The sequence below is a fragment of the Sturnira hondurensis genome, unplaced genomic scaffold (assembly GCF_014824575.4).
Source record: "Sturnira hondurensis isolate 20B ecotype Veracruz unplaced genomic scaffold, ASM1482457v3 Scaffold0006383, whole genome shotgun sequence".
NCBI classification, from domain to species: domain Eukaryota; kingdom Metazoa; phylum Chordata; class Mammalia; order Chiroptera; family Phyllostomidae; genus Sturnira; species Sturnira hondurensis.
The window spans coordinates 631617-767132 of NW_028079014.1; the positions used below are offsets into that span (position 1 = coordinate 631617).

Sequence of the window (135516 nt, forward strand, 5' to 3'; positions counted from 1 at the left end):
TCTGACACTTTCCTGGCCGAGGTCCGTGTCCCTGGTGGATGCCGCGGAGAGGCCGTGGTGGGCTTCCACGTCTGGGGGCGTGGGAGAGTGTCCAGGCCTCTGGCCCATCTGCTGAGGCTCCCACTTGAGCGTTTGGGCTGTGATGTCTGAAATGGATGTTTTAGGGAAGATTAACTGCCAGATGATTCTAGAAGGGGCTAGAACAATGGCCGTGGTGGGAGCAGGAAGGCCCTCATTCACTCTCAGAGCCAGAGCCAAGAAAGCACCTCTGTCCGTTGGAAAGCCCGGTTCTCCTCCTCCCTGCACGCATCCGCCCATCCGCCCCGACCTCCCTCTGTCCGTCTGCCCATCTGCCCACTCACAAGCGGACCCCTCTGCTGAGACCCAGACCGCGGCTGCAGGGCTCCAGACCCCACCCACTCAAGGAGCCTTCCTAGCCGGGCGGAGAGTGGGCAGCCACCCCTCGAGGGTTGGAGCCCCCTGGTCCCCACACTCACAGCTCCCCTGCCCCCTGCATCTGCCACACACTGCCGGGCCTCCTGGGACCCGTGGCCACAGCTGTCAGCCCAGTCTCGTCCGGTGGCCCCTTAGGAGTCTGGCGGAGCAGGGGAGGCACCCGCCAGCCCCCCTGGGGAGGCTGCCGTGTGGGGGGTGGGAGAGTTCTCCACTGTCCCCTCTCTGGCCCAAGCGTGGGGATTCGGGGGGCAGAGGTCGCTGTGGGTGGGGAGCCTGCCTGGGCCAGCCGCGTGAGGGCCGCTGTGTCAGGCTGGGTTAGGCGATGGTGGCTCTGTCGGGGCCCCGGAGCCCCAGCGGAGCGCCTCAGGGTCTCTCGCTGGCGTCCTGTGGGAGCCTGAAGGGTGGGGTGGCCTGGGAGCCGTAGGAGAGCTGGGGGCTGGCAGGCGCCCCAGCCCGGCCTCTCGGAAGCGTGGGTGCTGAGGGCAGGAGAAGCGACCCAGAGGAAAGGCAGGTCAAGGCTGGGGAAAGCGAGGGCCAGGGTCTGCAGCCCAAAGGCGGGAGGCGGCGACTGCAGGACACCCCACAAACCCGTGAGGACCCACACTTTCCCCCCGAGGACGTCCAGGTACATGTCTCCACCTCGACATGTGACTGGGGGGGACACAGCCCCTGACATTTAAGCAACGTCCCTGCGTGGCCAGCCACGTGGAGGAGGGATTCTCGGGGCTGCGCCTCCGCTTTGATCACGGACACGGCGCCAGGCCCACTGGCTCCGCCAGGGCTCTGAGGCCTAGTGCTGGGAGGAAGCTCACGGGGCCACGACTAGAGAGGGGAGGGCAGGGGGGGATGAGACCCCCTCCGTGAGGGTCTGTGGGCCCTGCGCCCTGACTCTGCTCCTGGGGCTGGGACGGTGTCGCACCTCTGCCGTGCGAGAGCCCGAGCTCTGGGCCCCAAAGGCTGACAGGGGGAGCCCCCTGGCCTGAGTTACGTCTCAAGCAGTGTCCCCAGACTTAGCCATCTTCCCACGCTGAGGCCTCTGTACCTTTCTTGGCCCCCCCCCCCCTGCAAACCGACGATCTCACCCCAGGCCGAGGACACAGCAGAAGTTATTCCCTCCCTGCCCTGGACACTGGAGGCCCAAGACCTGCGGGGTCGCAGGGCTGAGCTCCCTCCGGAGGCTCCTGGGGAGGGTCCTTCCTGCCCCTCCAGGCTCTGGGGCTGCAGGCGTCGCCCTGGGCTCCACCTCCCTCTCTGTTCCACCTCTGCTCTCCTTCCTCTGACAAGGACGCTTGTCACTGGACTCAGGGCCCACCCAGTCACCCAGGAGCATCTCATCCAGAGGCCCCGAAGTGGAGGGTCCTGCGAAGGCCCCTGGCCCCCGTTGGGGACCGCCACCTGCTCACTGCAGCTGCTGCACAGAGGACAGCACCCTGGTGGGTGGCAGCCGCCGTGTCCGGCCTGGGGACCGACAGCCGCTGAAACGGGAACAGGTCGGCCTAGGGTCTAGAGCTGTGAAGGGGCATCCGGGGACGTGGCTCCGCGGTCGGTCCCCTCGCCGACACCAGTGCGAGCTGAGCTACAGGTTTGCCACCAAGTCCTGTCGGGGCTCTGGGTCGGCCACAGTGCGGGGAAGAAAGCATGTGGGGGTGGGAGCTGGGTCCCAGAGATGCTGTCCAACACCTGGCCCGGCCACGCCGCCTCCGGACGCATACCTGTTGGCCTGGCCCCCTCGTCCTCCGGGCTGGAGTGAGTCCCACCCATCATCAGAGCAAATGGCTGTCTCTGCCTGTCAGCCCAGCGTCAGCCTTCCAGGGCAGCCTGGCCTTGGTGCAGTAGCCTCACCCTGCCCCCAGGCCTTCGAAAGGGGCAAGGCCAGGTGGCCCTGCCCTGATGGCATCGGTCCTCGGCCCAGGTCGGGGGAGCCCAGGGCTCTGGGCCATACTTGTCCCTGGGGCCTGCTCCAGGTCCCAGGCACCTCCGTGTCCAGAGCCCGGTCCCGAGCGGCGTGGGCCGGTTCAGACCAGCCCTGCGCAGGCCAAGCTGCTGCCCCTCTGCTCTGAGGTCCGAGGGTGAACCCTGCGCCCGGCACTGCCTGTCCCTCCTTGGCCCCGTTTGGGGCTGCATGGTTTGCCCCCCCACTTGCAGCCATAGCCTCCATACCCCAGAATGAATCTTATTTGGAAGTGGGGTCATGACAGAGGTCCTTGGTGAGATCCCACTGGAGGAGGGTATGCGTCCTTGCAGGGAAAGGGTAGACACGGAGAAGACAGACCTGGGAAGACTCAGAGACCAGAAGGAAAGTCCCACGTGGCTACAGGCAGAAGCTGGAGTGATGTATCAGTAGCCCAGGGATGCTGAGGACAGTGGGCCACCACCAGAAGCCAGGACAGAGGCTGGGAAGGGCTTTCCCCCAGAGTTTGGGGCTTCTGGCCTCCAGGACGGTGAGAGGACAAGTTCCTGCTGTTCTCACCCAGGGTCGGTAGGCCTTGGGCATGGCTGCCCCAGGAACAGTACAGGGCCCATGCTGGCTGTCCCCACTCCTGCCTATTGTGTCTGTCCCTGCCAGCAGGAGAGGGAACAGAGGCATGCCCTCTGAATGTGTGATGAGCAGTCACACCTAGCACCCACACCCATGTTTCTTTGGTCAGCAATCAGTCACATGGCCACACCTAGCTGCAAGGGAGGCTGGCGAACATAACCGTGTAACAAAGTAGCAAGCGGCAGCTACTAATGAGATGTGAGGTTGGTATGTACAGCAGAACAGAGAGAATGACACTCAGCCGTGTGGGTCATGAGGACCTAGGACAGGCGTCTGCAGGGTCCACCCGAACAAACAGCTGCCCCGAGGCTTCACTCCTAGCCACTAACCCAAGCCCAGGCAGCCCTGTTCCCAGGGTCGGCAGCCTCTCCCACGGGGACCGCAGAGGAGTGATGGGACAGCCTGGTGCTCTGGGTTTTTGAGTGTCAGACCGGAAATGTTCATGCCAGCCAGCTTCAGGGCAAGACAGCAGCTCCGGGTGCTGACGACGGCCAGTGGTCAGCTGCAGTGGACAGAGGGGAGCAGGCCTTGGAAGGGGGAGGCAGCCTCTCGAGGTGCCCTGGGGGCAGGGCCCAGAGATGTGGTGCACTTGACGGGTAAGAGCGCTGCTCACTGCAGCAGCAGCAGCTCCTTGCTGCCGCCGTGGGCCGGGCACACGGTGCGCTGCTCCCGGGGGCCCCAGAAGGAAGGCACACAGGCCGGCGTGGTGTGGTCATGCCATGGCAGGTGTGCATGCCAGGATACACAGGGGTTGTCTGGGACCTGAGGGGGCGTGGCTTCAGGGTACAGGACTCTTTCAAGGCCAGAAGGTGAGGGGGCCAGAGTGGCTGAGGGCAGAGGCCACTGCCAGTCACCAGGAGAAGGGAGGGAAGGAGACACACACTGTCTGAGAGGTGGGGTCCAGCGAACCCCAAGGCGGGGCTGGGCCCTGGGGCAGAGGCTGTCCCCAAGCCCTGCCACTGGGCCCGGCCCTGGGGCTGGCAGGGTGGGGAGGGTGGAGGTGGCCCAGCTCCCAGACTCGTGGGGACTGTGCGGTCTGACTGGATCTGGAGGGGACAGAGGGTGAGTGGCAGCGTGATGAGGCCAGGACAGCCACTTCTAGGGAAGGGACACGGCGGGCAGCAAGGCTGGGGCCGTGGCAGCAGGGCTGGGGCCTGGGACGATGGCAGGGCGTGAAGATGTGCCGTCCACGAGGCCGGTGTTAGCTGTCCCTCTGTTTGGACATCCAGGGGTCGCAGGCCTGGGAGTTGGGGACTGGCTGGGAGCGGTGGTGTGAGGACAAGAGAGCACCCTGGGGTGACAGGCTGCCAGCCTTTGTCCCCAAAACTCAGGGTCCTGCACTCTGCCCCCTGAAACACCCCAGGCCTGTGGCAGTAAATCATCTCCCATCCTGAGCCCTTCCCTCCTCTGAAGGAAAGGGCCCAGAGGGTCGCTTTGCCAAGCAAGGAGGGTTCAGGGCTCCCCCTCTGCATGGGCCCGACCCCAATAGGCCCTGAATGGTGTCAACGCCGGGGGGGTGTCACCTCCGTTGTGGCTGTGAAGGCAGCAGTATCCGCGAGGTGGCAGCACCATTCAAAGCGATGCCCAAGGCAGCCAGGACTGGGGTTCGCCTGGCACGTGTCCCGGGTCCGCCAGCCCGATATCGCGGGTGCCCCAGGTCTGATACTTCAGTGGCCGACGAGGGTCGTCGGGGAGACTGGACTCGCCCAGACGCCCCTAGCTCAGATTGGGTTATAGCTGCAGTCAGTCCCTCAGCCACAGGTCCAGCTCCAAGGCGGTCAGCACCATGGTGTAAGCACTATATCATCGGTCCCAGTTCAGTGAAAGGGAATGAGCGACCAGGTCCCAGGGCCGCCCATCCAGCCAGTGACCACCCCACCAAGGACAGATCCCACTCCCCAAACTCAGGGCCTTTGATTTTGCCAGCGCCCGCTTCCCAGGGGAAGACTCAGAGCTCCGCAGAGCCCCCCGGGTTGCGCATTAGCATCTCCATTCACAGGTGTTTGAGATGCTAAAGCCCAGGGCCACGCCTCCGCCCCTGCTCTGCAGCGAGAGGTCCCGCTGCGTGCCGGGTGAGCCGCCAGTTTGGGCGCAGCCAGCACTCCAGAGTCCTGGGAGATCTTAAGTCGGGGGTCGTGACAGGGCCAGTGTGTGGTGGCTGGGGTCCAGTTACCCGCACTGTGCTCTGGGGTCAGAGGGCACGGAGGCGCGTCTCCCAACTGGAGCGACTCTGCCTGCCCTGGAGCCCATGCTCTCTTGGGATTGGGATCCCAACAGTGCCCGAGGATCGTGACCCGGTGTCACCAAGGCCAGGGAGATGGGTGATACTTTGAGCTCAGGAGGTAACCTACCACACCAGACCTGCGGCAGCCCCGGGCCTGGGGGCTGCTTGGACGAGCACAAGAGCATTTTGGGGCCTCTCCCCTTGGTCCGGGGCGGATCCCCAGCGACCTGTGCTCTGCCTGTGCGCTACCGAGTCGGTTGTGGTTTTGGAGACTGCGGTGGCCGCGAGGTGGCAGTGCCGGCTCACAGATCACCACCCGCGGCTGCCGAGGGTTCGCCCGCGCCTTCGCCCGGGTCTTCCCGCCCAGTGTCTTGCGTTCGCCCACGGAATGTCCCGCTCAACATCCCGGGTTTGACCACAGAACGTCCCGGGTCTGCCCACCCAGTGTCGGGGGTTCGCCCGCGCATTGTCCCGGGTCTTCCCGCCCAGTGTCTCCAGTTCGCCTGCTCCGCATCCGGGGTATTCCCGCCCTGTGTCCCAGGTTCGCCCGCTTCACGTCCCGGGTCCACTCATGTCGGATACCACAGCAGTCCCTCAGTGTCATCAGAAAGGTGGGTGCTCACCTGAGCCACCCCAGCTGATTCTGAGTCACAGCAGGCTGCGCGGTCGGAGTTGGGGAGGCAAGAGGGTAACGAGGCACCCCATACCCGGACGATGCGGAGCTCCATCTCAGAGGGAGCCCCTTCCCACAGAGTCCTGGGGACTGCTCTATCCAACCCCAGAGAATTTTCGGTGTCTCCCCCATTGCTTTGGACTCCCGGTGCCCGAGCTAATCGCAGTTCTGAGTGGTGCTGAGTGCTTGCGGGTGCGGAGACTGTGACGGCCACGAGGTGGCAGCCCCGACTGAGGTGCTTGGGGCCGCATGTGGAGCTTGGCTTCATACTGATTTCTGATCTGGGGTCCCCCATGGCCACGTCTGGGGTTCCCCACCTAAGTTGTGGGTTTGTCTATGACAAAGCATGGCTGTCATGTTTGGTTGGTGGGACACCCCACACTTCACGGTGGAGTCCACAGAGCAGAGGGTCTGCCCATGCCCCCTCCAAGGGGCCACCCTCAGTCCCGCTGAGTCATGGTCCCTTGCTTAGGCGTGACCGTGCCCACGGCTCCAACACCATGGAGTAGGTGGGCTAACCATATGCAGCTCAGGATCCCAAGGCCTCCTGGTCATAGGGGCAGTCACTCAGAGACGGGACAGCCTTGGAGTCTTTGTTCCGTCCCCACACGGGCAGAGCCTCAGGCTGGTGGACACTCAGGCAGGCGCTGGGGACGAAGCTGTGAGCCTGCAGATGTGACCAGGACGTGCCTGCGAGCCGTGGTGCACGGCGGGCGTGCTGCACCCGCGGGAGGGGAATGTGGCGGGGACTCAGGGCAACCCAACCACAGTGGGAGCCTGCCCCGTGGACATCGCGGTAGCCACAACGGTCACCGTCAAAGAGGCAATTGAGCTGGGGATTGGCTATCTACCATAGCCTGCCCAGACGCCCCCGGCGCTTCCCTGGCCCCAAGCAGAGCCCCGAACTCCATCCACACGCCCCGTGCGACTGTTCCCCGTGGACCCCAGGGTCGAGCGAAGGTGCGGTCTCTACCACGGGGGCGTCAGAAGTGGCTTTAAGTGCTGCTCGAACCCCCCGGGTTTGGCTGGAGCCCCCCACCCCCACACCGTCCGCCGGCAGGGTGGCCACCGGTGCTGGGAGGGTGAGGGGCGGCGTGCGTGGTCTGCCCCGAGGGGACCCGCCTTGTTCCAACTGGGGGGAGGGGGTGTTTGGGGACAATGCCCAGTCCTGTTTGCCGCCTGCCAAAGGAAGGCTGCGGGGAGGCTGTCTTTGGAGAATTTCGGATGGGGTGAGGTACGTGCGCTGGGCCGTCCCAGTTGGAGGTGGGACTGGCGGTGGCCCCAAACACGGTCCCCGCTCTGATTGGCTGGCAGGGCAGGGGCGGGAATTCGGGGCGGGGCCACTCCAGTTAGAAAAAGCCCGGGCTAGAGCCCCGGGAACAGGGCGAGGGAGGGGGTGGGTGTGGGATGGGAAAGCCCGGGGGAAACTGGGGAAGCGGGGGTGCCGTGGGGTAACCAGGGAAGCTGGGGTGCGGGGGAAACCAGGGGAAGATGGGGAACTGGGGTTCGGGGAAGTTTGCTTGGGCCAAGGATCACCTTGGAAATCTGGAGTCTGGCAGGAGAGGCCGTGGGCTGAGGGGCTGGCTGGGGCCTGGGAGCACAGTGGGAGGGTGGCGTGGGCTCCTGGAGGCAGGGCAGCATCGGTGTGGGGTGTGACGGGCCCCAGCTAGAGGTAGAGGAAAGAGGGGGGAGCCAGACATTCATCCCGGTCAACTTTGGTTTCAGGACGTGGCGGCTGGCGGACAAGGGGGAGCTGGAGAAGGGTTCACCCCGGGCCTGGGCCATGGAGTAGCTGGCAGCCACAGGCAGAGGAGAAGAGCGACCTGCCGGGCCAGGTGAGTCCCCTTCTCCTCACGGCCTGGCTTCCGGGACCTTCTGTAAGAAGGAGGTTCCGGGAGTGCGGGCGGTGAGGAGAGGTGGCTGACCCCCGGCGGGGCCGCAGGACGAAGGCAGGGCGTTAGCACAGGTGACACCGTCTCAGGGGGAGCTGAGACTGGGCAGGCTGGGGGGGCTACGGGTCCACCCCAGGTAGAAAGAGCACTTCAAGAGGGCAAGGCAGGAGATGAGGCAGGGCTGCCAGTGAGGGAGGGGACAGGGGCCCCGCAGAACACCATCACCTGCGGGAACATTCCAGGCCCGGTCGGACAGGACAAGATGAGCGGGGGATTCACATCACAGCAGGGTCCCCAGCCGCCACCACACCCACCGCAATTCATTCAGGAGAAGGCTCAGGAGGAGCTCTGGCCAGGCCACCCAGGCTGGTGCCAGAGCCTCGAGGACAGGAGAACGAGACTGAGGGCACAGTGCGCGGGGAAACCCGCAGCAGGACGTCACCCGGAGGGGATGGCAGCCACAGGTCCAGGCTCCAGAGAGATTTCTGCGGCAAGGAGGCTGCAGGGGCCTCACCTGTGGATGTGCCGTTCCCACGTGGCACTGTGGCCCAGTGGCTGGCGCGGGGACTGGTCACAGGTCACTGTGTCCCTCCCCCGCCCGCCTCTGGGACTGGCAAGGTAGACAGGTCAACACCAGGGGAGTCAAGGACACAGGCGAGACCAGACTAGGCGAGGCAGGCAGGGCAGCGTGAATGAGGGGGGGAGGGAAGTCGGGGCGCAGGCAGGGATGCACGCGGCAGCCTGGCGGCGATCCGGGAGGGGCACTGGCCTCCAGAGCCTGTGGCCAAGGCGTGGCCTTGGGCGGTGATGGAGCAGGGATCGGTGCCGCTGTGCTCGGATTGGAGACCAGGTGAGTGTCCAGCCGGCTGGCCAGCCCAACCCCCACCTGTGGGCTCTGCCAACCAACCATGACCCTCGCCACTGTCCCCAGCCAGGTCTCTAGTGGCGGTGACACGTGTGCCAGCCACCGAAGGCCGGGCGCCAGGAGGTGCTCAGAGTGACATGACATGGTCCGGTGTGACGGTGAGGACAGTGAAGCCGTCCGGCCTTCCTTGTAAGTGCAGAAACAGGGCGTGGTCCCCAGACCGAGGGACAGGTAGCGACACGCACCTCACTCCTGACTTGTCTTTTCTCCCACAGGACATCTCAGCTGGAGCCGCGGGGAGCAGAGCGCCCAGCAGGTCTCTGTCTCTTTACTTTTCTGGAAGGAGTCGACACAAACTCTGCTCTCTGGACCTCTAGAATCCTCAAGATGACAAGGTGACAGACAGCCCCTCCCAGGGGGCACAGCGTGGGGGGCGCAGGGCGCGGGCCAGGGTAGCACTCACTCTGTCCCCTCCCACCCACAGAAATGGTGCTACCCAGCTCATGCCTGGGCCTTGGACCCCGGACTTCTTCAAGTCCTTCTAGCTCTGACTCAAGAATATGCTGCACTTGGAACCACCACACCACCCGACTCAGGAATCGGCTCCAGAAGGTGGGCACAGGAGCCCACCTTCTGGAAGCTGCCTGTCCACCCGCCTGCCTGCCCTGGCCTCGGCCCCACCCACACATCCCGCTCTCTCTGCAGGTTAAGCCAAAGGACTGAGATCGCGCCCAGCACCACCGGAAGCGAGCGGCTCCCGCGGCCGCACCCACCCGCCACAATACCACCTCCACAGCCGCCCCTGCCCACGCTGGAGACCACCGCCAGCACGCCCCCATCACCACCGCACTCCCTCCCCCCACCTCTTCTTCAGACTTTTCTCTTCTTTTGTTTCCTTCCTTCTCTTCTCTGTCCTTTGCTCAGTGGGCTCAGGCCCCCGGGACCCTGCTCCCCCCACCCCCAACTCAATTTGCACTATAAGTCGTTTGCACTGGTTGGGGTCCCGGACACGGCCTTGAGTTCCCGAGCGTGTGCGTGAACCAACTGCTGAGTGTGCCGGCCCCTCTGGCCGGTGCCGCCCCCGAGACCCCCCACCATCCACCCACTGGGGGTGACCGGGGGCGGTAGAGTGTGTGGGGCCCTGCCTGCCCCCCGCCTAGTCTGGGAGCTCTGAACACCAAGAGCGACGTGTGAAGCATTCCACTGTCCATCTCGCGTGTGTCCCTCCTCACCAGGGCTTCACCAGAAGTCCTGGACTCATCAATAAATTCCGTTACAGCACTCTGGGTCTCCGCTCCGTTCTTGGGGGGCTCCTCGGGAATGGGGTGGGGGACATGAAAAACACACAGGGCAGGGGAGGGCAGGAGGGGACACGGGGATGAAAACCAATCGTCACTGGGAGGGGTGGGCAGTGCAAGGTCCGGGACTGTTTGGTGAGGCTGCAGGACCGGGGTCTCCGCTGGGAGGGGTGAGGGCGAGAGAGCACTCAGCCATGAGGGTCCCCTCCGTCATGCCACACAGACCACATTCCGGCTGGCACCCCGGGCCCTCCCATTCCTCGCCCCACATGCCAAGGGCCTGCTCTGGGGGGCAGGACTGTTGGAGGCTGAGGGGCGCTCTTGGCCTGGGAGGGCAGTGCACCTCGGCCACGCTACCTCGTCGCCAGCCCTGCTGGTGCTCAGTGGTCCTATGAGCCCCAAGCCCAAGGGGACACAGGGATGTCTCTTCCCCCTCACCCTCCCACTGTGGTGAGTGAGGGGGGTGCAGAGGGTCTGCTCAGCTCAGCTCCAGGGAGGGGGGAGAGCCGGGAGTCAGAGGGGAGGGAGAGTGGAGGGGGGGCAGGGAGTAAGAAGAGGGAGGGAGGCTGGCGGAGGGGGTGGTGAGGGGTGAGGAGTGAGGGAGAGGGGAGGGCGGGGAGATGCGGGGGAACGGGTGGAAGAGGGGAGGGGCACCAGAGGGGTGTGGGTCCTGCCACGGAGGCCCTAAGACTTTGGGGTGTAAGTGCGGCCCCCACCTTGGTTTGCAGTTGGGTGGCTGGGCTCGGGCTCTGCCTCTGAACCCCAGCCCCCCCCCCTCCCCCTGGGGCCCTGCTGGAGCCGAGGCTGGAACTCCAGGAAGCAGCTGTTGGAGATGAGCCTGGGGTCCCGGCCCCTCCCCTCGCTCAGAGTCAGGAACCGCTTCAGCCCCAGATAAAGACCAGACTTGGGGAGCTGAGGGGCACACCCCAGCCCTCCCACCACAGTCCCCCGACCCTGTGTCCACCCAGGGACCCCCCTCTGGGCTCCCTGCCCCCCTGGCCATGTGGGCTACACGGAGACCGTCCCAGGCCAGCTGGGTGGTGGTCACCACAGTGAACATTTGGGCACGGGCGATTCTGGAAGGCCTGGAGCTGGTGTCCTCAGGGTCTCTGTGTGCCCTGCAGGGGGTCGCAGGCACCAGGCCCTGCTCCAGGCAAGGCTGCTTCCTCTCCGGGCTGCCGGCCAGGCCCACTCACCCAAGTGGGCTTCACAGGGGGTGAAGGGAGCCATCCATGAGATATTAAGAGTTAGGGCTGTGAACGGCCTTTATTGATAAGCCCCATAGCTCGCTGTTTGAACTTCACAAAGTGAGGCCATGAGGAGGAAAGCCAGGCAGCCAGGCAGTGGGCCCCCCCCACCAAGGTGGGCTGGGAGCCTCCTGCAGGAAACACGGGGAGTCAGGCCCCCTGAAGAGGGTGGGCAGCCCTCGGGGGTCCTGGAGTCAGCAGGGCAGGTCCCTCAGCATGCCGTGGCCCTCTCCTGGTTGCAGGGGACGCATGGTGCGCCCCACATGTGCTCCGGGGCTCCCCCCTGGGCCCAGTGGCCCTGAGGGAGAGCACACATGTGGGATGGAATGCAGGCGGGTGGGGCAGTGTCCCACACCCGCTGAGGCCCCAGCGCCCCCTCCCACCTGCCCCCTTTGAATTCACAAGCCAGGGTCCACACTGGGTGGGGCGCTGTTTTTTCCAGCATTCAGGGCTGGTTCCAGGCTGTTCCTTCTGGAACCGGGAGGGAAGGGGCCTGACCGCCCAGAGGGGCCCCTGCAGAGGTGTGGGGCCACCCGTGGGGCTGGAGGCGGGTGGGGGCAAGAAGCCACAGGCCAAGGCTCTGCAAACAGGCCGTGAGCCCCGCGCCGCGCCCAGGGCTGGGCAAATAGGCCCGCCCGCCCCGCGGAGCCCTCGGAGGAGCTGGGGCCTTCAGGGTGGAATGTTTACCTTCAGCCCGGCCCGGTTTCCTGCTTTTTAGAAAAGGGGCTTAGAGAGGGTTGTCAGACTGGCTCCTGGCGCCCCCACCACCCAAAGGCACTTTCAAAACGCCCGGAGCCGAGTTAAGTGTTGCAGAGCAAACAGGGGCTTGAATTTCACTTCCAAACCCCAGCCGAGGCGGGGGGGGGGGGGGGGGGGGCAGGGGCCAGGGCAGGGGCAGGGACAGGGGCAGGGGGCCGTGGCCACCGGCAACGGGGCGGGAAGTCTGGGGAAAGGCATTTCTGAGCTGGGGGGAGACCAGGGAGCGGACCCAGGGCTCGGCCACCCTCTCCCCCTTCAGACTCCCAGCACAAAGGGCCTGGTTGTCACACCTGGACCTTCCCCCCTGCCCCGGCTGTGCCCCTGTGCGGAGGAGCTCGGCTGGCTGGCCACCCCGTCTGTGCCCGAGTGTGTCCCCTGTATGTGTGTACTCACACATGTGTTCACACATGTATCAATGTGTGTGTGTGTCCCTGTGCATCCCCATGTATCCAAGGGCATGTGTTCACATCCGCCCTTGTGTTCACATGTGTCTGTGGGTGTCTGTGTGTCCGTGTCCACATGTGCTTGTGTCCATGTGCACATGTGTGCGTCCACACACGTGTCTGCAAGCACCTCTCGGCATGTCCCGGGGCCGGGTGCCCACAGCTGAGAGGCTGTGGCTGTCCGGGAGGGTCTCTCTCGAGGTCCCTCACCATGCCATCGCGCCGCAGGCATGGCTGTGGGTCCCGTTCTGCTTGGGAACACCCTGTGGGGCCTGCTGACTTTTGTGTGGCCCAGCCCCGTGTGGGACCAGTGTCCCTGGAGGGTGGACATTGGATTCTGTGTGTGTTTTGTGCCTCTGTGTGGGTTCACCTCTCGGTCTGGATCTAATGACCCAGGAGCCCGCTCTCAGGGAGATGGTGGACAGCTGGGGGACAGGGCAGAGTCAAGACACTCACTGCCCCAGAGTGGGGACGGAAACAGGCTCCCGATACAAAGGAAGTGAGCCCTTGAGACAGGCCGGAGGGGGGACTCGGGTCGGGAGGTCTCGGAGACCACCTGAGGGCCCTCGCCCCAGAGCTAGAACCAGGAGCCACTGCGCTGGTTCGAGACCCAACCTGGGCTCAGGCCGGTCCTCACCCCACGCCCTCACCGCCCCTCCTCGGCGGGCACATGTGTGCTCTGTGCCCAACCAGCCCCAGGGAGCCGAGGGCCCAGCAGAGGCCGTGGGGCTCTGTGGGGGGCCAGAGCTTCTAGAAGGAGCAGGCCTAGCTCTGGCGCCCCTGAGGCCCTGCCGACCACACCAGGCCGCCCCCAGCTTTCCTCCTCCCTGCCCCTCTCCTCCCTCCCTCTCTGGACCTCTCCCCAGCCCGCACCTGGTGACATGGTTGGCCCTTTCCCAGAGGTGAGGGAACCAGCGGGGCCCCTTCCTGGAAGCCCACCTGCAGGCCGTCCTGCTGGGAAGGGGCCTCCCTGCCGCCCACCCCCCGCCCGCCCCAGAGCCGTTTCCTGGAAGCAGTCACTGGATATTCTGCTCCGTGTCAGCACCGCGCTTGCATGAAGCAGACACTGAGCCCCTTGTCCTCTGGGAGCCCGCGCTCCGTCACCGCACACCTGGCCGGACACAGGCAGGGAGCCCAGGCCCTCAGGGCTTGGGGCTGAACCGGCAAACAAACAGGGGCGCCAAGTGCAGGGGCCCCCCCGCTTCCCACCTCTACCTAAAGCCCCCACCCGCGCCACCGAGCCCCTCCAGCAGGGCAGGAGGGCAGCTGTGCACATGCGACGGAGAAGGGGGCAGGGCCGTGAGGATGCAGGGCCTGGGTTCCTGCTTCCCAGAAACACAAGGGCCTGGGGCTTAGGCTCGGTGGGAGCCCCGGGGGGGGGGGGGGGCTGGAGCCAGACGGGAGGGTGTGGTAGATTAGGATGGGGCCTCTGGAGCCCCGCTCTCCCCGCTCTCCCCTCTCTCTGTGCACGCACGGCAGGGGTGGGAGGAGAGGCCCCCAGGGCTTTGGAGGGTGGGGGCGACACGCTGCGGCAGCTTGGAGCCTGTGGGTCTGGTATGCGGCCCGGAGGGGGGAGGAGGGAGGCAGGATGGCGGGAAGACCATTCCCTGGGTTGGGGCCTGAACAAGGAGCAGGAGGAGGGAGAGGGGGTGGGGTGGCTGGGACGCAAGCCCAGAGGCCCAGCTCCAGACCCGACTCAGGGGCTCCGAGGTGCCTGGGCGGGGCCGAGGGCAGAACTGGGGGCGCCGAAGGGGGAGCAGGGCCAGGAGGGGGCCCACAGATGCTCCCAAGAGACGGCCCAGGGTGCGGTCTGGGGGGCCATGATCGCAGGGGGTGCCAGGGAAGACAGAGGCCTGGTCCCCAGTCTTAGGGGTGCAGGGGGACAGGGTTTGGGGGGCCACTGGTTGGGGGAGAGCACAAGCCTAGATGCCCCCTCCCCCCTTCCTCCTTTCCTGGGGAGACGTGCAGGGCTTGGGGCTCCGGGGGAGCGGGGTCCCTTGGGTTTATTCAGGCGGCTTTCAGGGCACGCCCTGTGTGTGCCAGGGGGCCCCCAGAGCCAGAGAGGCACACAGGGCCCAGCAGCACGCTGAGGGGCGGCGGTGGTGCCACCCCTGTGTCGACACCCAGCGGGTGCAGGGTTCACGGAGCAGGACGGGCCTCCCAGGCCTCCACCCCACAGGCCGCACATGGGCCTGCTGACCTGGGGGACCGTGCCCTCAGTCCCAGCACTCCCCCAGAGAGTGAGGGTCCACGCACGGGCTTGGCCTCCACCCCCCTCCCTCTAGAGGGCCTGGGGTGCATGCCTGTAGCTCGAAGGGGCACAGAGCTACAGGGAGGGGCCTCAGGCTGAACGCTGTAGAGGGCCTCCCCTGGGCCCCTCCAAACAAGGGTCGGCCCTCAGCAGAGCCCTTAAAAGCCAGAGGGGACCCCCTTTCCTGTCCCCACACTCTGGCTGACCACCCGGAACCGCGGGCCACGGGTCAGAAGGTGACCCCGGGAGCAGGGCTGTCCTGCCGGGGGTCCTGTCCCCAGCACGCTGCTGGGCAGACTACAACAGGGAGGGCAGATCAAGGCCTGAGGGCCTTGCTTCCCAGCACCCCTGCAGTGGTGGGGTCCGGGAGGGGCCCTCAGCAGAAGACACCGTGTCTGCCAGGATGTGGAGCCCCTGAGGGGCCGTGGCAGGGCATAGTGTCGGGCTCAGGGGTCGTGTGCTCCCCGCCAGCACCCGAGACGGCTGGGGAGGCTGCTCCCGCACACCACGGCTGCAGACTGCTGCGGGGGAGGCAGGGGTGCCCGCCAGGAAGTGCCTGCCCTCCTGAGGGCACATCCCTTCCCAAGACTCCCTGGCCCCCCAGGAGCGTCGGGCTGGATGGCAAAGGACACCTGGGACAGAGGACCTCGTGGTGGGGAGGAGGTCGCCCCTCCAGGGACCCATCTCCTGGGGGGTCAGACCCCCCCCCAGGGTGCCCTGTGTCACAGCGTGTCCCTGGGTGCCGATCAGGGACAGGCCCGAGAGATGCCGCCAAGACTGCAGCTGTGGACGGTGTGTTGAGGGGACTGAGGGGGTCTGCTGCCCCCCACCCTGTTTTCCACTGTCAGCTCTGTGTTCACCAGCTTTGGTCACCCGAGAAGTGGGTGAGCCCCCTGGGCCCTCGGAAGGGTCCCTTCAGCCTGTCACCACCCTGAGCCAAGCTCTCCTTAGCTGCCTGTCTGCTGCGTCCCCAGCCCCCACCACCCCTTCACCCCCTTGGGCCCCCACAGGCAGGCAGTCCCACCCGTTCTGAGCTGCAGCCCAAGTCATCCCTGCTTCGGCCCCCTCCCCTGACCTCCAGCCCCCCTCGAGGGTGAAGGACCTCACCCTGGGACACGGGGCAGAGGGCATGTGTGCCAAGAGTGGCCCCCGGGGACACGTGTCTGCGAGCCTGTTTGCAGTTCAGGAGGCGGCTGAGATAAAGCCGCTCTTTTCCCAGTTGGAATGCAGCCAAGGGGGCCGGGGGGCCGGGGGCCGCCCCGGGGTCAAGGGTAGGCCCTGCTTTAGGCCCCCTCCCATGATGCTCTGCTCTCCAGGAGGGTTGCACAACCCGGCCCCCACCACAGGGCCGTGGTGGGAGGAGGCTGAGCACCCCCCCGCCCCCCGCTGTGAGACAGTCCCTTGTCTGTGCCCGAGACCCGCCCCCCAGGTGGCCCCAGAGGATCCCGGGTATTAGCCTCCCACACTTGGGACTCTGTCATGCAGCAGACACCTAATTAAGGCCAGATTTCACGGGTCTTGAGATGTAGGTGGGCCCGACCCCTGCCCAAGGGCTGCCAGCCTGCGACAGAGGCCCAGACAATGGGAGGGAGGACAGTAGGGCTGAGGGCTAAGCAGCTGTCCTGTCACCGCACACAGTGTGGGAGAGCAGAGGGGCCGAGCTCGGGGGCTGGGTGGGAGGGCGTTGGTGGGACCTGGGGACACGGAGCCTCAGATGGCGTTTCACATGCCCATCCGCCGGCTCTGCTGGCCCAGGAGCCCCCCAGCCTCAGGAAGGCCCAGGGCTGGAAACTGACCCCACCTGGGCCTCTCGGGTGGCGCAGGGGGGGCCACTGAGGAGCCACCCAGCCCCTGTCCCCATCTGGGTGAAAGACCCAGGCAAGCGGGCTGGGTGCCATGCTCAGCACCACTGAGGAAGCCCCAGGCCAGGGCCTGGGACGTGGAGGCTGGCCCGAGCCCACAGGCCAGGAAGGCCCTAGGCGTCTCCACCCCCTGCCATCCATCACGGGGGCTGTCACGCAGGAATGCGCCCCAGTCTGCACTCGCTCTGCCTGAGGCCCCTGCCGCCCCCCACCCTGCTCCCCTGCCCGCCCCCTCCCACACTCCCTCCAGTCCCGGGGTCCCCACCCCCCTGCCCCTGCTGCTGCCCTAGACACCCCCTTTCCTGGCCTGGTCTTAGGAGTGTGGGCGGGGGTGTGCACATGTGGCTGTGCACTCCTTCTTGGGAGCCCTGGGTGTGCTTGCTGGGTGTCTCAGAGAGGGGGTGCTCCACCGACCCACCCGACTGATCCTCCTTGGGTGGGGAGGGGCGGCCCACCCACCTCAGTCAGTTCCCAGGGCCTACTGCTCCCACAACAGCACAGAGGGTGGGGGTCCCCGTGAGCGGGGTGGTCTGTAAGTTCTGCCCCCCACCCCCCACCCCAGCCAGGCCAAACACGGGGAGTGCTGAGAAGATTCTGGAAGCCCTGCTGGTCCCAAACGGGGGCTGCCCCTGCCCAGGGACCTCCGGAAACACAAGGTTTGAAGACAAAAGAAGGGCGGCCCTGGGGAAGCCCCAGAAACTGGGCTTTCGCTGGGAGAGCCAGAAGCTGTCCGTCGCCTGTTGCCCGTGGGGGTTGCCCACCTGCTGGCCAGGGTCTTTGGCCCATTTTGAAGTTGGCCTCAGCTCCTCGGGGGGGGGGGGGAGCCACCCCTTGTCCACCACACATGTACTTGTCCCTGCTCTTTCCATTTGGACACTTGAGCTGACAGCGGTCGGCTGGAGGAGGAGTGGGCAGCCAGGTCTGTCCCAGTGACGGCCGCCCACAGAGGGCCCTGCAGGGGTGGCCTTTACTCTTAGTCCCCCCAACCCAGCCCCTGTCTACTCTTGCATGGCCTCGGGGATGTTCCCCAGAAAGAAGGCCTGTGAGGTCCCAGACTTGGGGTTCTCTGGCCTTCAGCTGCCAAAAACCCTTGGGGTCCCCAGTGGCAGAGCCGGGTCTGGGCTGTGCCAGAGAGCGGGGTGCAGGGACGCAGTGGAGCAAGGCTGGGGGAGCATTAACGATAAGCCACACAGCCACACGGTGGCTCTGGGGCTGGGGCTACACCCTGAACGGGCAGTGAGGAGGTGCTCTTGACAGCCCCTGCTCGCAGATGAGGAAACCGAGGCAGCGAGAGGTGAAGGGTGTCCCCGAGTCCCCACAGCCACTGTGGGAACCGCCCAGGATGTGGGGCCGGCAGCCTCTCACCTCCAGGGTCTCTGCCCCCCCTCTGGCTCTGCACTTGCTGGTGGGGGGCTGGGGAGCTCTGACTGGACGTCTCTAGGACAAAGCAGCCCCACTTCCCACAGGGCTTGGGCTCTGGGGCCCATGCAGGAGGAACTTTCTGGAAGGTCAAAGGTTTCCAAGGTGGAAGCTTGTGGAGGAGGGCAGGTGTTTGCCATCCCACCCACTGCCCCCTCCCCAGCCCGGAAGGGGGGTGCGGTCCGTGTGGGCTCTGGAACACCCCCCGGGAGGGCGAAGTCCGGGGCGCTGACCCAGAGCTCAAACAGGGCCTGCGGGCCTCTCGGGGGGCGGGGGCGGTAGTTCACCGAGTGAGGTAAAGGTGACGCACCCGCCCCCGGGGCGAGCAGGGCGCTTTTACTTCCCGGAGTCCTCCACAAGGTGTCCAGCCCGAGGGGCTCCTGCAGCCTGTCACCTGCTGTGCGAGGGTGGGGGTGACCACCGGGGAAGGCCCTCTGGCTCCCAGCCCTGGGGGCCTTTCCGGTTCCACACTCCAAGCCTGCTGCCCGCTCACAGACATGAGCCCCGCATGTCTGTGGGTTCCCTCCGCGCCCAGAGTCACAGGCTGGGTGGCCTGGCTGTTCTGGCAGTTCTGAGATGGGCCCAGCTGCTGGGGGCTGTGGACGCCTGTGAGAGACACAGGAAACTGTGGGGTGTGGTGGGGGGGTGCTGAGCCCAGCCCCAGGTGAGGGAGATATGCCCCAAAGCCAGCTCTGCCTTCCCCCGACCTGCCCCACTGGGCCAGGAAACAAGAAAGGCCATGTGGTGCACTCTGGGCAATATCATCTTGCTTCTAGAAACTTCTCAGGGCACGGTCAAAGCTCCGAGCCCCCGGGCTGGCTGGGTTCCTTGCCTTCAGGACTCCCGGGGCTGCCCACCATCTGGGCGGGAGCAGCCAGTGGGTGGGAGGGAGCCCCTCACGCTGGCCTCCCTGAGGCCTGGGCTTGGGGACTCAGTCCCCAGAGGAGAAGGTGCCACGTGGCCTTAGCGGGGACTGTCCTGGGGCGGGGGCCTGGTGCTGCACAGCCACCCCAACCCCCCAGGAACCCTCTGAGCCTTCAGTTCCAAGGCCTGGGGTACAGACCTTCACACAAAAGCAAGGAGCAGGGTGGGAGGGGAGGGGGCCCTGTGTAGGAGGCTGGCCAGGGACCCCCCGCCACCCCTAAGCTGGCCTGGCCCTGGGAACAGAGTCACCTGCGGAAGGAAGGCCTCCTTGCAGACACGAGAGCTAGGCCACACGTCGATGTCCCCAGCTCTGGGTGGTAACAGGGTGCCCAGCCTCCAGAGCCTTCTGGCCGGGAAAGGCCCTGCCCTGGCTGCCCTGGGAGGTGTCCACCGGGGGTCTGAGGCAGCTCCGGCTGGGAGACCCCCACCCTGCCCACCCCCTCTCTCTGGGGATCCAGGGCCATCAGAGAAGCGCCAGCAACAGTGTTTATTTTCAAGTGACATTTTTAAGAAAAACAGCTTCCCCCAAATGCTTGACCTTGTTTCTGGAATGTGGGGAGGTCAACAGCTGTCCGCTCCCCAGACCCTGCACAGCCCCTGATCACGGGCAGGGGCCTCCTCGGGGACCCAGGCCGTACGTGGTCAGAGCGTGGAACCCGGCCCTGGGCTCCGTTCCCAGTCTCGCTGTGTCCCCAGCAGGGCGCTGACACCCACCCACCCCCGCCCTGAGGCCCCTGCAGGGACGGCTTATCTTGGCTGGGGGCCCCATTGCCCAGGGCCTGGGGTTCTGGGGCCTGGCTCCTGGTAGCACGCGCCACACTCCGTGGGGCAGCCCTGTGATTCAGTTCCCGCTGGGCCAGCAGCTTGTGTCCCCCTCAGCCGCAGGCAGCTGGCCCCAACCCTCTTGTCCTCCTTAAAGCCCCCACCCCCGGGAAGCCCTCCAGGGGAGCTCAGCAGGGTCTGCTCTTGGGGAGCAGCAGGCAGCCCCCAGCAGGGATCTGTGCCTCTGGCCCGGAGGCCCTCAGCCTGAGGCTGGATCAGGGGATGGCACCCAAGGATGAAGACGGCTGGGGGGGCGGCTGCCTTGCAGTCACCTGCCCTAGGTGATTCCCCAAGCCCACCCCTTGCCCTGGGACAATCAGTGGCTCTCTGATGGAGCTCACAGCCCCGGGTGTCAGTCAGACCCCCTTGGCTTTTTCTGCCTCGGGGAACCCACCATCAGAGAGGAGCCCTGCCCAAGCCCCGTCCCCAGCTACGGCCTGCCCTTCCCCCCGCAGAGAGGCCTGGCCCAGGGGTCCCTGACAGCCTGCTGCCGAGGGGAGGAGGCGCCAGCATGGCCCCCAAACCCCGCGGCTTCCTGTCTCGCAGCCCACAAAGCACTAAAGGCCGCAGGTCCTGGGACATCAAAGGCCCGGGAAGCTCATTGTGCTGAATTAAGTGTCAATGAAGCAGAGGCATGTGGCTTGCATTTCCACAGGGCCGCCCGCCCCGCCCGCCTGCTTCTCGGGAGGGCTGGGGTGAGGACGGCGGGCGGGAAGGCGCGCGCGGGAGGGTGGCCCGCCGGAACTGGCCCCCTCTGCTGCCCCCCCTCCCCGGGAGGGACAGGACACAGCAACCCCTCCAGGCAAACCTACTTTGAGCCCCAAAGGGAGTGGACGGAGGACCGGGGTTTGGGTGGGTGCTGCCCACCCCCGGGCCTCCTCTGCTGCCCGGTGGGCAGCTCTGAGTGTTTGCCAGGCCCGGGGTCCTCAGGGGCCCCAGGCCAGGATGGCCTGGCCTTTAGCCACCCTGCCCTGTAACCCCTCCGAAGGAAGGGCTCAGCCCTTGAGGCCTGGGGCAGGGGGAGCTCGGGCCGACAGACAGACAAAGAGCCAGGAGCTCCATCCCCCTAAAGAATGCGAAGGGTGGGGGACAGGTAGGGGAGACCAGGGGGAGGCAGCGGTGGGAGCCCCCGAGCCCAGCCCCGCCTGCCCGCCTCTTCTAAGTGGTGGGACCTCCGGCAGCTGCCCTGCTTCCAGGAGAGGGGAGGCGCCGGTGCCGGGAGTGGGGGCTGGGGCAGGGGGCCCACAGAGGAGGAGGCCGGAGGAGGGGCGCCCAGGAGTCAACGACCCAGGGCTTTATCTCGGGTCCCTTTGCACAGCCTCTCGTCTGCAAAGCTGGCTGAGCAAACAGGGGAGGCAAGGGTCGGGGAGACGGGGCTGGCGGCCCCCACCGCCCCCTCTGCGGCAGTGCCCTGCATTCCTGTCCAAAATCCGGCTCACATCTGCCCCCTTGAGGACCCAGAGGCTCAGGGGCCCCTCACCTCTGCCTGCCCCCGCAGATGCCCCAGCCCTTTTCCTCTCTGCCCAGGCAGCGCCCCTGACAGGAGGACTGAGCGCTTCCCCTGCACCGCCAACCCGCTTGGGCCTGGTGGGGGGCAGCCAAACGCATCCTCCCCAGAGACCCTCTGCTGGGTCTAGTGACTCGGTTTACCCAACGTCACCAAAGCCCCGGAGCCCTGCTGGGTCCACTTTGCGGGGGGAGGTGCACTTCCTTCGGGAAGGGCCTGAAACCCCAGAGAGGGGAGAAAGCAGAGTTGAGGCCGGAAGGAGCCGCGTGGGAAGCCGTGCAGGCAGGGCTGGGGGAGGGGCGGCAAGGGGCCCCCTGGCCCCTCCGGCAGCTGCCGGCTTATCCGGCTCTTTCCCCCAGTGCAGTATCCACCACAATCAATCATGGGGGCCTCGGCCCGGGGCTGAGACAGCTGCGGCTCCAGAGGGTTCCCAGGGGCCGGACCCACCAGACAGCAGACTCAGCCCCACCCCGAGGGGCGCCCCCTCCCAGGGCCCAAACTGGAGGGGCCGGTCCCAAAGAGGCCACAGGGCGAGAGGGAGGATGGGGCCCCTGCAAGAGGTGGCTTGGGGAGGGGAGGCAGCCTTTAGCTTCCCAGGCACTCACTCCCCGAAAGCTGGTCACACTCGGAGCCCCAGGGCTGGGTCTCTGGTCCTGGGGCAGGCTGTGGGTGCCGTCCAGGGCTGGGGGGCTGACCCCTCACCCCCGGGGTCAAAGGCCTGTGACGAGCAGCTGGAGGAAAGGGGGCAGGCAGACGGACGGGGATAGCTGCCTCCTGGACTCTCCCACGGGCACAGGGAGCCCCCCGCCCATCCATCGGGCGCACCCGGGACCCCGCACCCATCTTCCCTCTCTCTAACCCCCCTCCAGCTTCTTCCCAGTGTTCCAGGCACTCAACACATTTTCCAAATTCTCGGGCCACTGCTGCTTCCTCTTCAAATTCCTCGCCCCCCCCACCCCCTGCCCCGGCCCCAGCCCCACCATGGGAAAGGCCACTGCTGCCTGGACACAGGCTCTGTCCTGGGCGGGGCGGGAGTGGGGGGAGCAGCCGGCTGGTCCCAGCAGCTGGGAGGTGTGGGGGTGCCAAGGGGAAGAGCCCAGATTACGGGGGCGTCATGGGAAAGCTGTGACAGCGTGCTCCCAGAGCCCCTCCAGCTTTCGGCCCAGCCGCTCCCTCTCAGGGTTTCTGGCCTTGGAGTGGCTCTGGAGGCGGGGAGGGCGAAGGGGCCCTGCCAGGAAGGCCTGCGGGTGCGCGCCTGTGCCCGGCCGAGTGCTGCCCCAGGGAGCCCTGCCCCGAGGACTGCCCGCTGGCTCAGAGATTGCGGCCCTCCCGAGCCCCACACGCCACACCGATGTCCACGACTCCTCCTGGAAGGGCGAGGGAGTGGCGGCACCGGCGGGGGCCGTGGCGCCGGGGCCCACGGTCACAGGGCCCGGCAGCCCAGGGACACACGGTGGCATGTGGCCACAGGGGGGACTACTGTACGGACAGAGGGCAGCCCCCCTGCTGACCACGAGGACTTCCCTCTGCCGGCCGGGAAGCGGAGAGGGAGACCTGACCCCGCACCCGGGCCTCCTCTCCAATGTTTCATGGTCACAATCGGCCCACACGGCACAGCCTGGCCTTTCTGAACGGCAGTGTGGGGGTGGCAGACCGTCGCTCCAGTGTCCCTGCCGGGCTGGTGGCCCTCTTTGGACCTTGACCCTGGCCTCCCCGAGGCGGCCAGCCTGTCCTCACCGTGCCCAGGCCCCGTCCTCCTCACGGCCCCAGCACTGTTCTCCAGCGCCGTCTTCTCTCTCGTCTCCCCCTCTCCTTTCTCACAGACCATCAGAGCCCCCGCGCCTGCCACGGGGACGGGAGCCCAAAGCAACACAGGCCAGCGTGCCCACCTGGGCCAGCGCACTGGTGCCCCGTCCTAGGCCTCTTCCCTGGGCCTGGCCGTCCGAGAGCGTTGGTGCCAGGACCCCAGCCTCTCTCTGTGCCCCTCGTGCCAGTCTCTAGGCCGCTGCTTCCCTGGCCCACCAGCTCCTTGGCTTCAGTGTTTTGCGAGGCAGGAGCTGCCGACAGGGTGGGGTCCCGTGTGACCCCCACATTGCACGTCCTCCGCTCTCGCCCGCAGGCAGGCACACCTGCCTCCGCCAGGGCCCACCCGCTCTGCACAGGGATGGGGCGGGGGGGTCGTGGCAGGAGGGGAGGGGACAGTCTCCCGGGGGGAGCTACGTGGTGGGCAGGCAGGCCAGTGACCGGGAGCAGGGGTGAAGTTCCGGGATGCCACCTCACTGCCCTGGGTCTCGCGGGGGACACTGCCCAGCAGTCAGGACGGCCACTGCAGGTGCCCCTGAGCTCAGGCCTTTGTGCTTTATTGTGGCAGAACGTGGACCACAGAGCCCGCCACCGAGCGTCTGGAGGGAAGGTCACGGGTGCACTCGCACCTGGGCTCCCCCATCGCCTGTCTCCCTGAGGCTCCGCCCTCCCAGATGGAAGTTCCTTGGATTTGCCCGGCCTCCGTGGCCTTCACCCTGAGGGCAGATGGAGCGGGGGAGGCTGCTGCGTGTCTCGTAGGGGCTCTCGGGGACAATCATCCACTGCTCTCCTAAAGGTCCCCCGGAGAATGCGGGCGGCTCAATGCTGGGCAGGCAGACCGGGGACGTGGCGGGGTGGCCCATGGGCCCGAGGCAGGCTGCGAGAGCTGACCTGTCGGCCAGACGAGGCCCGGCCCACTGCCCACCTGCTGACCAGAGGGTCGGCCCACTGCTTGACAGCTAAGGGGGTTTCACCTTCCAGCCTCTGGTTGTCGTTAGCTGCACCCGGGCGGGAGGCAGACCCTGCAGCCAGCAAGGGTCGAGGCTCACGAAGGGCCACCTGGACCTCATTATTCTTAAGTGGTCGGGCCTGTGAGTGTGGGGGAGGGCAGGAAGAACTGCCCGCCCCACCCCCTCCCAGCCAGCACTTTGGGAGCTCCTCACAGAGTGGACAGAACCAGGCCCCCCAGAGCCTGGAAGGGGCGCCTGCAGGCAGCCTGGTCCAGCAGGGGGAAGGCCCACAGGATGAGGCCGGATGTTGGGCCCTAGTCCTTCCCTGTCTCCTGAGGGCCCCGGTCCTTCCTGAAGGTATGCTGGGGACTGTGCAGTCAAGGCCACCTCCAGTTCCTGACCCTGGGAAGGGCCCTCCGGGTTCTGCCTCTCACCATCTTCCTGACCCCAGAGAGCCCACCAGCCAGGAGGGTGCTCAGGGGACCCTGTACCAGTGAGCTATGGTCTCAAAGGATCCCCTCAAGGGCCACGTCAGCAAGCACCCTGGGCTTCCATGAGGTTCCCCGGTGCCGAGTGGGAAGGGACCAGGGTCTGGGTGCAGGGGATCCCCAGCATGAGCCAGGGTGAGGCTCCCAGCTCCCATCCATGTGGGTCAGGGGCCCTGAGGGCCCACACTCCGGGCTTCAGGTGGGAGACAGGCTGCTTGGCGGGGCCCCGTGGGCCTGGGGACCAGCTCCGCACCCTCGCAGAGGGCCCTGCACGCATCCCCACCCATGTTCCCCTGCGTTCACTCGGGAGTGCAGAGGAGGGTCCCGGCCGCCCCCAGGCTGGCCGTAGGAAGGAGCAAAATGGCCGCTGGGGAAGGGCAGGCAGGCAGGCCGGGAGGGGTGGCAGGCGGGTCTCCAGCCCTCGGACCTGGCGGGGGCCGGGGGGGAGGTGGTGTGCAGCCGGGCCCTTGGTGGCCTCACCCCGAGCTTTTACCCTCCGAGTCAATGAATGCACAGCGAGTGAAGCACGAACAGGCAGGGCCAGGGGGACAGTCGATTCTCTCCTTTCTTACTAATCCCTTTGGCTTAGGGTTTCCCGGCCTGGACAGCCTGTCCGAGGGGAAGGCTGCCCGAGGGCATGTGGGCATCCGTCCGGGGACATTCAGGCAGTGACCAATCCCTGGCCGCCCTGGGTGCGCCCTTCACCGTGAACCTTTTCCCAGGCGGCGGCTGAGCAGTGGGGGAGCAGCCGCTGCGGGTCCCCTAGTCAGGGAGACATGGTCCAGGACAGACTTGGGATGGAGACCAGTGTGGGGCTGTGAGGGACCGAGGAGCACCGGCCAGGACGGAGGACCTCTATACCGTCCCCTGGCCAAGCCACGGGATACCACCTCTCCCCCCCAGCCCCCAGCAGCTCCCTGGAGACCAGCTGGGCTGGGGCCAGCATGGCCACTGCCACGTCTCGGCTGTCTAGCTTGGGACAGGTCAGTCCCCAGAGGTCCAGGCGGCCGCAAATCCTTGAAGAGCCTCGGGGTCGTGCCAGGCACAGGAGGAGGGTGGGTTTTGGGTGGGGGTGGTTGGAGAACCTGCTGTGGGTGTGGGGGTGCCACTCAGGACTCAGGCTGGCTGGGACACCCACCCTGGATGAGGGGGCTGCCCTCATGACCACGTGCCCGGAGCCCACTCGGTACCCCCAGCCGGGACCCTGGGCCTTCCCGCAAGGCCCGGGGAAGAGCCCACCTCTGACCCCCCTGCCAACCTGGCTTCCCAGGAGACAGCAGCGGAGCCTGTCGCTGCCTGCCCGCCCCTCTGTGCAAATGAGCCCGCTGGACATGGGGCTGCTGCCCAGCCCGCTCGCAGCCTGACTGGCCTTTGGGGGTCAGCGGACCTCCCAGGGGGTGCACCCCTGTGTCCCCTCCTCTAACCCCCCGCCCGACCCCACGAGGTTGGGAGTGCAGAACGGCGCACGCGGTTGGTGCCTGCGCCCTGCCTCCCGACGCGGGTCCGCAGGCCACAACGAAATGGTGTCTGTTCCTGGGGCTTTCTCCGGGGGTCCTCCGGCTCCAGCCCAATAGCGAGGGGCCGGGCGGGGGTGGGGAGGCTGCCACCCACCAAGCACGGGGCTGTGGCCCAGTTGGCTGGGGTCCACACTGTCCTGGACAATGTTGGGTCCTCCTTGTCCTGAGGGGTCAGCTGGGGATCCTGGGAATGGAAAGGGGATGAGGGAACGACCCTGGGTTTCTGGAAGGTTCTTTCATATCTCTTCTGACTGAGTTTCTCTACACCACTGAGCCCCCTGGGGCGAGGACCCCTTCACCTGGGCACCCACCTCTGGCCATGGGAAGAGCACTGTGCCCCAGTCCCCAGGCCCCATCTTCAGCAGGGAAGTGGGGGTGCTCGGTCACTTCTGAGACAACCATCCCTCCAGAACCTGCCCCTCCACACTCCTCCTGAAGAAGACAGAGCCTGGGGGAAGCGGCAGCAAGCGGGGAACGTGGCCCAGACACCTCTGGACACCACACACACTGGCCGAACTCCCACCCTCAGCCCCTGGCGTCCAGCGCAGCTCGGGGGCTGAGGGTCTGGGCACAGCAGCGCCACAGCGGGGAAGAGGGGCCACGCTGTTTGGCCGTGTACACAGCACCCCTCTCTCTGTCCAGCCCACGTCCGGCCCCCCGCTCTGGCCATGGCCCCTGTGGCGAAGGTCCCACTCCCCCGAGCCCTCTCATTTCCACTCTTGTGATGTGTCCCCTTCCCCAAGGTCCCAACCAGTCGCCTGAGACACCCCGCCCTTCCAAAGCCCCCTCACCTGCGTACCCTCTCCCTGGCTCCGCCTCCCAGAACCTTCTGCCTCCTTCCTGGTCCCATCTCCACAAGGCGAGAGGGACGGCAGGAACGCAGGCTCCTGCGCCGTGGCCCGGATGCTGCTGGCTGCCTCCCAGGGAGGCTCGGGGAAGTGGCCGTGTGGGTGGCCCTGTGGGTGGCCATCTGGGTGGCCGTGTGGGTGGGTGGCCCGGCCCGGGGCAGCGGGAGTCTCTGCCGGGAGCGTGCGTCTTGGGGTGGCCTCGCCCTTGCAGCCGGGCAGGGCCACCTCAGGCCGGGGCTTCCCCGCCGGCGCCGGAGCGAGCGTCCTGGCCTGAAACAGCGCCCCGTATGCTGGCGGCTGCGGGCAGATCGAGCGAGGACTTGGCTTGGGCTTGGCCCCGCATGCGTGCTGCTGTACCTGACTGTGTGAATACGGGGTCCCCACGGTGGCCCTTGGGGCCATCTTGCAACCTCAGCCAGGCCTCTGGGAAGCCCAGTGGGACTGGACACGGGGCCCATGGAAGCGCGGTCGGACTGGGTGTCCAGGAGCAACTCAGCGACTGGCTGGGTGGCCCAGGCCTCTCTTGGACAGGGTCCCATCCCAAGGGAAGAGCTGGCCTGTCGTCTGCAGCCAGCGCTCTGGGGCCGGGCTGCCCACCGGGCTGCAGGCGGATCTGGGGTGTCCCCCTCTCTGCAGTGGGTGCCGGTGTGCATGGTGGATGAGGCACCAGGCCCAGGCAGGAGGGGAGGAGAGGGCACCCTGGCTGCTCTGCTTCCTACAGGGCATGGAGGGCTGAGAGGGATGAGAGACCCGAGAGGAGGAGCCTGGGGGTACAGCAGGATGGCAAGGGGTCTGTACCGGGGCGAGGGGCCCACGGAACTGCACCGGGCACCGCCGGCCCGGCTCCATGGGGTTTGCAGGAAGTGCTGGCCTGCTGAGCCTGCGGCCAGGTCCGGAGGGAGCAAGAAGGAGCTCGCTGGCTGGCCCTGGGCACTGCTGACCCGTCTCCCATTTCCGGGCACCGGAGCCACTCAATCTGCCATTGAGCTGCCCAGGACGGGCTTGCCGGGACACTCAAAGCTGGGCTGCCAGCCTCAAGGGGCAGAGGGCAGATGTCGCCTGTGTGCGCCCCTGCGCCCTGGTCCAGCTCCCACACTACACAGGAGCCCCCGCCCCCTGCATTTCTTCCTCTGTCCCCAGTTCTCCCCACGGAGGAAGGCCACACTGGACGTCCTTGGTGGCCCGAGGCTGCGGAGAGAGGTGTCTGGGGAGCCTGCCCGGGAGGGCGGTGGGCAGCAGGGAGAGCCTGGGTATTCCCCGCTGGCCTCGCCCCAGCCAGTCACTCTCGAGGGGTGCGAGGGGAGGGTGTGAGCGGGCTGTGCCAGGGTGCTGGACGAGGAAGGAAGAGCCAGCCCTGAGGCCAGGATGATCAGGCCAGGCTCTGCCAGGGGTCCCGAGAGCGGAGGGGCAGGGACTGGGAGGGCCCGAGGCAGGCTGGCTGGTTCTGAAACCTGGTGTGGGGACCGAGAGCTAAACCACAGTGTGATGCCTTTTGTGTGCCAGCCTCGTGTGGGGCCCCGTGGAGGTCACCCAGGGAAGGGATCTCGGGCCTGAGTCTAACGATGACCTGGGGAAGGTGGGGTGTGCTGAGAGGGGACCAGCGGAGAAGGCCCCCCGGGTCTGGAAGAGGCCGCAGAGGGCCAGACGGGACCAGGGCCTGTGGGGAGCCTGCCCCACCTTCTGGGGACAGGGGGCTGAAGAGGAGCTGTGGGGGGCTGTGCTGAGGCCCGCCCCCACCCCAGGATGTTTGGGGGGTGAGGCTGGGCTATGTTGGCGGGGCCCTCATGTGGAACACAGTCAAGAGGACCCTGGGCTGGGCTGGGTTTGGGGTGCGAGGCCCAGGTGAGCGCGCTGCGCAGCCAGGGACGAGGGCAGGTCCGGTCTTGCCCAGCTGGTGGGTGGGTGGGCGAGCAGAACCGCAGCGTGCAGCCCCCTGCCTCCAGCAGCCCCACCTCCGGCCTGCCCACTCAGGGGCCTTCTGGATTCCATCAGGTGTCACGGCCATCTGGCTGTGACATAATGAGGCAGGCCTGGGTCAGCCGGGTGACCTCTTGTGGCCCCGATGTTTGGAAATCCCCAAATCAAAATGACCCAACAGGCAGGCTCAAGACTGAATTTTCCAAGTGGGCCCCTTCAATTACCCAAGGACCCGTCAGCCAGGCCCTTTCAGTGACCGCTTCCCGCCGAGGGCACAGCATCTGGGCCCCAGGACCACCTGGGGCAGGAGCGGTCCCCCAGCCAGGGCCCCTCGAGGAGGGGAGGACCGCCCCGGGCCCCCACTCTTGTGGGGCCGAGGGGTAAGGCTGCCAGCAGGATTTGGGGGGCTGGAGGGGGTCCTGCCGGAGCTGAGCCCAGGCAGGAGGCTCACGTGGCTGGAATCCATAACCCACAAGCACATACTTGGAGTGGGTGTGGGAGGGGGTCCCTCCTGTCCCCAAGTTCAAAATCTGATGTTAACAGGCCTAACGCCCTTCTCGTTCCTCCCCTCCAGGTGTTTTTTGAAAAAAAAAAATTTTTTTTTTCAAAGTACATGTTGAAACTTTGGCATGAAAACAATGTCAGAAAATAGTCACCTTCTTCCCAGAGAAAAAACACAGGCCCCCCCCTGCTTCCTGGGCTGGTGGGGCCAGCAGGGCTGGGGGCCTCCGGGCCAGCGCCGGAGACCAGGCCCCGCAGCCTCGAAACTGCCTCAGGGGGCAGCTGTCCGAGTGGGAACGCACGTCCGCACCGTGCACTGGCTGGAACTTGTCTCCTGCCTGCCCTCAGGGGTGAGCTGGTCCCGACGGCTGGGCCTGGACATTCCTGCCGCCAGGCAGGTCCAGGTGTCTGTGAGACTCCCAAGACCTTTCCCTCAGGCCCCATTCAGGCCCCGTGGCTCCTGGCCAACTGCTGAGCAGGAAAGGGTGGCTGGGACACCTGACCTTTCCGAGCAGCGTCTGGCTCCCTCCTGGCCCGCAGCACTACCCTTAGGGACATGCCCCACTTCCCTCAGGGGACACAGTTTCCTGTGCAAGGCCCCAGCCCCGGGTCCTCGGTAGCAGTCTGTTACGGGGATTGAGTCTGGGTGTGGGGGTCGGGGGTTCAGAGCTGTCCTGGTCGGCCCAGGCTCCAGCCTGGGGTGTGGAGAGGTGAGCAGAGGCCCCGGTCACACTGGCCTCAGTTTCTCCCTTGGTGACGCAGACAAAACTTCTCTGTCAACCCTTGGAGTTGGTCCCCAAGAGTCCCCAACTGAAACAAAGCCCTGGCCTCAGCCCTCAGAGAATGGCCAGACCCCCACACCCCGGGCCGCCCCTTCTTGGGGTCACTGCTCAGGCACCCTGGTACAGCCAGTAGGATGCCCCTTGGGCCTGTGGGTGCCAGACCCTGATTTCTGGGTCTGTTTCCTGGGAGGGAGGCCAGTGAGCAGGTGCTGGTGCAGAGAAGGGGCCTGGCTTGGGGGCGGGGCCAGGGCCGCCTGCGGTCTCACTGTGCGATGCTGCTGCCCCCGTCAGGCGGCCACCACCTGGGGCTTCAACCTGACCGGCCCAGCTCTGACCGGTCTGGAACCCCAGTGTCCTGAGGGACGAGAGGAGCCATGGCTACTGTGTCCCCATTTTAACAGAAGGGGACAGGGACCCCCGGGGGGCCCCTGCCCAGTGCACGAGTGACCCAGAGCCCCAAGGTCTCGCTTGACAGTGGTGGAGACTGTCTCTTGCTGAACCCCAACATCCTGGGGGGCCCTGATGGGGAGGGGGTGCAGGCCACCTCACCCCTGCTGGCACCCTGCGTGCATGTGCCGTTGAGGGGTGTCCTGGGCTGCAGTGAGGCCGAGAGGTGGACCAGGAGTCAGGGGGCCACTCTGTTGTGGGCTGTTTGCTGGCCCATCCCGGTGCTGCCGTAGCAACGCTATGGGTGCGGCGGGGTGGGGGGCGGGGGGAGCCATGCCTCAGAGGTGACTAACCGTGCTGTGCCCCCGCCCAGATGGCCCCCAGCTCCCTCCTAGGACTCTCACCTCAGCCCCGGGCCCCCGGGCCCCAGCAGGAATGCTCTGTGACCCCATGGGCAAGCATGTGTCCCAGCACGTCAGGCTGAGCGCGCCTGGCGGGCGCCTGCCCCCACCCCTGCCTGCGGGCCTCACTGGACCAGACTGCCGCCGACCTGCCCACACGGCTACCCTGTCCTCCTGTGGTCCTTTCTAGGGGCTCTCAGAGGTTTTCCGAGCGGCCCTGCTTCCTGCCTGGTCCCCGAAACCACACTCCCTGTTCTTCACCCCACACTCTGTGGCCTTGGTCCCCCAACTGTCCCAGGGTCCCGCCCTACAGCTCAGGACACACAGCAGCACCCCCATCTGTTGGGGGCTTCGGGCCGGGAGGAGAACCCCGGGTGGGTAGGCAGAGGAGCCACAGCCGGGCACAGGAAGGGCTTGGAACCGCCCATGTGGCCCTGGCCGGGTCCTCTCCCAGGGGGGTTTGAGGGGCTGGCGGCCCCCCTGACCTGGGGAAGTCAGAGAGCTCAGCAAATTGCTGCCCTGGCCGGGTCACGTTGACGGACAGGGACAGCTGCGTTCTACCTCCCGAGGCTATTTCGGTTTCTGCAAGAGTCGGGGGACGAGGGGGGGCTCCGGCATCTAGCAGGCAACTCGATAGCTTCAGATGGAGGGCATTCCTGGGGCCCCTCCACACTCTCTCTGGGCAGCTGTCGACCCCCTCACTCCCCTGAGCCCTGAAGGGACACATGGTTTTCCCATGTTGTACCAGCCAAGGGGATTTAGCTGGGGTAAGGGGTGGGGACAGGAAGGTGTGGACCGGCCAGGACCAGAGCCCAAGCTGCCCCTCACCCCACTGGGGCTCCTTCAGGACCGGTCGACACTTCCCACCAGGTTTTATTTTTAGGAGGCACCTTCTGGAATGTGTACTGCCTCATTCTGGGGCCACAGGGACAAGTGCAGTGTGGTCACATGCCAGGCCACCCCAAGAGCCCGGGGAGGGCTCAGCTGGTCCTGGAACCTGGGAGCTGAAGTCCTGAGTGGTGCTCCCCTCACTGGCAGCCACTCCTGCCCCTGGGCAGGGGCCCCAAGGCTGAGCCTGGCAGACGGGACGCTGGCAACCCCGTCCTGCGCATCCTTCTCCTGGGAGCCCAGGAGCACCCTGGGGCCGCCCACAAGTTGCTGGGCGGGGAGGGAGTCATGAACTCAGACCCTGAAGGGTGCGCCCCCAACTCCAGGTCTGCACCCTAGCCAGGCCTCCAGGGATGGAGGGGGCATGAATGAGGAACAGATCGGGTGACAGTGGGACTTCTCTTTTTGAAAGGGCAGAAAACCAGGGCATTAGGGACCTGGCTGGTACCCCCCAATAATGGAGGGGAACAGGGGCATCCCAGGTGCCAGGGAGCAGCAGGGCAGCGGGGCCGGGCTGGGGCTGGTGGGGGGCTGGGTGCTCTCTGAGGGTGAGTCTGAGTGCAGCTGACTCAGGAGCGGGAGCCATAGAAAGGGCCACGCACCGGGGTGGCCAAGGGATGACAAGAACCTCGGTGGTCTCACCACTGTCCCCCAGGGACCAGGGACCAGCGTGGATGGACGTTTCTCTCCTTTGCCAGCAGGGCGGATGGGGGTGGCCCGATCTGGGGCCACCTGGGGCCTGGACCAAGGGGGATGCTCTGGCGGGGTGGCCCGCCCCGCACGAGCCTAGACCAGCTCGCGCTGGGGTGGACGTGCCGCGATCCTTCCCACCCTGGAGCACAGGGGACCAGGGCCTCCAGAGGACCCGCCTTGTGCACTTGGCCCCACAGACCGTCCAGTGCCACACCCGGCAGGGACACAGGGCCTGACAGGCCGCACAGGGGTAGGGCATGGTGACCGACAGCCCCAGGGACAGAGACCGAGTCAACGGGAGCTCCGGGCCTTGCACTACACTGAGACACATCTGTGGGGACAGGCGGGCTGGGCTGGGTATCAGGAGCCCAAGGTCTCTGGGTGGAGGGGTGGGGGCAAGCCCCAGGGTCAGCCCCTGCGGGATGGGCGCCCCCACCAGCAGGAACCATCTCCTCCCCGACCTGCATTATCGTCCCCACATTTCAGAAAACAAAGTTAAGGCTGCAGCCGCCGCCGGCAGCTCACAGCCACAAGGCCACCCGCCTGCACCCCAGCTCGCACTCGGCTGCGCACAGCACCCTCAGCCCTCACACAGGCCCCTCTCCTCCGAGGTCCCGACGGCCTGCCCCAGGCCAGCGTCCTGGCTGCCAAAAACACAGGGCCCCTTTGGGAGGCTGCAGGGTGCACCCCCGTGCCCACCTGTGCTGGCTGGCCTCCCCGATGCGGGGTTTCTGGGCCTTCTATCTGGCCTGTAGTGACCCGCCCCTCCGAGGAGCCAGCACCATTGCCCCACTCAGGTCCCCAGCCCACGCAGGGAAGAGTACCTGTATGCGCCAGCCCAGCCGCAGCCCCAAGCGGGGTGCTGTGTGCTCTGCTTCCAGCCAGGGCGCAAGGGGACATTCTCTGCCACGTTCTGGGCAGGACATGGCCAGGCCAGGCTGCCTGGGGGGACACACGGGCCGCAGCCGGCTGTGAGGGCCAGTGGGCCTGCCCGCGCCCTGGCCCTTGGCTTGAGAGACTGGCTCTCTTAGTGTGGCCGAGGCTGCCTGGGACGGGGAGCTGGGACGCCTCTCCCCCGGGCACCCTCGCCTTCTCTAAGTGCTGAGGCTGGGCCGTTGTGCCGGGCAGCAGCTGCTGGTCCCCAGCCCGCAGGGCCACTTCCCCAGGTTGTCCAGCCACACAAGGCCTGAGGCACCCCCAGCAGCAGCCTGAGTGAGCACAGCACAGAGTGGGGTGTGGGGTGGAGGGGGAAGCTCCGGGGTGCAGCCCGGCTCCCTTCCTCACACACATGCACACATGTGCACACACACACACGCGTGCCAGCCCCTACTTCCCCCACTCTGGCAGCCGGCATGGGGTTTTATTACTGCTGCAAATCAGACATCACACAGTTTGGGGCTGACGTGGCTTTTATAAGAATTATTTAGGGCCCTGGCCGCCGGTGAGTGAAGTCCCGGGGAGAACCTGGCAAGGAACACCCAGCTGTTTGGGCCGCCGGAATTCCAAACACTTCGTAAAGTGGAGGTATGAGAGCCCAGCACCTTGTTCTGTTTAAGGGGCTCTTCACCCCGCCCTGAGCCTGCCGCAGAGGCTCCTGGGAGGCCCCTCCCCCAGCTGGTGGGGTGGGGGCCTCCTGCAGCTGCGAGGTGAGGGCTGCTGGGGGGTCCTCCACGAGCGCCTGCCCCCTACCCTGGAAGCGCCACCCAGAAACCTTTGAGGCCCAGACCCTCTTGGTGGCCAGCCATACTTTGCAGAGTCTTCTCAAGGTTTCCCCGCTGCCCCTGTCCAGGCTGGCCACCCAGGTCTGCAACCAGTCCGTCCCCGGGGCCACAGCAGCCACCCGGGCTGAGTAGCCAGCTCAGGGGCGGGCCTCCAGGTGTCCCCAGCACCACACCAAATGTCTCGGGGCTGGAGGAGGGATGGCATGGTGGACGGCCCAGGGTCCCTGACTCCACGGCCACACATGGGCGACGGGGCGGGGGGGACTTGCCTGCGGGGGTCGTCCCACGGACACTGTGTGTCAACTCTGAGGGCGTTCGAGCACTTTTGTGGTCGCCCAGATTGGCAGTGCGCCCCCACAATGCCCCTTTCACTGCCCACGCCGGCCCCGGCACCGGGACACGGGGTGAGGCCTGCAGGCCGAGGTGACGGCCGTCCGGGGAAGTGGGTTGGAGAAGAGGGGCCGAGCGGCACCCACAGGACAGCCCGTGGGGCAGCCCCCTCCGTGGTGCTGCGTCAGGGACACTTTCGGGAGGCCCCAGAGCGGTGCCCACACAGGGAGAAAGGGCGGACAGGCGGGTGGGGTTCCTGTAGGAACCTGGGACGGGCCATTTCTCCTCCAGCCTCCCAGAGCGGAGGTGCTGGGTGACCTGGGACCCGTCAGCTGGGAACCCAGACGGGACCTTCGTCGTGTGACTGACTGTGCAGCAGGGCCAGGATGACAAAGCTGGGGAGGGACGGGCAGAGGAAGTGACCTGGAGCTACCAGGAGCAGAAGGCCTGCCACGTGGACCCGCGAGACCCCTGTGGAAGGGGCATCCCCCGGGCCCCCATTCAAGGCCGAACCAGGACCCTCAGAGCTGGGTGGGCAGACTGCAGCTGTGTGCCGGGAGGGTGGCCCCCAACCCCCCGGGCCTGGCCCGGTGTGGGGAGGGAGGCAGGCTGGTCCCGCTCCCCTCCTCGTGACGTCAGGGCTCCAGCATCCGCCCCATGAGGCTGGGGCCAATCAAAGCCAGATGTGGGAGCAGCAGAAAAACGCTGATTATTTTGACCAGGAAAAGCCCTATTTACAAAGAAATAATGAAGTGATTTGGGGGGATTGGCGCTGGGGATGATCTCAGCGGGAAGGAGTAACCGCAGATGCTGTGCAGGTCGCCTGCCGGGCCATGCGGGGAGCGGTCCCAGGCCAGCTGCTCCCAAGGCCGGCGGCCCTGGTGTCCCCACGGGTGTCTCAGGGTGTCCAAGGCTGAGTCCTGTGGGGTGCAGCTTGCTTGGCTGAGCTGGGTGTGGGCCTGGAGAGATTTTCCTGGCATGGAGGCTGGGCCCGCGCCCCTTTGCCCAGGTAGCCAAGGTGCCCTGGAGGCTGGGGGAGCAGAACACTGGCTAGTGGGAATGGAGGGGCATCCCCGCCATGTGGGTGCCCCCACCCATGCACAGTGGAGGTGCAGGGCCCACCATCTGCCACAGACAGGGTCCTGGCATGGCTCCAAGGGTGGGCTCTGCACCCCGGAGGGACTTTGGGTCAGTCGCAAAGATGGGACAGGCACCCACACCCACTGAGATTTGAGAGTCAGCCCAAGGTCCCCAACCACATCGGGCGGATGGTTTCTGAGGGTGAGGGCAGTGTCCCTTCAGGGGAGGGAGGGCCTCAGAGCAGCCCCCACCCCCGCACCTCCAGCTCCCGCCCCAGGGGGGGGTCTCTGAGGGACCGACAGGGTGCCCTCCAGCACCCTCAGCAACGGGGACTGTCTGCGGACACAGCCCCATCCCTCTGCAGCCTTGAGGACTTGAGGGGCTTGGCGAGCCCCTTCCACGCAGGCTGCTCGGAGCACAGAGGTCCCCGAGGGGGAGCAGCCCACCCCCTCTGCGGCCGCAGGGCCTCGGCCGAGTACATACTGCGGAGACCCCACTCCTGGAGACGGGGATGGCTCCGGAGAGTGCTGGGCTGAGCGAGAGGAGCCAGTCACTGCAGGCCACCTGTGTGTCCCCCACGTCAACAAGACACACAGCGCCCAAAGACCACAGCAGGTTGCAGGTGGCTGGGCGCAAGCCAGCGTGACACCGTCCCAGGACCGTGGTGGCGGTGGAGTTGCACTTTAGACCGGGGGCCACGGGTGTGGGCTCTGCTCAACAAAGCCACTGAAGGGGGCGGGCCTATCCTCGCCAGCCATCCTGCGGTGGACGGCTGAGACCCTCGCCTCCCTGCAACCAGATGCCAGGGGCACAGTCTCAGGCGGGATGGCCACGGTCCTGGTGGCAGGGGGCCAGCACCACCCAGCACCTCACTGGCAGCCCCTCGGACCCCCGCCCGCCCAGCCTGACCCCTGTCCCCAGCTCCCAGGGACAGGCCGCTGGGTTCTCCGGTCCACGGGGCCGACTTCCTGCCCACTCGCCCATGTCCTCGGTCACTGGGAGTCTGGGGGTCTGGGGTGCGTCTCTGTGGGCCATGGCTTCAGGCCAGAGGAGTGAGGCCCATGGGCTCTGGCCCCAGGGCGGACAGGCGGCCGGCCCAGCCCCCACAGCCCTTCCCCATCAGGCCTCTGCCCTCCCGCCTGGGTCTCAACACTCCTGCAAAGTAAACAGACTCCCAAAGTACGACCAAGGGACAAGGGGTAGGGGCGCAGCTGCAGCGTGAGCTGTGGGCTCTCCTCTACCCCTCAGCTGGGGCTGCCCCCCAGCTCCCAGCAGGAAGCACCCAGGGGGGACAGGGAGCCCAGGGGCCCATCACCTCAGGGCCCCTCTCTGGGCCCTTGGAAGGACACCCCACAAAGGTAGGCTCCCTCCCTGAGCTGGGAGCCTGGGTGGGCACAGGGCAACTAGCCAGCCCCTTCTCAAAGCGTTGCACCCCTGGGAGCAACCCCAATGAAGCCTCACCTCCTGGATTCTTGCAGCCACCCCCCACCCCTGCATTCCCTCCCCTCACTGCCCTGCCTGGACCCTAACATTTCACATAGGGGCTCTGCTGGCCCTGGGGCACGGGGGAGGCAAAGGGCTCTGAGGCTGGGGGCCCAGGCCTTGGGGGCCCTGAGTACAGCAGGGGGGTTCAGGGCAAGCCAAGGCTTCCCATGGGCGGAGCCGAGCAGGGGCAGCTGGGCTGGAAGGGCAGCCGGTGAAGGGTGAGATTCCTCCCCCCGGCCTTGAGTTGGGGTCCTCAGGGCTGCAGGGCCCCATGAATTATTTCTCTAAGGAAAATACCGTGGCTGCGGCCTCCAGTCTGCTTCCGGACCGTCCCGTCACTTTAAATCAACACTGAAGAGCGAAGCCCGCTCCACCCACCCATCACCCTGCAGGCGGAGGGGTGCCTGGCGCCAGCATCCTGTCCAGGTGTCCCTTGGGCGGAGGGGGGTGGCCCAGCCAGCCTCCAAGGAAGAGCAGGGCCCGGACCCCGGCAGGACTCGCGCCTGCCGCGCAGGCCTCCGGCCAACCTGCTTCTCGGCAGCCCCCACTCCCAACAGAGGCGCTCACAGTCCCGGCTCCCACCCCATGCTTTTCCTTCGCTGTCCGGGGAGCGCCGAGCAGCCAGGCTGCCGGTGGGGCTCTCAGGGCACAGCTCGGATGAGTAGGGCTGTGGAACCTGAGATGCATGGGACTGGCCACCTGGACGCCGTGGCCTGTCACACCCCACTGGCTGTGAGCCGAAGTTCCGCTCTGGGGCTGCCTCCCTCCGGCAGCCCCAGAGCCCTGCCCTGACTCCCTGTCTCCTACACAGCACCTCCCTGGGTCCCTCCACGGCCCCTGCCCACTCAAAACCCACCAGTCACGAAGAACCGGAGCCTCGGCCCAGAGGGCTCCGGGCCAGTGTGACTCCAGCCAACCCCCCTCACCATGCCTGGAGCAGGCCTCTGGGTGTGCTGCCTTGGGCTGGGGTGTGCGTGCTCGCACGCGGCACGGTGTGTGCAGGCCAGGCCTTGGCGCAGCTTCGAGGACAGAGGGACAGAACCATTTGGTTCTCTGTTCACAAGGGGCACTTTTACTGAAGATGTCAGCCCGTCACAAGCCAAACCAGTCCGGGACGCCCCCGCGCCGGGGGCCACCACTCTGCCCCTTCTGTGGCTCCCCCAGCAGCTCCTGGACTCTGTCCTCAACAGGGCCTCCTTGGTCTTCAGGGCTCGGCTTTTTCTCAGGAAAGAGATCGGGGAACGTGAAGGTCTGTCCGTGAGCCTGCGGAGAGAAGGCAGCGCTCCAGCACGGCCAGCCCCGCCACCCACGGAGGACACTGTGGGCACTGAGGGCTGCCCCGCGGTGTGGACAGAACCTCCCCCGGGCCCCGATCCGTCTGCCAGGGCTGGCACCCCGAGCACGGACATGGGTCTCTGTCCCTGAGCGCCATCCCTGCCTGGAGAGAGCCCCCCGGGGACGGGAGCCCTGGCCTGCCAGCAGCAGCATGGCCGCGGAGGCCGCTTGGCGACAACACCCCACGCACGGCGCCTCCTCAGGGGTGTGGGCGGGCAGTCCGGGGAGTGGGGCCACGGGCTCAGGAAGACACGGCCCGCCACCTGGGTGCGTGCGGCACCCCGAAACCTTCCCACCCGGCGTGCCCGTGGGCCGTTACCGGGTTCCAGCCCACCCTCTCGGCACACAGCCCTCGTGACCGGTGCTGGACGACGCCCAGGTGGTCTGCACACCAGGGCTGGCCTTGCGGGTTGCACTCCTGTCTCACTGAAGGTTCAGTGTGCCCCTGCCCCAGCCGGACCCCCGTGCGGGGGACGGAGGACCCCAGCTCCTAGACACGGTGGGAAAGGACATCTGACAAGCAGGGAAGATGGGGGGCGGCATGGGGTCTGGGGCACTCTGGTCCGTGAAATCAGGAAAGCGTCCTTGGTTCTTGCAGACCCTGTTCTGTGAAGAGATGTGGGTGTGGGCAGGCGGCCAAGAGCGAGCTGACCCGGCCTGCGCGCCCCCCAAGAATGTGAGGTTTACACTTTCGGGTCACGTGGCGCGGGTACAGGCCTGCGGTGATGAGAAGCAGCCGCGGCGTGCTCGGTAGCCAGCCCGCGGGAGGATTATCTTACACGTTTCAAACCGCCTTTTTTCTTTTTTAAAATACCAAAGGGCAATAGTTTACATGCAGGGCTGACTGCCCAGAACGGGGGGTTTGTGTTTAATATAGCGAGGTGATTCTGCTAGTTTTCTGAGGTGGGGGAAACCCAAATGACATTTTAAATATAAATACGAAGATGGCAATTTGCAACAGCTTGGGAAAAACATGAGGAATGGTGGAAGGAATTCTGTTTCTACCAGGGATGGCTGTTTATGGTGCCCCTGCGGCCCCTGTCTAGAGAATTCACCTTGTGCTTTCAAAAACAAAACTCTCAAAGAGCAATCTGATAGCGGAAAAGTACAGAAAAGCAGAAAAATGTCATAAAAGTGAAGACAGGGCCCCGCTGCAAGGCCGGAGCCTGAGGCCCCTGTCTGCTGGGACTCGCCCCTGCGGCCCCGAGGCGCCCCCTCATTCCTGTGCACTGTGTAAACACCGGGCCCCTGCGGCAGGGCAGCGCTGTTTGCCCTGCGGGCCCTGGGCCCAAGGAGAGGCTCATCAGGTCCTCAGAGAAAATGGAGGTCTCCCACGGGTGGGACGGCTTTTCCACGGCAGCCAATTCCAAATAAATCTGGCGACTGCATTTGTCTTTCTGATGGACCCTTTGTGGGCTTCATAATTAGCTGTTTTTAGAAGCCCCGAGGGGGACTCAACGGGACAGGCCAGCAGAGGACGGTGATAGAGAAGCGACCCCCTTCCGAGGGCTCAGGCCCAACCTCCCGGCCGTTTGCAGGCCGGCAAGCATTTGCAGGAGCCCTGGGGCGGGCGGGGGGTGTCACAAAGGTAACTGCAGCAGCAGGCTGTGCCCTGGTCAGCGGCCTGCGCCTCGTGGCCAGCAGCTGCAGGCCTGAGTCCGCATGCCACTCAGTCCAGTTTCCCTGAGTTGGGGGGGGGATCAGGGAAAACGCGAGTGACACAGCTCTGCTGCAAAGGGCCTCGTGGGGAAGGTGGACACGCAGGCTGCCCCTCGCCTGCTGTGAACGGGGAGGGGGGGCAGCCCAGCCCAGAGGGAGGATATGGGTGTCCTACCAGCCAGTGGAGCCCCCCCCCCTCCCCGCGCTGGCTGACTTGGCGTGCAGCACACACTAGGCCAGATAATCACAGGCCCTCCTCAGGACGGCAGCTGTGGCTGTTTCCTGGAGAAGCCGCCATTCCAAGGCAGCTCCTGACAAACTGCTCCGGAGGCCCCGAATGGGGCCGCGCGCGCGGAGGGTTCGCCACAGCGCTACTGCCATCTAGTGGCCGCCCGCCCCGGCTCCTCTGAGAGCCTGCCGCACCCGAGCCCCCAGGTTTCTAACCCCCAGGGTTCGACACAGGAGAAGGGCAGTTCCAGGGAGCCCCCAGGTTTGAACGGGAGCAGGGCTGACCCCGGGAAGCCCGGGCCCCACTGGGGAAGAGATCCTGCTGGGGTGGGGAGAGCCCCAGTGGAAGAGTGGGAGGGATGAGTGAGGGTGCTTCCAACTGTCCCCAGCTCTGGGCCTGTTCAGTGAAGGCTCCTGTGGCTGGACCCCGCTCCTGGAGCCCCGGGCCAGGCAGGAGCTACAGGGGCAGGCAGTGCCCACGGTGCCACAGCCCACGTGGAGGGTGGGAGCCAGCCGCCAGCCCGAGGCCCCAGCAGTGACATGGCCCCTGAAGCGGGACCGACTCCCCACCTGGGACCCGTCCGGGGCCAGCCCTCCTGAGCGGGAGGCCTGAGAGGCTCAGCGTGACCTGGTTTCTGTCAGAACCCAGATCCCCGGACCTGGGTGGGCCTGCTCTGCCCACGGCATGGTCAGAGTTCAAAGACTCGATGGGGGTGGCCCCCAAGAAGTTCCAAAGTGCCCAGCCCGTCTCCTCCCACTGGCTTAACTGTGCTTTGAACCCCAGCCCCTCCTGGGCCGGGCTGTGGATTAGCACAGAGCACAGGGCTGGGATCCTGCCCCTCAAGGCCTCCCTGGGCCCCCAGGCGGGGGGTGGCTGCGCAAACACACCCGTCCCCCGCCTCGGGCAAAGGTGCTGCTGCCGGACCGGGCGCACTCACCAGCTGCACGTACGCCACCTTGTAGTCCGGCTTCTTCACCCGGACGTTCCTGTGGTCCCTCTTCCTGCCGGAGCCTGTTGGGGGAGAGACGCCTCACTCACTTCTAGAAACACAAGCCTGCGAGAGCTGGCTGGTCGCAGGAGCCCACTCCTCACACACAAAGGTGCTGCTTCCAGTCCACGGGCTGTCCTCTCAGGGCCTGGGACCAGCCGCAGCCCCCACGCCCCCCTGCCTATGTTGAGATAACTCAGGGGACTGCCTTTCTGGCCAGCCTGGCACCCTCATTGCCCCTTGCCTCAGGCTGCAGACCCTCAGATGGACGGGGTGATGGGGAAGGGCCAAGGATGGGCTCTGGGGGAGAGAGCACTTCAGCAGTGCCCAGAGTAGCTGCGGCCAGCCTGCAGCTCTGCCCCCACAGAAGTGAGACCCCAGAAGTCACCAGAGCACCGTGCCTCAGTTTCTCCCTGTGCCAAGAACCAGGCTAACAGAGGGGCCATGAGGACAGCGTGGGTCAGTGGCACGGCCATTTGCGTGTGGGGGGGAGGGGGCTTCACCCATGAGGCAAGTGCAGCCCTGTCTGGCACCCACCGTGCTGCACCCTGGTCCGCACGGCAGCCACCGGCACACTGTAGATGCGCTCGAGGTAGTTCCGCAGGTCCACCCTGGTCATCCTGGTGGGGGGAAGACGGGGACCGTGAGCCAGGCTGGTGAAAAGCAGCCAGGGTTGGGGGGGGCCGGGCCATGGCCACGCTGGACCAACCCCTGAGGGGCAGCGACCGGTCCCCACCCAGCACTCCCCCCGCCACAAGGCGGCATGGGGGCAATGCAGGGCCAGCCCAGCTCCCTGGACTAGGCCCGTCCCATCGTCCTCCCGTTGGCCCACGCTCGAGGCTAAGCGGCTAAGCTCCAGGGACTCTCCCGAGGGAAGCCACGGTCTGCGAGTGCCCCCTGGCTGCCGGGAGCCCGGGCCGAACCGAGTCCAAAGCCCTGGGGCAGCCCTGTGCGCATCCACCACCCCATTGCATGGTTCTAACCAGCATTTCTGAAAAATGACTATTTGTTGGGTTAGGTCTTATTCCCTTTTCACCTTAAATGCATCAGAAGCTCGGACCCTCAGCCACCCCTGCCCCTGCCCCTGCCCCTGCAGGCTCACGCGGAGCAAGCCAAGCCTGGGCTGCACTGGGGCAGTCACACCTGGGGTTCAGGGCAGTGCCCTGCAGTGAGGGTGACAGGGAGGCTGGGCCCCTGGGGCCAGCGCCGGCCGGTGCAGGAGCCCCTGGCTCTGACCCTGTGTCAGCAGCTCTGGGGACTGGGCCCAGCCTTGGCGGGCGGGGGGCACGGTGACTTGATTCTGCAGGAGGGTGGGAAAGAAACTGGCTCTGGCTCCCCACCCAGCCTCCCCAGGCGGAGGGCGGCTGCCTCAGCAAACAGCAGGCCTCTGTCAACATCTGCAGAGCCTCTCGGGCGGGCGGTTGCAGGGCTCTCCGCGGTGGGAGGCAGGAGGGGGCTGGCGCCCCCACTGCGGCAACTGCGGACTCACTCCATGGGGATCCGGAACTGCACAGTGTCCTCGGGCTGGGCCGAGCCGGGCCGTACCAGCTGAATGAAGAAGTTGGTGCGGAACACCCGCAGCTGGGGGTTGCCCAGCTGGTAGAGAGGGTATCTGTAAGGGAGACACTTGAGTCCACGCCGTGTCCAGAACACTCCTGGTGGGCAGCCGCCCGGTCAGCTGGGGCGAGAAGCACAGCAGCCAACTCTGCAGGCCGCCGCCCCATGGCCCCAGCGCTTGCCCACCTGGCCCTGCCCCGAGTGGGCGGCCAGCCCCCTGGCCCTGTCTTTGGTCGAGGTGGGCTGGTGACCCCTGAGGCTAGCCTGCAGAAAGGGCCAGTGAACAATTCAAGAAGTAAACCAAGGCGACAGAGGACATGCTCCCAAGTTCCCCAACAGGCTGGTGGTAAAGGCACAGACAAGTGTTTTGCTCCAAGTGGCTGTCCCACAGGCACGTGGCCCCACCATGGCTGTTGCCATTCCAGGAGTGGGCCCGCTTGGGGCAGGCCCGCTGCTGGCACAGGTCACCCACCAACTCCCTGGTGCCGGGTGAGGTGGGACAGGCAGAGCGCCAGCCCCACCAGGACAGGAAGCTCCGGGGACATGAGGCTTGCAGTTCACCAACCCCAGCTCACCCTGAAAACACCCAGGGTGGGCAGGCTGGGAGTCCAAGAGCAGGTCTTGGTGGGAGGTGGGTGTTGGGAGCCTCACTGTGGAACTCGGCCGTCCCTGGTGACCCATCGGCAGCACCCGGCACCGAGGAAAGGGCTCCCTGGGGCCAAATCCCACACCGGCTCTCTGCTCCCACGTCTGGGGAGGGTGAGGAGGGACAGGGGGTCTCCCCCAGAGCATGGTGTGGGTTGGAATGTGTGAACTGAATGGCTGAGCACCATCTCTCTGGGGCACATGGGTGACCAAGGCAGCTTGTGGTGGCCGCCCTAGCAGCACAGCCTTTGTCGGCTTGGGTACTTCGAGGGGATGGGAAGGCAGGCGGGTCTGAAGGGTGAGGGTCCTGCTGGTTTTACCCTTGTGGGGGCTCAGGCTAACCCTGCCCATCCAGGGGGCTCGTGACCAATGGCAGTGCTTGCTGCAAGGGACAAAGGCTGGGGTCCAAGTGTCACTGTGGGAGTGTGGGGGCACTAGCTCAGACGCCCCCTGCCATCTGGGGTCTGAGGGCTGTGCTCAGCTTCTGCTGGAGAGAGGCCCAGCGTGAGGGTCCTGGTGAGGCAGAGGCCAGCAGGGCAGAGCGTGCCCCCACGCTGAGCCCAGGCCCCTGCCTGAGGCCTGGGACACCCCACCCCCAACTCGGGAACAGCCTGAGCTGCTAACTGCTCTCCTGCTGGGCCCCAGAACACAGCTCCCTGGGCCTCCTGGAGGCCCAGCACCCCCGTGGGGCCCACCCCTGGCCTCCCTGCCTGCTCCCGCGGCGTTTCGCAAGCACCTCGACCTAACATCTCACAGGCAGAGCTCTGAATCTCTCCTCTCTCCTCCAAACAACAGGCTGGCTGGCTGCCACCAGCCCTCCCGCCCTGTGGCCCCGAGGGTGACTCATCCAGGATCCCACCCTCTCCCTCACCCCACCTCATGGCTCCACTGCAACTCTCCCCTCCAGGGCCTCCCTGGCCAGCAAGGGAGCACGTGCACTCCAGCTGGGCCCCTGTCCTGGTTCCCTTCCTGCCTGCACGTCCTTGGCCTCCAGGGTAGCCTCAGGGGCGGCCTTCAGGGCCTGGCTCAGAGCTCCCATTCCTTGAGGCCCCACCCCTTCCAGGCTGTGGCAGAAAGCAGTGTCCCCTCCTCGGGGCCCCATGCAGCCCTCTCCCCATGTCCACATCCTGGCCCAGCTATGGAGTCTGCTTCCAGGCCTGTGCCAGGGGTGGGGGAGTAGGGGGAGTGAGGGCACCACTCACTGTCTGCTCTCCAGGGTGAAGGGCATGCACACATGCATGTATGCATTCATTCACTCATTTACTCATGCTTCAAACATGCATGAACTCACGAGGCCTTCTGTTCACGGGGCCATGGGATTCCTGCTTAAACCCACTCACTCACTTATTCACACATTCACACATGCAGCAGGCACGAGGCCTTCTGTTCGGGGGCCATCGGATCCCTCCTTAAACCCACTCATTCATTTATTCACGAATTCACTCATGCATGAATTCACGAGGCCTTCTGTTCAGGGAGCCATCTGAACCCTGCTTAAAACCAGGGTGGTCGGCTGGGCAGTGCGGGGGAGGGGCTGGTGGCGCGCGGCGCTGCCCCGCCCCAATGCCGCGCGGGCGGGGCGGGCCCTCGGGGGCGGGGACCGCGGGGCGGAGGGTGGGCCCCGCGGCCAGGCCCAGGCCCGGCCTAGCGTCCGGATGGGTTCGCACACGTGGCCGCGGGGGTGGCGGCGTAGGCTGCCCGACCCGGACCGCGCTCCGGCAGGCCGGCCCGTCTTCCCAGCCCCCCTCCCCGGTCCCGGTCCCCGTCTCCTTGACAGTGACCGGGGTCGCCCCGCCCCGCGCAGGCCGCCCTACTCACAGCACGTTCCGCGCCATCGCCAGCTTCCGGTCCTCCGGCAGAAGGAACGGCGTGCACGGCCCGCGCAGCCTCTGGCACAGCGCCCCCTGGTGTCCGGAGGGCGCGCCCCGCCCTGCGCCCAGAGAGCGCCACACCTGAGCCCCACCCACCGACTAGGAGCCCAGGCCCGAGTCCCTGTAGCTGCCTCTCCCCGTTCCCCCACTCCCCTGGGGCTGGCCCGTGTCTTTCTGCACCTGCAGCACACTCCACAGAGCAGGGATAGCGTTGACAGGGAGTGTCAAGCCAGCCACTGGGAGAGAAGGGCCCCAGGCAGCTGCTGTAGAGAAGCAACAGGCTGACCTGTAGACTGGGGATGGGGCCTGGTGGCTGTCCCCAGGAGAGTGGGGGAGCCTGCAGGGAGGCCGGCATGTGACCCTCCGAGGGGCCCAGCTTTGGGGCAGGAACTGCAGGCCTCCCGCTTGGTGTGTTTGCTGGTGGGAATGGCCTGGTGGTCTCCTTTAGGACTTGGGTGCTGCAGAGGACAGGGCTGGGTGGTGAGAGTGGGCTGCACTGGCCTACTGGGGTCAGGTGGGGGGGGCACAGCTGTCCCCTGCTGGCCTCCAGGCCCCCGTGGAGGAGACCTGATGGAGGAGACATGTCAGAAGGGCCACTGTGCTGGGGGCCTGCAGTGGGGCTGGAAAGAGGGGTGGAGCCGCAGAGGGCCTCCCCTGGCACCTGCCCGGGGCAGGGGTCCGGCGGGCTCTCTCCTTCTTATAAAGCGCCGGCTCCAAGGCCAGCTTCTAACCAGAAGGTGCCGTGTCACTCACAGAGAGGTTGCTAGAAACTGGGTTCCAAGTTGTGTGAGGCTGAGGGGCAGTGGTTTTGGGGGGCCCTGCTACAGTGCAGGCCCCTCAACACTCAGGCCTGGCCTCTGCTGACCCGCCAATTGGTTCCTCCCCGCCAGTCCTGGGATTTCTGAGCACAGAGGAGGGTCCTGCTGCCCCCGCCCCGAGGCAGCGGCGCCCGGGGAGCTCACGGCCATCTCTTGACGCTCCCTTCTTCGTGCCAATGGCCCTCGCCTGGTGCCGGGGCCCAGCTTGCCCCTCCTGAATTCTCCAGCAGGTCTTCCCTGGCCAAGGGCTGCCAGATAAAACAGAGGATGCCCAGCTACACTTGAAACTCTGATAAACAACGAGGTTCTTGCCGTCTCGGTCAGAAGTGACCTCTCTTTACGGTGGGTGCCCTGGTGTTCTGGTCCTGGGGGCTCAGGCAGTAAGCCAGCTGGCAGGGCAGGGGGTGGCCTGGGAATCTCTGTTTCTCTGGTGGCAGCCTCGAAGCAGTGGGGTGAGGTGGTTCCCTTCTGATTCAAAGGCTCGATGCAGGCCAGGTGGTCGTGTGTGTGACCGGTGGTTGGTCTGCAGAGGGGGCATAGGCAGTGCAGCCCAGGTGAGGGTGGCAGGCTCGCCCCTTCCCAGCCCCTTGCCCCAGTGCCTTTGGGAGCCCCAAACAGGCTACACCCCCAGAGCCCAGGTCACCTGGACAGTGAAGCGGGTCCAAATCTGCTGGCCACACTGGAGGAGCTCTTGCCACTCACGTCCACGCCAAGGCCTGCGGGATCCGCCCGCCTTTGGGACCTGGGGCCCTGCCGCTTCTTCCTGGCCCCTGCCCAGCACCCAGGCCTGGCTTCCCAAGGCGCTTCTTCTCAGAGGGCCTGGCACACGGATGGATGGCCATCGCCACTGTGAGTGGCCTTTGGAAACCCAGGACAAAACCTGGCGTCTCACTTACCCTGATACGAACGCGGTCACCGGTGTTGGTTGTGTTTTGTGTCTCTGAATCTGAGACTTGTCTATTTATGTCTTTTGCTCATTTCTTCCCTGTGAGGGCTTGTTTTAGGCTCAGTTGTGCCCCTGCAATTCATTCCTGGAGCCCCGACTCCTAGGGCCTCAGAACGTGACTCTGGAGTTGGGGGCCCTAAACAGGGGGTTAAGCCTGGCCTAATGCAGCCTTGCTTGGTGAGGTCACTGGAGTGGGTTCTCAATGACAGGACCTGTGTTCTTATCAGAACAGGAGACCAGGACGCAGACACTCACAGAGGGATGGCTGTGGGGGACACCGGGAGGGGACGGCCGTCCACACGCCCAGGAGAGAGGCCTCGGGGGGACCAGCCCTCCCTGGGACCGCTGGCCTCGGACTCCAGCCCCCAGGACAGGGACCGTGAGGGTCTCTGGTCCAAGAGGCCATCTGTGGGACTGGGTTATGGCCACCCTGGCAGACCTGTGAGAGTGTTAACGTTTCCGGTGGATTCCCAGCACGTCCAGTGTATTCCTCATGTGCCCCCCTTGTTTGTCATGTCAACCTCAGAACCTTTTCCTGGTTCATCATCTGCCTTTTCATCGTCCCAGCCGGCCCAGTGGACACGTGGGGGACGCACAGCGCGCACAGCTGGGGCGCACAGTGCTGCCGCCCTGACCCAGGAGTGCCCGAGAGCCCCGCTTGTGGTCCCTTCCCCCTTCCCTCCCGGCCTCCCTCTTCTCCTGACCAGTGACCTGGTCAGCTTGCATTTGGTAGAGTTTTCCATAAATGGAAGCATCGTATATGCTTTTTGTTTGGCTTCTTTCCCCAGAATGACTATTGTGAGGCTCCTCCGGGCTGTGCGTGCCTCGGCCTGCATTCCTCCGGCCTCCGCGGCACGGACGCACCACGGCTTGTTTGTCCGGGCCCCTCTGAGGGGCGTTTGGGCTGTTTCCAGCGTGGGACGACTGAAAACGAACCAGTGTTTACGTCCGTGTGAAAGTCTTTACAAGGACAAACACTTCCTTTTCTCGTGGGGAAACGCTGGGCAGAGGGACTGGGGGGGCCAGGGAGGGAGGTTGACGCTGAAGGGTCGTGGGGAGAGACTTTGCCAAGGGGGTCATCTGGCATCCCCGCCCGGTGCCCCGAGGTCCCGCACACGCGGCCACTCTTCTGGGCGGGGGTCCTGTGACTGTAGTGCCGCTCCCCCAGTGACCGAGGGGTCCTCGTTTTCTCGGCGCCCTGACCGCTCATTTGTCTTGTTAATGAGGTGTCACTTCTAATCTTTTGCCCATTTTTTAAAAGCGGGTGGTTTGTTTTCTCATTATTAAGTGTCTGCCCTTTTTTTTTTTTTTTTTTTTGCTGAGGGGAGGGATGTTTATTGTTCGTTTTTCCTTTTCTGAGCGTTCTTTACGTCTTCTGGGTCACGTCTCCATGAAAGACTTGCTGGGCAAACGTCTCCTTCCAGCCCCTGTCGTCTAGGTCGTTGTCTCGACAGAGTCTTGGAGAGAGCAGACCGTAAACCGCCCAATGCCTTCCAGGGCACCAGGGTGCTCTTTGGGGGACTGTGCTTTGGCGGCTGTGTCCAGGCAGTCGGCCTGGTGCCCGCTCTCAGAGGGTCTCCCCTCAGGGGCAGGTCCTCACTCCACGTGTGGCCTGTGCTCCGATTCGAGTTGGTTTGGGGCTGTAGTGTGAGGGGTGATCCGAGTTGTTGGTACTGCCCGTGTTGCTCGTGGCTCTCCCGATGTCCCGGCGAGACTCTCGGGACAAGCAGCCACGTCCACGGGACGTGCGGTGGCTTCTGAGCCCTGCGTTTTACCCTCCTGATCTGTTTGAGTGTCTTTACACCGAGACTGGTCTGTGTTCGTGACCCTAATCTTAGACTAATTCGGAGAGCGTCTGCGTGACCCTTCTCCTCGGTCAGGGTCCTGCGGGTGCCTCTGGGCCCCTGCATTTCCATGAGACCCACAGGGCCTTCGGGAGGGGGACGTGCTGGGGCTTCGAGATTGATTGATCGGACTCTGTCGGCACGATGGAGGGGGACCGGCCCTCCCCACGGTGTTGACAGGGTCTCCCCGCCAGGGACCATCACGTGTCTCCTCCTTTGCTCCTCTCACTGATGTTCTATATTTTTCCAGGTGTAGGTCTTTCACCCCCTTTTCAGTTTTGTTCCTAGTTTTGTATACTATTAGGAAGTGGGACTATTTTTTTAACGATCACCGTCTGATTGTTCGTGGCCGTTTTATAGAAATCCAAGGGAACGCGCCTATAGGCCGTGTGTCCCGAAGCCTGGCCGGCCTCGCGTACTAGCCCCTCTAACTTTCCGGGGGGGCGGGGGAGGCTCTGTGGGGCGGGCGACCGGATCATCTGTGGCGAAAGCAGCTTCGCCTCCAACCTGCTCGAGGCTTTCTCTTGCCTGGGGCACCAGCAGCCCCTCCACGCAGGGCCCCACGGCGCACGGGCGAGGAAGCCCCGCTCTGCCCGCCGTGTGCCGAGAGTTTTATGTACTGGTGACTTTAATACGGAGTGCGGGTGGCGCTTGGCCGCATGCTGGTTCGGCCTGGCCCCGAGGGAGTTTCTTTCCTTCCCCCGTTGTCCATGCTGGTGCTGGGGAAGTGTGGCCACCCGGGGACGGGGCGGAGGCAGTGGGGGGGGGGCGCTGTCGCCCCTCGGCCTTGAGTCGTCTGGAGGCTCTGCACGTGAGCACCGCTACTTCTCTGGGAAACCACGCGGGCCTGGAGCTCTCTTTCTGGGGAAGGTTTCTTCTTTTGCTTTCCGGGGGGAAGTTTTTAACGACGCCCTTTCCCTTCCAAGGGAGCTTTCTCACGGGCTGTGGTTTTCGAGAAACGGGGCTGCCCCTCGGGCCCGTCCACCCTGGTGGCACGCAGCTTTCCTCGGGGAACCCGGGGACCCCGTGCTGCCCGTGCCAGAGGGGCAGTGTGAGCGCGTCTCTCTCTTCTCCTGATCAGGGTGATTAGAGCTCTCTCCGTTTTTGTTGCTATTTTCAAAGAAGCAAGTTTGGGTTTTGTCTGGTTTTTCTGTTTTAACGTTTTCCATTTTGTCCACTTCCACTGCGTCTGTATTATTTCCTGCCTTGTGCTTTCTGGGGATTTAGCTTGCATATTTTTCTCTACCCCTGAAGGTGGGAGTGGGGGCCGTTGACCGAGGTCTTTCTACCCCCCTCCCCGGGCCCCCCGAGCGCGGCCCCAGGCCTCCTCCACAATCATTCCGCCCAGATCATTTCCTAGGCCCCTTCCTGGCTTTTCTTCAACTCATGGATCATTTAGAAGTGTGTTATTTCGATTCTAAATACTTGAGCGGTTTCCAAGGATCTTTCTGTTATTGATTTATAATTTAATTCCTTATGGTCCAAGAACATAATCTGTGTGACTTGAATCCTTCTCAACTTATTAAGTCTTGTTTTATGGCCCAGAGCGTGGTCTCCACTGGTGAGCGTTCCATGAGCCCTGGGAAGGAGTGTGGGCTCGGGTGGCGTGTTCTGGAAAGGTTGGCCGGTTGGCCCTGCCATTCCCGCCGCCTCCATCCCCGCTGAGTTCCCGCCTCCGTGGCCGATGAGCCGTTGGGAGGGGGTGGGGACCGCTGCCCCTGACCGGTTGTGTCTGCCTCTCCCTCCCGAGCGGCCATTTTGAGGATCTGCTGTTGCCCTCGCCCTGCAGTATTTGTGTCTCTAGGTGTAACGTGTCCGCAGGCAGCAGCTAGACCTCCGCCCAGCCCTGTGGGAGCAGCAATGCTGGCCCCCTTTGCAGCCCTGGTCCGTTCCCCCCAGCCCTGCGGGTCCCTCTCTGGTCCTCGGTCCCGTGACTTTTCCCTGCCTGGGTTCCCCCAGACCCTCTGCCCTCCATCGTCAACTCAGGGACCCTGTGGGCCCCCCTCCGCTCCTCCTTCCCGCACGGAGGCCGAAACCCCCGAACACTTTCTCAAGGACGTGGGCCCAGCAGCTAGAGGCTCGCCCTGACCCTTTCCTGTCTCCCAGGGCCTTGTCGTTCCTCCGTCGCCTGATGTTTTATGTATCTTTTATCTGGTTTTCCTGTTGCTCGGGGTGGGAGGGTACATGTGGCCCCTGGCTGCACCTGGTAGACATTTTTTTGGGTGTGCAGACACTTAACCATCTTAACGAGCAACAAAAGTCACCAGGCTCGCCCTTTGCTTCCAAGGTGCTTCCGCCGCGTGCGAGCTCGGAGAGCAGATAAGCGTGCACCCACGCTTCCCCCGAGCGCTGTCTCCCCCCACTTTCCTGGACTCTGCCAGGGGCAGGGGGGCCACGCAGACGCCCCCCACCGGGCCTCAGGTGCCCGTGCCGTCATCGCACAGACGGCCCAAGTGCTGGGAGAGCCGGTGGCTGTGTGGCCTTGTGGCTCTGTGTGACCCACTCTGAGCTTCAGTTTGCTCCCCTGGAAAAGGCAGCCAGTGGGGCACTCCCCACTGTGGGCAAAGGCCCGACCGCACCGCAGGGCATCCCCCCCCCATGCCCACAGACGAGCTACCTTCCCTTTCAAAGTCCACTCTTAATTTTCCAAAGTCTCTTTGCAGCCCTGCCGGTTTGCCCTGCCCCACGAATCCCACCTGCATCTTGTCATCTCCCTCCCCCCACTGCAGCGCAGCCTGGGCCCCAGATAAGTCCCATTACAGTCTCACTGAGGAATCTGGCAGCTATACATTGATGTGGGAAGAGCTGATTCGTATAAACTTCCTGCCCAGAACAGGATGCCTTTTTTCCTTCTCACTTCTCCCCCCTCGATTTTGTTTACATATTTCTCATTAAAGTTTGTCATGCTCTTCCTACAGACCCCGAGTGTTTCTTAAGAGGGTCACTGCTGAGTGTTTTCCTGCTCTCTGGCTTCGTGCTTTCTTTTGTTTGGGAATGAAATGTGGTTTATCTTCTCGCAGGCCGAGGCTGGGGAACAGCAAGCGATATTGAGGCGAAATGTGTGGTTTGCATCTGGCGACTTTCCTGAAGCCCCTCATCACTCTGAAGGCGCTTCCGCTCCCTTCTCTGGGGCCCGGGGAAGGGCGCTGCTCCCCCCACCCCCGCCCCCCCCAGCCCTCCAATTTCCGCTTCACGTCTTCTCATTGTGTTCGGTTTCCAGAGGCCCTCCGAGCGGTGATGGCAAAAGCAGGCATCCGCGCCGGGTTCCTGTGCGGGCCTGGAATGCGAGGGGCCCGCCGCCCGGGCTCCGGAGGGAGCGCCTGTTTACCCTTCTCCACAGTTTCTGGGGGTTTTGTTTGGTTTTGTTCTCAGAAATCAGAGTTCTCGCCCAGCAAACGCCCTTTCCCGGTGGTTCACCGTGGAGAGCCCTTTCAGATTCTCGGGGAGGGGAGAGCAAAAACAGGAGGAGGCCCCCGCGCTCACCCCCCCGCATCCCCCTCCCCCGCCGGCCTAAGAAACAAGAGGTGCTGAGCCCCATTCTGCTCGGAGCGCCCCCCGCCCCACCCCGCCCCTGCTGAAGGGGACTGTCCCTGTGAAGTGGGTGCTCCTCACGTCCAGGCCCATGTAATTCTCGGTCTTGCTTAAAGAATGTGTGGCAGTAAATGTCACTCTCTCTGTCCCCTCTGCTGCTTGCACGCCCCCCCCCCCAAAGCCATGCTGTCCGCATTTCACCAGCGGCCTCAGGCAGCTGTCGGTCCCCGGTTTTAACCCCGTGGGCCCGCGCGAGGACGTGGCACGACTTTGTGTCATGGTGCCGGGCCCTCAGCACAGCAAGCCGCCCCCCGGGGTGCAGGAGCACCCACCGTCTCAGGCTCAGCGGCACCCCCATTTGTGCTGCCGCCGCCACCACCTCCACCCAGCCCAGGGAGCCCACTGGGGACCGCACGTCTCCTCCAGGCTGGGTTTCCGTGGTTGTGGCATTGACTTGGGGTCTGCGAACCGGCCCGGGGGCCCTGACGTGCGTGGTGAGTGGGCAGGGCCCATGTGCTGACTCGAACTCTGGTGACCTGCTGGTCTCTGTCCACGTAGAACCGTTCACCCTCTGTGTGTGTGTGTGTGTGAGTGCGGTTTTTTTAGGTCACCGACGGTCCCGAAGCCCACCCTCGGCCCCTCGTCCGGAGGAGTGCCCCTCCCTGGGACCAGCCCGGCAGTTTCTTCCCGATTGGACGGAGGTTGCGTTTCTGGCCAGAGTGTGCCTGTTTGTGTCACTGTTGTGACGCGAGGAAGGGTCCCCCGACCTGGGTGCCACCCCTGGGTTCCCCCCGCCCCGACCTTCCTCGCTGCTCTTCTGGGTGTGAGCCTGAGCCAGAGCCACAATCTCTGTCCATCCGTCCGTCCATCCGTGTAGAAGCAGCTCCACCCTGGCCACCACACCGGTGATGCCGTGCAGGGAGCCCCCACACCCACCAGTGGGCCTGCTCCTGGGACGGTCACTTTCCTTCCCCGACACCTGTGTTTCACGTGACCTGCCGTCTCTCGCTATTTACACCTGACGGCCCCCTGCTAAGCTGTCACACTTGCTGGCTCTCAGGCCATCGGCCATCTGCCCCAGTGACTGGCCCCTCCTCGGAGCCATGCTAGACACCCCTCCCGCCACGCGGTGCGCATCTGCACTTGGCTTGTGGCATCGCCGATGCAGGGAAGTTGGTCTTTTCTTAACCTTGTTTGTGTTGAATTTATCAGTCTCCTGTTTTCTGATCGGTGGATCTCACGCCTTACTAAGAACTGTCCCTGGGAACAGGGCCTCCCGGGACCCTCCTGCCATTTTCTTCTAAAAGTTTGGCGTTTCCTCCTCAGGTGATCGGCGTGGGTCTGGGTGGGTGGCGGGGAAGAGGGCAGCGTCTCATTTTCCTTTTCGACCCTCGGCAGCCGCCGCAGCCCTGGCGCTCTGCTCCTGCCTTCCCCTCCCCGTGTTCCCCTGGGGACCGACCTCCCAGCGCCCAGAGGGCCCAGGGAAGGTTTCTTTTTTCCTACTACTCCTCGTTTAGGTTTCTTTTTCTTGTCCTACATCTCTGACTGGGACACCTGGGTGGCAGGGAGCAGAGTCTGCCGCGCCGAAAGGTGCCTCTGTGGAGACAGTGGCGGCTTTAATGGGCTGGGTAACTGCTGTGGTGGGAGAGCTCAGACCGAGGCAGGGAGGGGGTCTCCCTCGGCCGGGGGCCCGGCCCGGCAGGGGCCTCAGTCTCCTACGGCGGCTGTGGTCAGGGAGAGTCCCAGACACACACCCGAGCACCCCCGTTTCCTGGTCGCCCCAGAACTGACTGCCTACCCCCCGCCCCGCATCGTCTTTCGTCTGTAGCTGCAGGTGGTGGCGTTGGAGGGGCCGGCCTCCGTCGTGCGGGCCAGCTGCCCCCGGCGCACGTCCACTCGTGTTTCCCCTGCTCACGGGTCTCCTGGGGATTTCACGGTCAGAGCAGTCGGGGAACCTGGGCAGCCGGAAGGCTATCTTTCCTCCCCGACAGAGGCCATGAGGTGGGGGCCCGGAGGCCGACACCCTCGTCCTACTCTTGACTTTGAAGGGAAGCTTGTAACATATCACTGTGCTGTTCACAGCAGGTTTGGGGAAGATGCCTTCCTGGGGTTGAAGGAGTTGGCTGGGATTTCTATTTGCTGTGCTCTTTTTCGCCCGGTTCCCCCCACCCCCCGCCCCCCCTGCCCCAACCCCCGCCAGCCCTTAGGCTGACTCTGGGATGGAATGTCACCCCTGCGTTCGAGGGGGCTCCCTCTCGCTCAGGACGGGGTTCAGAAACAGCCGTTAGTGGTTTTCGGCGGGAAACGCTCAACTGCCCGCTCAGCATCTTTCAAATGAAATCAGTCTGCTCCGGATTTCTGCCTGACTCGGAAGCGAGGCAGCAAGTCGCAGCCGCCCCGGACGCCGGCCACCACTCCTCGTCCTCCGGCAGATCGCCGTGAGGTCGCGGCGGCGCCCCGACCGGTGACCCTGTCCCTGCAGACCCTCGCTCGTCCCTCCTCCTCCTCCTCGATGGCCACGGCTTCGGCTCCTCTGCAGGGCCCATTTTTAACTTCGTCTCGCCCATTAAATTTTATCACCTTTTCACTATGATTTGCTTGCTGTTCTTTCTCTTTATGTGAGACTGTCGGTTCATTTTCTCGTTTCGTGCCTCAGATGTTGAACTTCCTGAAATCTGGCCCCCGGAAGCTGCACGCCCGGGCCTCACGTTCTCCTGGCGCAGCGAGTTCTGTGTGGTGACCTCACGTTAATTATCCTCCCTAATTTCCGTTCCGATTCCCTCTCTGACCCAGGAACTCTTGAGGCCCTGTTCCTGCATTTCTGAACATTTGCTAATCAGCGAACTTCCTCTGGTCCTGACGTGGCCGCAGAGGGGTGACCGCCGATGGGGCCTTCCCGGGAGAGCTTCCGAGCCCCGGTCTCTCCGCGCCACACCGAGGCAGGGTGCCCTGTCAACGTCCCCGCGGCTCCTGACCCTTCTGACCTCGCAGTGACCACGAGGCGGCTTTAAAGTCCCGCACTCCTGGGCCTCCTCCCTGTGGTCCTGCCGTTCGACACTAAACTCACATCCGTCTGCACCAGCACAGCACCCCCCACCCCTCTCAGCGGACTCTCGCGCCCGTGGGTGCTGACCGGTCCACAGGGCACCTTCTACCTCCTGCCCGCGCTGTGCTGCTCGGGCGCCCGTGGCCCGAAGGCGACACAGGGTCTGCGGTGCGGTCGTCCCCTCTAGTACGCTGTGTGTCCCCGCAGCCGAGCGTGCCCCTCACTCAGCGTGTGAGCACCTACAGCTGCAGCCAGGGTTCGGGGGGCAGGGCGTGTGTGCTTGTGGGCTGTGAGTGTCCAGGCGTCCACACACGGGCGCAGGGTTTGGGGGGCCATGTGCGTGTGCTGGGGCGCTCACATGTGCGGGGGCGCACTCTGGGGCCCCCCTCTGCAGAGCCTTCCCGGGGGGCTGCTCGGACTCGGGGCGCTTCCTCTGTGAGTACCTGGCCGCGCACGGCTCTGCATCTTGATCCAATTTTTCTGATTTATACTTTCCATGACTCCGTGGGGTCAGGATTTTCAGATTTATGACACAGCGTGCACTGTGTTCTCTGGCAACACGGAAAGAGCGGTCTGTCTGCCTGGCGGTTTGCTCTGGGACGTGCTTTCTGCCTCCTTCCTCCGGAGGGCGGGGCCCTCCCAGAGCCTTGGGCTGCACCCCCCTCCGGGTCCCGGCTCCCTCTGCCCCCCATTTCTGGGGGACGTTTGTAAAGGCTCACACTGTGCGCCGGGCCCCCCTTCCAGGGCCCCTTCAGTGGCAGAGCCCTTCACCGGCCTCAGAGCTGACCCAGGGGCCCCCAGGGCTTCCCACAGGGGCCGAGGAGCCCAGTGGAGGGTGTGAGGGCTTGCTGGTAGGGGCTGAAGGGGGTCCTCAGGCTGGGAGACACTGACAGAGCCAGCTGGGCACCCTTGGTCCGATGCTCGCAGCAGAGCATGGCCGCAGCCCAGGTGTCTCCTGGGCTGAACCCCAAGGAGGGCCCCTGTGTCCCCTGGGCCCATAGCCCTCTCCTCACCACCCCCAGCAGCCCCTCCCCCATGAGCCAGCACACACCTGGTGGAGGGGGTCTGACAGCTTTATTCACAGACCCCGGGGGTGGGGCAGTGAGGACAGAGACATGTGGGGTGCTCGGGGGTGCACCCTCCACCCCCAGACCTGGGGACCAGAGGACCAGCATGGGGGTGGCACCAGCGCTCGTCTCTGCCTTGGGGTCCCCACTGGCTGCTCTACTTCCAGCGCCCGCCGACCTTTCCCTTGGCCGTGGCCCCGGCCTTCTTGCTGCTGCAAATGGGAAGCGAGTTGGTCTTGAGTGTCGGGGTGTCCGGGACCCTGGTGGAGCCCTCTCCACCAGGCCCCCAGCAGACCCTCAGCAGACCCCCAGCCTTCATGGCCCTGCCAGCCCAGGCTGTTCTCAGGGCAAGGGCTGGCCTGCGCCGCCAGGTCCCCCGTGCACATTCCCGGCTCCATCCGAGCAGCAGCAACTCACCTGTACCCGGCCCGGCCGGGCCTGGGCGGCCGTGTGCTGAGGCCGTTAGTGTGATTAGGAGAGGGGCTGGCACAGCGCGCAGGGCACACCCTTCCCCCCTCTTTTCATGCCCGAGGGGCCCCACTTAGGGCTGACCCCAAGCCTGCCCGGGTCCCGGCGACTTTGCCCTGGGACGAATGTGCCCCTGGGTCACAGGCTCCTGGCGCAGTGGCCTTCATCCTTCACTCCGGTCAACAGCCCTGGTCCCTGGGACTCAGGGCCCAGGGGGCCTCTGTTTCTCTCCTGAGGTTTGGTCCCTTGGCCACCGGTTAGAGCTCAACCGGAGGTCAGGAGGTCACCAGCCCTGGGGTGGCAGTCCTAAGGACCTGCCCCTTTTGTCTGAGGCCCACTGCCCACCAGCGGTCCGGGTGCTGGGCTGGGGAGATGGGCATGAGGCCCAGGGCCCGTGATCACAGAGGCTGCCTTTCTGCGCAGCTAGCTGGGAAAGGCTGTGCGGTGCCCATGGCTGGCTTCAGGACACAACCCAGCGCCGCCAGCTGCTCCCCTGTCCTCTGTCCTGTGGGGGCCAGCCCAGGGGCTCTCACACGTGTCCACCCGAGCACACATGCGTGCACATGCACATGCTTGCATGCAGTCTCACACCCTGTGGAATGGCCCGCTCGAGGGGTCCTGCCCCTGCCCCACACAGCAGAGCCCTGGAGGAGGGCGCATCCCAGGGAACAGCAAGGAGGCAGAGATAAGTCTTAAACTTCGCAACTCCAAGCCATCCTGGGGCCACTGGAGTGTGACCACACAGGGACCGGGCTTAGAGACAAAGCCCCGGAGAGGTGGCAGGGTCCCCGGGGTGGGCACTGGCTTTCCTGGGAGCTGGTCTTACAGACAGAAGTTCACTGTCCTGAGGACTCAGGCTCGTAGAGGGGCCAGTGAGAGACAAGGCCCAGGCCCCTCCTCCCTGTCCCAGGTCACCTCTGAAGTGACACACTGCTTGGCCCCCAGGCCTCCTGCTGCCCCCCCACATGCTGTCCTCCGGGCTCTGGGGTGGCATCAGAAGGGGCAGGGGGTCCAGGGCCGCGGGCCCCACGTGCTGGCTCAAGTGGCCGGCCTGTTAGTCCTGTTACTGCTCCGCCGGGGGCCGGCTGCCGCTGGGACAGGCTGAAACGGCCGAGCCCCGGGTGCGGCAGGGGCCGCCGTCCCCTCAGGGCCGCCTGCCCAGTGCAGAGCAAGGGGCGGGCGGGCTACTCACTGCTTCTGGGCCTGGTCGATGCGGCTCCTGAGGTTGGTGATCTGCGGACGACACGGGCGACCGGACAACTTACCGGGGCGTGTCCGGGCCAGGCCGCACACTCCCTTACTGCGTTCTCACTCCTCCCGCTGGAGGACACCGGCTCTCGGCCCTCAGGCCATCCCTCTGACTTACTGTCAATGGCCTGGGGACTTGGACCGTGGCACACAGAAGCTCCGGAGCTGGCCACTTACCTTCCAGCCGAGGATGCGGGCAGAGGGCTCGGGCGGGGAGGGCTCGCAAAGGGAGCCTCTGACTCTGGGGCCCGCCGAGCTCAGAGCCACCCCGCTGCTCCCTGACCCCGCTGCTCCCCCCCACCTACTGCCCGGAGGGGGCTCAGGGGAGGACAAGGCCCTTCCCCACCTGCCAACTGGGAAAGCAGGGAGCCTCAGGCGGGAACCTCCGGGTTGCAGGCAGGGGGGAGGAGGCGAGGGCCGGAGGCGAGGGGCAAGGCCCGTCGCCTCCCTGCTCACTGCCACCACGTCCGCTACGACTCAAGGCTTTGCCATGCGAGAGGCGCACCGTGCACCGCACACCACGAGCCTGGTCCGGGGAGGACCCGGCTACTCACAACTTGGCCAGCATCTCCACTCTGGCCCGGGCAGTCATGATCTGGAAAGACCGGGACACTTTCAGGGCGAGGGCAGGGGCCTGGGCCCTGCTGTGCCCTAGGCTTGCCTGGTCCGTGGCTCTTTCAGCCCAGGACCCTCGTGGGCCGTGCCCCGGTGCATCAGGAGGCAGAGGCTGGTCTGGCTTCGTGAGTGTGAAGCCTCTTCCCACAGGCCGGCCGAACCCGGGACCACACTGTCCCTGTGCCCAGACCTGCTGGCCCTGGGGGGAAGCATGGGTGCGGAGGGCAGCCTGGGAGGGGTCTCACGGCCTTTCTTCTGTGAGAGGGGAGGAAACTGAGGCACAGAAGGACAGGTGACTTGCCCCAGGGCATGGCTCCTGAGAAGAAGCCAGGATTTACCCGGCTGTCAGCTTTGGTTCCCCAACACCCTCTTGTCAGTGGTGGGGGTGGCCTTGCCGACTGCCCCCGCTGGGGGCCCTCCCTGGGCTGCTGCTCTAGCTGGTGAGCCCCCCTCAGGCGACTCAGGCAGCCCCCCTCCAGAGGGGCACCCTCCCAGCTCCTAGTCCCAGCTGCGGGGTGAAGTGCAGAGCACCCTGCCGGCTTCAGGCTGGGGAGGGGCTCCAGCCAAGCCCCCAGGGGCTCTGAGGAAGTGGGTGTCTCGGGGGAGTCAGTGGGTCCAGGACTCCGGTTTGCAGAGGAGGCTTTGAGGGGAAGATGCCCCAGAATCTGGGGAGCCTGGTGCCACCCTGGGGTGGGCTGGTGACACAGGACTCTGTACAAGCCCTGGGGGATTCAGAAACTGGGCCCCAGTCCTCTGCCCACCACTCCCCTTGGAGCAGGGGCTGCTGGCTCGGCGCTCCGAGGCCGGCCTGGGAGGCAGGGGTCGGCGCAGGGGGCCGGGACTCACGTCATATTTCTGGCGCTTCAGCTTCTCCGAAAACTCGTACTTGTCCGTCTCCAGTTGGTACAGGGTTTCCCAAAGCTCCTTGGCCTTTTCCCTGGGAGGTAGCAGTGGTCAGACCTGGCTGGGGAAGCCCTGGAAGGCCGGACCCTGGCCACCCCTGAGCGCCGGCCCCCCGCGGCCTCCAGAGACCCCGCCTCACCTCAGCTTGTCCTCGCTGAGGTGGTCGATGTTGAGGGGCTTGCGCCGCTCGGCCAGGATCTTCTTCTTCATCTCCCGAGCTGTCTGCTTCTTGCCTCTCTTCTGATCGGCCTGGGGGGAGCCAGTCCAGGGGCCTGGCCTCAGGAGGGGGCGCTCGGCAGCCCAGCCCAAGGGCGGGGGACGGGGAGGCGGCGCCCGCGCTCACCTTGGCCAGGTAGCTGCTGTAGTTGGCACCCATGGAGGACAGAGCCTTCTTCTTCTTGAGGTCGTCCTCCGCTCTCCTCTTGGCGTCCTCCTCCTCCCGCCGGGCTTTCTCCTCCTGTGGAGAGCCCACCCCGTGCCCCGTGGGTCCCGGTCAGCGTCTGTCCCCTGGGGCAGGAAGGGCCCGGGTGGGTCCGGGGCGCGGGCGCGGAGGAGCACAGCTCACCGCCAGCCGGTTCTGACGCTCCCTCTCCTTCTCCGCGCGGATCCGCTGCTGCTCCGCCCTCTCCGCGCGGCGCTTCTCCTGCGGCCCGGGGAGCCGGTCAGGGCCCGTCCATCTGTCCCTCGGTCAGTCTGACCTGGCCAGCCCCGGCCCCTCCTAAAATGACACCCCCACCCCCAGCTGCCCCACGCACAATTCTCTCCTTCAGCGCGATCAGCTCCTCCTCCTCCTTCTTCCGCGCCTCAAAGTGGCTGTCGATGAGGGCCTGCAGCTCCATGAGGTCCTTGTTCTGGCGCTTCTTCTGGATGTCCTGTGGGCGACCGGCCCATCAGGTCCCGGCCCTCCTCACCCTCCGTCCTGCCGGGTCCCCCTGGACCCCAGCAACAGGAGCCCCAGCTCCCCGGCCCCCATGAAACCCGACGGTGGAGAGGGACCCCTGAGCTGCAGGGTCAGAGCAGTGCCCCCAACCCCGCACACGGGTGAGTCATCAGGACCCCGAGACGGACTAGCTCCGACCAGGGCCTGTCATTGTCCTCAGAGATGTCCTTCATGAGCCAGGCAGAGGGAAACCAGTGTGTTGGACAGACCTGTGTGTCGGGGGAATATATGGGTGGTGGACGGTGGGCAGTGGATGGGTGGGTGGGTAGGTGGGTGGGTGCATGAGTGGGTGAAGGGACGCATGGATGATGGATGATGGGTGGGTAGGCGGGTGCGTGGCTTGGCAATTTGGTGATGGATGGACGGCGGGTGAAAGGGTGGAGAGGGAAGCAGAGAAGAGAGGTGACCTGAGGGGAGAAGGGTCCTCTGGCCCAGGAAGGCATTAAAGTAGAATGGCCGGGGTCAGGGCGCCCCAGCTCGGGACGCTTGAGAGGTGGCCTTCTCAGGCCTGGCACGCGAGGTCGGTAATGGAGACACGTAGGTCCGGGCTCCAGAAACTTACATCAAAGTCCACTTTCTCCCCTTCCGGGATCTTGGGGGCAGTGAGTCTAGAGGAGAGAGAGAGACTCATGAGTGGAGGCAGGCCTGGCCCCCGGCTGGCCGTCCCAGCCTCTCGAGCCCTGGTACCTGGCTGAGGGCACATTGCCTGACCTCCGTTCTTATCAGATACACAGCCCACTGTCCCCGGGGGGGCTTGACCCCCTGGAGAAGGTTCCACCTCTCCGTGTCCCTCTGTTTTGCGAACCTCTGGACACCTCCAGGGCACCCTCGGTGTCCTCCTCAAACAAATAAACGAAACGCCCTGGGCATCAGACAGGAGGCATGGCCTCCGGGGCCAGGAGTGGCCCTCTTGACCCTTGGCCTTTCTGGGGCCCCGCTTCAATCTCCCCTTCTGGGGGCTCAGAGGAAGGGGGCTGGGCGGCCAACGGTCTGTTGGAAGAAGAAATGAACCCCCCACTCTGGCGGCTGTGAGGCCTGCGGCGCCCCTCCCCCCCTCCAATGCATTCCAGATGGAGCGAAGAGTTAAAACGACAACAGCGATTTTTTAAAACAAGCCTTAGAAGAAAGTGGAACTGAATATCGATCAAACTGCTGGCCCGGGAAAGGATTTTCTGAGCTCAGAAGGGCCCGCTGAGGGGGTGATGGCCAGATGAGTGCATGCGAATGAGAAACGTATGTATGTGGAAGAAGGCAGAGATTGAAAGCGGGGGAGAAACCCAACCCAGACTAGAAAAATATTTTCAGCAAACACAGAGAAGACTTATATCCTTATGCAAACGGATGATTAAGAAAACAGAGAGCTGCCTGCCTTAGATAAATGGGCAGAGGCCATAAGCCACCGCTTCTCAAAGAAGAAAGGAGGCCGGTTCACCAGCCGGGGGGTGGGGTGGGGGGGAGGCCCGCCTGCAGGAATGCGAAGCAAACAGCCCGAGAGGCCCCTTCCCATCCATCAGCGCGGCTCCCTGGGCGCAGCGGTGTGGGGCGCAGACCCGCTCTCGACCACGTAGGAGATCGTGCTGGCAAGCCGCGCGCAGAAAGCCATTTGGCAGACTCCAGAGCCTTAAGAACGTTCCTACTCTTTGACCCATTAATTCCAGTTCTGGGAATGCAGCCCAGAGAAATAACCCGAAAGACAGAGAATGCTTTCCACCCGGCGTTATTTATGATAGTAAAATATTGGGGGAAGCCAGCATGCCCTGCGCCGGAGCGACGGTTAGGAAAATTATGGTTTGTCCGATTGATGGAATATTATGTGGCCATTCAAAATATTTAAGAAGACTATGTAAAAACATGGAAAAATACTTATGAATGGTGCTACATTTTTAAAAAGCAGAATTCAAGGTTGTATAGACAGTCCAGGGCTTGGAAAACAGCTCTGAGTTTCAATCTTTTTTTCCAGGCCCGATGCACGGGAAGGGTGGAAGAAATAAGCCCTTTCATTTCTTTCCCCTCTTTCCCGCAGTCTGGCTGGCTGGGTGGGAGTCACAGATGATTTTTTTTTCTTCAGGGGACTTTTATGTATTTTCCAAATTTTCTTTAATGAGGTGTTTTATTTTCATAATGAAAACACAAACATTTTTTTCAAAAGGAGAAAATACCTTGTGGCCCGGCCGCTTTCCTTGAAATTGCTGACAAATAAAGTGTCGGGGACGGGAATGTGCTGGCTCCCCAACCCCCCCACCCCGCTGGGAGCCCCAGGCCCACCCGGGGGGGAGCACGCGCAGGCACAGATGCGTGGGGCAGCGGGGCCCAGGCACCGACTGTGAGCTGGGGGCTTCTGTGCTTATCTCGGCCGGGGGAGTCAGAACGCACGGGTCAAACGACATCCCTGAAACCTCCCAGCTGTGACCCACCCTCCCGCCCGGGCCGCCGGCTCCAACCCCAGGGGTTCGGGGTCCCCAGGGCTCGGTTCTGGTCTAGCTGTCACTCTGGAGTGGGCTTCAGGGGGCTGGCACGTCCTGCCAGCCACCCCACTTTGGGGGTTCTTTCCTGTCTTGGGCCCTGGGAGACCCCACGACACAGGGTGGGCATGAGGGGCCCCAGAGAGGACCTGGAGAAGGCCGTGGAGCCTCTCTCTCTTTGTCTCAGCCCCTTCGCCCCCAGCTCCGGGCCACCCCTCCTGCTTCGGCCCCAGCCTTCTCCTGCAGGAAGTCCCCCTGGCCTGCACCGGGTGACCTGGGGTGGAGCCACACCTAACTGGACCTCCAGAGTCCGTCCGTCTGTCCCTGGGGGTGGAGTGCCAAGGCGGGGTCTGGTCCTCGCCTACGGGGGATGGCAGCGGCTGCCCCCAATGACCCTGTCCTCACAAAGCGCCTTCGGGCATCTAGGGGTGTGAACTCCACACCTGAGAGCAAAGCAGTGGCCACCTTCCCTCCACGTTTGGGTGCCAGGTCCTCCCCCACGGAGCCCCGGTGCGCAGTCCCCCTCCCGGGTGTGCGTGTCCTCCATGGCCTTGGTCCCCACCCAGCCGTACCACTCACTTGGGTCTGGGCTTCTCCTCTGGTCACCACAGTGCCGGCCAGCAGGGGAGAGAGGAGAGAGAGGCCATGTGAGATGGGGACCCACTCCTGCCCACGGGCCCCAGGGGCCACCCGGCTGCGGGCTGGCTGGGCTCCGGCCTACAGGGCCGTCTACTCTCCAGCTAAGCCCACCACCCAGCCCACTGACCCACCAGGGCAAGAGGGTTCGGTCCCCACTCGGGGCCTGCAAGGAACCAGGAGGAGAGCTCAGGGCTGGGGTGGGGGACTGGACAGGAGGAGGAAGGAGGGGAAAACGAAGAGGAGACTGACTCGGGGCAGGAGGGACAGAGCCGACCAGAGAGCTGGATGAAGAAGGAGAAGGGACAGTGGGGAGGGGGCAGTGAGCGTCTGATGACCGGGTCTGGGTCTGCCGGCCCGTCCCCACGACCAGCCCCTAGGCCTGCAGAAGCTCGGAGGGGACAGCGCCTGTGAAGCCCCACAGTGGACCCTGTGACGATGGCCGTGCCAAGCAGCCCCTGCTGTCCCCTGTCTGGAGGGGGTGGAGGGGTGGGGCGACAGAGAGCGGGCAGCGGCAGCACACGTCCTCCCCCCGTCACGGGCACCAGAGCAGGACGCGGGGCCCTCACCTTCCTGGTCCTCTCTCTCCTCCTCCGAGGCGTCTCCTGGGCACAAGCACACGAGCGAGAGAAAAGCCAGCCAGACAGGCTGTGGGCAGCGTTGGCGAGAGCGGGGGACGCGGGGGGACAGGCGCCCGGACCCTCTGCCCCCTGGGCGGACAGCCCGGGACCTCAACTTTGCCTTCAGCTGGGGGCCAGAGAAGTGGCTTCTGGGGAAGGGGCTCAGGGGGTGGGTGTGGCCATGCGGGATGGGGCCCTGGGGAGGGGGCACGGAGGGAGGAGAGTCCTCCGAGGCCTGGGGAGCCAGCCGGTGGGGCCCACCTTGGAAAGGCGAGGCCCTCCCCAGCGTCCAGCCCTGGTGCTGGAGGTAGGCAGTCCTGGGGGCCTAACGGCTGGGTTTCGAGGGTTGAAACACAGCAGGTCTCAGGCAACCAGGTTAAGAAGGCCTGTTAGTGACTGGGGCTGTGGAGCGTTATTGGTCCCAGGCCAGGGGCCCATGGGCCTAGGCCTCTCCTCCCTGCCAATTGGGGCTGGGGCACCTGGCGCCTGGCCCTCTAGCCCTCCCGGGTGGGGGCCCTTCGCTGGCACCAAACGGGGCAGAGGTGTCCAGTTGAGAAACCCTCTGTGACCACCCGGACTCCTTTCTCTGCCCTTGGCTATGGCCAGCAGGCCCCCTGGGGGTGGAGTAGAGAGAGGGCTGACCGGCCTCGCTGCCCCGGCCTGTGTGTGCACCCAGCTCCGGGACCACTCAGGTGGCTCAGGACCTGGCCAACAACCTTGCTCAGGTGGGCCTGACGTCGCCTGCAGTCAGCGCCCTGGGCCGGGGCTGAGAGCAGGAATCTGAGGGTGCGGTGGGTGCCTGGGAGCTGTTCAAGGGGTCGGCAGGGGGCTCACGATGGACAGTGATGAGCTGCAGGGCACCTTGCAGGGCCCGGGGATCTAGGTGGGCACAGGGGCGGGCTGAGAGCTGGAGGGAGCACGGCCGTGCGGCAAAGCACCCCAGCAGCGGGCAGCAGCGGGCAGCAGCGTCCTGGCACTGTCTGTCTGCCTGCCTCGGGGCTGGTCGGGTAGCCTGGTGACCGGGCAGCTCCTACAGGCCTGTCCCCTGGATGCCTCTGCTACCACGGATGTCTCTTTGTCTCTAAAGTGGTGGCCGCTCTGAGCCCAGGGAAGGGAGGACAGTTCGGGGTCGTGTGTGTGGGGCTCAGGCCCCGCCGAGGAGCCACGTGCATGGAGGGAACTGAGAGCAAGGCACACCCAGGCCCCTGACCGGGATCCGCAGCTCCCTCCCCAGAGTGGGGGCACAGCCCTCACTCCCGAGCCTGTCTGGCTTTGACCCCAGTGATGGGTGGGCCGCCTGCTTCTTTGCACGCGAGGCCCCTGGCTGGTCTGGTACTGCCTCCCCCACCTCGGGCCTCAGCCCAACTTCATGCTTTGCCTCACACACCCCCCCTCCCCTCTCCGGTCTGCTTTCCCGGGCAGGATGCAGGCCTCCGGCGTAGCCTCCCCTCTGCCTCGCTGCACCCTAAGTGGGCCCCCGCACCAGCCTCCCAAGGCCAGCACCCCTCTCGGGCCTCCTACAGGCTTGGCCACCCCCAACCTCCTTCCAGGGGGGCTTTTGCCCCGTCAGCCAGTTCTGCCTGGGCCAACACTCCAGGTCTAAGCTGTCCCCACTCTGTCCCAGCCCAGGGGACCCGGGCCAGAGCCACATAGGCAGGCAGGGGTTGGGGGGCGGGAGGGCTGAGCGCCGGGGCTGCGGGGCTCCGGCCCCGGGACGCGGGGGGCACCTACCTTCTTGAACTTCTTCTGCAGCAGCAGCAGCACATGTGGGGAGAGAGGGAGAGAAGGGGCTGTGATGTGGGTGCAGGGACGGGGGGGGGTGGCGCCAGGCAGAAGCAGGGTCGGCGCCACACTGTGTGTGGGTCACACGCCTCGGTTCCTCTGGGCCGAGCTCCTGCTCCACCCACACACGGTCGTGAGTGCGCATGCACCACGCAGGACAGAAGGCACGGCACATACCTGGTTCATGGGCTTGTTGGGCTAAGGCGGGCACGGAGTGCGAGGCAAGAGCGCGGGTCAGAGGCCAAAGGAGGAGGGGTCCGAGGTTAACGGGCACAGCCGGTCACCACGAGGGAGGGTCAGGGGCCAGGCGGAGGGCAGCAGGCGGGAGGCGTGCGGGACACAGTCAGTGTCAGCCCCGGGGGCTGCCGCGCCCCAGGGCCATCCCTGCCTGGCACTCGGGGAAACCGAGGCTGCAGGGTCCAGCCAGGGGTCCTGGATCTAGCTTTTGCTGGGACACTAGGGCTCTGGGCACCGGGACACCGAGGTCCCCACCTATCCTGCGGCTCTGGAGGGATGTCTGCACCAGGTCCCTGCGGCAGCCGGCACCGGGACCTCCCCCCCCCTACCCCCGAGGCTTGGCTGCAGGGCTGCGCCTCCGTGGCCCAGTCCTGGGCCAGGGCCCTGACCCAGCCGAGGGGTCAGAGGTCACAGGTACTCTCAGTGACACCCCCCCACCCCCGGAGCAGAGGACTCTTTTCAGGGATCCAGAAGCCAGGCCTTACCTCACATCTGGCCCAGCAACCCCTCAGGGACCCACCCAGAGCCCTCAGGGTGTCCCCAATCTGGTCAAGCACTGGCCATGGTTAGTGGGTTATGTTGGGACCCCATGTGGGGGCCCCTTGGCTGGCTGGTGCCTCACTGAGTCCGGTTCCTCAGCCCCCACCCCCATGAGGGCTCCAGCCAGGCCCCGGGCCCCACATGGGGCCCAGAAGTCCCGTGCACTCAACCATACCTTCCTCGTGGACTTCTGCAGGCAGGGGGGTGCCGGGTGCGGGGGTGGGCAAGAGGAGAGGGGACAGGGTTAGGCTCGGAGCACACTGCACACCCTCGGGGCGTCAGTGGGGCAGGTGGGCTGGGGGCAGGTGTGGCCGTGCCCCTGGGCCTGCTCACTTACCTTCCTCCTGGGCCTCCTCTGAGCCGGGGCGGCAGGGACGGGAGGGAGCGAGAAACAAGGGCAGTCATTACCGGGGTGAGCCGGGGAAGCGGGAAAGGGGGCCAGCGTGATCGAGGACTGTGGCTGCTGGACTCAGGGGCTCAGGGACCGGGGTCTCAACCCTGCCTCTGCCCAGCCACCTCCCCTGGACCCTGCCTGGGGCCTGCCACCGGCGCTGGCCCTGAGGGCTGGCTGACTCCTACTTTGTGGGTGTGAGATGTGGGGACGGGTCAAATCCACGCCCTGTAGGAAGACCTGGGCCCCGGGAGAGTCGGCAAGGGCCGGGCAGTGTCCAGGTCTGCCTGAAGGTGCTGGAAGTCCTGTGGGTGTCTGGGAGGAGCCCAGTGCGGGGGACCCAGCCCGCCGGCCACAGGGCCACTCCGCCTCCCCCAGGGCAGACATGGCTGCCCAGGACCACGTTCCCGCTCAAAGTCTTCCCACCTTTGTGTAAGAAAAAGGAATGTTTTGCTCACGTTGTTAGGGGAGCCGAGTGTTTTCAAAATATTTTCAAAGCACAGCACCCAGAGGGCCTCACAGGGAGCCTGCCGGGTGAGGGTGCGCGAAGGGGGTTCCGGAGGGCCCCCCGCCCAAGCCTGAGAACCGCCTCTCGGCACGGTTCCCAGGTGCGCCTGCCCGGGCACGGCCGGGAGGTTCCCACGGACGCCAGGCGGGCGCGAGGGCGGGGCCGGCCGGCCGGGGGCGACACAGGGCTCTGGGCAGGGGGCGCAGAGAGGCGGGCGGGGCCGGCCCCACCAGGCCCCCCATGCTAATGAGGGTGAAAGTGTTAATGACCAGATCCGGGCTGAGTGCACATGGCGGAGCCTCGATGAGGATGAGGGATTCATGAATGATTCATGAGCGTTTGTCTACGGATCCGTTAGGGAGAGGGGAGGTTGGCCATGACGGCGAATGGGAATTAATGGTGAGGAAGGTGGACGGTTAATTGTCGAGCTCCGGGAGGCCCCAAGGGGCCCGAGGCCGGGCGGATGGAACCGGGCAAGAAGGGTCAAGTTCAGGGGGAGGCTGGGTGGGGGGCTCCGGGGCTGCACACTCACCTTCCTCCTCGTACTGCTCTGCTTGGGAAAGAAGAGAGGGCGGGAGTGTGTTAGTGCGGCCACCCCTGGGCCGGCCTGCAAGGGAGTGGGCCCAGAGGAGGCCGCCTGCCTGGAGGAAGGGGCCCCAACACCAGCTTTCTGGGGGTGTCTGAGGCCCCAGGAGCTCCTGTCCCGTGGGGGAGGGTGGCAGACAGTGGTCGGGGTGCCCAGAGGTCTCTGGGGCCAGGCCACCCGCAGCCACCTGCAGTGCAGGCTGGGGACTGGCAGGGCGGGGTTCCGATGTGACCTTCGAGAATGAGGAGGCCTTGGGCACAGCAGCAGGCGAGGAGAGCAGGTTTTCGGTGGGGGCGCTGCACTAGCGCTCACCCAACTGGGCAAAGCTGGGGCTTCCAGCCAGGGCTCCCCGAGGAGAGCCCTGCTGTCCTCTGTGGGACCAGAGCCCCCCCACCCCGGGGGGCCGAGAGGAGAGAAGAAGTAGCTTCCACACTTACCCTCTGCCTGGTCCCTGTCGGGGGGAGAGAAGGGAAGGGGAGGGGACTTCACTCAGCTTGAGGGGCATTCTCATGCACCCAGCCACAGCCCAGAGGTCCCAGGCAGGCGGGGGCCGCCCAGATGGCTACTCACACTTCCTCGTCTGACATGGTGGTGGGCTTTCCCTACAGGGGCGGGGGAGACCAAGAACAGAGTTAGGGGTGGCTCAGTCCAGGGGTGTCTGGATGGGTAGGGGGTGGGTGAATGAGGGGGCACGTGCAGATGGGGTGGGGGGCCGCGTCTCTGGCCTTGGGTGGGCTCGTTCCCGCGCTTGGGGCCTCTCCTTGAGGCCCCCTGCTTTCCCCCCAGGCCCCAGACTCAGATCTGCCCCCTCCTCTTCCTGCCCTGGCTCCAGCCCGAAGTTTGGAATCCCAGAGCCGGACAGGATGTGGGGAGGTTGCGGCGCCGCCCCCTCCCCCACTTCGGCTGACATGCTTTCTCAAGTGCTCCCCGAGGAGGGCGGTGCGTGTCCGAGCCAGGGAGGCCGTCCAGGCTGCCCTGGACGTGGTACAAGGCCTGCTCTGGCTGGCTCCCATTTGCTCTTGGTGGTCTCCACCCTGAGGCCGAGGTGGGGGCTCCCTGGCCTCCCGCCCCACCGTCCCCACGAGAGCCCATGTTCCTGCTGTCCGTGCCAAACTCCCTCCTCTGACCCACACATTCCTGCAAAGATTCACGTTCTCTTTCAAGAGCCCTGGGGTCCCCTGCGGGTCCCCACAGCCCTCTGCAGACCCCTCTTCCCAAGTCACAGGAGCCCACCAGCTGTTCCCCCTGCCTGTCCCTCATTCCACCAGGCAGCAGCGTGAGCCTGGAGCTCATGGGGACGGAGGGGGGTTGCTTCCCTACGTGTCCCCCGCACATGTGGTCTGCAGAGCCGAGCGGGACGCCCCCGCCCGCTTTCCCAGGCCCTGTGCATGCTCTTGAACATGTCAACGTCTGCAGGAAGCTCTGTGCCCAGGCCACACGTGTCCAGGTGCGGCCGGCGTCGGGCCAGGGTGCTCGAGGACGGTTTTCCGGTGAGCTGGCCACTGCACACGCCGGGGGGGGGGGCAGGGGGCAGCAGGGCCTGGGAACCCCCAGAGTGGCTGCACGATCACGGGCCAGGGGCTTCGGACGACTGGGTTCGTGACAACCCACTTGAAGACAATAGTCACAGCACACCTCCCCCCAAAGCCGGGAGTGCTGAGCGAGAAACACAGGCGTTCATCACCGAAAAATGCGCCCACGCTGCATCGCCGAGGTGGGAGAGGCCCTGCAAAGCCTCAGTCAGGAATGCGGACTTTCCCAGAGCAGCCCGGGCTCCACGCACCATTAACCAGCGCGGCTCCGAGGGCCCCTCCAGGCGCCAAGCCCTCCCCGCCCCCGAGTCTCCTCCTGGATTCCGCCGCCCCCTGAGTTACAGCCCCCCAGCCTTGTCTACAGTGGGGGGGGGTGTCTCATGGCTCCCCTGGCCTCCCTGCCCCAGGCTCCACACCCCACCCTTGAGGCCCCTCTGTGGAGGACTAGTGAGAGCCTGGCCCCCCCTGCTGTGCCCACCTCTCCCCTGGTAGTGCCCAACACCTGTCGGCTTCCTTGAGAGGGGGCGGTCACGGCCTGAACCCAGGGTGGGCTATTTTTAAGGAGCCAGTAGCAGCTGAGGTGTCCAGAAATAGGTGCCCAAATCGGCCAAGACTCCTCTGCCCAGAAACCCAAGACGATGGGAGGGGGGCTGCCAGGCAGCTGCCTACTCAGGTTTTGGCCAGGCCAGCTCTCCTCCCTGCCCCGAACCCCCACCCCCCCGGGTCTCCCAGGCCAGCCAGAGCTCCTTGGTCCTTCTGGGCTGACATTGGAGGGGCACGGAGGAGGATTCCCGAAACCCCGGGCAGGGCTCTCCTAGAGGTCCCTTGCAATGGGAGGCAGCAACGACTCACTCTCCAAGTGGGGAAACTGAGGCCCCTCCAGGCCCCTGCTCCTCCACCAAGTGCAGTGGACAGCCACCCCCCTTCCCGGGGCTGCTCCGTGCCCCCCGCCTCCCGCCCGTGGGGAAGGGGCTGAGGGTGGGGAGTGCTCAGGGCCAGGGCCTGGCATTGTGACAGCTGGGAGGGGAACCAGAGGTCTGCCCAGTGTCCTGCCCTCGGGGGGGGGGGGTAGGGGGGAGCACAGCCTGCAAGGTCGCCTCCCTTGGGACACACATCCTCCTTCCCAGGTGACCTGATGCAGCAGGGTGGGGGTGGGGGGGCAAGAGGCCCAACCAGTCCCTGGCTGTGGGCCCCGGAGCACGTCCCCCTCCTCCGGCTGGTCCCCTCTGGCAGAGGCTCCTCGCCCATCTCCTCCCAGGACGGCTGAGGGCACTCGAGAGGGAGCTGACGGAGAGGGCGCCGGGTCTGGGCCCAGACCCGATGGGGCGCTAGGAAGGGCCAGGGCTTGCGCAGGGCCCCTCAGGGTGGTGCTGCTCCAGGTTCTGCAGGGGTGGGCGTCCTCGTCCTGGGCTGCAGGACAGAGGTCTGGCGCCCTTTTTCCTCTGCCCCGACCCCCACCCCAGCCACCTAGGTCCTGTTCACCCCCGTCCTTCACGCAGGGCCCTGCCCACCTGGCCCAGGCACTGTCCCAGGGCGAATAGAACGAGCCCCCGCCTTGGTCCTCGTCTGTCCAAATGGCGGCACGAGAGGCCACAGTCACTGGGCCGCCCTGGGGAGGCGCCTGGGGCTGAGTGTGCTGCCGCAGGCACAGGTGCTCCGGGCAGCAGACCCCCCCCACCCGCCCCCGCTCTCTCAGCTCCCGCCTCGGGGCAGCCCTCGCACCCCTGAGCCTTCCCGGAGGCCCCACTTTCCTCCTCAGGCCTCCACTGCCCCTGTGCTCTGGCTCGGAAAGGCCTCTTCCGAGTCGTTCGCATGTCCAGAGAACACTGGCCCGCAGTGCCAGCCCCTAGCCCCTGGGAAGGCTCCCTGGGTTCTCCCAGCCGCCATGCTTAGAACTGAGACGCTTGGGGCCCAGCGTCCGGGACCCACAGCGCCCCGGGGCCTGAAGGGGCCTTCGATGCTTGTGGCTGGCGGCCATACCCACCTGCGGCTGAGTCCGGAGAAAGGGCTGGCTGTCCCTGTGGACACGACCGTCTCAGGCACTGCCCCCTCGGGCACACACCCTCGTGTTATAGTGACATCCGATCTTTCCCAGCAGCCCACTGGCCAGGGGCGGGCGGGCCAGGCTGTGCCCTTGCGGGCCCCTTACCAAGTATAGGAATACCCGAGGAGGAGGCCCAAGGAGCTGAGGCTGGGGGACGCGTCTGCGGAGGAGACCGCATCTGCCCCCTCCCCCAGGGTGGTGTCAGCTTCTATTTTTACCACCCCCCCCCCCCGAACAGCGGCACATTCCTGGTGGCTGAGGAGGTTGAAGGGAGGTGTTGGGTGGCCCAGAGACACCGCACACGATCCCCTCGGGCCAGCCTGCTGTGGGGTCCCCAGAGCTATGGTCCCTGGCCCCCCTCCCAGCTGCCCCTCCGTCTGAGGGACCGGTGGGGGTGCTGTGCCCAGGGAAGGGGCTGCACGGCCAGGTCGAGTCACGCTTTATCCTGGCCCACCTGCCTGACCCATCAGAGGAAGGGCCAGGGCCCGGGGCTTCCAGTGGACCAGGGGACCCCAGGCGCTTGGCCACATCCTGTCACAGCGGAGCCACACCGAGGCCAGTCCTCGTCCTTCAGGCAGACACGCTAGGGCAGGCAGGCTACTCGGGCAAGAGAAAGAAGTCCAGCTGTGGGGGGCTGGCATCCGCCCCCAGTCCGGTGCCTCGTGCAGCCAGGGGCCACCCCAAGGCAGTGAGTCCAGGGCTCCCAGTTGGGGGCCCCAGCCCTGCAGGCCTCTCTCCCCGCTCAATGGGCTTGGCCACACGCCCGTGGACCCCCTTTCCTTTCAGACATCTTGCTTGGGCCTCTTGTGGCCCCCGTGCTCTCCTGTGAGACTGCACGCTCCTTGGCCCTGTCCCTGAAATCAGGGAAACCGAGGCACGGAGCGGGGTGAGAACAACCTGGCCCCTCTTCCCAGACTCCCTGGGCCCGGAGGAGGGGCCGGCCAAGGGCAGATGGTGGGTCTAGGGAGTGACCTCATCCAGGATGGTGGCTATCGGGCTGGCACCCAGGACGGGGGCGGGTCCCAAGAGGCTCATAGGAGGCTCCTGCCCTCTGGGCCTCGGGGTCAGGGACGTCAGGGGGACCAGCTGCCCGCTCCCGTGCCCCAGCTCCTCCCTGCTCTGTGCCCCCTCTGGGTCCTCAGAGCTTTCTGGAAGGTTTTTGTTGCACCTCATCCAATCCCTGCAAGCTGGAGATAAGGCCACGAGAAGCCTAGAAGGGCAGGGACTGGCCCGTGGTGACAGAGCGGGGGAGGCCGGCGGAGCCCTCCCCCGCCTAACTCTTCCGAATGCCCCCGAGGCGAGAGTGGATGGGGTCTTCCCCGCACCCCTGGTCAGAGCCTGGAGTTCCTCGGCCTGCCGAGGTCCCTAGCACCCTGGACCGCAGGGACTTGGTGGGCCACACACAGCCCTGACCCTTGGGCGCGTTCAATCTGCTTTCTGCCAACAGGCTCCTTGTCAGGCCTCTGAGTGGCTCCTGGGGCTGCCCTGCTTGTCACCCCCACGGTGCCTTCTCGGGCCGGTCCCCCTCGCTCTGCCGACAGAGACCTGGGGACCGTGTCGGGAGGCGGCCGGCTGTCTCTACAGGCTGGGCTGGTGCTCAGCCTGGGAGGCCCCGTGGGCCCAGCCCGACTCAGACTGTGCAGGCTGGACTCCCAGGAGCCTCCGCCGCCACGCCCCCCCCTCCACCCCGGGCCCAGGGTGCTCCAGGGGTGCCCTGCAGTGTCCCCACGCCACCAGCAGAGGAGGGTGGATGCCTGCTCAGGGCCTTGGCCTCTGGCAGGTGCTTCCCCATGAGTGGCAGAGCCAGAGAGCCAGCGCTGAGGTCAGAGGGTCGGGCGGGTTTTATTTTGGGTCTCAGCGGCCTCCCCTTAGGTGACGGGCCTGCGGCACAGCGGGGCAGCACCGGCGGGAATTGCCGGACAGGCAGGCGGCCGGCCACCCAGGGCCTACGGCAGGTAATGTGCACCGTCCCCCATCTGGCCAGGCTGGGGTGGGCCGAGACAGGGCAGGGCCCTTGGCCAGGCCCTGGCGGGGCGCTGGAGGAGGGCATGGGGCTGGGCTGGGGGACTAGCCTTCACCCCAGGAAGAGTTTGAGGATCGATGGCAGACGGGGTCTCATTCCAGGGATGGTGCGGTGTGGGCTTGCAACGTTGACAGGGCCAGGTGGAGCCAGGGAGAGGCACCCCCCTCAGAGTCCTTTGGTTCCAGCTGTCCTTGGGAGTGACCCCCAGGATAGCAGGGAGGGCAGGGGTCCCTTGATCACGGCCTGGCCCTCAGTGCACTTCACTGGGGGTAGCGGGGCCCGAGGGAGATTGACCTTTTGCTGGGAGCGCTGGGCTGGCCTGGGCGTCCTCGGGTGCCAGCCTGCCCTGAAGCTGGCCTGGCCCTGGGCGCTGCGGCTCCACCAGGTCCTGGGAGAAGCTGCGGATGCCGCTTACTCTCGGCCCCCTGTGGCATCCCACACACCCTGGGTGGTCTGGAGGTCAGGCTTCCTCTGAGTCCCATGGGGGGGGTGCTCTGGGGCCCGCAGCGGGGAGCAAGTGTTCTACGTGAGGCCTCTCAGGCAGGAGGGCAGATGGCGGGGAACAGCAGGCCTCTGAGCCTCTTGGCCTCAGTGGGGGCAGGCGCCGAACCCAGGGCCTGCAGCGCTGCAGCTGTGGGGGGTTCAGGGACCAGGGGCTGGTGCCCCCAGCCTCTCACCCACCCCCAGCCTCTGGGCTTGCCCCTCTGGTCCCGGTCACTGCCTCTGCCTGTTGTCCTGCTGTCCACAGCTGGTGTCCCATCCTGCTCCAGGAAGGGAGAAGGCACCGTGTCCCCAACACCGCCGCCAAGGTGGGTCAGAGTGAGAAAGGTGGCCGTGACCTTTTGGGCTCCAACCCTTCCGGGCTGTGCAGTTTTCATTCTGTTGTTGGGAGGTCGGACCTCAGAGGCTCTGAGTGGACCTGGCCCTGGAGCCGGTCTGTGGGGGGGGGCTCCCCAGATGCTGGGGGGCAGGGTGGGGCCCAAAGTCAGACCTGTGTGCAGGCCTGGAGAGAGGGGGGCGAGCTGGGGCGTCTCACTCCGTCTCCCACCTCACACCGTGTCCGCTCGCCCACCCACCCATTTGTTCTTGTCGGCCCGTGCTCACGTTGGTTATTTCCCTCCCCCACCCTCTCTTTCATCACCCCCATCCACCCACCATCCGTCTTTCCCCAGCCCAGCCCACCCCCGTGTCCTGTGGAACACACATTCATCTGCCTGCCTTCCCCCAAGCCCATTTCCTCTTCACAGACTATTTCCTGCCCACCTGGCTCTCATTCCTCCACACATCCTTCCACCCGTCCGCCTGTCCTCCCATCCACCCGTCCATCCGTCCCTCCATCCACCCACCTAACCACTCATTATTGCACGTCCGTTCTCACGTTCGCCATTTCCCTCCCTCCCTCCCTCTTTTTCTTCATTCACCCTCCATCCATTTACACATCCACCTTTCCACCTACTCCTCCAGCCGCCCACCCATCCTTCCATCCATCTGTCCACCCATCATCCGTCCACCATTCACCCATCTGTCCACCCACCGAACCTTCAATGAGCAAAGCAGATCTTGTCTTTGGGGGTGCACAGCCAGGCCAGAAGCACAGCCTGTCTCGGGCACCCTGAAGTTCCCCTGGGGCTGGGCAGGGAGGGGGCCTCCCATACCCTCTGGAAGAGCTGGCGGAACCCCGCCCGCGTGTGCGCCCCACCCCGGCCAGCGCAGGCCTCGGAGGCCAGAGTCAAACCCGAAGCCGTGGACAGGATGGTGTTGGAGGCCGGAGGCCTGGGGCCGGTGCCATGCCAGGGAGTGGCCTTCGCTGCCCTGCTCCCTTGTCACTCCCCCATTGAGTGAGCACCGAAGGGCCAGCGCGTGGGGACAGAAAGAGCTTTATTGTGCATGACAGAGGGCAGCAAGCGCGGGGCGGGGCGGCCCCGGCCTTGGTGGTTCCCGGCGGAGATGAGGCCAGTCGGGCACCCTGTCCCTGCCCGGGCTGCACCTGTCAGCAGTGCTTGGCCTCTGTGGGGACAGTCCCCATGGCCAGGCACCAGGGAGAACCCCTCCCCTCCCCGGCTGTGAGAGGCAGAGCCGGCAGGCAAGGGAGCACAGGGGACAGAGGCGGCAGCTCGTGGAGGGGTGCGGGCAGCCAGGCGGGCCGAGGGCAGCAGCGTCTTCAGCGGGGTGGGGGTGGGCATCGGGTGGACGCCCCCTGGGAGCGTGGAGGGGGCGCGCAGCAGGAGATGGCAGCCTGCGGCGCTAGGCCTCAGGACGCTGAAACACAGGGTGGGGGCGGCGTGAGGCCGCAGTCCCAGGCCCCAGCCTCTCTCTGGCGGCCGGTGGCTGAGGGGCCCGGGGCACTGCACAGCCCTCGCTCGCAGCACCGCCCAGAGAGGCCTCCAGGCTCCAGGGGCCGAGGCTCTGCCTCTGCCCCCACCCCGGGGAGCCTGCTACCTGAGGCTGGGCCCTGGCACCCTGGGCGCTGCGCAGAGGGGGCCGAGCCAATGGAATGAAGGCCACCTGTCCACCTGCAGGCCTGTCAGCCCCCCAGAGACAGACCCGGGGTTCCTGTGGTTGCTGGGGTCCCGGCCCCCGCAGAGGCAGACGGCAGCCCATAGGGAGCTCCAGGGCAGCCCCCTCGGACGCCTCCCCAGGCCCATCCACTTCTGCCCACCCGGCCAGCGGCTGGGCCTCCCTCCACCCCAACCCTGGTGGCCGTGGGTCCGGCCAGACACCGTTTGTCAATGTCCCCGCAGGCACGTGGCACCCAGAAACCGGGGCGGGTGGCTTGGCGGGGACCACCCCGGCCAGGAGGTCCGCGGGAAGACCCTTTTAGCATAGCTCAGCGAAAATTGCTCCCACCTCCAGGCCAGTCGACCTCTGATGATGCAGCCCGGGCCCCGGAGCCCCTGGCCGCCGCCCTCGCTGCCGGCTTGCAGCAGCCCGGCCTGTGGTCAGCTGGCGACGGCCCGGCGCCCCTCACGTGTCTGCGGGCGGGCGGGCTTCCTGCCCTGGCGGGCGCCTGGCCCAGCACGTGCCCCCCACTTGGAGCCGGCCTGTGGGTGTCCCGGCCCTGGCTGCATTCCAGCCCTCGTCCGTCACCCACCAGTGACTCGGGCCTCTGCGGGCTGGTTTCTCACCCGAGGATGGTGGGGCCGCCCACACAGGGCTGCTGATGTGGACAGACATGGCCAGAGCCACGGGGAGCGGGAAACAGCGGCCCCCCCCCCCGGGCCTAGGGTCCCCACAGACAACGGGGTTCCGCATGCCCCTCTCTCCGGGGACAAGGTGGTGTTGAGGGGTGGGCAGGGCTGGCTGACGGCTGACCCCCCCCACCACCGCAGAGTGCAGCAATGCCCGTCGTGGCGGCTCCCACGCCCCCCAACGCGGATGGCCCATGCCCCCAGGGGCCCCCAGGAGCCCCGCCCCCCCTGCTCCCGAAGCCCTCGAAGGACAACCTGCGTCTGCAGAGACTGCTGCGGAAGGCAGCCCAGAGGAAGACCGCCGGAGCCGGGCCCTCCGCCCCGCTGGGGACTTTCCGTGCCTCCCTGTCCCCGGTGAGTGAGGCCAGCCACGACCAGGAGCCCCCAGCCCGGGGCCCAGCCGAGGCTCCTTGCATGGTGGCCACCCTCTCCCACACCCCTGTCATCCACCACGTGGCATCACCGCTGCAGAAGTCCACACTCTCCTTCAGCTTCACCCAGCACAGGAGCCTGGCCACGCACATCGCGACCCTGGGGCTCCAGCCCTCTGAGACCCCAGCCCCAGAGCCCACCTGGGCCCAGGCCTCAGTCCCCACGGCTGGGGCTGCTCACTCCAGCCAGGCACAGCTCCCGCTGGGGCTGTCCCCACAAGCTGAGACCCCTGAGCTCCTCCAGAGGGGCCCAGATGGGGGGCCTGGTGGCCAGGACAGAGACTCAGCCCTTCGCCCCCCTGGAGCCCAGCCCTCCATCCCAGTAGCCCACATCCGCCCCCTTCCTACTGGGGCCCAGGGTGGCAGGCCCCGGCCCGAGGCACCCCCTGTGCCCAGGCCACCCCCTGGCTCCCAGCCTTCAGGACACAGAGAGGTCAGGCCCCGGGTGGTTGTCCCCATTGCCCCCACCTGTCGCTCTCCGGGACCCTTACCTCACAGGCTGGCCCCTGCGGCCCCCGAAGCCAAGCGCCTGGAGGATCCCCCCGTGGCTGGCCCTGCTTCGGGGGCTGAGCCGGTCTCTAGCCTTCCAGGGGCCTTGCCCCCCACCTCACCGTCAGACCCCAGAGCCTGCCCCACCCCCAAAGCTGCATCCAAGCCCCAGCTCAGTGGCTGGATGCGCCTGAAGAAGCAGCTGATGGACGAGGTGAATGAGTTGCCACTTCCGGGGCCCGACCAGAGCCCCGAGCGGACGGAGCAGGGGGTACCTGCCCCTGCCAGCCCAGCACCCCAGACGCCTACCAAACCGGCCCCCCGGCCCCCCGCCTCCAGGGCCTCTGGGCTGTGGGACGCGGTGCTGTACCGCATGGCGGTGGCCGAGTCTCAAAGGAGCCTGGCGGAGCCCCGGGATGAGGTGTGCGCCTGGCCCAGCCTTGGCCGCCTGCCCTACCTGTGCCGGCCTCGATTTAATGCCCGGAAGCTGCAGGAGGCGGCCCCCCGGCCCCCTCCCATGACCCCCTCGGTGGTCCTGGAGCGGAGCCCCCAGCCCAGGAACTTCAACCGCACGGCGGCCGGCTGGAGGCTCCACTGAATGGCAGCTGGGGCAGCCCCAGGCTTGGGTCCAGGGGCCGGGCAGGGGCCGCAGCCACGGAAGAACGGAGCAGGGCCGGGTGGGCTCAGGAGGGGCCGGTGGAGGCCGAGGGAGCCTGGCAGTGGTGGGGCCGTGGGGAGCAACAGGTTGGCGCCCAGGAGCGCGAGGGCCAGGGGAGGTGGGGTGAGGCTGGAGCAGGTGGATCGGGAGGAGGCTGTTTTGTGTTTGGGGGGGGGGCAGGGTGTGGGGGCTCACAGTAGGAAGGGAAGTGCCTGGGCGCACTGTGAGGCAGGGCACTGGCAGGGCTGACCTCACACTGGTGCCCGCCGGGTGCCCAGGGAGGCCTGGGGGCTGGGGTGAGGGAGGGCCAGGCTTGGCCCCTGGACGCTGTGGGCAATGGAAGAGGGAGGTCTTTGGGGAGACCCTGGGCCACAGCCCTGGACAGGACTCAGGAGGGGAAGCAGAATGGAAGGGGGCTGGCCGCCCCACCCGCCCCAGGACACAGCGGGTTGCTCTGCGTGGATCCTGGGACCCAGGCCATGAATAAAAGTGCCACACTGCAGCAGCGTGTCGCTTTCTGACTCCACGCCCGCTCATGGGGCGGGCAGTAGGGACCACAGAGGCCCCCGATGGAGCAGGAGGGCCAGAACCTCAGCCTGCCACGGCGGGGCCTGAGACCCCAGGGTTCCGTCTGTGGTCCTGCCGACCTCCCCCAGTACCAGCCCTGAAGTGGCCGGAGATGGCCAGTTGGGATGCTGTGACCTCTTCCCAGAAGGGAGGTTTGAACTGCCCCCTCAGGGAAGGGTCAAGCAGGACGGAGGCCCAGGGAGGAAGGGGTCCGGGTGGAAGATGGGGCGCGGGAGAGCCTCCAGGGGTGCAGGACCCAGCGGGGTCTGGGTTCTGGCCGGCTCTGAGGCAGGCCCTCAGGCCCTCACGGCTCCTCTGTAGCCACTAACACCGGTGAGCAGGCCCCGTCTATGCCACCGTGCTCCTGGGACACACACCACACAACCCTGCTGGCAGCGTCTTGGACTCACCGAGAGGGGAGGCCTAGGGTTCTGCGCCCTCATCCATCAGCACCTTCTCGTACTTCCCGTGTCCCGTGGCCACAAATTTGTACCTCTTCCCGGATGGGGTGCTCTGCTGGGGAAGGAGGCCGAGAGCCAAGGTGAACATGGCAGAAGGGGGCCGGTGCTGCCTCCAGGAAGCCCTCTTAGGTTTACTGAGAACTGGCCCTCTGAACTTTTGCCTGCTGGGCCCACGCCTCCCACATCAACCCCATTTAAACTCTACCTTAGCTGCCGTGGGTGTCTTGGGGTCTCCTTTCTGTTCCCAGAGGTTCTTCTTGCTCATGTCCCCAGCTACAATGTCCTGGGGGCGGAAGGAGGGACAGCTGCAGACCGCAGCCTGGGGGGTTCCAGGCCCCAGGCCCCCCTCTCCTGCCTCACCTGGCAGGGGGCTGGGGCCTGCCTGCCCGCCTGCCTTCTTGTCTGAGGGCAAGGGAGAGGCAGGGGTGGGCGGGGGGCACCTGCGACCTTCCCTCGGCCCAGCGGCCTTCTCCACGCAGCCACCCCTACTCAGGGCCAGCCTGGTGAACCTCGGCTCCCGCAGCCCCCCTGGGGCTCTGTGTGCCCACACTCATGCTTGCAGGGCCTCACATGTGCCTCCCAGAGGAGCCCAGCCTCGCCCGGAAGGGTCCTACCTTGCAGGAGGGGCCCTTGGCCGCAGACTGAGCCTGCACCTCTCCCATCTCCCACCGGCTCTTGGTGCTCGCCACGGTCATGCTGGGCAACTCGATGGAGGGCTGCCGGGCCAACTTGGGGGTCCGGCCGGCAGTCTGCAGAGGAGACAGGGCCCGTGGCCACTTCAGTGGACCCATCCGAGGCCCATGTGAGAGCCACCAGCACACAGAGACAGTTGCTGTGTCCCTGTCCCCTCAGCACTGCGCTCCCTGCGCGGGGCAATGTGGAGTATTCCAGGTGGAGGCCTGCGCCTCCGTCCACTGCAGTGGTGAAACATCTGGTTCCGGGGCGCCTGGGTAGCGCCGGGGCAGGAGGCCCAGACAGCCCTCCTGCTGCTCCCGGCACCGAGCTGGAGGGAGCGGGTGAGCAAGAGGGCACTGGGTCTGGGAGTGTGGGGTGGATGGAGGGGTGTCGGCTGGATGGAGGAGTGTCGGCTGGATGGACAGATGTTGGTTGGATGGAGGGGTGTCGGCTGGATGGACAGATGTTGGTTGGATGGAGGGTGTTGGTTGGATGGAGGGTGTTGGTTGGATGGAGGGTGTTGGTTGGATGGAGGGTGTTGGTTGGATGGAGGGGTGTTGGTTGGATGGAGGGATGTTGGTTGGATGGAGGGGTGGAGGGTGGAGGGTGGAGGGAGGGGTGTGGGGTGGGGGGTGGGGGGGGGGGGGGGGGGGGTGGGGTGGGGGGGGGGGGGTGGGGTGGGGGGAGGGTTGTTGGTTGGATGGAGGGGGGTTGGTTGGAGGGAGGGGTGTGGGTTGGAGGGAGGGGTGTTGGTTGGATGGAGGGTGTTGGTTGGATGAGGGGTGTTGGTTGGATGGAGGGTGTTGGTTGGATGGACAGATGTTGGTTGGATGGAGGGTGTTGGTTGGAGGGAGGGGTGGAGGAGGGGTGTGGGTTGGATGGAGGGTGTTGGTTGGATGGAGGGTGTGGGTGGATGGAGGGGTGTTGGTTGGATGGAGGGTGTTGGTTGGATGGAGGGGTGTTGGTTGGATGGAAGGGTGTTGGTTGGATGGAGGGGTGTTGGTTGGAGGGAGGGATGTTTGTTGGATGGAGGGTGTTGGTTGGATGGAGGGTGTTGGTTGGATGGAGGGTGTTGGTTGGATGGAGGGGTGTTGGTTGGATGGAGGGGTGTTGGTTGGATGGTAGGGTGTTGGTTGGAGGGAGGGATGGAGGGAGGGGTGTGGGTTGGATGGAGGGTGTCGGTTGGATGGAGGGTGTTGGTTGGATGGAGGGTGTCGGCTGGATGGAGGGGTGTCGGCTGGATGGACAGATGTTGGTTGGATGGAGGGGTGTTGGTTGGATGGAGGGGTGTTGGTTGGATGGAGGGGTGTTGGTTGGATGGAAGGGTGTTGGTTGGAGGGAGGGATGGAGGGAGGGGTGTGGGTTGGATGGAGGGTGTTGGTTGGATGGAGGGTGTTGGTTGGATGGAGGGTGTCGGCTGGATGGAGGGGTGTCGGCTGGATGGAGGGGTGTCGGCTGGATGGACAGATGTTGGTTGGATGGAGGGTGTTGGTTGGAGGGAGGGGTGGAGGGAGGGGTGTGGGTTGGATGGAGGGTTGTTGGTTGGATGGAGGGATGTTTGTTGGATGGAGGGGTGTGGGTTGGAGGGAGGGGTGTTGGTTGGATGGAGGGTGTTGGTTGGATGGAGGGTGTTGGTTGGATGGACAGATGTTGGTTGGATGGAGGGTGTTGGTTGGAGGGAGGGGTGGAGGGAGGGGTGTGGGTTGGATGGAGGGTGTTGGTTGGATGGAGGGTGTGGGTGGATGGAGGGATGTTTGTTGGATGGAGGGTGTTGGTTGGAGGGAGGGGTGTTGGTTGGAGGGAGGGGTGTGGGTTGGAGGGAGGGGTGTTGGTTGGATGGAGGGGTGTGGGTTGGAGGGAGGGGTGGAGAGTGGAGGGAGGGGTATGGGTTGGAGGGAGAGGTGTTGGTAGGAGGGAGGGCCGTGGGGTGGAGGGGGGGTGTGGGGTGCATGGGGAACAGCGGCAGGCACAGAGTGGAGACCAGTGGAGGGTGCTGGGTGTACCTCGATGGCCTGGGTGTACTGTTCCAGGCGCTCCTCGATCTTGGAGACGGGCAGGGCCGGCTGGGACCTCTTCACACTGTTACTGGAGGGTCGGAGAAGGGTCACGCCCCGTGCCCCTCACTGGGCTTCTGTACCCACCGAGGCCTAGGAGAGCTCCCTCAGACCCCCAAGTGTCCACCCCCACCCTGTTCTTGGAGAGCCCTGGGTCTTGGCCCAGAAGGCCATCGGACGTACCTCTTCTGGACGCAGCGGTTCAGGGACTCAGTTCTGTCTGCAAGCTGCGTGGCGAGAGCAGGGACATGAGCCTTTCCAGCCAAGGGAGGCCCAGGCCCCAGCCCTGCCCTGGAGCTGCTCCGTCTGATGTGGGGTGTGGGGAGGGGTGTGGGGGTGGGGGCCGGGGGGGGGCCAAGGAAGAGCAGGAGCCCCCTGTCCCCGGGGCTGGCCTGCTCGGGCTGGGAGAGAGGAGAAGGCAGCAAGCTTGGAGCTAGACCTACTTTGGTGCTGGGGCTCAGGGGAGGGGAGCCGGGCTCTGTGGTCCCCTCTAGGACCAAGGGACTCGGTGTCCTGGGCTGCTGACATTCCTGGGGCTAAGAACAAAAAAAATTGAGTTTTTGGGACTTCGGTGACTGTCCCCTTCGCTCCCCTCCCGCCCCTCCTGGGACTTGTTGGACCAGCTCCCTCCCCTCCCTGGGCCTCAGGTCCTTCCCAATTCCAACATGCTCTGGTTCTGGAATCCTCTGCAGCAGGGCCTGAACAAGCGGGATCCCCCAAGCCCCCCCAGACTATGAGTGAGGGGTGCCAGCTCTCCCAGGCTGGTCCCACCAGGCCCACAGGGCTCGAAGGGAGCAGGACGAGGTGTAGCCCAGACCCCGGGGGTCGCTGCTGTCACCTGCTCCTCTGCCCCCCAGGCCTCTGCGGGGCCCAGGCTGCTCTGACTGGTCTCCTCGGGGCCCACGGGCTCTGTGCCCTCCGGCTCTGGCCCCTCCAGGGGCCCTGAGTCGGGGCACAGACGCAATCCCTCCAAGAGGTCTCCGGTGCAGATCAGCTTGTCACCACCCTGGTCCCCACAGGGCCTGTGGGAGAAAAAGAGACACAGCCTGACCGAGGGTCTTTTGGTTGCCCTGGCCAAGTCCTTCCCTATTTCCTGGGCTCAGTGGCCCCTCTGCCAGGTGGGGATGGTCAGGCCCCTTGAGTGCTGAGAAACCCCGAGCCATAGCACCTTTGGGGAAGTGGGTGCCAGGACCCCGCAGCCGGCCCCTGTCCCTGGGACTCATGCACAGTGACCCCTGCCCACCTGGTGGAGGGCCACCCACAGGCTGAGGCTAGAGCTGGTCTCTGGGCCCTGTGGACCGGCCCTGCCTCATGTGCTGCCCATCCCCGTCCACCCTGTGGCTGAGGCTGCCCTGCTCTGTGGGTGGCGAGTGGGCCTCAGGGATGAGGCTGTTGCGTGGGAATGAGGTAGGGTCTGTGGGTGGTCTGGGGGTTGGTCAGCTGGTGGACGGGCCAGGGCCGGTCCCAGCTAGGACGCATCCCCAAGGAGAGGGGCCCACTCAGCTGGCCACTTGAGGGGGTGGGGGCCAGCCCGCTGGCGGCAGGCTGCTCTGCGCTTGAGTGGGACTGAACCTGGAGAAGAAGGTGGGAAATTCTCGAGTTTTCCATGATTTCAGGCCCCTTGGTGTCCGTGCCAACCAGGACCCAGACCCACCGCCCGGGGTGGGCTGGGGTCCAGCCAGTGGCAGGCACACAGAGGGCCCATTCAGCCGCGGTGGGGCTGTGGGGACGCAGGGCCAGGCAGGTGTGGGGGTGCCGGGAGGAGAGCTCAGGGTCCCACCGAAGTGCCAAAGCGCCCCCTGCTGGCGGGATGGTGCTGGCGGCAGGCTGGGAGGAAGGAGCCGGGCAGTGGGCCACCCAGCTGGCCCCAACCCCACTTAAGAAACGCAGAGTGTGTGCACCAACTTACAAAGGCAGATGGGGGAAACTGAGGCCTGGAGGGGCTGGTGGGCAGAAGGCCCAGCCAGGCCCAGGGCCCTCGCTAGGCACAGACTCAGGAGGTGTGGGCGTCTGGTCTGCTTGTGTGGGAAGGAGAGGGGAGAGCTGTGGCAAGAGGGCCCGGAGCTGGGAGGTGGCCTAGATTTGGGGGGCGGCAGAGTTGGGGTTCCGGCAACACTTAGGGCAAAGGGAGACCCTGTTTGCCAGCTGAAGCCCCCCAGCGGAACTGGGACCCTGAGCAAAAGGCCTGCAGCCTTGGAGCAGCAGCCTAGCTTCTCAGACCTCTGAGCTGGGGGTGGGGGGACCAGGCCCCAGGAGCAGCCCCCAGCTCGGGGTCTAGGGGTACTAGGGCCCCCACCCCCACCCCCCACTCGGGCCCCCACCCCCCGGTTCAGCCCGGCAAACACGTCTGCACATCTGGAAAGCTTGTCCCCCAGGCCGGGGCACATCTGGAAATACCTGCTCCCCTCCGTGGGAATGGAGGCCAGCCAGCCCCGAGGGAGGAAGGGGCGGGCGCGGGGGCCAGAGCCTCCATTACGTAAGTGAGCTGCAGATGTGGGCTGATGTGGCAACACCCGCCGGCCGCAGCTGGTCTGGACGGGGCCCAGGGCCCTGGGGAGCCCTGGGATGAGATTTCCTCACCGCCGCTCCGCGGCCCCTCACGCCGCCTCACTGTCTCGCTCTCTTCCTCCCTTTCCCCCTCACAGTCGTGGGGCCGTTTTGGGGGGCTGGCTGGGAAGGCAAGCTGAGGCCTACTGCTCAGGCACATGTTGGGGGACGTGCAGAGCCCTGCTGCGGGCCCGTCTCCTGCCTTTAACCCGCACTTGCCTGTCCCCGTCCGGCTCCTCCTCCACACCCTCTCCGAGAGTGGGTGGCTCTGGCTTCTGGGCCCAGTCGCTGAACCCCTCATCCTCGTCCAGTCCGGGCTGGTCCGAGGACTTCAGGCTGTGGGCAGAGATCAGCTTGGACTCGGGCTGGGCTGGGGTGTAGGGCCGGGGACCCCGGCCCAGCTCCCTCCCAGACTCCGGGTGCCACGAAGGCACTCTGCAGGGCTGTACCCCGTCTCCCATTGTCAGAGACTCCCCAAGGGCAGGACTGTGTCCCCCATAGTCTGGAGCTGCCTGAGGCCAAGACTGCATCCCTCTTCACTAAGGCAGGGCACGCCCAGAGCAGAGCTGTGTCTCCCCCGTTAGCCTGTGTCCTGCATGTGCGTGACCAGTGTCCTCCTGCCCTCTTAGCTGAGCCCCAGGCTCCTACCCTGGGCAGCAGTGTGAGCCCCTGTACCCCGTCTCCCGTGACAGACTTGCAACCCTGGTGCTTGGGAGCCCCCGCCTCCCCCCCAGCCTCTGCCGGCTCTGCACAGGACCAGGCCCGGAGCCGTGACCGCTGCAGGACCCCACCCCGCCCAGAGCTGCTGACTCGGAGAAAATGGAATAAACAGGGCTGGGGAGGGGGCGATGCTGGAAGCACAGCCCGGCCCGGCTGTGAGGCCTCCTGGGCCCAGGAGGGAGCGAGCCAGCCGAGGGCCTGCCAAATTGGACTTGGTCTCCATGAGTCACCGGCAGCAGGGAGCCTGGGCGGGGGGCTTGGGGCCCAGGGCCGCGCATCTGGGGTCAGAGTCCGTCCAAGTGAGGGCTGGGCCGCTCAGCGCAGCCAGGGCCTGCGCCCCAGAGGCTGGTTGGGTGTGGGGCCGCGTGCGGGGCCAGCCAGGCAGGCAGAAGGCTCCATGGGCCCCTGGGGCTGGGATGCCCTTCACCCACAAATGGCCACTAGCCCTGTGTCCAGCACAGGCCAGGCCCTGGTCATCTCATCTGCTGTGTGGCTTCTGGGCTATGGCCTGGCCCCCAGTGTCCCCCTCTCCCCACACCAGCTTACAGCTTCTCCTGCTCCGGGGACTCCGGGGACTGGCCACCGTCGTCCTGGTCCTGGTCCCGCAGGCTGTCCCTCTCCCTCCGGCATCGCTCCCGGGCAGCCTCCTCCTCATCCTCCAGGCCCCACTGCGTGGCAAGTCTGGGGAACACGGAGATACGGTCACATCTTGGTCCACACCCTCTGCTCCTAGCCAAGCAGGCATCACTTGGGCTGCCTGGTGAGGGGGGCTGCACTGCCCTGGCCCTCTCTGGGCCTCAGTTTCCCCGTCTTTGAAGCAGAGCCACCTGCAATGGCCGTGAAACTGCCCTGGGCTGGGGGGCCATCCCTGGGCTCTGTAGGAATCTGGCGTCTGGCTGCCCCTGGGCACGGTGTCCAGGCCTGGAGGGATTGAAGGGCTCCCTTCCTCCAGCCTGGTGCCCTGGACCCAAGCAGAGCCAGGCTACAGGCCAGAGAGGTTCAGGCCCCAGGCAGGGGCCCTGGAGGACATGGCGGGCCTCGCTGGAGGACCGGGGGGCCGGTGTCGTGGCTCCCCCCACTGAGTCCAGTAGCGACTGCCCAGCTGGACACTGCCAGCTGGACACTGTCAGGCAGGGGCAAACCCAGGCAGACAGCTACCTCGATACTCAGGCCACCCTGGCTCTGGTGCCCCTCCCTGCTCCCTAAGAGCATGGGCACCGGGGATACGGCGGCCCCGCAGGAGGCCCGAGGCCCAGAGAAGAGGAACATCCAGCTTGAGCCTGACCCCGGAGCTGGGGACCCTGCAGGGGTGGCCCGTCCCACCCCACCAGCCCCTCTCAGAGCCCCCCATGGAGTCGCCCTGGGTTGTTTCACAGCCGGAGAAACTGAGGCCCACAGCAGAGCCAGGGCCAGGAGAACACTCCCACCTCAGGGCTACACAAGGTTGACCTGGGGCTGGGGGGGCCCCCACCCAGCCGCCCCTTCCCTGGCTCAGCCATTCCTGGACCCTCGGTGCCTAGCCAGCATGGCCCTCCCCGCTACTCTGCTTCCCTACAGCCCAGGGGGAGCCCCGGGTCCCCACTTCTGCAGGGCGCACAGCCCCCCAGCCCCAGCCCTCCTGCCCGTGTCCGCTGCCTGACCCCGAGGCGCAGCTCCCTATCTCGGGGGCCTCCTGCGGGCCCCCGCCCCTCGGCCTCCGCGCCAGCGCGATCTAATCTCTCCTAAGTCTCCTCGGAGCCTCACAGACAAAAGCCAGGCCCCCCCCCCCCAGCCGCAGCCCCTGCAGCCCCTGCAGCCCCTGGCCCACTCCCCCCACTGCGGCCGTGGGACTCTGGCCTCCGCACCCCCATCCACCCCCCCCACCAGCCCCGCTCCCACCCCTGCAGGCCCCAGGGAGCCTCTGATCCCCCACACCTGGCCCCATCACATGGGCCTGAAGCCCCGCCCCTGCCGGCCCCGGGCTGGGGGCTGCAGGCCCCTCTGTGTGGAATGTGGAGGCTGGAGGGCTCTCAGGGCTGTGGGGGGCCTGCAGTCCAGGGTCCCTCCCCGCCGTGCACCCAGCAGCCCCTCCAAATGGGGGTTGGGAGGGCAGTGCTGTGTCCCAGGCTGTGGCATGGAGGGAAGGAGCCCTCCAGCCCTGTCCTGAGGCAGCCAGGGGACAACCCACCCTCCTTAGAGGAGCGAGACAGCCATTTTGTTCCCCTTGCTCCTTGTGCAGACTGCAAGGACGTGTTTGTGCTGGGTTTTTGGACAAAGCGTGGGCCCAGTGTGTGCAGGGGGGTGAGGCCTGGTGAGGGGGTGCTCGGGCCTGCCTGGGCCCCTCTCTCCCGCACAGGGCTGCTCTCCTGCCCCCAGACCCTTGGGCTGAGCCCTGGGGACCCAGCCCGGCGGGGTGCCGAGGCCACACCGTGTCTGGGGTTTGGAGGGGCGCAGGCTCACCCATGCGGCGGCGTGTCCTGGCCACCAGAGCCTCGTGCGGGGCCTGCGCTCCGCGGCTCCCAGCACATGTGGCCAGGCCTCCCCTGCACACGCACACCCACACACTTTCTCCACGAGCCCCACACTCAGGCCCACATCAGCACACGTACCCACACTCCACGCGTGGGCCCAGACAGTCCACGCCATGCCCACACGTGTGCTGCACCGGTGTGCGCGTGCAGAGCAGACGTGGGAACAAGGTGAGGGCCAGATGGCAGGTCTGGCCCCCAAACTCTGTTTACTGTTTGCCTGGCCGTCACCCTGGCAACGCACTGGCAGAGGCCAGGGTGCGCTGGCTGACAACGCCCTCCCTGAGGCCCCTTCGAGGGTCGCCCCTGGCTGCTGTCACCACAGGGGGACTCCCCGAACTGTCCTGGGAAGGGAGCTTGGAAAGCAGAGTGGGGGTGCCAAGTGGGGGTCCCCGGTGTCCCCCCAAAGCTCTACGCTGAGAGAAACTGCCCCAGCTCGCAGCCCCTGACCCAGAGGCCCGAGGACAAGCAGCCCGCGAGGCCCCTTCCCTCCCCCCGCCTCCCTCCCCTCCCTGAGGCCCCAGGATGTGAGTAATGCAGCCCCTCCTGGCCCCTCCCATGACCTCAGCCCCGCTCTGATCCACAGCCGGGCCCTGTTCTGGGAACTGAGATGGGGGTGGCTCTCTTGGGGTGGGGGGGGCCCTGGCCTGGGAAAGGCGCCCCCCGGCCAGAGGCCCAGGCCCCTTGGCACGCTCAGCCGAGCTGTCAGGACGCTGGCGACAGCCGGCCGCCTGTGGCCCCGGCTCAGCCGCCGCAGCTGCAAGGGATTTGCTGTTCCTAAGCCGATGCAATTAGGCGATTTCCTGTGTCTGTTCTGGCTCCGCGCTGGAGGCCCAGGGTTCAGCCCGGGGGGTGTGGGAGTGGGGCTCGGCCCCCCTCTTGGTGTGGGGCTCCTCTGCGGGGGCTCTGCCTTACCCGCATGCGCAGACCGACAGCCTCTGGCTCCCTGCCCCCCGTTCAGAGTGGGGGGGTCTCTGAACTCAGGGGTTGCCCGCCCTGGCCAGGGCCTTCGCCTGTGGGTCCCCAACTCAAAACCCCGGCCCCCTCCTCTCTCCTCTGCAGCCCCAGTCCCCGCCGAGGGCCCACATGCTATCCTGGGCCAGGCCTGGCCCTCCGGCTGGGTCCCACCCACTTCCTTCCTTGCCTGCGTGGCAGGCTGCTGAAGGGGCTTCAGGCCTGGGTCCTGTCTCGGCTCTGCCCCCTGCAGGCGGCTAGTGGGCTGCCCCACCAGCTGTCAGCGGTGCCCCCAGGGCTGCTCAGAGGCCTGGGGAGAGCTGGGGGCTCAGCTGAGGGGCTGGGCCCAAGGGAGGACGGCCAGCCGAGGCTGTCACGAGGGACTTCTCCCGTAAGCCCAGGGGGCTTCACAGCCACAAGTCCCTGGACACCATGGTGGGCGTTGGCTGGGAGGCCCAGGGACCTGGACTGGTCCCCCAAGCTCATGCCCGGTCTCCCTGGGGTCTCCTGTGCTGTGGACCTGAGTGGACACATGCAGAGGGAAGGGCCGCAAGTGAAGGGACAGGGAGTGGAGGGGAACGACCCACGGAGCTCCCAGGGATGGAGAGCGCCCCGACTGCCTCAGTCACACAGCAGGACTCCCAGGCAGCACTCCCCCTGCCCTCTGGGGGGCCCCCTACTGATGGCCAGCGCAGGGCCCTGTCCCGGGCAGCCTGGGGAGGGTCTGCAGCTGCCAGGGCGCTGCCAGGGGGCTGGCTGGCACTCCTCTCGGCAGGGGCAGGTGGGGATGCAGCTGTGGGGGGAGCGGCCGGGAGCACACAGAGACCTTAGCCAGCTCCAAGCAGGTGGGTGGCGGGTGGGGCGCAGGAGCGCAAACAGGCGCCCTGGGCGGGGGTGTGGGTGCGCCGCAGCTGCAGGGACCCCCCCCCCACCGCCCTGGCACTGGTCCAGGCCGCCCCCCACCCCCCCGCAGCACCTTTCTGAGTGTGCCTGTGCCTGGCTGGGCCTGGGCAGGGAGGCCACCCCTGTCCCAGTGATGGCAGCCTTGGGGGACAGACACCCCACCACCCAGGGAAGCTCAGGGGGTGGCCTTCAGCTTGGATCTGAAAGTGGAGCGGGGGCCTGTGGGCCCCGGAGAAGGGGAGGACAAGAACCCCAGGGTGGCTGAGGCTGGGTGGGGCAACTTCGGGGAGATGGGTGGAGGTCTCCGCGTCCCCCCGGAGGGCAACTCGGGCAGGGCCTCTGCCGGCGCAGGCCCAGTCAGGTTAGCTTTCTGGAAGGAGGCCCAGCCGGCACGTGCAGGAGGCAGAAGGGACAGGCAGCAACGGTCTGCCTGCATTTGGGGGCTCCAAGGGGGTGGGTTTGGGGCACACCCAGAGTTAGCCTTGGCTACGTGGAATGGGCCGCATGGGGGCCCCCCAGGAGCTGGTCCATGAGGTGGGACTGCGGGTGCAGGGAGGGCTCTGGGGGCAAGTCTGAGGGAGTTGGGATGGCCAGGGACTAGAGATGAGGGCCGGAAACGCCAGCCAAGGCCCCCGCAGCCCTCCTCGCCAGCCCCCTCCCCTGGCCAGGGTGCCGCCTCCCAGTTGGAGCTGAGGCCTCTCTGGCAGCTTCCTGGCTGGTGGCACTCATGCCACCACTGGGGGGCCACCTCAGCGCCCCCGTGTGTGAGGCTCAGGGAGCTGACAGGCGCTCCTGACCACCATGAGCAAAGGCCCTCCCAGGCAGGACCCGGGGGCCACGGCAGCCCCTTGGGAAGATTCTGGGCCAAGCTAAGCACTCCCAGGGTCACAGAAGTTCCGAGCAGGGACGAATGTGGGGGGGGGGGTGGCTGAGAGGGGTGTGAGGAGGGGGAGCCAGCTGCCATCCTTGTTGGCAGCCGGATGAGGCCTGCAGGGGTGGGGTGGGGGTGTGGGAGGAGAGCTGAGTGCAGGGACTGAGGGACCAAGGCCAGGCTGGCCAGCACTCGGGCCCCCAGGGAGGGCGGGTCCCCCCAAGGACAATGGAGGCTGGGCCCATGGCAGCATCACGTGGTCTGGGAACCCAGGCCTGGCCTTCAGAACCCTACAGTGAGGGGGGCTCCAATCCCTTCAGCAGAGTGACAGCTGGGACCCTCCCTGGGAGGCCCAGTCCCAGCCACCCGAAGGTGGCACAGCTGGCAGGCCTATGCCCCTAAGAAAGGAGGTTGGTGTCCCAGGAGGTCCAGGCCCGGCCCGCGCCCCGCACCCTGTCCCTCTTGGCCCTGGGCAACCTCCAGGAGAGGGGCGCAGAGGCCTGTGGAGCTGGCCTGCCTGTAACCAGAGGTGGTGGCATCCCGGAGGGCTTCCCAGGGGTGCGGGCTAGATCTGAGGGGCCAGGCCCTGGGCGGGTAGGTCCCCCGGGACACCCAGTGCTGTACTCGGGGGCAGGGCATAGCCGAAGCCTCCAGGAGCCTGAAGCTGGTGGGCGAAAGGCTGGCTGCCCTGAGACCACGTGCTCTGAGGAGAGGCACCCCAAGGGCAGACTCCAGCAAGGGGTGGGGGGCCCTTCCCAGCCCCGGGGGGGGGGGGCAGGCAGGGACCATGTGACCTGGGAGGTCAGCTTTCCCTCTCTGAGCCTCGCCTCCGGGTCAAGGCCAAGGCAGCTGGTTTATGGCATCTTTACGCCGTCAGCGAGTGACCTCAGCCCGGGCTGACGATGCCCCCTCACAGAGTGGTCCCTGAGGGGCTCGCTGGGCTGCCCCATCCGGCACCCCCTTGCTTTCCCAGCGGGGCAGTACTTGGGAGCCTCTGGTTTGGGGGAACACCTAGCTGCCCCACCCAGAGCTACTGAAGCCAAGGCACCCCCTTCTTCAAGTCTCTCCTGGCTGGCCCCCAGAACAGACCAAGGAGGGTGGCCTCAGTCCCAGACCTCGGGTCAAGCCCCAGCCCTGATCTCTGGGCCACAGCCCTCGCCGGCCTGCGGCGGCCCGTCCCTGATTCCTGACCCCACTCAGCCCATCCCGTCTCAAGGTGCCACTCGCTTCTCACCCACTTCAGAGGGGGCCACCTCCCTCCCCCGTCCCCTCCCCAAGCTCCCTGCTCCCCTCAGTGACACCTGGTACCTGCCACCTGCTCCTTAACCCCCTCCCCAGCCCAGCTCCCAGGTCTCAGTCTGGGCAGTCCCCCCGCCTCCGCCAGGTGCTGGGAGCCCAAGGGTGGCGAGATTCCCTCCTGGCCCTCACAGATCGCGGCGCCTGCGGCGGACACCCCATGGCGCCGACCCTGACACCCGACACCCAACCCACGGTGCGGCACCCAGGCCACACAGGAGGGACCCTACCCCAACCTTCTATTTGGAGAGGGGAGTAGATGGCAGGAAGTCCTCTCAGGAGTGGCCCCTGTACCTGTGACGCCCCTCCCCCCAGAGGGATAAGGGGACAAGGTGCAGAGAGGAGGGGTCATCGCGTCGGTGTTCGGGCATCTGGGGTCCATTGTAAGGGGCAGCGGCCCACAGGCAACAGGAACCCCACGCCCGCCAGAGCCTTTCTTTCCCTGTGCTCCCCAGAGCCCGGGCTTGAAGCCCCCGTGACCCCAGTCCCAGCACCTCCTGTGCAGTCACACTGGGGGGACGCAGTCACCCTGGGGGCACCTGCTCCCACGGGTCCCTGTCCTCTGCACCCCACCTGCCTTCCGTCCTAGCGGCAGAACAAGACCCCCGCCAGGACTCCGGGGCCAGGTGGCCCATGCCTCGACAGCAGCCGACCCCAGCACCCCCGGGAGGCACCTGGCCCTGGGGTTTCGGCAAAGCCTCCCCCAACGTCTGCGACATGGTGGCCGCCTCGGGACCCAGGTCGCTCCTGTGGGGCCGGACTCTGAGTGCTGGTTGGGGCGACTGCAGCACCAGCCTGCCCGTCACACTGCCCAGCCCAAAGGCACCAGGCACCCCGGCAGCCCCCGCCCCACCTGCCCAGACAGCCCGAGGGAACGGTTCTGTGATGGAGGTGCTGCCGCCCAGGCAGGTCCAGCCCCAGGGTGCTTCACCTCCTCACAGGGGCCCTTGAAGGTCCCGCCGAGACCGGACACCCTGCCCTCCGGCCTGCGGCCGCTCCACCCCAGGTGGAGTCCGGGTCCACCCACCTCTGCCTCGGAGCAGGGTTCAGAGTCCTGCCAGCTGGCCGGTCACCTCCCTCTGGCTGCTGTCCTACCTCCTGGATGTGCTACGTGGTCAGCCTCTTCCACACCTCGGCCCCCATCAGCTCTGAACCAGCGCCTGTCCGGGCTCAGGGTCAGAAGTCAGAGCTCTCTGGCTTTGGGGTCACCTGACCGTGGGATCCGGCGGGGCTGCGGCGGGGCTGCGCGGGGCTGCCTCGCTTGCCACCCTCCCTCCGCCCACCCGGCGCGCTACGCGGCACATGGGTCCTTCTGTTCCCTCCGCGTCCCTGACCGCAGTGCTGAGGGCCTGGGCCAAGTGCCATGCCGCCCCGAGACCTTCCTGGGCACCCCGGCCCTCAGCACTCGGCGCCTGTCCCGCCAGTCACCCCGCCCCTCCGCGAGTACACGCCACATTGCTCGGCCCCATGCCCAGGGACCGGACTGAGGGGCTGACCACACAGCACCCCCACTGACCGGCAGCCCCGGCCGCGTCTCCAAGTCCGGCCCAGCCTCCAGGAGAGCCGGTTGCTGCCGAGCGGGCTGGGACTGCCTGGCACGGCTCTCCAGCGCTCACGAGGCCAGGCCTTGGCACGTTCCCGGACGCGCGACTGGAGGCTGGCACCGGCTGGAGCCTCTCCATCCCGCACCCCTTTCTCCTGCCCTGGGCCCAGACCCACTGCTCACCCGAAGGCCCCACGCGCAGCTCTGCCCACAGTCGCTGCCGAAGCAGCTCCCCCATCCGTCTTGCCCCAGGGGCTCTGTGCAGCAACCGAAACCCGGCTGCCCACCTGGGCGGGGGCCGCTGCCTGGCACCCAACCACTGGTCTGTCGGCTTCAGCTCCACCCTCCCCCGGAGCCCTCAACTCCCAAGTGCGCGGAGCAGCCAGATGCCCTTCCTGCCTGATGCCCCCACAACACCTCTGACCCGGAGCTGGACACCCCGCCTGGCCCCCAGCCTCTTTTTTGAAGCCATTGCTGCTCCGTGGGGCTGATCATTCCAGGGGGGTGGCAGGTGGCAGGGGATGGAACGGGCAGAGCAGAAAGACCCAGAGCTTCACCACCACGCTGGCCCTGACCCAGTCTCCTTCCTGTCACCTCCTGCCTGCGGGCCCTCTCATTCCGCAGACCCCACTGGCTGCTCCCCTTTAAACGCCAGACAAGACCCCGGCCTCCCCGGGCCTCAGCTACCCCCGGGCCTCCAGGAGACCTGCTCTGGGTGTCCTGCCAGCTGAGGCCAGGTGAAAACATGGCCTGGGCCCAGGTCGGCCTCCCCTCAGTGCCCCAAGGTCCCGGCCAGGGGCCAAAGGCTGAAAGGGGCCAAGTGTCCCCTCCACAGCCAGCACATGGCTCCTTTGTGGCCCATTACAGATGAGGAAACTGAGGCTTAGGGTCAGGGTCCCCCGCTGCTCCTGCAGTCGCCACGGACGGCACGGCCCGGGTCCAAACACGCAGCCCCTGAGGGCAGGTGTTGGGCAGCAGGCAGTGGCCAGGCCGGGTGCCCACTTGGAGGTCCAGTGCAGGCGCAGAGGTTCCCTGCTCAGCCCCCCCACCACCACTTGCCTTTCCCGGCACCCCCTCTCCACCTCCTGCTGCCCGGCCTTCCCTTCTTCCCTCCACCTTCTCATCCTGAGGTTACCCTCTCCCACCCGCCCCGCTGGCCTCCCCTCGGCGTGGGCACCGGTCAGCCTTGGGGCACCCTTAGCCTCTCGGGCACTTGGCCTTTCCCTGCTCCCGGCTCCTGCTTTGTCTCCATCCTGTCCCCAACCATTCCAGCCTGGGGGTCTCTCCCTGTCCCCACATGTCCTCTTCCTGCCCCCATGCTGACCGCCTGCGCCGTCCTCTCCTCCTCTCCCCCGCCACCCAGGCACATCCTGGCAGAGCCGTGGGGCCTCCCTGCCCACCGTGGCCGCAGCAGTCACTCGGGCCGCACTCTCACCTTCTGGGCTGAGCCGGGGTCAGACTCCACTAGGTGCCGGGACCCCACCCTCCCTCCAGCCCCCCAGGGGCTGCTAGGGGCTTCCCAGCCCTGAGCTCCCACCTGCCCCTGGACACCTGTGCGGGCCGACCGACACGTGGCCAGCAACCCAAGCCGAGCCCCTCTGGGTGGAGTGAGGTGTTCCTGGGGCCGTGTCCCCTCCAACTAGCCCCCGGGATGGGGAGCTGCGGCGTGCCTTCTAGGGGCCCTGGCAAGGGGCTGGGGGTCTGCCTCTAGGCTGGTATACCCGGCCGCCGCTCACTCACCGCTCTGCCCAGCTCCTGTCCCCAGGCTGGAGCTGGGGCCTGGCCGGAGCGTCAGCGCTCTGGGCTCCTGCCCTGACACCCTGCCCAAGGGGCTGGGCCACTCGGTCCCCGTGCCCCCTGCTGCCGGCTCGCTGCGGCTCCCAGGCCAGCACCCGCTCTGGCCGACAGACCACCTGGTCCCGAGGCAGCGCCGCCCACCAGACGCCCGGCCCTGCCAGGGCGGGGGGCCACCCCCCCCCCCCACAGCTCCGGGCCTTGGGTGGGCCTGCGGCAGCCACGCCCTTGGACACTGTGGTTTGGAGGCCTGGCTTCCCCCAACCCCCTCAGGCCAGCCCGGCAGGCTGCGGGCCCCAGTGCTCACCCTGCTGGTCCAGTCGGGGTCCCCAGCGGCCTCCAGGGCATGGCTGCCCCGGGGTGGGGGGAGAGCTGGTAGGGAGACCGCCATGGGCTCACCGTGGATGGATGCCTGGGCCAGTGGCAGACAGGCCCCCACTGGGGCTCCTTCTGCCTCCAGAGTCTCCCCTGAGGGACCAGGAGCCAAACACCGAGAGGATGCCAGCACGGTGACCCTGCCAGCCCAGCCCCCACTTAACACACTAGGCACCCAAGGCCTACGGGCCCAGGGCTCAGGTGACTCCTTGAAGTGAGTGGGCTTGGGGCCCCCTGCCTCCTTCTCAGGATCCCTAACACTGGCCTGGCCTGAGGGAAGCCTCCACCCGACGGGGGGGGGGCTGAGGGGGCGGGGGAAAGCTGGAGCCTGGCACCGGGCTCTGTGGGGGTGGGGGCCAGCCCTGGGCCCAGGCCTGCCAGCCTGGAGCATCCCGCTGGGCGGACGGGCGGACCCGGACGAGGCAGGTTTGGGCGAGAAAGACGCTGTTGGTGCCTCGCTTGTCACAGAGACGACACCCCCTGCCTGCCCTGCGCCCCGGCACCAGTGCTGGGAGAGCCCAGGCGGTCAGCAGTGTGGGACCAGATAAAGCAGTGGGCGAGTCAGGTGGGCTCCCCACTCCAGGGTGACCTTGGGCAGGGCAGCGGCCTCTCGGGGCCTGGCTCTTCCCCCATCAGACAGGGGCTGAGGTTCAGTCTCTTGGATACAGAGACCTACTAACCACCGGGACAGGGGTGGCAGAGTCCCCAGCCTGGCAGGGCGGAAGAGGCCCTGTGGGTGTCACCAGGGCGGGAGCACCTCCCCACGTGTCTTGGCGCCGTGTTCTGGGCGTACTTTGTAGGGGACGCTCCCACTCCCCGCTGTCTGGCGATGGGCGTCCCCCGGGAGTTCGGAGGGACCTGTCCTCTACTCCAACCCACTGGCCTGCCACCTGCTGGCCCACCTGACCCTGCCCAGGTCCTCAGGGGCTTGTGCCCGAGCCTGCCTCCCACTCAGCAGGACCAGAGCTGTGCTGCCTGACCCTGCACCCAGCAGGCCCCTGCTCACCCAGAGCAGTGGCCTGGGAACGGACCCTTGCAGCCCAGGCCCCCCTGTCACGTAGGGCCTATAGCCCAGCCAGACCCCAGAACTTTTCCATCATTCCTCAGTTTCCCCTTCTGCTAAACAGCACCAGTCAGCCCCAGGATTGAGCCCAGGTGTGCAGGACTACCACTGTGGCTTCTGGGAGGACACATCCCAGCCTGCAGACCCCGGAATGGACTCACAGGGTCCCCCTCAGGAGTGAGCAGCGTGGGGCTGCCAGGGAGTGCACCCGGCAGGGCCCCCCAGGCCCCACTGGGAGCCCCACAGGGGCGGGGTGCTCCCTGGGCCGTGCCCTAACAGCACTGCGAGGGCACCGCTGCTCCGCGTCTTGGGGGGCCTGCAGATCGGAGCCGCTGAACCACCTGCGCACCTCATCCCTCCTCCTCCCCAGGGCCCAGGCTTCCGTGGCCCCGGGGGTGCCGAGAGGTGCCCATCAGGAGCTTCCCAGCGTGTCCCGTGCCACTAAAGGAGGCAGGGAACCAGCTCGCGGCGTGACGGAGGAGCCCAGTCCTCCGGGCTTGAAAGGAACCGAGGCAGACTGCATGAGGGAGGCAGCGTTTCAGCTGGGCCTTCCATGCCCGGAAGGGTTGAGGAGGAGGAGGAAGGGCATTGCAGGCGGCTCAGAGGGAGGTGGCGACTGTGGAGCTGGTGCTCAGCCCTCTCAAGCCCAGGTCTGCAGGGCCTCTGGCCCTTCGCCTCTATGCTCTCTCCACGGCACTGCAAGGGGGGGCGGGTACTACCCCACCACTCATTTACAGAGAAGGGAACTGAGGCCCAGAGAGGACGGGGCACTGGCCCAGGAGTTGAGGAGGCTGGGGCGGGGGGCTGGGCCAGGAGGAGTTCTGTGTCTGAGGCCTGAGCACCCGCCATGGCCTGTGGTGCCACCCATGCAGGGCTGGCCCGGTGGGGACGGTGGGGACGGTGGGGGCGGCGGCGCATGGGCGGCAGTGTTGTGTCCTCATTGGTGAAGTGAAAGCGGCTGTGTGGTCCCCAAAGTCAGCAGGACCACGCACGGGTGAAGCCTGGGGAGCTGTGTGAGACAGGCTCTTCATCCTGGGAGCCCCGAGCCAGGGCAGAAGCCTCAGCTGGGGCCTCGGGAGCCAACAGGCTACCTCCGGGGACCCAGACGTGCAGGTGGGAGAGGAGGAGCCCTGGCCTGTTTGCCCGCACCTGTGCGCACCTGTACGCAGCCCGGCCGGCCTGGCTCACCCCTCACCCTGCCCACAGCACAGGGGCAGCCCCTGAAAAGGCTGGGGGAGCCCCCTGCCCAGGGCTGACCCGGCACAGCCACCAGGGCCCATGCTCAGCCGGAGCCAGCCGTCCGTGGGTGGCACCAGTGCGGACGTCCTGCCCTGCCCTCCAAGCCTGGCCCGGGCCGGGGGAGACCTACCTCGGAAGGTTCTCTGGGCCCTGTTTGCCAGGGTTCCGCCTCAGGCGCGCCGAGCTGCTCGCGCTGCTGGGGCCGCCTGCCCGGCCGGCGACCTGGCCTGACCCCGGCCCTGGGGACGCTGCAGCTCCTTCTGAGAAGGCCCCACTGGCCCTCTGTCTGCTGCCCTCCTCCTGTGCCTTCTCCTCTACTTGGACCCCTCTCCCCTCTTCTCTTTCTCTTTCTCTTTCTCTGCTCTCTCCCTTCCTCTCCTTCACACCCTCTGTCCCTGTCCCTCCGTCACCTCTGCCACTCCCTGCCTGGTCCGGCCTCCCGCCCTGGTGCCCTTTCCCCTGTCCCCTGTCTCTATCCCGGACCCTCAGCTCCCCAGGGCAGTCTCCAGGGCTGCCCCCTGTGGGCCACCCCTGGGGGTCTCAGTGCCCCTCTGTCCCCTGCCTCTGGGCCTCTGGACTCTGTGGCTCTCCGGGCCCCCTCCTCTTTCAGGCTTAGCAGCTGCTTCCCTTTTGTTCCCCCAGCCCCCGCCTCGCCCCCCTCGGTCTCCACCACCTCCACTGCCCACTCCCTGCCAGACTAGTAAAAACACCAGGGAGAAGCTGTCACTGCCCACCAGCCGGGCTCGGTGGGACCTGGGGGGTCCCACTCCTGTGATGGGCAGGGGCCACCCCCTAACCCCTCTGCATCCCCTGGACCGCCTGGCCAGCCTCTTCCTGTCCCACTCGCTCTTCTTCCCCATCACCTCTGTGCCCCCAGCTCTCGGGGTGCCAGGTCCCCACGTCTGCCTCCCATCCCTTCGAGCCTTCCTCCTCGCCTGGCCCGGCCTGGCCCGGCCTGGCCCGCTCTCGGGCCCTCCTCTCCCTGTCTCCCGCATCTGCCTTTCAGGTCCAGAGCCCTTGCCCGCACCCTGTCTCCCTGCCGCGCCCTTCGCTGCTCGCCCCGTCCTGGGCCCTGGGCCCCTTCCATTCTCGGTCCCTTGTCCCCCTGGTCCCAAACGCAGCCCCTGTCTCCTCTTTCCCCTGTGGTGTCTCTCTGTCTCCCTCCCTCCTTCCCTCCCTCCCTTCCTCTCCCCTCCCTTCTTCCCTCCCTCCCTCTCCCTCCCTCCCCTCCCCTCCCTCTGGGTGCTCCATTTTCCTTTGTTTATTCCCAGCCCTCGGCTCCTTTTATCACCTCAAGGGGGAGGCCCGGCACCCCAGGGATCCTTTCTGCTCCCCAAATGGGAGGCCGCTGCCCTGCCCGCCCCCGCCCCACCCCGCGCTGGGCAGTCGGAGCAGCAGGACCCCGGGCGGTGGGCGCCCGCTCAGCCTCCCTGGGTTGGCACGCTGCTCCCGAGGGTGGCCCCTGGGCACAAGGTCAGCGCGGTGCCCTGGCCAGCCGGCCTGTGGCCCCTGGCCCTTTGGCGAAGGCCCCAGAGAAGCAGCCCAGCCCATGGTTTCTCTGGTTGGGCTCAGCCACCGTGACTCACTGGAGGCTAGTGGCTGGACAAGGGGAGGGACTGGACGCGCTCGAGGGGACTCACTGAGGGCCGGCAGTCTCCCCCCCTGGGGCTCGCCCGCTAGCCAGGGCTCGAAGCGCCCTGAGAAGTGGACGTCCTGTACCCATGTCTCAGATGGGGAAACCGAGGCTCAGACTATTCCAAGGTCTCAGAGGCAGGGCCCAGCGGAGCCCGAACCGCAGGCCAGGTCGGCCCCCCCCCCCCCCCCCCCCCCCGNGCCCCCCCCCCCCCCCGCCCAGCGCTGGCCCAGGAAGCCCACGCCTGTGCACGTGGCCCACCAGCCCACCCCAGCCCCACAGCCTCCACTAGGGGACATGTGAGCCGGCAGAGGGCAAGGGCGAGATCGCAATGGCCTGCGGGTGGACGCGGGAGCACACCACCGAGTGAAGGTGGGGTGTCGGATGTGGCGGCATCGGTCGGAAAAATTCCGCGTGGGCCCACAGCTGAGATCGGAGCGCGGTGGTGACTCAGGTGGTGGCAGGCCGGCAGGGGGGGGGACTCTGTGGGGGTCAGCTTCGCCCACACACTGGGCTGGGCCCTGTGGCCAGTCCTGGAGGGGAGCCTGAGCAGCGTCTCTTCCCCTGCTCAGCCTAGGAGGGGCTGGGGCGGAGGGAGGGGCGGCTGGTCCCCCGGGGAGGTGAGCCTGGCCTTCACGCTCCTCCCGACCGCCTGCACCCCCTGGCCTTGTGGAATGTTAGTCACAGCAAGGAGCGGAACTTGCCAAGGCCTATTTTGGTTCAAAAGAAGGAAAAGTATTCCCACAGGGCGAAGGGCTGCCTGGGGATTGCGGAAGATCCCGGGCACCGGGGACTTAACAACAGAGTCCCAGCCTTCCATCGGAATGACTGGTGCGGGGCGGTGGCGAGAGCGGACCCTCACAGCAGCGGCTGGGCTCCGTGGTTCTACAGCGGGCGTGTCCTGCCAGGGGCACCGGGGCAGCACCTTGGCCCCACTGCACATCCACTGGTCCATCCACTCACTCCCCACCCACTCACCCATCCTCTGTCCCTCATGCCTCTCTCCGCACCCCATCTGTCCCTCCATCCATCACCCACCCTCTCTGTGCAGCCGTCTGTCTCTCCACACAGCATGGACCAACCCACCAGTTTCTCAGTCTATCAGGCCACCCAGCGACCCCACAAACACACAGTCTCCTTTCATCAGTATCCCAGCACCCAGCAACGCGTGCTCACGTGTGTTTCACCGTCCCCCTTTGCAAGGCTCTACTGGGCCAGTGACCACCCACCCATCTCCCCCCCCATTCATATACACGCTTACATCCACACCCGCGCACCCAACTCTGTCTCCGTGTCTCAGTGCGTGCGCACGGTGCCCTCCAAAGGAGTGCAGCCTCAGCAGCGAGCCGTCTGGACCGTGACTGTGACCTACACCTTCACCCCTCAGTCTGCTGGCCCAGCCGCCCAAGCAGTGAGCTCTCTGTCCATTCTGTGTTTCGTCCTTCACCTGTCCGTCCGTCCACCCGTAAGTTCAGCCATATTTCCATCTGGCAAGTCACGAATGCGTCCAGTTGTGCATGAACACACCTGTGTGCACCCGCCCTCCACACCCATCCTTGCCCACCCGATCACCCATTAAAAGCCGTCCACATGAGTCGGTCCTGATAACGGCCGCTGATCCACAGCAAACCTTTAGTAAACCTTAGTGCCTGTTATTTTCACCCTCCCTTCACTCCTCATTGTCTCATCCAACCAACCATTTTCTCCTTTGCCTCTCCATTGTTCTTTCTTCGTGGACTTGTCCGTCTGTCCGTGTGGAGGGACCGGTGTATGTCAACAGATTTATCAAACACCTACTATATTCATTTGCTCGATGCTGGGCAGTGCGTGGGAAGAAAGCCCCTGACCTCAGACAAGGCTGACAGTTCTGCGGGGACAAGAAATGTCCGAGGGTGCTGCGGCGTACCGGGTTGGGGTTAGTGCTCTGGGAAGTGTAACTCAGGGAGCGAGGGCACGGAGTCCCGGCGGGGACGGACATCCTACACACAAGGGCCTGGAGAAACCTCCCGGGGAGGAGCCAGCCTTTTCCCGTGTGACGAGAGACTTGAGCAAACGAGAGGCAGCCACGCACGGCCATAAACAGCGAGTCCCAAACCCCGACCCGGGCGTACGCCCATCGCCCTCCCTCCGCCAGGCCGACCCGCACGTGTCTAAGTCGCCCGACAGCCTTCCCTAATCTGCCCACATTCCATGTACCCACCAGCCACCCGCCCACGGTCCCGTTCCATCTGTCCGTCTGCGCATCCGCCCGTCCACCTGAAGTTCCCCTGTCTCTTGGTCCGCCTGCTCGTTCACCCATCCGAGGCTGCTGATCAGCGCACCACGCACAGGTTCAAGTCAGCACCCGTTTGCGAGGGCGATATTTCTGCCACCCCTGCTGTTGAGTGCTGTGAAGGTCGAGTCTGTGCCCGTCTGCTGGTCTGCCCACCCAGCGTTTGCTCAGCGCACGCCGCCCGCAGTGCCGTCTGCCCGCCCGCCTGCCGTCCAGTGTTGCCGCCGCCGCCGCCGGCTAACGCGGGTGAGGGATTACGTGCCAGAGACCCTCCTGCGTGGTCTCCTCGGTTACGTGACCCTCGCAAAGCGCTCTGGGGGAGGTAGGGTACTGTGTTAGTGAGGAAACTGAGATAAAGAGTGTTAAGTGATTTGCTCAAAGTTACATGCATCTGTTTTTATTACTCTTACAAGTCAACAATATATATTTTATCACTAATCTTGGCCATCAATGTATCTACTGTTTGTCTGTATAGTCAGCTGACCACTCCCCCATGGATTCATTCATTCATCTATCCAGCCATTCCTCCGTACAAAGGTACTTACACACGTATGTTCTCCTACCCCTCCATTTAGTCTTTATCTGTCCACCCACCCTCCCACCCATTCATTATCTGTCCACCCACCCATTATCCACCCATTTATTCATTCACCAATCTCTCCACCCATTCATCCACGCATTTCTTTATCCACCCTTTCTTTGGTCTATTCAGCAATTTATCTATCCATCCATCCATCATTCATTCATCTATCTAGTTGTTCCTTCTTCCTACTTTCCTTCATTTGCCTTTTCTTTAATTCATATTTTTCTCCATCAATGAGTCTCTTATTTTCCTGTTGTTTTTTTTTCTCTTGTGACTAAGACACGGTTCCTAAGTGGTGTCCCAGGAAGACGGGCAAGCAGACCCCGTGGCCGGTTGGCCGGTTGGCTGGGGCCGCGATGGAACCTAAGCAAGCACTGGAGTGGACGGGTCTGCCCTCCGATTCAGACACTCCCGGCACCACACATACCCACACCCACTCCGAAACGAGTGCTCCCAGGAGGAAAGGGGGAACGAGCAGTGGGGGCCACAGCTCGGGGGAGGGGGGTCAGGGATGCTGGCCTCGGGGGCTCTGGGTGACTGCGGACAGAGAAAAGCCCCCGATTCACAGAGCAGGTGCCCTCCAAATGGCCGAGAGCTCATCTGCCTCCCGTGTACCCTCTGGCCAGCCAAGGGGGGCCCAGGGGCGCCAGTGTAGGTGTGGGGACTCGACTTGGGTCTGAGGCCAGGGGACAAGCTGAGTCTTCTTTCTAGATTCTTCTAAAATCAACTGGCTAGATCCATCTGTTTCAAGTCTCATTTCTTTTTGAAAGGAAGTACCTGGGAGGGGAGGAAGAGGGGAAGGAGGAGGCGGCAGCCTCGGGTCCCCTCAGAAGCCAGCAGAAGCGCAGGCAAGTCTGGGAAGAAGGGCACAGCCCTGTAGTGATGGGGGCCTGCTCCTCCCAGAGCCAGGAGGAGCCCCTCTGAGCCCCCATTTGCCAGCGGTGGGGCGGGGCGGGCACCCTCCTGCTCTTTCGCCCACCACCCATGGTCCCCACTGCTGCTGTCACCCCCACTTCACCCCAAGGCCGGGTCCCTCCCTCGCCTCGGCCCCGCCTCACCGGGCAGCTGGGGACATGGGACCTGGGGGTAGGTAGGGTCGTGTGGTTGGTGCCGTTGCCAGTGGGGGGGTGGCCCTGCTGTCGCTGCTCCAGGAGGCCCCAGGCCCTTCCCCTCCGGTGCGGCGCGCTGACTGCCTGGAAGGGGCTCTCAGCCGGGGGACCGGACCTTGGTCCCACCCACTGTCCCATGTCCCCATCCCACCCACTCCCAGTTTCCCAGCTTGGAGGCCGTGGGCAGGTGGAGTTTGGGACGCTCTCCACGCCAGCCTTCTCCCCAGCTGCCTGAGTCTGGGTCCACAGGCCCGGGCTGGCCGGGGGGGCTGGGAGGACGGATTCTCCGTCTGCCAGCCTCCCGGTCCCACACCCACAGGACCCGCAGCCCCCTCTCTCTGGCAGGGAGACCCGCTCTCTCTGCCTCGGGAGCTTGGATTGCGAGTTTGGGGAGCCCCCCGCCCCAGCTGGCTGTCTCATGGCCTTGCTCCCAGTTTCTCAGAAACCCCTCAGAAAGCCCTGGAGGGAGTGTGTCCCCGAGACACAGGGGCCAGGGAGGGGCTGGGCCTGGAGCCTGGCTGAGCCCCTGGAAGGAACCAGCCCGCTCTGAGCGACCGGTCTCCTTTCTGCTTTCTGGGCGCATCCCGGCTACCTCCGAGCCACCAGGCCCTGTTCCTCCTGCCCCTGAGGCCTTGGAAGCGCCACCCTCCCTGTGCAGGGACCCCCTAGGGCACCGAGTGGGGTGAGTGAACACCTCCAGGGGGGCAGTGCAGACTCCCCTGGGCCCCGGAGGCTCCACCGGCCCCTGGCAGCCTGGTCTGACGCGCAGGCTCCCCAGAGGGGCTCCGGGCCACTCTCTTCAAGCCCGCCAGGGAGGCCCTGCCCTGCGGCCCCCCCCTTGGGCAGGATTCGGCCCTCGGAGCCCTGGTTTCTACCTGTGAATCGGGGGTCCCCTTCGCTGGATTCCACGGTGATGACCTCGGTGTGTCCCACCCTTGGCCCACGTGCCACACGTGGCCCAGGACGGCTGTGATGCCCAACACAATGTTGTAGACTCACTGGGAACTCAATGAGATGCTTTGTTCGGGTCAGTGGCTGTGCGTTCAATGCGTGGCCCGGACGGTGGGGCCTCTTTGCCCACAAAGTACTAGTTCAGGTGACAGCGGTGGCGCTGGCTGTGCGCCCAGTACTCTACCTGTCCCCTCCCCCTGTGCTGACCCCACCCCTCCCGGCCAGGACTTCAAGGTCCTGCCGCTGTCACTGCCCGTGGGCCCATTGCTCTGGCACCCTCTGAGGGACACTGAGGACTAGGCGGCCGGCATGGTGTGGGGAGGAGGGCAGCATGAGCCACCGGGGAGGGGCGGCCTGCCGGATCTGGTCCCCGAGACCCCCCAGGCACTGCCCCTATGTGGCCACAGGGTCCGTGTCCTAGGCGGGGTCTTTGAGGAGGCAGAGGGGACATGGGAGAGGGTGGGCCACAGAAGGAGGGCCACGGGGAAGGGTCGGGCAGAAGGCGGAGAGAGCCAGGACCCCTGGTGGCCTGGCCGGAAGGAAGGCACCCGGCCCGGGCTGAGCTCAGGTGTCCCTCCCCCGGGGGATTTCCTGCGCCTGAGACCCCTGACCTACGGGGAGGTGGGAGCAGGCCCAGCTGCGGCCCCCGACCCTTCCACTCCAGCAGCTGCCCCAGGCCCGCTCCGTCCAGCTCCACCCTCCCAAGTGGTTTGGCACTGCCCGCAGCTGCCAGCCGTGGGCGCCTGCCGTCCCGGGCGGTGTTGGGTCTTGCCGGGAGAACACGGGGTGAGAGGGCCACCCGGGGGCTTGACCCACAGCGTTCCCCCCCAGGGGCGGTCTGAGGGGAGCTCATTTACCCCTCTGCAGGGCACAGCCTATGCAGGGCAGTGTGCAGGGTGACATCCTGCGAGCCCGTGCTCTCCCCGGGCACCGCGTGGAGGTTGGGGGCCTGGCCCCCTCTGCCCCGCCCCTGCCCGGCAGATCCCTGGGGGCTCCCAGGTGGGGTTTCCCGGGCCACACACTGTCTGCCTGGCTGGGGGACTTTTCGCTCCTCGGGAACATCCCCGGGTCCCCCGGGTCACCTTGGGAAAGGAGAACCCACCTCACTGGCGTCTCGGTTTCGTTCTGAAAGGGCACACTGCCTGCCGCGTGGGGGAGGGTTGGGGAGGAAGGCACGGACGCGGTGTGCCAGGCCCACTCTGCCGCCCAGCGCCCCGCATGGGTGCAGCCCCACAGAACAGGAAAGGCTCCAGGACGCCCAGGGTCAGCCACGCCACCCCCCTCCTGCTTGGGCAGCACCCCCCACCCCTCCTCTCCTGGGCTTGGGTGACAGCTGAAGGGGGGGATCAAGGGGGGGGGCAAGGAGGGAGGCAGGCGCCTGGCCCAGCAGCTCGAGCCATGCCCTTCTATGGGCAGGAGGTGGCCAAGGAGCACAGGGCGCTGGGGGTTTGGATGGCACTGACGTGAGGAGCCATTTCTGAGCGGGGCACAGCTGTCCCCGGTCACCTACTGGGTGGCAGAGCCCATGCACCCTGAGCCAGACCCCCAGGGAGGCCACCGCCCCGCCTCCCACGCACGCCCGAACTGCGGCCCCTGCGGAGGGCCCACACAGGGTCAGCAGGTAGAAGGCGGCCCCCTTCCTTCCAACGAGCACAGAGACCCTGTGCACACTCACACTCATGGCAGACACTTGTCATTTCCCTCGTCACCAGTGAAGGTGTCGTGCCCCACCAGGCACTGCTGCCTCCGGCCTCCCGAGGGAGAGCTGGGTCGGAATCCCCTCGGCCCCTCAGCCCTGAGGCCCGGGGTCCCTGCTCCCGGCTGCCTCCCCTTCCCACCAGGCCCCCATCTCCTTCCTTTGGCTCCACATCTTACCCCTCTCCCCTGGCCCTGGGGCCCTGCTCGCTCCCTCTTGCCCAGCAGGACAGCGGCCCCACAGCCCCCCTGGGCTGGTGGTCTCCATCCCCACATGGGTCCACCTCCCCGTCAGACCTCCACCTGCCCCTGGAAGCCCCCACTGCCCCCGAGGCTGCTCACTCCCATCCTTTCCGGGACGTGCACCTGAGCTGTTGGACCCGAGGTGTGGCTTGGCCTGGGTGCGTGCCCTTCCAGGCCCCGGCCCTCCTCCTCTGTTTCTGCCCCGGCCAGGCCCCCTGATGGCTGCAGGGTTTCGGGGCCCAGCTCTGGGGAGCAGCAGCGGCCCAGGCGGCATCCCCTTTGGCCAGCAACCTACACAGAGCCTCTGCCCGTGCGCCTTCCCGGTTCACCTTCAGCAGGCAGTCCCCCCGGCACTCAGACTGGGGTCCTGCCTCTGTCACCAGAGTGGGCCGCCTCGCTGGTGGGCAGCAGAGCTCCGGAGTCCTCAGGCCGACAGCCCCCTGGGCCCGGCTGGGCCCAGGGCCTCCCACCGCACCCCCACCTGCAGCCCTCCACACTCAGCCCTGCCTGCCCCAGGCCCAGGCCCCACCCTGGGTCCCTCCTCGTCCTGGGCCGGCTCTCAGGGACTCAGCCTCACCCGGGGGGCTCGGCCACAGAGGCACAGAGTGGCATGTACTACCGTGGGGTCCGGCGGGTCCAGAACAGTGCCCCCGGCCCCCACGACCGCGGGGACTGAGCATCACCGCACTGAGCAGAACACGCAGCACGCGGCCTCCCGAGGGCCTTACCCCACGCCTTCCTCCGCCAGCAGCCCTTCCCGCTCCTCCTCAACGTCTGGGTGGCCCGGAGCCTCCGCCATGGGTCTGGTGTCCGTGGGGCGCTCCTCGCCGTCTGGGTGCAGGGCGCAGAGTGCTTCCTGGGGCGGTGGCGGAGCCCCCACCCCCCGCGGCGTTTCACTTCCCCCTTTCGCCGCAGGTTGAGGTTTGTGCTGGGTTGGGGTGTTGTTTGTAACCGGTTGCCGCAAGAGGGGACAGAAAGAACACCCGGCAGCCAGGAAGCATTGAGCAAGTGGCAGGGGCCTGGGGCGGCAGGCCTGATGACGAAGGCAGAGCGCCTGGTAGGGGGTCCGGGACCCCCTCTCGCCGTGCAGAGTCCCGGCGCCTGCTCAGGAGCCCCCCACGCTCTTCCTGGGCCACCCCCCCCACAGCCGGCTGTGGCCACCAGGGCCCTGAGTGGGCGCTGCCGTTTCTCAGGCGGGCACCCCAAGGCGGGACTATAGCTTCCGCAGCCTTGAAGTTCAGCATCTTGACCTCTCTGGGGCGTGCCCACAGGGCAGACGCACCTTTCCTCCACGCCCGGGGGCCACTGCCCGACACCTCGACACCCCGACGGGGCTGCGCTGCCCCGCTGACCGCGTTCTGTGCGCCTGTGTCTTGTCTGAGCGCTTTGGGGGTCTCTGTGGCCCCTCTGTTCCTCCCCTGACTGCCTGCTCAGGGACCTCAGAGCTGACCCTGGGGACGGTCACTGTCCCCAAGCTCTGGGGCCTGAGGAGTTCCCCGGGAGGCACAAGCAGGGAAGAGGGGAGGCCCGAAGTCCCTTCCAACCTTGGCTGCCCTCAGCTGGTGCGAGTGGCCAGCCCAGGGGCTCAGAAACCCGTGCTTGCGGGAGCCACACCCCAGTGGGCTCAGACTGAGAGCCATTCGGCCAGGTTGGAGAAGGGCGGTCAGGCAGGCAGCAGAGATGCCCCAGCCCCGGGCCCAGCCCCGGGCCCTGAGACGGGGCCCAGAAGAAGGAAGCCTCAGGCCGTCTTGTCAAGCCCTGACCAACAGTGGGCCTGAGCCATCCGACCAAAGAAACTTGGAGGGGCCGAGGCAAAGAGGGCAGGGAGAGGCCCAGGGGTGGGGCCAGGCAGCGTCCCCACAACGTTCGTCCATGGGGTGGGGGCCCGACCGAGGGACAAGCCGACGTGGGAGGCAGTGCGCCTCCTGTGCCCCACTCCCACCTGGGAACAGGGGGCCGGCCCAGGGTGCAGGGGTGCCCCCCGGGGCCCTGGGGCTTTCGGTCGGCTACCTGCCCCATCCCCTGATGCCACTCACTGTCCAACCACGGACCTGGTGGTCGGCCATCCATCTGCATGGGGGCAGGGCCCCAGCCCCCCTGGGTTGGCCGCCTCTGGCCTGTGGTGAGTGTGACCCTGACATCCCAGCTGCAGGGTCTCCAGGCCTTGCCAGGATGGGGAAGAGCAGGTGAGGGTGGACACCCCCAACACAGGGTCCCCACCCGCCATCACTGCCTGAAGGTGGGGCCTGCTCCCTCGCCCCCAGGCTCAGTGTGAAATGAACCGGGGCGTCTGTTCAGCCACGGTGCCTCTCAAGGCACACGCGGCCCCGCGTGAAAGCAAGCCTCGCTCCTTCCATGCCCAGGGAGCCTGCGGCCCTCCATGCATGTGCCAGGCCCCAGGGCCCTCCAGAGTGGGCTCCTGCCCGAACCCTCGTCCGTCCCCAGCCCCTTGGCAGCCTGGTGCCTCCCGGTCCTGCTGTGTCCCCCAGAGTCACCCCCAGCACCTCCGAGGGGGATCTGCTTTGGAAACAGGACCTGCGCTGATGTAACCAGTTACGATGAGGTCATTGGGTTGGGTCCCCATACATACGACTGGTGTCCCTCTGAAAAGGGGAACTCTGGAGACAGACACACACAGGGAGAGTGCCGAGTGAACTTGAAAGCAGAGGCGAAGTGGTGTGACCCTCCGCCAGCCCAGGAAGCACCGAGCTGCGGAAACCCCCAGCAGCTGGGGGTGGGGCCGGGCCTTCCAGCCACCAGCACTGGGGACAATCCCTCCCCGCTGCTGGAAAGTTCCCGTCTGTGGGACTCGCTGTGGCTGCCCGGGACACTGACACCCCCGCCCCGTGTATCCAGCCTGTGGGCCCCTCCGCGCACCTACCGTTGGGCGACAGTTCCGGGGTGACAGAGAGACTGGCGCTCTGTCCCCTGGGGGCATCCTGTGGAGGCTCAGGGGCCACACCAAGGATGCGACGGGGACCTACGGGGTGCAGGGGGCCTGACGCAGCTCCCCGGGGTCACCGGACCCCCGCCCACTTCACAGAGGAAGCAGAAGTGAGGGGTCCCGCCCGGCCCCCGCCTGCTCTGAGGCTCTGCTGCCCACAAGCCCTGGGCCGCCTCCCGCTGCTCCGCGCCCGGTCGCCCCCAGCCGCTCAGCCTCACGATCAGGGGCTTGGGCCCAAGTCTCACGTCCTTAAAGAACCTGAAGGGAAGCCTCCCTGGACCAGGCCCTTCTCAGGCCTCCCTCCCTTCATGCCTCCATCCCTCCGTCCCCTTGGTGGGACCAGCAGCCCCGGGTGAGGTGGGGGTTCCTCTGGGGGGCTGGCCACGCACACCGGAAGGCTGGCCGGGCCCCGCAGTGGTTGGGGCCCTTCCTGTGTGTCGCCCAGGAGACCAACACTCCCCGTGGGCCACTACAGTGGGAGTGGGCAGGGGGCAGAGACCCCGCCTTGTCTGCCCCCAAGTCCCCAAACCCGGTGCAGTGTCCAGCGACACAGTGAATGTCCGAGAGAAACACCGAGCCCCTTGGAAGCCAGGACAGGGCACACTCTGTGGGGCCTGACTGCGGGGGTGTCAGCCTTCAGGGCTGGTCAGGGGGTGTCCGTGCCAGACCTGGGTCAGAGGGCACCGTGCCACTGTGGGGCATCTAGGTGAGGCGGCCTCAAAGGCCCAGCTGGCGTCCCCAGAGATAGAAATGTCAGGACCATACACACACGACATCGGAAGATGACGCCCCGGGGAGCGGGCAGGGGGGGAGTGCGGGCAGAGCGCCGGAGGGGAAGAGGTAGGCACAGAGCAGGTCAGGCCGGGGAGGGGCAGACCTGGCGGAGACGGCACCGTGAGACGGCAGGGGGCCCCTGCGGTCAGCACACAGGGTTCCAGCCCCAGAGGGGTGGCTGAGGCTGCCCTTGGGGACGGGGACAAAGGCTGGCAGGGAGCGGGGTCCCTGGGAGGGTCAAGTTGGAGGCAGGACGACGGCCGAGGCAGACAGGTGACCTGAAGGGCACTTTGAGGACCCAGGGGAGGAATGGGGGCCCAACGGAGCTGCAGGGGGCCGGGAGCAAGGAGGGCTCGTCTGGGCTGCGCCGGTGCCCCGAAAGCCCACGTCTTCCGGCCCCGGCCTCGGCCTGAAACAGGGGCTCTGCAGGCGACTGGTGGCAGTGGGGTCACGGCGCGGCCTTACCCAGTGTGACGGGGTCCTCACCAGACAAGGGGCTGGGACACAGACACGCACAGGGGGATGACCTGTGCCCAGGACAGTGGCCTCGGGAGGAACCCACGCGTGAGTCCAGAACGGGAGCCCCGGCGGGCACCCCAAGCCACCGTCACTGGCGCTTTCCAGGGGACCCAGGATACCGACACAGGGGCCATGTGTGCCGGGGAAGGCAGCCCCTCTCTCAGGCCTCCTGAGGGTGAACCACCCAAAGGATGGAGGTCGGTGCGCAGGGTGGGCTGGGTCTTGGAGGAAGAGGAAGAGGCCACAGGGGTCCTTGGGACCAGTGGGGACAGGGAAAGCACAAGTAGAAATCAGAAGGGTTGGAGGGACACCAGGAGAGTGGGCAGGGAACAGGCCCCCCGGGTGGACACACTGAGAGGCCAGGTGAGGTGAGAGACCTGCGGCTTCGGGCAGGTGAGTGTGGGCAGGTGATGGGGCACAGCGCGGCCCCTGGGGGTGGTCAGCACGTGTGGGATCGTTTGTCGGTGCAGTGTGTGCCTCTGACTTGAGCTGAGGGGGTCCAGGTCGTTGGGGGAGGCCCCAGAGGGGACCTGGTAGAGGGAGGGAGCCCCCCCGTCTGTACCTGGCCTGGTCTCCTCCCTGGAAGGGGGCAGCTGCAGGACCTGGACTTGACTGAGTGGGTGTGGGCCTTGAGGCTAGCCTTGGGGGGCTCAGAGGTTAGAGGTCCAGTGCTGCTCCCAGCAGGCATCGAGAAGAGATTCTCCCTTCATAGATGGTGATGGAGGCCCAGGTATTCCGAGCCCTTGGGGCTAATGGACATCCTAGTCAGCTGGGGGCTCATCATGGGAGGCTTCTTGGAGGAGGTGACTGCAATGGAGCCTGGAGGTGGGGCAGAGCTGGCTGCAGGAGACACTCCAGGCCAGGGGTGGAGGTGGGCATGGCATGCCCCAGAGAGCTGGGACCAGCTGGGCTGATTCCCAGGAGGTGCCAGAGGTCCCCCTCATCTGTCTGTCCAGGTGAGCTCATCACCACACCCACTTTGCGGTCAGGGGAGCTGAGGCCCAGCAGCCAGTCAGGATACAGGGAGGAGGAAACAGGACAGCAGAGAGATGGGGAGGCCCAAGGATGGTCAGTCACAGGGGGAGGTGGGTCTGGGCCGTCACAGAGCTGGTGCTTGGAGGCCAGGAGGGAGCAGGGCCGGGCAGGTGGCCGGTGGCCATTCTGTTTGCCGGAGGGAGAGGTCACCTGCCACCTGGCCAGGGCCCAGATGTGGCCGCCAGTGCATTTCACACGAGGTGGCCCCTTCATCCTTTCCGCCCTCCTGCGCCTTTGTCACTGCTCCCACCAGGTTTATTTCATTTACCTTTGCTGGGTTTGCCCACCTGTTCCCTGGGGACTGCCTCCACCCCTCCCTCAGCCACCCCGGGGGCCCAGCTCCCATGTGAGGGGGCAGACAGTGTCCGGGACCACAGCCTGGGGGCATCTTCTCCTCAGCATCTCGGGGGGAGTGCAGACAGCTGGGGCTCAGCCCCCACACCCACCTCGGCCCCTGCAGCCTGGCCGCCGGCCACCCCCTGGGGCTCCCTGCAGGGTCCTTCCTGCACAGCACCCACGCACTTTCTTCTCCCCACCCGGGCCCCCCTTGGGGTGTCGCCCACCTCCCATTTCTGAGGACGCCACCTTGGCCCAGACCTCTGTCCCCGCCCTGTCGCTGGGCGCTCCGGCCACCACAGCCGGCCCTTGGACCCACAGCCAGCCCTCCCACTCTGGCCTCCGCACAGGACGGGCCCCTTCCTAGAGCGTCTCTCGTCCCCTCGCCCCATGTCCTCGTCCTCCTGGCCCCACAGGCGTGTCTGGTCGGAGCCCCCAACCCAGGTCCACACCCCACACTGAGTCCCTCCTGCCGTGTGCCCTGAGCCCTGGGCGGGCGCCCTGTCTCTCTCGGCCTGGTTGTGCCCACTGTGCGGCAACTCTGCTGTCCACTGTGCTGCCCTGTCCCAGGGATGAGCAAAGGCTCTTCCTGGAGGCCCAGCCTCCCCCGTGGGAGCGGGCAGAGGGTGCGGGCCCCAGGGGCTGATAAGCCTGGGCCAGAGTACAAGGCCGCCTGGTCGGGGGTGCCTGTGCAGGCTATGCGAAGGACACAGCCGGACCTCAGGCTGCGGAGGGGCGGGGGCGGCCTTTGGGGAAGGCCACCGGGGCGCCAGCTGACGTCAAGCTCTCAGTCCCTCCTGGAGGCCAAGGCTTCCGGTCTCCGGCCCCCAGCACATCAATCGCTGGGACCTCCGGAAGACAAAGGCAGACAGCGGCCCCCCCATTACAGGCCGGGCTGGGCCCTGGCCTCCCTGGGGTCCCCGCCAGAGATCTGAGCGGATGGCCTTGGCGGGCAGGCCCTGCACCATCTGTCATGAGGGAGGCTGAGGGCCGTGGCCTCGCTGTGACAGCCTCATCCGGGCCTGTCAGGGACACAGTCCCTTGATGTGAGAGGTGGCCAGGGCCTCAGGGCTGAGCAGGAAGGAGACCCAGACCCCCCCGTAGGGCCCATGCAGGGCCAGGTTGGCCTGCCCTCAGTCTCTGGGGATGCGGGCACGGTCCCCAGAAGTTGTGAGCCCCTACTCCCCGGGGGGCCGTCTGATCCGGGACAGCCCCCGTGTGTCCCCTGTGGGGGCTGTGGTTCCGATGAGGGGGAAATGGGGGCCACCAGGGTGGGGTCGAGCCCTATTGGGACGTCCCCAGATAGGCAGGGCTCCTTACAGAGTTGTGAGAACCAACAAACGACCTCACTGGGACAGCTGTTGCTCAGACCTGACTCAGGCCATCAGTCTCCAGACCCCGAGGTGTCCAGTGGCCCAGAGTGAGCCCTGGTGCACTCTGGGAACTGCCCACAAGCAACTGGCCACAGCCTCAGGGTGCCGGCTGGTGGGAGCCGGGCCTGAAAATCCTGAAGCCCAAGCTCCTGGGCACAGCCCCCAAGGCCCCGCACCCCCGCCCTTGCCCTGGCCTTCCTGGGACGCGGCGCCCAGGGACTTGGTGGCCCGAGTGTGGGCAGAGAGGTAGGGCAGGACCACAGCAGACCAGTCACGGGTTCGGGAGTCTTTATTGATGGCTGCCACCAGCTGGTCCTCCGGGCAGCGGCCTCTGCCGGCTGAGAGGGCCTAGGACTCCGACTCGAACATCTTCTTCCGGCCCTCCATGCCAGACTTCTCCTCGATGTTCTTCCTCCAGTCACCCACGTCACGCAGGTCCCGCTCCTGGGGGCGGCCAGAGGCGGCTCAGGCCCTCCCTCCCCATCGCCGCCCCCCATCCCACAACGCCCCCCCGCCCCCGGAAGGGGCCCGGGCCTCGCACCTTCTCGGTGTCTTCCTTCTTGACCTGCTTCAGGTTGGCCCGCAGGTCCATGCACACCTTGTGCTTGGAGCCCAGCAGGGCCTTGAGCATGGCGTCGGCCGACATGCGCACCCTCCGCAGCGGTGGCCTCTTGAACTTGCCTCGCAAGTCGAACAGCTTCTGGTTCATGTCCTCCAGCTGCGGGGGCGGGGAGGGCTGGGCAGTGGCCGGCGGGGCCGAGGCCCCCTCACCCCCCCCCCCTGCACAGAGCCCCTCCGGCCCCGCTCACCTCCTTTGTGCTCTTCTGCACCTTCATCTCCATGTCGTACTTCTCCTCCTCGGCCACGTCGATCTTGGCATGCAGCTGTTTGCNTCTGTGGCCGGCGGGGCCGAGGCCCCCTCACCCCCCCCCCTGCACAGAGCCCCTCCGGCCCCGCTCACCTCCTTTGTGCTCTTCTGCACCTTCATCTCCATGTCGTACTTCTCCTCCTCGGCCACGTCGATCTTGGCATGCAGCTGTTTGCAGAGCTCCTGCAGCGGGTGGGGCACCGGCCGTCCTGATGCTGGACCTCCCCCGGCCCCACCCGGCCCCTGCTTGCCCTCTCAGCCCGTGGGGAAACCGAGGCAGGGCGGGCGGGTACCTGCACTTCAGCGGTGGAGCTGGGGATGTGCAGAGGTGCGCAGTGCTCAGCCAGGTAGTTCTGCTTCTCCGTCTCCCGACGACTCTCCTCCTTCTCCAGTTCCGTGGCCGCGATCTGCAGCATCACGCTCTACGGGGGACGGACCGCGGGCCGCGGTGAGGGGCCGCGAGCGGGCTGCTCGGCCTGCGCTGCCCCACCATGGCCCCCCGATCCCGGGAGGCACCCACCTTCAGGTGCTGTCTGCGGGCCGTGATGGCCCTGTTGCGCTTCTGCGAGGCGGGGAGAGAGAAACAGAGTCAGAGCCGCCGGCCCCCACACCCGCATGTGCCCCCCGCACAGCGCACGGCCTGGGGCCTGCTCGGGGGGCACGTGTGGGTGCGGGGGAGAGGCTGTGCCTAGAGGACTCGGGGAGGGACAGGGGTGCCTGCAGGCTGGGGGTGCAGTAATCCGAGAGAAGCCCCACTTCCCCTGCCGCTGGGGCCACTTCCTCTGGGGCGTCAGTGTCTGCAGGGCGGCTGCGGTGCCTTCCTGGGCCTTGAAACTCTGACTTCCGACTTATCCCAAGTGGGGGGTCCTGTCCCCACCCCGTGTTTCACCCCCAAGAAGATACTTACCTCATCACTGTCCCAGGATGGTAGGCAGCGGCGGGGGGAGGGGGGAAGAGAAGAGAGAGGTTAGGGACCTGTCAGGGGGTGGGTAGGAACAGGGGTGGGCAGGGTGGGCCGAGACCGTCCCCGGGGCCACGGGTGGCAAGAGGGGGTGGCAGGGGCACTGGGCTTGGGGACCTCACTTACTCCCCCATCCTGAGGTCCTGGGCTTAGAGCCTGTGGGAGAGAGAGACAGGGCGTGATTCAGGGCACAGACTGGGGGTGGGGTGGGTGCAGCGCCCTGCTGCCTGGCCCCCAACTCCAGCCTCCCAGGTCAGGGGGCAGGGGTGATGTCTTGAAATTCCCTGGCGTGGGAGGAAGAGGAGAAAGTGTCCCCGAATATCCCGGGCAGGGCCTGGGGTGCGCAGCTGTCCCCGAGGGAGGCCGGACGGGCAGCGCAGGTGGCTGCCAGGCACGGCACTATTTTTAGCCCTGCTCCTTCGGCTTGGAGCCCAAGTGCCCGGGAGAGGCCAGGCCCCAGTTTGGTCTGGGCTTCCTCACACGTGAAGACCCCTTGCAGGGTTCCAGAGATGAGGCCTGGCCATCGAGGGCTGTCCAAGACCCCTGCCCACCCCCACCCCCCCATCCAACCCCGCTGCGTCTCTGGCTGGCTCTCAGCTCCGGGAAGCCCCCCGCAGAGGGCGGCCGGGGGTGGCCCCCCGCCTCCAGCCCCCTGAGCCTAGAAGCCCACTTGAACAGTGCCGGTGCCCAGCCTCCGCCGGCCAGCCCGCCTCACCTGGCGTCGGGGCCGCTGCGGTGGGAGCAAGGTCAGGCTGGCAATGGCGAGTTGGGCTGGTGGGCCCAGGGGGAGGGGTATAAATGTCCTCCCCCAGGCTGGGCCCCTGCTCAGAAAGGACATGGAGCCCTCCTCAGACCAATGGGGGCCCAGGGACCTCCCCACCTGCCCAGGCTGCCTGGCCTGGCCCAGCCACATGTTGCCGTCCCATCCAAGAAGTCTTGGGGGGGGGGGCTGAGGTCGAGTTGCTCTATTTAGGGATTGGTGACGAGTTGGAGACATTCCTCCTTCTTGCAAGGAGCCTGCGGGCAGCTGTGTGTGGCCTCCGGGGACCTTGGGGGGCCGCGGTGGGTGTACGGCTCGAGGCCAGCAGCGGGTTCCCTGGGCCCCCGGCCTTGCTGGGTTTTACAACAGGGCCCACAGCACCGTGTCCACCCAGGGACGGCGGCCACCTCTCCTGCAGTCCTGTTTCCCTTTCAGCCTGGGGGGTGTCTCTGCCACAAGCTGGCTGTGCCCCCTTTTTCTGAGCCAGTTCCAGAGCAAGGCTTGGCCCCCCAAACATGGTCTTTGGGCCGATGGGAGTACTGGGGGTCTCGGGGTGGGGGCATGCCGCCACCTTCCCACCCGGGAGCAGGCACGAGACGCCCTGGATATGCCGCAGCCGAAAGGGACGCCCCACCCGAGGACTGTTGCTACACGACTCAGACACGTCCTTCCATCCAGGATGCCGAGGCCCTGCCGGGACCCTCCCTGACCCGAGGGGCTGGGGCCCCTCGGCCCCCACCCAGCACAGGCATCTGCCGGGCCCTGACTTGGCACCCTCTTAGCTGGGTGTCTGGGCTGCAGGGAAGCTCTGGGAGAGTGGGGCCTCCCGATGAGCTGAGCAGGGACCAGAGCTCATGTTCTTCCCGCCAGGCTGGGTCCCCCCCAACCCCCATGTCTTCTGCAGGCCTCTGCTGCCCCCTGCTGCTCGCAGGGGGAGGCCCCGCAGGCCCCTGCCTCAAGCTTTGGGGGCTCTGAGAGGGGCTGTGCCGGCCCCTGAAGTTGGGGCCCTTTCTGTCTGCCATCACCCCCCAAATGCTTCCTGATGGCCCACCTTGTGCCCGCAGGGCTGCCTCTAACCCACTCCCCTCACACCGTCACCGACACTGCAGCCCCCCAGGTGGAAGGGCTCCCCATCCGCCTGTGTTGTCCTCTTTGGGCTTTGAGGGGGCCCCTTCTCTGCACCCAAGGGTCAGGCATTGCTCAGGGCCTGGATGAGTCTGGAGACGAGGCCTCCCCTCTTGGGGGGGCCCGACCTTACTGTGTCTCTGAGTGCGCAGGACGGACATGAGGTGGGGTGGGAGTGAGCGTTCGTTGCAGTGGCCCCAGGGCGGCCTGGAGAAGCGCCTGCAGGTCAGCCTGGGGAGGCTGAGGCACCGGGGTGCTTTCAGGAGCCGGGCAAGGGCAGGCGACGGCGGGGCCGCAGGGCGATGGGCCCCTGGGTGTGGGCCAGCATGTCCACCCAATGCTGCAGGGGCTGACTGGAGGCCCGGGCACCCAGCACCACCTTGCCCACAGGCTCGGCCCAGAGCCCAGATGGCCAGCACCGAGTTCACACTCTGGTCAGAGACAGGCAGAGGGACGGTGGGGGAGGACAAGGACTGTGGTTAGCTTGGCCCCGGAGACGGGCCTGCCCGCCCTTCCCTGCGGGCAGCCCACCTGGACCTGGCTAACCTGACGCGGAAGGGAAGGCCTCGTTGAAGTACGGGGCGGGCCCACTCCTCCTGGCAGACGTCTTCCTCCTCTCCCACTTCCTCTGGCTCAGCGCGAGCTGGACCTTCACACAGGGCTCTGGGCAGGAGGAAGGGTGAGGGCATCTCAGGCCCGACAGCCAAACGCAGGGCCCCCTGTGCCCACCCGGAGGGGGTGGGCTGGCTCTCACCTGCCAGCCCCAGGCCCAGGCCCCGGGTCCCCAGCACCACCACGGTCAGCCAGCCTGAGCCGGGCACGTACCAGAGCGAGACACACAGCTCCCCCATCGGCTCAGCCTGCGGACGCAGGAGCGGCCTCAGTCTGCCTGCAGGCACCCCAGGCAGGGCTGGGCTGAAGCCAGGGGGTGGGGGGCCTCACCTCGGCGGCACCCAGGGGGCCCAGCCAGTGCCAGAGCGCCAGGACGTGCTGCGGACCCGTGGCACCCAGTGGCAGGCGGGGCTCGACCAGGGCTCATGCCGGGGGAAACGGCCGAGGTCCAGCACCCGTGCCTTCAGCGTGGTCCTGGGCAGCTCCTGAGGCGCGACCTGCAGGCTGGGGGGGTGAGAGGGCCCCGCTGCCCTGGCCCGCCCCCCCACTCCCACCCCCACCCCCAGCCCATACTCATGCCGAAGCTGCAGGTCTTGTCAAACACAGGGCAGGTCGTGCCACAGTGCACCTGGGTCTCGTGTCCGTGCCCGGCCTGGGTAGACAGGCTGACGTGAGCATAGGGGTCTGCTGTGCCGCCAGGGGCCCTGGCCCCCAGGTCCACTGCCTCCTTGAGGCCCACCCTGATCTGGGAGCAGGGGTGGCTCAGCTGGGGTGCCCCTGGGTGGCCTTGCACCCGGCACCTCTGCACAGACCCTCTGGGCCTGCGAAGTGGGGCCTCAGCTCCTGGCTTCCAGAGTCGCATTCCAGGGACAGCTGCAGGCGCCCCCACTCACTGCTGGGCTCCCCCCAGGCTGGACTCCTCGCCATCCACCTCTGGCTGCACGTGGCGTGGGAGGGGCCGTATCAGGTGTTGCCCCCATGCAGCAGTGCCGAGCCTTGGGTTGGACCAAACCGCCTACCTGCGGGTGAGGCTAGCACCAGGGCTCACAACCTCGCCTCAGCTCTGAGCCTGGCCAGATGGACCGGCCCCATTACTGTCTCCTCTTCTCTCCTCAAGAGCATGCCCTGACCCCCGCCATGCTGGCTCGGCCCTCGGGCCCTGGGCCTGCCTGCCTCTCCTTGTCACCTCGGCCCCTCGGGAAGGCCCCCGGCCTCGTCTTCTGGGCCCATCAGCCACCGGGGGCCAAGCTCAGTCAGCCCTGAGCACACTGAGCTGTCCTGGGCCCCCGAGCCTGGACTGTGAGCCACACCATGGGCACTGCCCAGCCCCACAGCCTCCTTGTCCCTGGGCTTCCTTCTGTGCCACCGGTGACAGCAGGAGCACAGGGTGCAGAGGAGGGGGGACACGATGAGGACGGCGGTGGGGACAGCACCGCCCCCACGGGCCCAGCCAGACCCCCGCGCCCCTCCTAGGCCCCACAACCCACAGGGTGTCCAGCCAGCCAGGTCCGGGATCAGCCGGAGTGTGGCCATGACGGCCCCTGCAGCTGTAGTCCCCACTGGGGCCAGGGCCCCAGGGGGCTCTGCGGGGTGCCCCTTCCCCCCACTCTGCTGGCCGAGGAAGGGAGATGGCCCACCTCCCGGCCCCCTCCCCAGCTCCCAGCCCTAACTAAGCATGCTGGGCCTGAGCAGCCTAAGCCCTGCACTCACTGGTCTCCCCCGCAGGGCCCCCCAACCGCCTCAGCAGGGTTTCCTCCCCCAGGAGGCCCCTCTGGTCCTGGCCTCTCTGCCCAGCCCAGGGCCCTGCTTGGGGGTCATCACCTGGGGTCCCCTCTCATCCCTGCCCAGCCTCAGGACACTGTGGTTTGCCCGTCACACAGGGAACAAGTTCACATACGTGAGCCCTGGCCCTGGGGTGACCTGGGAGCACGATGAAGGGGGCTCCCAGGGCCAGGGCTCTGCTGGGGTCATGGGGGGAACAGGCAGGGGGAGCACGGGGGGACCAGCTGCCGGCGAGAGCTGGTCTCAGCAAGCTGGGGCTGATGGTGCGTTCCTGGTACGGCAGGCGCCGGGCCAGAACACCTGAGGGGGGTAGGTGGGAGCAGGCAGGCACAGGGTGTAGCTGGGAGCGGCCAGAACATTCCTTGCAAACTGACTCAGCAGCCGCTGGCCCAGACCTGCCTACCTGCCACCCTTAGGCAAGGGGGTAGGAAGGAGGGCGGGCCAGCACAGCGCCTGCCTGGGGCCGGGGGGGCCTGGGGAGGGAGCGCACCTGGCCGGCTCGCTCCTCCCACAGCAGGGGCCCTGGATTCCAAGCTGAGGGCTGACCCCACAGTGGGGCACACTGTGCCCCCAGCCCCACAGGTGACCTGTGGCTCAGCTCCTTCTGGCCTCCCCTCCTCCGGGTCGCACCCACAGCTGAGGGGCTCGTTTCCTCCAGTCTGGGCCTCCCCCTTTTTGCCCACAAGAGCCTGCCACCCCTCTTGCCTTAGGGGCTCAGCCCAGGCCACCCCCTCCAGAAATGACCAGGCACCATCCGGGCCATAGCCTCCACCAGCCTGGGGCTGAGTATGCAGGGGGCACGGATAGACGGGAACCCACTGTGGTCCTGAGGTGGTCCTGCACCCATGGGATCCTCAGTGCCCCCTCTGTGACGGACTGGCCGAGGCAGCCCCACTCTCAGAGCTGACCCAACCCCGAACACTCAGAGCGGGGGTGCCCAGGCCGGCACTGCCACCCTCGGGGGCTGGTCCCCGCCGGACAGAGAACAAAGGAGGGCTGTGGAGCCCATGCTCGGTGTGACACCCGCCACCACCATCTTGAAGTGCTAACGGCTTTCGAACTAGAGGCTGCCTGTTTTCCACCTGGGCCCTGCAAAGGCAGAGGGCTGGGGAGCACCGGAGGGCACCGGGGGGGCACCGGGGAGCCCGGCAGGGTCCCTGGAGCTGCCGGGCGGGGCCAGAAGCAGAGAGGCCCCTGCTCCCTACGGGGAGTTTCCAGTCCTTCTGTCCTTCCGGAGCCACGGGAGTCAATGTGGACAGTGGGGTTGAAAGAGTTCGTCCAATTGAGGCTTTCACAGTGCAGAACTCGGGCCGGTGGTGGGCTGAGCCCCCATCTGTGTGTACGGGCGAGTGCGCCCGCGGGCGTCTCCCCTGACCTGCTTCCCTGGTGTCCTCACTCGGGCCGGGTCAGGGCCTGTGCGGGCGCTGAGTCACGGGGACCTGACTCAGCGGGTCCAGCGGGATTCCTGACCCAGCCTGGGGACGGTCATCCCCTCAGGGCCACAGGAGATGCCTGGAAGCTGGCCCCAGAAGGTCACAGGGCCCTCTGGAGAGCAGGGGAGGGGCTGGGGAGGCCTGGGGAGGCCTGGGGAGGCCGAGGGTCCCTCTGGACCGCAGGGTCCACATGGAGGTCGAGGTTCAGGGATGTGGAGCCACCAGATGGCGCCATCTGCTGCTGGAGACCCTGTGGCCCGCTGGTCCTGCCTCCTGGCCTAGGGCTCAGGGGGTGAAGGGGGAAAGTATGCAGGGGCCCAGGCAGGCAGACCCCGTGGAGCGACCCTCACAGGACCCGGGAGGTCCACTGGAGTCTCCTCCTCCTTGCCCTCCCAAGTGCCTGCGAGGGGGGGCTGCTGGGGGAGGGCCCGTCCTGCCCACCACTCGGCAGGCCGGAAAGCCTTCCCCTGCTCCTGTTCAGGCTGTCCTCTGTCTTCGGTGGCCTGGCTGCAGAAGTCCATCCCTCACCAGGTGCCCAAGCCGCTTTTCCCAGCAAAGGGAGACAGCCTCCCTCCAGAGTGCAGTGCCCCTTCCAGCCGGTCTGCAGGCCCAACTCAGCACCCTCCTTCCGGGCGCGGCCTGTTGGCCACTGCTGCTCCCTGCAAGAGCTGCCCCCCACCATCCCCGCCCCCTGCACCTTCCAGGGCTGCGTGAGCTCCGCTTCCTCCAGCAAGCCCACTCTGGTCACTCCTGGCCCTTGGCCCTGCCCTGAACTTCGAGCTGGATTCCACCCTGGCCAGCATCCCAGCTTCCCCAGCCAGGGGGCAGCTGGCTGCCCTCCTGGGGTCTGCCCCGTGAGCCTGGATCGGCACCCATTAAAGCCATGCTCACTAACGCTGCTGCCCTCAGGCCACCTGGAATTCTCTGGGCTTCCACGGGAGCACGTTTCTGTGGGCCTTCCTTGGGAAGAGCAAGGCTCCCCCGAATGCCAGGTGGCAGCCCCCAGGAGCCGTGCGTCTCACCTGACACTGACTCTGTGGCCTGCCCGGCCCGCAGTCCTTCCTCTCGGACCTGGGCCCCGCGGGCACAGCCCAGAGGCAGTGGCCAAGCCCGGGGTTCTCTGCCTCTCCCCGCAAGAAAGTCGTCTTGGTGGGTGAAGGGGTGTGGGAGGCAGGGCCTCAGGGAGCCCCACCTCAGGGCCGGAGCTGCTGGCCCTCAGGAGCTGGGAACTCCCTGGGGGGGGGGGGCTTCTGCACCCCAGGCACCGGGCATCAGGGCCCCTCCAGGGTTCCCAGAGGACTGGACAGGGTGGGTGGCAGCCCATCTGGGCTGACCCCTGGCAGGGAGAGGTCAGCCTGGCCTGGGCTTGAGAAAGCTGTGTGCTTCTAGGAGGGACCTCAGTCAGGAGACCATGGGAATCAGAAGGACAATGGCTTCCTGGTGCTGCCGGCACCAAGCCCCCAGAGGCCTGGGGCCGGCGGGGTGAGCTGTGGGTGCCACGGGCCGAGCCCCAGTTCAGGGCAGGGCAGGGAGTGGCACCGTCTCCGGGCCGAGGCCTGGCCCTGCTGCCACCCAGGACGCTGCAGCCCAGAGGTCTTCCCGAAGTTTCTACACCTGTGCCCCAGCCTCTGGCCAGTCCCCAGAGTCGCCGCTGAGCCAGGGGGCCTGGCGGCCTTGCTTCCAGCGGGGCTTCAGAGGGCCCGGCAGGACCTGTCCTCTGAGCCCCTGCCTGGGCTCTGGCCAGTTTACCTGGTCCAGTCACTCTGGGCAGGTCCCTCTCTGGGCCCAGTGCCGAGGGCCCTCCCGGGCCAGGTGTCTCGAGGAAGCCAGGATGGGCTGGTGGCCAGACGTGCGCTGGTTAACGTTTAACGGCAGGGCCTGTCCTTCCAGGGCTGCCCAGAGGACTGGTTGGGCAGGACTTCCCTCTGCCAGGGCCCTGAGGCTGCTCAGTGGGCACAGCAGGTGGGACGCGTGTGCATGTGTGTGCATGCGTGTGCCCGTGCCAGTCACAAGAGGCTCTGGGCACGTGGCACATAGGGTGCCTCCCATCCGACCCGGTGATGCGGTTTGGAAGAAGCTCTAACAGACAGCAGAGGGGCCGGGAGTGGCCGGCACAGGTCCGCACAGGGGACCTGCAGACGGGCCACAAGGCAACACCCTGCTCTCGGGGAATGGGGGTGGATGCAGGGGGTGGCTCCGTGGGTGCCACCCCGCCCTCTTCACGCCTTCCCAAGATGCGGGCACCCCCAGGACCAGACGGAGGCTGAGGTTCCAGAGCAGGAGGGGAAAACCAAACAGAGCCGGGCTGGGGGCCCCTCGGCAGCTTGGCAGCCAGCACCTCCATGGGACCCTGTGGGTGGGTGGGGCTCCTGCCCAGTGTCCTCTGGGGTGGCCGGGGTGGCGTGGGGGCGGGGGCATGTTTGAGGTTGGAACTCAGGGCTAATGCTGGTGGGAGTTGCTGGGAGCTGCTGGCACGGAGCTGTGGGACGTGCAGGGGCCCCGGTCCCGCAGACCCCGGCNGGTGGGTGGGGCTCCTGCCCAGTGTCCTCTGGGGTGGAGCTGTGGGACGTGCAGGGGCCCCGGTCCCGCAGACCCCGGCCCCCTCGCACCCCGTTCCTGTGGCCCGGGACAGCTGAGGACCGGGTGCTGGGCTCACGGCAGTCCGCTGTAGAGCGGGGAGCCTGGGGCCCGTTCGCCGGCTCTCGGCCTGTGCGTGCCCGAGCTCCTCAGTTCAGGCTGAGGAGCCTGCACCCCTGCCTCCCGGGTGTCAGTGTCGCGGGGCTGGTTTCAGGGCTCCACTTGCCCTCTTTTCAGTCTGTGTGCATTTCTTTGTGAGTCTGGACTTCTGGGGATGTGGACCCCTCTCTTTGGAGTTTCTGGGTGAACTGTAACCCATCCGCCTGGAAACTGAGGAGACATACCCCGCCGTCCGACGGCATGTGTTGTGTGTGGGACCCGCCCACCAGCCGCCGGGGCTCCGGCCCCGGGTCAGAGAACCGAGGACCCCTACGACAGGCACCGGGTCCCTCCTGAGGCTGCCTGCACAGCGGCCCCCACCGCATCTCCGAGGGGCCCTGGGACGCCTGGGCCTGGTTCCCCTGCAGCTCTGGGCGGGCCGCGTTCACCCAGGGCACCGCAAGACCCAGAGGTCCTTTCACCACTCCTGTGACTTCCCCAGGATCCCCTGACCCCCGAGGTTCCGTGCGGTCTCTGTCCTCCTCGCCCACAGCCTGGGCCCCGGGGTTCTGCTCCAGGTCACCAGGATGCCCAGACAGCCCATGCCCCTTGCTGGGCCCCTCCGTGCCCAAGTCCCCCCACCAGCACATCCTGCTCGGCCAGCGTGCCGGGCCCGGCCCGTGGCCGCGGCCTGCGGTTTGGAGGCCCTGCTCCACCCGCCCTGTCTGCCTGTGTGGGTCCCATTCATCCCTGTCTCGGGCTATCTGTGTGTGCTATTCATGGGCACACCCGCCCTGCCGCCCAGGCGTCTCCAAAGGGGGGCCCACTCCCCAGACACGTCTAGGTCCTGCACCCCACTAGTGTGAGTATGGGGGCCCGCACCCCATTTCAGGGCATCTGCCAAGGAGCTGAGCCCTGACAGACTCTGTTCTTGGGGCTCTGGGTCCCGAACCCCACTCTCTCGAGAGCTGGGGTGGCCCGTCTGCCACCCAGTCCTCCAGGCCTTTCTGGAGCCCTGACCTTGAATGCTGCCAGACCGTGAAACTGGGGATCTGGGGCCCCACTTCTCTGGGTCGGGATGGCACGGGCCCCTCAGAGAGGGACATGGGTCCCACCTCCGCACGTGGCACTGGCAGCCACCTCCTTCATCCTGCAGGTGTCTGCCCTGAGCAGACAGCGGTGGGTACCTGTCCCTCTGAATCTCTGGGTCCCAGGTCCCAGAAGTAGGTCCGGACCCCAGGTCTCCGTCGTCTGGGGCTCAGGCTCCTGACCCTGTGGCTTCGCGCCACACAGCTCCGGCCACGGTTTTCTGAGTGTCTGGGCAGCTGTACCCACTCCCCTGAATGTCTCAGTAACAAGGACTTCAGCCTCTAGCCTGTCTCCAGGGCCTTGGGGGTCCACCCTGATCCCCTGAGCGTCAGGGTCCCCCACCCATCTGTGTTATTCAAGTCCTTTATTCTCAGATGGCCTAAATCCCCTTCCCTGGGGTCTTGGGTGGTGTTGCCTCCCTCCACCCACTGCCTGCCTCTCGGGGTGGCCCATGTCAAGGTCTCAGGCCCACATGGGACTGGTTCCAAGTCCCGCGTGGCCCTGTCACGAGAGTCCTGGCCTGTGGGAGCCAGCCCTCTGAGCTGCACTCATGCCTGGCCACAGGGGAGCTGCCTCGGCCATTTGAGCATCTGTGCCCCTCCCTTAAGGGATCCAACCCCAAGGCGAGGACCCCAGGGCCCCATCCATGGCACCAAGAGCTGACCCCGGCGCCCCAAGGGGCCGAGCCCCGCACAACATGCCTTCCGGCTACAGGCGTCCAGGGGCTCGCCCGGACCCCAGGTTCTGGACTTTGCCCCTCACTCCTGAGTGCCTGAATCACACTTAGCCTGCATTTTGAGGTGCTCTGCGCTACCCCCCACCCCAGCTGGGGACTTCAGCCGCCAGACCCTCAGTGGCTGCGCCCACACCTCATGCTGGAACCCCCGTCCAGGCCTGGGGCCCCTGGAGGCCCCGTCCAAGTCCTGCCGCGTGCTTGGCTGCCAACGCCCATTCACGGGCAGCCGGCCTGTGTGAGCCCATTCATCCCACCCCCGAGTCTCCGTGCCCGGTTCATGCGTGACTCTGGGCAGGCCGAGCCCCCCCCTCCTCAGCCCCCATCTCGGAGACAGTCGGCGCCCTGTCCCTCCGCTCCGGGACAGGGAGGCGCGGCCGACAGGCACATTCCAGGGTTTGGCTGCGGGCCAAGGCAAACCCGGCTTCCTGGTATAGCAGGGGAGGGCGGGAAGGATGGGGAGGGGGGCGAGGGACCCTCCGGCTGGGACGCGTGATCAAAGCCTTCCTGAAGAAGTGCATGTCCCGGACGGGCTGCCTGCGGGTCTGGGGCGGCCTCGTGTGCATTCCAGACCCTCCACCCACAGGCCTCTGGGCCCCAAGACTCACCCTCGTCACTCAGAGCACACCCCACATCCCTGGCCAGGGGTGGGGGCAGGGGCAGGAGGCGGGGGATTCTTTCTCAGGGGGCACAGACCCCTGTACCCCAGTGCCTAGGCTTTCAGAGGGGTCTGGGCTTGGTCCTCCAGGGGGCAGGTTTGTGTCTCTGGAGAAGCCTGTCCTGAGGGCCCTGCTCCTGGGACCCTGGAGGTCCAGGTGGTCCCCCAGGTTAGAGTCTCTCTGGCCTGCCTTGCATTCAGTGGGCCCAGGGACCACTGAGTCCCAGCCCTGCCCCTCCCTACTCACTCAGAGCTCAGGGCCTGGCCACCAGCCTGGCTCCCCTTGGCCCCACCAGCCCTGCCCCTCCCTCCCCAGGCCCCCCGAGTCTGTGGCAGCTACACAAGGGCCCCCCTGCAACAGGCGTGGGGGTGTGGGGGGCAGCGGAGGCGCTCCTGCCCCTTGTCAGCCAGTGGACAAAGGGCGTGGCCACCAGGCTGGGTCTGTGGGCTAATGGGGACTGGGAGGGTGGCTCGTTTCTTGGTTGCCTCTGGGGTTTCTGGGTTGCGAGGGGGGCCTGTCCCATGGAGACAGTGGGCGGGGACCCTGAGCAAGCATAGGGAGACTCGCACAGAGAATTAGGAGCGAACAGGGCCACCCCAGGCCCCTATTTGACCAGAGTGTCCCTGCAGCTCTGAAGGGGTCTCTGAGGCTCCAGCCCGTCCCTCCCTCTGGGCCAGGGACTGGCTGGGCCACGGCGGGTCTGCAGGTCTGCAGGTGACCATGTTGAGCGCTGGGTACAGTTCAGGATCTGTCCCTACATGTGCCCTCTCGTCGGCCTTTCTCAAGCTCCCCGACGGCCATCCCCAGGGCAGCCAGGGGCCTGGGACGAGGGGCCAGCCCCCGTTCGCACGCCTGGGCCTGGGAGGCTGGAGCAGCGGGGCCAGGGCCCAGGGGATCGAGGCCAGGCCAAGATCAGCCAGGTTCCGGGCTCCCCCTGCTGTCCGCTGGCTGCTCCTGGCAGCAGCCCGACCTCGCTCCACTGACCCCCGCGGCCTCCCTGCCTGCCCGGCCAGCTTCGCCCATCCTGCCCTGCCCCACCCCTGGGCCTCTCCTGCAGCGCACGGCCTGACCCTTGTCCTCCAAGGGGGCCTCCCCTGGGACCCCGACTGCCCGTGGAGGTGCCACCCTGGGACCCCATACTGGATGACCGGCCCCTCCTGATCTGTGCGAAAGGCTCTGAACTGAGGCCCCTTCCCAGCAGCCCCTGGGCTGGGGGTCATGGGAGGTCGGGGGCCGTTGTGAGAGCTGCAGCCTCCTGACCTCGGAGCCCCCGACCCCAGCCCAGAGGGCCCCCTGGAGTCCTGGGTGTCAGGGTGTCCAAGGCCCTGTGGAGGTGCCACAGGTCACCCGTGTGATGGAGAGGGAGGCCCTGGGACGTCACCCAGGGCCCAGGCTCCAGGGCAGGCGGGGGACAAGGGGCACAAGGTGCACGTGGGGGGGGGGCGTGGGGGGGGCCTGAAGGCAGAGAGTGACGGTGGGGCTGGGGGAGGCAGGAGCACAGGGGCGTGGGGAGCGGGGAGGAGACTCGGCGAGGGGCCGAGCGGAGGGGCGGGCAGGAGCTCAGGCCTCCAGTGCGGCCGTCAGTTGGACGGAGGGAGCCGGGGGCCTCCCAGCTCACAGTTGTGGGGCGGCTCACCTGCGCCCAGCCCTCGCAGGAGGTCCAGGTGACACCCTCACACACACACATGGGCACGTGTACGTGACCACGTGGGCACGCACATGCCTGTGGACGCACCCTCTCTCTCGCTCTGGGGGGCTGATCCTGTGGAGGCCCCAACCACGCACTCCTGCGAAGGTGTGTCTTTCTGTACCCAGACCAAGTCTCGGCCCCAGGAACCTGCCCCAGGGGGAAGGGGTCTTGGTCCCACAATGGCCACCAGCCCCTGCGCACCCCTGCCGCCCAGCCAGGCAATCCCACAGCCACAGTGGCCACTGACGTGCACGGGCTGACCCCGGGCCAGGGCACCAGTGCATGCCGGCCGGGCTGTGGCACTTTCTGACAGGCTCCAGCGTCTGGTGGCCTCCACCCCCGATGCTAACCATGGGGGCACGGCCCTGGGCCCCAGGCGGAACCCACGGGCTCTGGTGGGACCAGTACCGGGTCCAGTCAGCCCGGTGCGGGCAGATGGGGGAGGGTGGCGTGCTCCTCCCCCGGGTACCTCTGCCCAGCCCCATCGGGCCCAGCAGGCTGGCACTCGGGCCTTCTCCGCAGACCAGTTGCGGAGAGGCCCGCCCTAGGTGAGGCAGGGCCTCCAGGACCAGTGGGGGAGGACTTGGGACGGGGTCCGTGGGCACCCCTGCCGAAGGAGCCGCCCCTGCTCCACACGGAGGCAGGAAGCAGATGCTGCGATGTGTGTGGTGCAGGGGCGGTGCTGTGGTTGGGGGAGCCCGCCCCACCCGCTAGCACAGCCCCTCCCCAACCCGCAGACCCTGACGGGTGTGGCGGCCCTCCCTGCCCATTCCAGAGCATGCCCCTGTGCCCACAGGGCAGGGGCCACCCAGCTGCAGGGTGCTTGGGTGTGGGGCTCCCAGGCCTGGGAGGAGTGGGGGCAGGGCTGGCGTCACCCCTAAACACCTCTACCCCCTACTACTCGTCAGCTGGGCTGCCTGCTGGTGGCCAGAAGCCAGCAGGGTCCTGGCCACTCCCAGCCACTGGTTTAGGTGTGGCCGAGCCAGATGGCGTGGGGTGTGGGCCGGGGAGGGTCCCCCATGGAGCACCTCCCCACCCCGCTGGACTGTCTGGGGTGTGAGTCTGCTCTGGGGGACCCTCCGAGCCTCAGAACCTTCCTCCGTGGGTGTGCCAGGCCCCAAGACCACCACGGTGCCCCTGTCAGTGTGTACTTGTGGGGGCGTCCTGGGCCAAAATCTGTGGGCACACCTGAACCCGGGACACCAAGTGACGTCTCTGTGGGTCCCTCCAGCTGGCAGCCAGTCAGCTCCCAGCACACGGGCTCACCTACCCCTCTGCCATGGGGACCACAGCAGCGCCCCCTACAGGACTGCTGGGAATCAAAGCACGATGATGTCCAATGAATGGCAGTGTTAGGGCTGTATGAATGTAACTACTCCTTAACTAGGGCAAGGAGCTTTGCATTAGGTCCTTTGAAGGCAACTCCAAGGCTGATGTGGCCCCCAGTGACAATGAGTTTGACACCCCTGAGGCAGGGTGGGGGAGCTGCCGGCCACAGGAAGCAGGCTGCAGTACTGGGGTTGGGCACAGCAGCTGGCGCCCTCAGGCCCCTCACAGTTCCACGGAGAGTTTGTGACCTGGGGCAGCTTGGCTCAGGGACCATGGCAGCCGGGACCCCTGCCCTCCATGTGGTCCATGATCCCAGGAATGCCGGACAGGTGCGGGAGTTCCGCACAGGCACCCGGGATGCGGGGACCTAGGGCAAAGGGTGAGGGCAGCCCACACCAGTGGCAGCGGCGGCATGTGGGAACAGGGCAGCCCCCTGTGCAGGGACCACCCTTCCTGCCAGAAGCGTGTGGCTGGCACGGCCACCTTCGCCGGCCTGTGCACAACCCCCTCTGCGGGAGCTGCATAGGGCTCGTGGCGGGGCCAGTGAAGGCCACAGCCTGGGCCCAGGTGGCTCCAACCTCCTGCCTTCTCAGGGGTTGACCAGGATACACTTGGGGTCTGCTCGCATCCCACCCGGCCCCCTCTGGTGCAGAGCCCTGACCAAGCTGAGGGTTCCGGCCCGGCCTGTGGGCAGAGCGGCCCATGGGGGCCAGTTCCCGGGTCCCCTGACCCACGCCATCCCCTCCAGGGTTGGGGGCTTGGCACTTCCTCCGCTTTGTCTCTTGCAGGGGCTCAGGCTGGTCAGCGGTGCTCTCACACCTGCGCCTGGTGGTCAGGCCTCCGCCTCCTACCCCCGGCACCCCACCCCAGGGCGGGGGACCTCCAGGGGCTGCGGCCTCGGAACTCAGGGGGTCCCTTCCACCAGCCGGGCTGACCTGTGTGCCCCGAAGCATCCGGCCACCCATTTTGGGTGACAGAAAGCTCCTGGGAGAAGTGCACGTTGGGGGTCACTTTCAGGGGGCCGCAGGCCAGCAGCGCCCTGTGCACAACCCCCAGGCTGGCTAGGCTGCCCCTCAGCTCTGCCCTGGGGTCCAGCCTTGGCTACAGCTTCTGTGGCCTCGGGGCACAGGCTCCGTGAGCCCCGAGCTGGCGCCAGGGCACATCTGCGGGCAGGTCCTCGCCTTCCAGCTGCCTCGTACGTGGATCCCACAGGCAGCTTCGGAGCTCACAGGGCCCTGTCCCACCTCCGGGGCCCCTTCTCAGTGAGGAGCCCACCCCCAGCGGTTGTCCCTCGTCTGCTGAAGGGCCCAGGTTAGCGTGGAAGGAACTCCCGGCCCTGGGTCTCTCGGGCTGCGTGGGGCCGTTTCCTCACACTTGGGGGGTCTCACTGGACCTGAGGTGGGCACACGAGACAACACGGCTTCAGGGGAAAGCATGGCTTCCTGTTCCGTGACTCTCCTGGCATGAAGCTGGCCCGTGGTCGGGCACCTGCCGGCTCCTGGCAGCCACATGTGTGGTGGCTTCAGCAGCCTGGCACCCATTGCGAGGCCAGGGGCCGGCAAACTGCGGCTGCCGTGGGTGAAATCCAGCCCACCCCGCCTGTGCCAATGAAGCCTTACTAGTACCAGCAATGCTCCATCCAAGGCCCTTCCGGGCCCAGTGGCTGGACTCTCAGGGCATCTCCCCCGGCAACTTCCTGCCCTAATTCCCAGAACTGTTAAAGCACAGGTGTCACGCTGGTGCTCGTGCAACAACGACTTTAACACAGACAATCAGCCCCGGCTGGGGCGGCTCAGGGGACTGAGCGCTGGCCTTCGAACCAAAGAGTCGCCGGTTCGATTCCCAGTCAGGGCACAGGCCTGGGTTGTGGGTCAGCTCCCCAGGAGGGGGCGAGAGAGCGGCAACCACACTTGGATGCTTCTCTCCCTCCCTTTCTCCCTCCCTTCCCCTCTCTAAAAATAAATAAATAAAACATTTTTAGAAATAGGCAGTCAGGTGGCCGACTCCAATCATAGGAGGCTTTGAAAGCTGGTGTGGGACGAGGCGCGCCCTGAGAGGACAGTGAGAGGGCCTGGGGCACATCTCCCCACCGCCCTCAGGGAGGCGCCTAGGCTGCGGCGGGGGGGCTGCCTGGGGAGCCCAGAGCAGTCACCGTCTGGCTCTCGCAGGGACGCGAGCCATGGTCGGGGCTTCTCCAGCCCGGCCCGACCAGCACTGGGGGCCGTGTGCCCGCGGCCCACAGGGGGGGACACACGGGCACAAGCTGTCTCTCTCTCCGGTTGGGGGTGGCAGCCAGGCACGGGCTGGCCGGTTCTCTGCAGCCCAGGCCTCGGGTGTCCCTGCTGCTCCCCTGGAGCCCAGATGGGGGGAGAGAGCTCACTCAGGCTGTGGGCCAAGGTCCATGGCTCGCAGTTGTAGAACGGGGGTCTTCACGCCCCCACCCCCTAGGCCACCATCGTCCCCATCACAGGAGCCTCTCCGTCCGTGGCAGCCACTTCTTCAAAGCCAGAGGGGGAGCGGCTCTGGCATCTTCCATGACGCGAGCTCATCCCAGGAGCCATCCCAGCCCCATGGTAGGAGGCAGGGAGGGGCGCCCCGCTCTGGAGGGCGGGGGGTTCCCCACAGGGGTGACCGGTGGGGGTCGAGACCCGGGGGGCATCATGCTTTCAGGGCCGTTCACTGCAGGGCGCTCATCTGCACCGACCCACCTCTTGCCTCCCTAACCCAGGTCACGATCATCAGAAATGTCTCCAGAGGTCGCTGCCTGTCCCCGGGGGACAGAATCATACCCCCTGCTCCCTCCCGTCCCCAAGGACTGCTGTCCTAGAGCCATTCTTTCATCCAAGGTTACGAAACAGCAGCTTTCCAAATCCGGCCTGTCCTCAGCAGTTACTTGTCAGACGGCCCCACTCCGGGGCCGCGCTCCCCACCGCAGACTCGGAGAAGGGAAGTGCTGAGTCTCCTGAAGTATATATATCTCTCCCACTGCGGCCGTCTGGCGTCCATCTGAATGGGCCTCCTGCTGGGGGCGTGGCCTGACAGTCACCCCAGGAGACCGCGCTGCACCTCTCCCAGGGTCGGGCGTCCCCGCGTGACTCAGCCGGCCCTCCGCCCTGGCCGTCCAGGCCGAGGCCAGGGGGCCTCTGCTTCCCCTGGTGCCAGCCACCGAGAGCCAACGTCTGCGTCTCCCGGTCTCTAAGGCCTGGCAAGGCCCACCTTTGGGAAGACCTACCTGAAGGTCAAGTCCAGCGAGAGAAGCGCCCCCTGGGCAGAGTCACAGTGCACCGGTCCTGCTGGACCCCGGTTACCCCTGGAGTCACCTTCACCTCTGCCCCTGTCTGTCAGTGCCGATCGCGCTGCAGGGGCCGCCGCCCTGAGGGAGGGGACATTGAGTGTGTTGCAGGTGACTCTCTGCGGGCCACGTGGGGGCGTCCCTGACCGATGGGAACACGATCCAGCCCACCAGTGTGGCCAGTTTGAGTGACACCCCATCTCCGTTGTTTCTGAGCGTTCAGATGGGACCAGAGGTTCCCGGCTCCCTCTGTGTGGGTCACGTCCCAACTCGGGGATCAGCTGCTGCTCTGGGGACCCAGCTCCCTGTCAGAGGGATGGTGCTGGGTGCCCAGGGCTGCCGGTTGGGTCACCACCCCAGTCCCTGTCAGGGCACAGAATGAGGGAGCTTGTATTTTCCCAAACTTTTATTTTTTTAGAGAGAGGAGAAGGGAGGGAGAAAGAGAGGAAGAGAAACATCAGTGTGTAGTAGCGTCTCATGTACCCCCCAACTGGGGACCTGGCCTGCCACCCAGCATGTGCCCTGACGGGGAACCGAACCGGCGACCCTTTAGTTGGTGGGCCCGCACTCGACCCACGGAGCCACACCCGCCAGGCCTCCCCAACTTCTATCATGGCAAAACACACGGAACGGGCCGTCCCAGCCGTCCGGCCCAGCGGCGGGAGGCGGACTCGCACACAGCTGCCACTTTGTCGTCTCCAGAACCTTCCTCCCCCCCCAAACGACCGACGCTGTGCCCATGACACACTCGCTGCCCGCCCTGGAGCCAGCCCTTCCCCTGCCATCCCATCTGCCATCTTTGCGATCTGACCCCTCCTGGAACCTCCTGTCGTGGGGCGGGGGGGGGGGGTCACGCCATGTCTGTCCGACCCTGTCAGCTTAGGAAACACATCGTGTACACACATGTGATGTGTAGTGTCACGTGCCCCGAGGGCGTGAGCCCAGCTTGTCCCAAAGCCACGCTCCTTCCACCTCCTGTGCAGGGCTTCACGTTGCTTCCCTGACTCAACCTTGGGAAGCTCCGTTTCCCAATACATTGGTTAGGGGCGGAGGCCCCGGATTAGCGTGAGTTACGTGCAGAGTTAGGGTGCCCTTCCTGCAGCTCTCTGCTCCCCGGGGTTTCCTCCTTCACCCCGAGTTCCATCCTCTGACACCGGGGTGCTCCCTGGTTTGCACTCTCTGCTCAGCACCTATCGCAGGGCCCTCAGGACGCCCTCCGCCGGCCACCGCAGTGTCTGCCCTGGCATTGAACCCCACCCTGCTCTGCCCGGTTGTGATTGCTCTCAGCTTCCTCTAGAGACTTGGAAGAAGTGTGTTGTTCAGCCCTGGCTGGTGTGGCTCAGTAGACTGAGCACGGACCTGCGAACCAAAGGGTCACCAGTTCGATTCCCAGTCAGGGCACATGCCTGGGTTTCGGGCCAGGGCCCCAGTAGGGGGTGTGGGAGAGGCAACCACACATGGATGTTTCTCTCCCTCTCTTCTAAAAAGGAATAAATAAAATCTTTTTAAAAAATGTGTTGTTCAGAGTTGCATCATTTTCACCGGGGAGCTAGTCTGAGAGCAGCTCCCCGCAATTGTCCCCAGCATCCGACAATGGCAGAAGAGCTTCGAAGGCTCCCTGCTGGGACAATCGACTCCAGAACCTCCGTGAGCCTGTAAACTCAGTGACTCTGTGCGCCGACCACTCTGCACTGGAGAAAACCAGAGCAGCGGGCCCCTCTCCTCACCAAGGGGACACCGGGGCCCCCAGCTCCTGGGTCACATGCGCATGCACTGAATGCTTTGCTCTGACGTTGCTGGTGTGACAAGTGACGGGAGGTCTCTGTGGGCCCGGCCACCCCTGTCTTCCTGCTGGGGACTCGGCACACGCCTTCCCCTGCGTGTCCTCTGCAGGTTTGCTGCTCTGGGTTGGCCGTGCTTCTCCATCACACGCGGGACTTCAGGAGCTCCTCGTGGGTTAGGGACGTGGACCGTTTTCTGGGCCTGTCACTCACTCGGAGATTGCCGGTGGCCTTTCGACTTGGACTCCCTGACCCTCGAGCTTTCTGGCTCCCGCATCTGAGTGTCCTGCTCAGGAAGGCCCGCCCACTCCGGGATGTGCCCACAACCGAGATGCAAATACAGCAACAACAGGGAGTCACAGGGGCCAAGCCAGGTCACCGCCGCTGCTCCTCGAGGTGGCTCTGTCCCAGTCCACATCACGGCGTGGGGAGGGTGCCACCGCAGCGGAATGGCCTGCCCATGGTCACAGTGGTGAGCGTCAGATCCAGCCCGGGCCTCTGGCTCCACGGCCTCACTCTCGTCAGCCTGCCACCCTGCCGGTCACCCTCAGCTGCGTCCTTTTAAACTCCCACTTCTGATGGTGAAGTCACCGATCTACCCACAACAGTTTTGTGGGGGGCGGGGTGTCAGACAACCGGCCTGCCCCTGCTGTGAAATGGTGGCCCGGGGCCTTCCTCGCTCCCCCACCCCCGCCCCATGGAAGGCCCCTTGCCCTCAGCCCCTGCCCTTCTCAGTCCCCAGGGAACTGAATTATTCCGTGGCGTTGAGCTCCCTGTCCTGAAGTCCCACCCACAACGGGGTGGGGGGCGGCTGCTGCCGGCCACCTGCCGCGGGATGCACAGGTGCCCCTGCCCACTGCCGTCCAGTGTCGGTGCAAGGG

At 66.3% G+C, this 135516-nt stretch overlaps 3 protein-coding genes and 1 long non-coding RNA gene across 16 annotated transcripts; 1 reads left to right on the plus strand and 3 right to left on the minus strand.

The window, feature by feature from the left end:
- The first annotated feature begins 7400 nt into the window (after positions 1 to 7400).
- Positions 7401 to 9930, plus strand: LOC118988334 (uncharacterized). Its single transcript, XR_005066747.1, has 5 exons — positions 7401 to 8634; positions 8716 to 8838; positions 8925 to 9044; positions 9134 to 9261; positions 9355 to 9930. It is a non-coding gene; the product is annotated as an uncharacterized LOC118988334 (long non-coding RNA).
- A 28091-nt stretch (positions 9931 to 38021) lies between these two features.
- MRPL23 (mitochondrial ribosomal protein L23) lies at positions 38022 to 45272 on the minus strand. The gene is made up of 5 exons (XM_037047813.1): positions 45204 to 45272; positions 42673 to 42795; positions 41721 to 41803; positions 41133 to 41206; positions 38022 to 38235 (listed from the first exon to the last, which is right to left on the minus strand). Exons 1-5 carry the CDS (start codon positions 45218 to 45220, stop codon positions 38065 to 38067), a joined length of 468 nt encoding a protein of 155 aa, XP_036903708.1. The 5' UTR covers positions 45221 to 45272; the 3' UTR covers positions 38022 to 38064.
- Positions 45273 to 56496: 11224 nt separating this feature from the next.
- On the minus strand, positions 56497 to 107728 carry TNNT3 (troponin T3, fast skeletal type). 13 transcript variants are annotated; one of them, XM_037047818.1, is made up of 16 exons: positions 80043 to 80120; positions 79787 to 79889; positions 69015 to 69046; positions 68882 to 68895; positions 68391 to 68411; positions 67297 to 67314; positions 66132 to 66146; positions 63724 to 63742; positions 61245 to 61290; positions 60498 to 60614; positions 60308 to 60385; positions 60086 to 60199; positions 59882 to 59991; positions 59686 to 59776; positions 58169 to 58209; positions 56497 to 56720 (listed from the first exon to the last, which is right to left on the minus strand). In XM_037047818.1, the coding sequence occupies exons 2-16, from the start codon at positions 79817 to 79819 to the stop codon at positions 56666 to 56668; spliced, it is 804 nt and encodes a 267-aa protein (XP_036903713.1). In that variant the 5' UTR covers positions 79820 to 79889; positions 80043 to 80120; the 3' UTR covers positions 56497 to 56665. The 13 variants fall into 13 exon arrangements, 9 of the variants coding, with proteins under 9 accessions (XP_036903713.1, XP_036903714.1, XP_036903712.1 ...); XM_037047819.1 differs by having other exon boundaries at positions 68391 to 68408; positions 79787 to 79892; XM_037047817.1 differs by having other exon boundaries at positions 79787 to 79892.
- Positions 107729 to 114116: 6388 nt separating this feature from the next.
- TNNI2 (troponin I2, fast skeletal type) lies at positions 114117 to 116510 on the minus strand. The gene is made up of 8 exons (XM_037047824.1): positions 116390 to 116510; positions 115801 to 115830; positions 115621 to 115627; positions 115234 to 115275; positions 115007 to 115135; positions 114807 to 114896; positions 114387 to 114563; positions 114117 to 114289 (listed from the first exon to the last, which is right to left on the minus strand). Exons 2-8 carry the CDS (start codon positions 115806 to 115808, stop codon positions 114194 to 114196), a joined length of 549 nt encoding a protein of 182 aa, XP_036903719.1. The 5' UTR covers positions 115809 to 115830; positions 116390 to 116510; the 3' UTR covers positions 114117 to 114193.
- Positions 116511 to 135516: the final 19006 nt, after the last annotated feature.

What these genes read in the sequence shown, in the direction of transcription:
- MRPL23 (XM_037047813.1), bottom strand. An exon ending in CAGTTCCGGATCCCCATGGA is followed by an intron (nt 41,804 to 42,672) that starts GTGAGTCCGCAG and finishes TCCCCCCACCAG; the next exon opens with GATGACCAGGGTGGACCTGC. An exon ending in AGGTGGCGTACGTGCAGCTG is followed by an intron (nt 38,236 to 41,132) that starts GTGAGTGCGCCC and finishes TTCTCTCCGCAG; the next exon opens with GCTCACGGACAGACCTTCAC.
- TNNT3 (XM_037047815.1), bottom strand. Translation starts at nt 107,663, where the DNA reads ATGGCGGAGGCTCCGGGCCACCCAGACGTTGAGGAGGAGCGGGAAGGG. An exon ending in CTGGCGGAGGAAGGCGTGGG is followed by an intron (nt 86,515 to 107,592) that starts GTAAGGCCCTCG and finishes CGTGTTCCCCAG; the next exon opens with ACTTGCCACGCAGTGGGGCC. An exon ending in AGTACACCCAGGCCATCGAG is followed by an intron (nt 80,587 to 82,515) that starts GTACACCCAGCA and finishes TCTCCTCTGCAG; the next exon opens with ACTGCCGGCCGGACCCCCAA.
- TNNI2 (XM_037047824.1), bottom strand. An exon ending in CCCGCAGACAGCACCTGAAG is followed by an intron (nt 115,136 to 115,233) that starts GTGGGTGCCTCC and finishes CGTCCCCCGTAG; the next exon opens with AGCGTGATGCTGCAGATCGC. An exon ending in TGCAGAAGAGCACAAAGGAG is followed by an intron (nt 114,564 to 114,806) that starts GTGAGCGGGGCC and finishes CCGCCCCCGCAG; the next exon opens with CTGGAGGACATGAACCAGAA.